Source organism: Neopsephotus bourkii, unplaced genomic scaffold, assembly GCF_033783945.1.
Source record: "Neopsephotus bourkii isolate Nb327-2 ecotype Australia unplaced genomic scaffold, CSIRO-AGI_Nbou_v1 NB_659, whole genome shotgun sequence".
Lineage (NCBI taxonomy): Eukaryota > Metazoa > Chordata > Aves > Psittaciformes > Psittacidae > Neopsephotus > Neopsephotus bourkii.
The window spans coordinates 561734-703292 of record NW_026901158.1 but is presented as its reverse complement, the minus strand read 5'-3'; the positions used below and the strand labels follow the sequence as shown (position 1 = coordinate 703292).

General features: G+C 57.2%; 1 protein-coding gene and 1 long non-coding RNA gene across 2 annotated transcripts in view; both read right to left on the bottom strand.

Annotated features, from left to right (window-relative positions):
- The window catches only part of LOC133211719 (uncharacterized), a 6318-nt gene extending 1937 nt beyond the window's left edge, over positions 1-4381 (bottom strand). Inside the window, exon 1 of the long non-coding RNA XR_009725265.1 lies at positions 4268-4381. This is a non-coding gene — a long non-coding RNA (uncharacterized LOC133211719). The remainder of the gene's footprint in view (positions 1-4267) is intronic.
- Positions 4382-27023: 22642 nt separating this feature from the next.
- Positions 27024-113635, bottom strand: RXRA (retinoid X receptor alpha). The gene is made up of 10 exons (XM_061352389.1): positions 113483-113635; positions 55487-55752; positions 51627-51777; positions 50492-50671; positions 41495-41664; positions 36876-37005; positions 33609-33741; positions 32603-32694; positions 30923-31028; positions 27024-28027 (listed from the first exon to the last, which is right to left on the bottom strand). The coding sequence occupies exons 1-10, from the start codon at positions 113508-113510 to the stop codon at positions 27880-27882; spliced, it is 1404 nt and encodes a 467-aa protein (XP_061208373.1). The 5' UTR covers positions 113511-113635; the 3' UTR covers positions 27024-27879.
- Positions 113636-141559: the final 27924 nt, after the last annotated feature.

Sequence of the window (141559 nt, the reverse complement as noted above, 5' to 3'; positions counted from 1 at the left end):
GGCCCCGTGAGCCCACGGGAGGTGGAGGGCTCTGGGGACAGGAGTGGCAGCAGCGCCCAGGCCCACCGGGCACCCCCCACCAGCATCCCCCGTGCCTGGGCTCGGCTCCGCTGCTCCCGGAGCCGGGGATAACGCAGCCGTTAGCTCCATCTAGTGATGCTGCTGCGGTGCTCGGAGCGGGCTGCCCGGGGGGGGGGGGGACCCAGAGCCCACAGGCCCCAAACCCCCCCGGAGCAGGGCTGGGAGCAGGAGGCCCGCGGTGTGAGCAGTGCGGGGCATTCCAGCCGCAGGGAAGGAAGAGGGGAGCGTCAGCGACTGGGAAATAGGGAATTCCACCCCAGTGAAACAGGGAATCCAGCCCTGGGTGGTGCAGACCCTCCGGACCCTGCTCACATCCAGCGCTTCCTCCGTCTCCTGCAGACAGTGCCCAAGCGATGGGGAGACCCCCCCTGCAGCCCTGATCCAGCGCTGGGGCAGCACAGGAGGGACGTGGAGCTGTTGGAGCGAGGCCAGAGTTGTCCATGGAGCTGCTGCGAGGGCTGGAGCAGCTCTGCTCTGGAGCCAGGCTGAGAGAGCTGGGCTGGGGCAGCCTGGACAAGAGAAGGCTCCTGAAGGGGAGACCTTAGAGCAGCTCCAGTGCCTAAAGGGGCTGCAGGAAACCTGGAGAGGGGCTTGGGCAGTTTTGCAGCTTTAAAGGCAGCCCAAATGCCGGGTGTTTGCTCCCCAGGCAGAACAGCGCGGGGACACCAGGGATGGAGGAGGCCACTGCAGGTCACCAGAAGCCCATCCAGTCCAGCGGGCTCTGCAAGAACATTTAACCCAGGTAAACGGAAGGATCTGGGGGGTTCATCAAAGCCCAGTTCTCATCTGTCTTTGAATGCAGAGCTGCTGTCGGTGCTGTTGATTTTGTGCCCCCCTTGTCTCAGTGGTGCCAGGCCCCCAGTGACACACCCAAGTACATACATTAAGGTATAATGACAGTGATGAGAAGTCTCTATATTCTAGAGCCCACGTGCCTGTCCCCACTCCAGCCTTCCAGGACAGACCCCCACGAGCATCTGCTTCCGATTAAACATCATTGGGTTCCAGCCCAAAATAACTTCAAAGATTTATTGACTTCCATGATTTCCAAAGAGCTCCCAAGGAGCAGCGGAGAGCCTGGCGCTGGCTCCGCTATCCCGGTGGGATGAGGCTGTGCTCCTGATCCCACAGATTACAGAATATGGAGCCACTCACTCCCCATATGAATATTAACCTGAAACTATTTCCACCATGACATGTTAGGAATTTAGGATGAGCGCAGTTGTTGAGCAGACCAGAGAGCAAACCAGTGGTCCCCATCACCCAACCTCCTACCCCAGCAGTGACCTCCCATTGCCTGTGAGAACTTCCCTGCCTTTAGATGCTTGTGTCCTAAAGCAGGCGGAGCCACAGCTCCTCCTTGCATTTGTTTCAGTTCTTCTTGTAAGTGGACAGTCTCCCTCCCCAAAGAGATGCTCAGCATCCAGTCAAGCTCTGCAAGTGTGTGGTGGCGGAGCGTGCCACGTGCACAGGCTCAGCATCACTGCTGAGGTGCTTCTTCAGCTTTATTTCATTTTCTTTTTTAATCCAGAAATTTCAGCAGCACCGAGTTTTCTGTCACAATCCTACTTCAGAGTTCCTGTAGAGATGTTTGCTGTTTGAGTTTTCCCTCTAGAAAGCTTCTGAGCACCAGAAAGAGACGATTTTAGCTTTCCAAGGGTAGGGTTTTTTCATTTCTGTCCATTTGGCAAGGACCCAAACTTATTTTCTTAGGAAAAGTGTGAGCTGAGAGAGGGCAAAGTTCCTCCTGTGATCCCAGCACACAGCATCGGGAGGGTGCTTACACAAACAGCAGCAGCAGGGCTGAGCCATCTTCACCAGACTGTGTGGGGCAGGGGCACGCCGCTGGGCTGGGAGCCAGGAGCAGCCAGCATCCAGCTCTTGGCTCTGCAAACATCCCCTGGAGTGAGCATCTGCATGGCCCTGCCAGCTGGGATGAGCCTTTCCTGCCCTTTACCCTCTGCCCAAGCAACTCCTTGCCTCCCAGGCATCCCTCTGTGGTCCTGGCTGCCCAGGGGAGGAATGAGCTCTTCAACGCCTTGCTTTGTGCAAGCTCCTTCCTGGGCAGGCTGTGGGAGTGGGATGCAAGAGATGGGCAGCTGTCACTGATGGCTCGTGGTGGGACTGATGGCTGAGGTGCTGTGACAAGGGGAGGAGGAGGGGGTATGGAAGGGAATCAGTGGCCTCTTGGGGTGTTTCTCATAGGATGTCCCTCCTTGCTTCCAGGATCTGTTGAAACCAGGGTGCTGTTCTCTTGCCTTGAAAGCAGAGGCTCCTTAAAGGGGCTCTTCATTCTCTCAACCAAATATAGATCTACTAAAAAGCATGGCTCTGCTCTCTGCCAAGAGCTCCATTTCTGTCAGGATTTCAGGGAATACTTAGCATCTGCATTCCCTGGGAATTTCTTTCCAAGAGTTTTATGCTGGTCCTTCCCCCCTTTGCTGGAGGTCTGCAGGGAAGTGGTGCATGGAGCTGCTGGGCACCAGGAGAGCTGCTCCTCCTGTTCTATGGAACATGGTGCTTCCTCCAGGCCCTGCCGCTCTTTGTAAGCTAAAGCAAGACCTAGAGAGCAGGACACATCGGTTGGTGTCAGCCTGGTCTACCTGGAGCCACTGCGATGGGTTTGCACCAGAGAGATGGAATCAGCACGTTCTGCACAAGTGAGAGCTCTGCTGGGTCTCTGCTGAGCCATGAGCAGGCGGAAGGATGCTCTGGGACTGCCCCAGCCCTGTGGCTGCCCCTGTGCCCACCAGCGTGGCAAGGCAATACTTCTGCCTTGGGTTCTAGCGGGGAATACAGAGGGAGATATAGGAGAGGATGGAAGGAGAGCCTCCAGCAGGGAATGGGAAGGAGAACAAGCCCCGAACAGCTCAGAGCAGAGTGAACGGAGCTGGCGTGTAGCAGGAGCGTTCCCAAGCCTTGCGATCAGCAGTGGGACAGAAGAGTAAATTGGACACATATTTTCCACCCTCAGCTATCCACATTGCCCCTAACCTGATCCCAGTCAGATACACAGGGGCGGCTGCCAAGGAACTTGGATGACTCATTTGAAAGGGAGCCCGCACAGGAACCACGCACTCGCATCCAGCTGCCTCCTCTCTGTTGTTGTTTAGGGAGGACATTTGTGCTTGCTTAACTCACCTAGGAAGGGGCCAGCAGGGCCCTGGATGCAGGGGAGTCTGGTGTTCAGCCCAGCCTGGGACCACGCTGTGTATTCCTTAGCAAGATGGAGATGGAGTGGAGCTGCTGGGAAGCGCAGTGAGGGCATCGTGCTCGCTGCAGTGCCTTTGGCCTGTGAGGGCTCGGCTCTTCCCCACCAAGCACTGCTCTGAAGGGACCCCAGCAGTGGATGTCCATGGGGCTCCACTCGTGTTCACAGGGACAAAGCCCTCACCTCTCCCAGAGGGGACTGCAAACATGAGATGCGGAGAGCATCAGATGCAACCTAGGAGAGTGCTGATGTCCAGTGGGCAGCTCGAAGGGACGTGGTCAAACCTTGCTTAGGGAAACCCCAGGTTAAACGAGGCCCGAAGCCCACCAGCACATCTTACAGCAGGCAGAGACCGCAGCAGCAGTGTGTGTCCCTGCTCTCACCGAGCCTCATCCCCATCTCTAATCACAGCAGAAGGAATGCACTCCAGGAACCTCCCGTGCTGAAGAGGGGACTCACAACCCTTCATCCTCCCTACCCTGTACCAACCAGGTGGGATAACTCGGCCGAGCACTTTGCTGTCAGGAGCCACAAGAGGGCATTAGCTTTGTATTTTTCCCTACCCAGAGAAATCCCAGCCGGTTTCTGGATAATGTTCCGTTTTCCCGTGCCCGGGTAGAACTGTTGGAATATTAGCTTGTGAATCCCGCAGCTATAAGAAAACAGGCTGGCTGCTGACAGTGAGTCCTCTTTTTGTTCTTGCCGTTTGATTTTGTATTGGAATATTCTGCCTCCATGCACTAGGAAGGCAGAGACTGTGCCCTCTGTGAGGGGAAAAAGAAGAACGTTCTGAAAACTACAAAACCCCATCAAACAAACCCCATCCAAGACACCGCCGGTGCCTGGAGAAACGGAACAGGGATTGGAAATGTGGCAAAGCACGGCAGTGATTACACCTCATGTGCCATTCCCTCGGTAAGAAGGGCAGGCTCAGCACTTCCATCTCAGTTTGGTTTTGAAGGACATATTTCCTACCCCATCACATCTGGTGTCACTCCAAGGCATCCCACTGTCCTCAGCCGAGTTCACTGCCTCGAGCACTGTTCCATTTGCTGGATGAGGGCCGCATGCTCTAAGTACCCTGTAAGCGTGCAGAGATGTTTTGCAACCATGAAGTGCCATTAGGCCAAGGCCCTTAATTAGGAAACCATGCAAAGCAGAGGACTGCCACCGGCTGGAGCAGGACACGGATCAGCAGCAGAGTGCCCCTCGGTCTCCAAAGCTGTGTAAGTTTTCCAGTAACAGCAGTGCTGAAACAGAAATAGGTGAAGGAATAAATGTAGACCAAAGCATGTGAAAACGAGCCTCCTAGACCGGTGTTCCAAAGGGGAAGTGCTATTAAAAACATTACAGCCACTTTATCCATTCAGAAGTGAAAGGTAATGGTTGGTCTGTGTCCCCCATCCAAAAGGGGACATGTCCCATTGACATCAATGTGTGACAGCAGGATGGCAGTTCACATCCTGGGACCTGCTGCACAAAGCATGGCCGAGGGGAGTGTGGAACCCTGAGGGGTCGAAGGCAGACCTGGACTGGCATTTGCCTTGTGCTGCTCTCCTTAAGCCATGTGAATTGTAAGCACAGCACTGATGCTGGTGGGACCTCTCTGCTGGGACTTCTGTACAGGGGGCACAGGGAAATGGGGTCTCTGGGCAGGGCATTCCCTGCTGTCACGCATGGCCAAGCTGCACTGTGAGCAGCTGTGGGTAACCGGGGCCATCCTGCCCAAACTCATCAAAACAGAGCAGGTCTCAATCCCCAGAGCCAGGGAGGCAGGAGGTTGGAACATGCAGCCCTTGGGCCACCAGCACCGCACCTACGTGCACGTGCCTGAGTGCATCTGCAGGTGTCTGGGGATGAACCATGCTGAGTCCTCTCCACAGGGAGTCACTGGGAGGGCTGGAACCTCTCTTTCCTGGGGGGTTTGGTGTACTTCCAAGCCATGGAGGCTGCCAGGTTCTCCTGCTCAAGGGGAAACAACACCACCGAGCATTAATCAGACACACTTCAGGTTCCTGCTGCCAGCACGTGGCTGCGGTGCATCTGCTTCCCCAGCTGCCATCTGCCACCATGGGAGACGGGTGGATGCCAGCCGTCGCCTGGCAGCACCAACACCTACCACAACCAGCCCACCCCTGGGGGGTGGGATGGAGCCATCACACACACCAAGAATGGGAAATAAACATCCATCCTGCTGGAAGCAATTCCCAATGGGAAGAAGGGCACATCTCCAGCCTGCCCAGCCTCCTCTCCTGGTCCAGGGCCCTGTGCCGCCCTCCATCCCTGGTGACAGAGCCAACACTGAGCTAAGATATTAAACACCCCGATGCAGCTGCATCATCCAAGGCAGTGGCACCCCCAGCATCTCCTGTATTCTTCAGAGCTGCCTTCTCCTCTTCAATATGATCTGTTTTGAAGGCCATATAATAAGGCCATTAATTCCTTAGCTTGTGCTGTGAACTCTTTAATGGAACATGACAAGAAAACAGTGTTTCTTTCCTGGGAGTAATTATTGTTTCACTCTAAGTCCCTACCTTCAGCAACAGCTGTGAGAATAGTCCCATTAAAGGCAGGTGGGGACTCTAAATCTTTAGACATGATGCCCATTTCTTAACCAGAAGGACACCATAAATGACCACAGCTGTGTCAGCATCCCTATTTCAGAATGAAACATTTTCCCCAGGTCAGAGTAGCTGCCCCTTGCCTCGGCCATGGTGGAGGGATGCATCCTGCACTGGAGACATATGCTTATAGTTCCAGGAGGAGTTTAAAGCTAGCCACATGTGGAAGCATCATCCAGGTGAGCTGCACTGAGCAGCCAAGGCCTGATTCAGAGCCTGCTGCAATCCCTGCACAAGGCCAGCAAGGAACACCCCCGAAAGGGAGTCAGGGAGAAAAGCTTTAATAGAGATGGATGAATGTGGGAGAATGGGAGGGAGGAAGGGATGGAGGAGCTGTGAGAGCAGCAGACACGGAGCCCTGATCTCGAGCTGCTCAGGCAAGTGCTTTGCCTCCGCTTTCCCTCCTCACAATCACAGACACTGCTGGAAAATCCTCATCAAACATAATCAGTTTACACGGGTTTGCTGTAGGGATTATGCTAAACCCTGGTTTATTATTGTCGGGTTGCTCCCATTGCTAGGCTACGCCGTGTTGCTGTTGGCTGCCTCGGAGCCCACATTGCAGCCGTAGGTGACTCATGAGAGCTGGACCGAGCGTCTCAGGCTGCCTTGATGAGCTCTGGAGAACATTCCCTTCTGCTGAGGCACGGCCCCGGCTGCTGGGGCTCCCAACAGCCTGCACCAGAACCAGCACCGGTACCAGCACCGGTACCAGAACCCAGCACCGGATCTGCAGGAGGAGCAAGCCCCAGGCAGCCCCAGTTGGAACCTGAGCACCCTCAGTGCTCATGGATCTGTGGATGAAGAGCACTGGAGGGACTCAAGGAGGGTGCTGGGAGGTGTTGGGGACACGGGGACAACGGGGCAGGACCCCAGCACTGGAGCAGCCCCGCTCCTCACCTTGGCTGCAGCTCTCATCACAGTAGCCCCATAAAACAGTTGCAGCAGGAGCAGATTTCCCTTTTCAGAGCAAATCCCAGGGGATCCCTCAGTGAATATTCCTCTCTGGACAGCCCAGCTCCCTGGGAACCAGCTGCACTTTGCCTGTGCAGCCCTCACTCGGGCTTGTGCCATTTCTCTGGATGGTTTGGATGCTGCTTCACCCCGTTCTTGGCTCTTGGAACCAGCAAGTGCCAGGAGCGATGAGGCTCCATGGGTGACAAAAGCGGCCCTGGGGAGACACATCCCAGTATCCTTGGGGAACTGGCTCTCCCGCAGCAGGGCCAGCCCTGGGAAGTGTGTGGGAGCTCAGGAGTTCAGCCTCGGCTGATGGGAATCATCCCAGTCTGCAAACTGGCCCGGAGAAAACGGGGTCCCGGCCACTGGCTGCTCCTTAAAGGAAAACCCCAGGAGCGGAAAAAGGGCTGGGAGCTGAGGAGCCCCCCTGCTCTGAGAAGCAGCATCCCACAGCTCCGTCTCTGCTCTAACAGGGGTTTGCTGCAGGAAGCAAAGAGCTGCGCACAGCTCACCGCAGCTCCGTGCACTCACTGGCAAACACGGACCCAAAGCTCAGACCCTGCTCTGCTCCCTGGTTTTCTGCAGCTCCTGGCAGCCCTCGGAGGCATCAAACAGCTGCAAACCTCACTGCAAGCACACAAGGCCCTGGGAAGTGTGAGTGTCTCTCTGGAGGGTGGCCTTACCTCTTGTCCCTGTCCTAAAGCAGTGCTGGCATGCCTCTAACCCGCCTCCCATGTGGATCCCTGCTGGATCCCTAGGCAGTAATAAATGTGGCATTCCAGCTTGCACAGATTTCATAGAAGGAGAAAGGCAAAACTGTTCCTCAAAAGTCACCCTTTAATAGCAGCTGTTTCTGGGACACAAATCCCATTTTGTCCTGGTTTGTGCAGTGCTCAGGATGCTCTGCACAGCAAACCCGGCTCATGAGGATGGATGGATGGATGGTGACTGACAGGGCTGGATTTCACGTGCAACACCCTCTGCTCTGGGAGCATGAATCCTGCTTCAACCCCCATGTGAGGCTCTTTCCAGCTTCTGTTAAGCAGCTCGGAAGTGACCGGGGTTGCACTGGTGAGCAGAGGCAGTGCCTGTGTGCAGGGCACAGGGATAACACAGCAAGACTGAGATAATCTGTTTCTCCTGTCCAGCCCAGCTTGCTGCAGACGCGGCGTTCAGGCCATGTCTCGCCCGCATCCCTCTCATCCCTCCTCTCAACCCTCCCTGCCAGCTTCTGCCAAACCTGGCTGATGCCCAGGGCCCCGAGGGGAAGACTTCTAAAGCAGCTTCATGCCAATGTGCAGCTGGATCCTGCACCCGCCCCATCCCGCAGAGCCACGGAGGCCAGCACAGCCCTACGAGCCATCAGCGATCCCACACCGCCCCGCTCTGGGGCTGGGCTGGCAGCCAGGGGCTCACACATGGCCTCAACCTGCCACCTAGTGTCTTCCTCCCGGCTCTGGCTGCCGGAGCCTGCAGCAGGGAGGGAACCAGGGACGGGTTCCACTGTGAGGCAGGAGATGCTGCAGCACCTCAGGGACCCCTGAGAGCAGCGGGCAGGAGGATGCTGCCTGGCTCCCATCACCAAAAGCAGATACCACAACCTGGGCTGCACCCTGTAAACCCACTGGTGTCAGTGCCCATAGGCAGTGGTACCCTCGGTTGCTACCACGGATGCCTGGTGTCTTTCCCACTCATGCTGGGATGCTGCCTGCATCCGCCTCTTCCCAGTCACTCTCTATCCAGGACTGGGTGATCCCTGTGTGCCCCACACAGTTGCAGTTGCTGGAGCCCTGCCTGGGATGTTTCACACCCATGTCTGGATGGGGCAGGCAGCCCAATGGCTCCCACAGCATCCTGCTTTCCTCAGCATCCTGCAGCACACTGGGATGGGGGTGACACTGGGCTGGAGAGGAGCCTGGCTTTGCCCTGTTGTTTGCAGGACACGGGCAGGCAGGGGTCAGCAGGGACATCAAGGGCGTTTCAAGGCTGGAGGGAGGTTTTGCTCTTCTGTTCTTCCTCCCTCTTTCCAAAACTACTATTTTCCCACAGCACGGATCCTTTTTATCAGTGACAGGAGCCTGACCCTCACTGCTGGTTCCCCCCTCCATTGCCATCTGCTGCCTGCATCCCCAAAACCAGCAGTGGGGCGAGAGCCCTGATGTGATGCTTGTGATGGGACATCTCAGAGGGACATCCCCTGCCACAGACAAGGCTGTCACCCATCCCAGGCAGCCTAGTGAGAGCCTCACAAGGGCTCCACTGGGCACATATGGAGACATCACCCTAATGCAAAGTGCTGCTGGGATGAGCTGGGCAATGCCAAAAGTAGGAGCTGATCCATGAAGCTTGGTGGGCCTGGGCATCAGAGATTAGAAAACCAGAGCTGCTGCTGCTCCTGGTTAAGGGGTGACCTGATGTTTCTACTGCAAACACAGCAGGAAAGCTCCTAGGAAAGGCTGCATGGAGGGAAATCCCGGCTCCTAAGTCACTCCAATGCCTTAGGAACTCCTCACTGTGAGCATCAGATCCTTGCCCTTTCCCTTCTACTTTGTTCCCAGGCTCTCAGGCACGAATTGCCTCTGGATACAGAATGGTCCAGATGGGATTTGCGCACAGCACCAGTGGGGCAAGTGCCACGTGTGGGGGAACTGAGGCATCCAGCTCAGCCTCGGGCTTGAAAGTGCTTACAGAACCCAGCGGGTTTGAGGATGGGAAGATTAAATCAGTGCAAACAAGAGGGCCCGCTCGGAGCAGCGCCGGCAGGGCTGGAACGGTGTCGTGCAAACGGGGAAGGGGCGGCCATGGCTCTGTCAGAGCTCAGATGGAGCTGCCAGAGAAGACAATCGGGTCCTTTCTCCCTCTGAGGGTCTGACCCTAAAGCAGATGCAGGGGAACACCCCTGGGTGCACCCCCGTGGCCTCACACCAGGCTCCTGCCTCTGAGGCCAGCAGAAAGGTGACTGGGGGCTTTGGGGTGATGCCCATCCCATGGGACAGGATGAGCAGTGCTGGGATGGCCGCACCCCTGCAGATGGGCTGCCTGGTTTTGGACACCTTCACCCCTGTCCCCAGAGACAGGGAAAGATGCTGAGCCTTAGCTTGGGTTAAGGACGTTCAGATCAAAGCAGCTTTAGGAGAAGTGGATTTCCCCCCCTCGCTCTCAGCTCCCGTTCGTTAACTGCCCTTTCAGAATGCAGTTTGCCGTCAGGTGATGAGTTACCCCCGGACCCTTTACAATAACAGAGTCCTCGTGCTGAAAGCCACAGTGGTTTATTTGTTTTGTAAACCAGGGCCTCTCCTGCTGCTGCAGACCAGAGCTGAAACCCAACGCTCTGCACGGAACAGAAGCTCTATTCATTCCCCTGCCCCTCCAGCTCAGCTCCTCGGGATCCCCCTGAGGCTCCTTGATGCGGATCCAGAGGTTGGAATGAGCGATGCAGGGAATGGGTGATGCAGGGAATGGGCTCGTGGGTCTTTCTTGGATGTGATGCTTTATCCCTGCTTTCCACCCTAAAATGGGGTTTTGTTCCTAGAATGCCCATGGGCTCCCTGCAACCCTCCATGGACTTGGATGCTGCACCCTGTGCTTGGTGCCAAGCAGTGAGGAGAGGCTCTTTGCAAAGAAGGAACTGGCCTGGATGAAATGGCCCCTCTTCCTCTGGCAAGCTCCACTGCAAGATCCATGTGGATGGAGATTTCATGTCAGATATTGGACAACCTCACACGTTTCCTCCCCACATGGAGGATGGAGACAGGCTCTTGTCCTTTCACTTAGTGCAGGGCTCAGTACAGGGCTGGGTGTTTCAGATCATCCTTAAACGGGATTAAAGGGGAATTACAAAGTCCCTCTGTTTCAGACTGGGCATTGATGGCACCGGCTGGAAGCGCTGCAGCACAACGTGACGGAGCTCCTGAGGGCTTCAGGTCGGAGGACCACAGAATCAGCCAGGTTGGAAAAGACCTTTAAGGGCATCAAGTTCCACCATTCCCAGCACTGCCAAGGCCACCACTGCCCCATGGCACTGAGGCCTCGTCTCCACGGGGTGTGAACCCTTGCAGGGCCGGTGCCTGCAGCCCTGCCCTGGGCAGCCTGTTCCAATGCCTGAGCACCCTCTGGGGCAGGAATTGTTCCTCAGCTCCATCTAAACCTGCCCTGGTGCAGCTTGAGGCCGGTTCCTCTCGTCCCATCCCTTGTTCCCTGGGAGCAGAGCCCAGCCCCTCCAGAGACCCTGCCTTTGGGGGATGCTCTGTGCAAAGCTGCCCTTTCAAACCCAACCTTCAGAAGTCACTGCCCAGGATGCTGTATCATCCTCCAGCGCATCCATCGCCGCGGTGGAGGCAGGAACCTCAGCAGAGCCATGGTGAAAGGAGCACTGGAACCACTCTGGCTTCTTCCATTCTCCATGCTGAGCCAAGAGCTGAGGGCAGGCAAACCTGCGGAGACTCCACCTCTCCATCAGCCTTTTCATGCTCAAGTGCAGTCACTGCCTCTGCTGGGGTTGCTGGAGCTCAGGAGAGGGGGACGTTACGGCCTCATGTGAACGGCACAGAGATGACTGAACAGAATTAAAGCCCTAACACCAAATGTGGGGCTTGGGCTTAAACTGCCAAAACCTCCCCGCAGAGGTACGAAATGCTGAGCAAACCTGGGGCAAAGGAGACAGCGCTTTTCATTTCCTAGACTGATTTATGCTCTACAAACAGTCTCACATGCTGCCGCTGACAATCTCACGCTGAGTTACTTAGGCTGCCTTCCTGACATAATGATACCTACAGATGGGATGGAGATTTGGTGAGCCTCAGGAAGAAGCAAGGGAATATTTCTAGTTGACAGCTTGTTTTCTTTGGTCAATGCATGGAAGGGTTTTAGTTCATTATTTCATGTCTAGGCTCAGTTCCCAGCCACCAAAGGGACAGCTGAAGCTGTGGGGTTAGATAGAAACTGGAATACTTCTCCTCATTCCTCCTTAGCAAGTTGAGCAAGATGTGCCTGGGGACAGCAGTGGATTAATTGCTGTAATCTGAGTCCTGAAGTCCTCCAATGAACACTTTAATTGGGTTAAAAAGAGGAACTTGCTGCTTTAAACACTTTCTGAGCCAAACGCCCTCAGCAGCAAGGCACCCATGGGTGCTCCTCTGGGGCTCCTGTCCAGGAGGAGGTGCTGCTGGGAGCGGATGGAGGAGGCAGCACGGAGGCAGCAGTGGGGATGCAGCTGATGGGGAGCAGCAGCTCCAGCTCCCAGCCTTCCCTGGCTCCTCAGTGTCCTCAGGGGGTTGAGCCGTGTGGAGCGGTGCCCTCACCATCACACTGCCTGCCTCATACCCATTCATGATTTAGGATTAGTCTTGGCTTCAGACAGTGGGGCTGGAGCTGTAACATGAGCACGGCGCAGCAGCCTGTGTAAAGAATAGCAGTGAAGGGGTAATATTTTCTTCATATGGCGAATAGGAAAGCAAAGGCGGGTGTTAAAGAAGGTTAGAGGGGGCTGGGTACCCCCTGTTAAACACCCAGCTGATGGAAACTGCTGCAGCTCAGGTCCCTACATATCTTTCCAGGGCTGTCTCTGTGACACAAAGGACATTTGAACAGGAGAAACCCTTGCAATTCCCATCTGCACCCCTGCCGCCCCTGAGGGATTTCAGGATTCCAGAGCCTTTCAGGATGCTGAGGACATCGTGTGCAGGGTGTTCGTGGTGTGCTAGCTAAAGGTCTAACCTGCATCTCCAGGCCATCAGGAAATGCTCTTTAATGTCACTGCTGAAAACCCTTGTAAAAGGCTCGATCCCATGGACAGTGTTAACGGCTTGAAAAGGTCAGGCTGATGAAATCAGATGTGCACAGGACAGCTGAGGTGTGCGCTGCCTGCGTGGGTTGCATGTAACTGGGGGTTCATGGATTGCATCTAACTGGGTGTTCATGGATCGCATCTGGGTGTTCATGGATCACATCTAACTGGGTGTTCATGGATCGCATCCAACTGGGTGTTCATGGATCGCATCTAACTGGGTGTTCATGGATCGCATCTAACTGGGTGTTCATGGATAACATCTAACTGGTGTTCATGGATCGCATCTAACTGGGTGTTCATGGATAACATCTAACTGGTGTTCATGGATCACATCTAACTGGGTGTTCATGGATAACATCTAACTGGGTGTTCATGGATCGCATCTGGGTGTTCATGGATCACATCTAACTGGGTGTTCATGGATCGCATCTAACTGGGTGTTCATGGATCACATCTAACTGGGTGTTCATGGATCGCATCTAACTGGGTGCTCATGGATCACATCTAACTGGGTGTTCGTGGATCACATCTAACTGGGTGTTCATGGATCACATCTAACTGGGTGTTCATGGATCGCATCTAACTGGGTGTTCATGGATCGCATTTAACTGGGTGTTTGTGGATCACGGCCACCCTGAGAGCACAAAGCAGGGTGCATCCCTGGGAGCAGCCTGGGCAATCCCCCCCATTGAGCTGCATCTCGAAAGACCAAGAGGAGCCCTGTGAGCCCAGCCCTGCATCCCTCAAAGCCACAGCTCCAGCAATCCAGATCCAGCTCATGCCAGTGAGAGCGAGGCTCCAACACGTCCTCGCATCAGCTCCTGGATCAGACACGCTGGGATCTGGAGCTGTTCATTGAGCAGAGGAAGAGAACCACACGAGGAACTCACATTGCTGCTTTACCCACAGTGAAGAAACCCCTCACACATTTGTCTAACGCCCCTGCTCAGCCTCCAGCTCCCCCTGCATCAGCACTGGTGGCTCTGGGCATCTCTCGGCACGGGCTCTCCCCTCCCCATCTGTACACCTGATTTCTTCCCATGGGAACTGGAGGGAGGGATTTTTTCCTTGTTCCCAAGCCTATTTTCCGGCAGTTTAACCCCGGCAGCTCAAAGCCCAGCTCTCCTGCAGCATCCTGCTTCTCCAAATGGAAACTTCATTAAATCTGACAGCAACATCTTGATCTTTCCAAGAGGCTCTGCATGGAGACTCCACACCCAAACCTCCCACAAGGAGCCGGTGGCAATGAGCAGGTTGGCTGCAAACAGGAGTCCCGGTGGTTGCTAAACTGGGATCGACAGCTCCTGCTTGTCCCCTTCACCGGGGGAATCCAGCCCCAGCGCTGCCCCAGCACTCTCAGGGCTTGTGGTAGGAGCAGACTCTGCCGCACAGGGCAGCGCATCCTTTGGGTAGACACAGGAGGCATCTCCCCCCTCCCAAGGGAGCGGCCAGGCCCAGCCAAGCCCAGGAAAGCCATAAAGAAACAGCCCATCTGGACGGTGCCTTCTGACTCCGATGTTAAATGAAACACCAGAGACTGCTCTCTCCCTCTTTTATTTTTTCAGCAGCCAGTAGGCCCTTCATATTTTCCCACTGACATCATCCAGCATGGTTTGAATCTGCAGTGACGGGTAAAGCCTCAAAGGCATAATTGCAGTTGTCTTAGGAAAGCGAAATCATATGGTGCTCCCGAGTCCCTCCCCCTGGCTTCGTTCCTGGTCTTTTTCCCCTGCTTTCTTTTTTCCCCTTTTAACGTCCCCCACTCGGCTTCCAGATGTTTCCTGAGGAAAGAAAGGAAGAAGCAAAGCGATGGGAGGAGGGAGCTGGGCTGGAGCAGGCCACGTGGCAGCCGGAGGAGGGGAGCCGTGGATGCTGCAGCCTCTGTGCAGAGCAGCCCGGCAGAGCCATCGCCAGCCCTTTCCTCTGCTCGGAGCCCTTCGCTCCGTTCCTATGGGTTGTCAATGCTCACTCCACCCACCCATAGGCCTTCAGCTTAAGGGGTTGCTTTGCACCTAGAGAGCCTCATGTGAGGCACTTGCATCAGGTTTTAGACCCCCAAGAGCTGCCAGCATCCAACCCCATTGGCCCTCACATATGATGGACGGTGACACTGTATGGCTGTGCTGGACCATCAAGTGGGACCCTGCTCGCTGACACCAGAGGAGCAGCTCCATCCTTGCCAACAGCCTCGCTGCAGGCAGAAGCGCTCACACCATGATTCAGGCAAGCACAGCTGAGGCATGGCTTGAATTAGGGCTGTAATTCACTGAGCTGGCTTGGAGGAGCCTAACACCAGAGGAGGTGCCTGAAAACCTCCCTGCCTTCTCCCCACTGAGCTCCTTCCCTTGGGGAGAGGGAAGAAGGAGTCACACCCTGCTGAACAACCCCTGATGTGCTGGGACAGAGAAGCTGCACTCCCAGGGGACTGGGACAAATCCCATCAGTGGGGCTGTGCCCCGTGGCTCTCCCTGCCTTGCAATGGAGGAGATGTGCACCCAGGGCAAGAATGAGACCTGGCTGGAGAAGCCGGAGTAAGGAAAGGGAATTTGGCCTCTGAGTTTCAAGATAGTCTGGACATCGGCTTCTTAGCCTAGGCCAGCCAGATGTTACTATTGCAGGCCCCTGTGCAGCTGTGCACCAAGCCCTGTCTGGCTGCACCACTGTCCAGGTTCAGCAGAGCCATCATCTTCCTCCCAGGGGAATTCAGTGTGATGGGCCCCTGAAATGGGCATCTTGGTCCATGTACCACACAGCACCAACCAGCACAACGGTGAAAAAAGGAAGGGAAAGGGCCAGAGGGAAGGCAAGAGAGAGACAGCCTGTCTGGTATTCAGATCTGGGAGCAGCAGTCACAGAGGCAGCATTAGCAAAGTGCTCAGCTTTGCACAGCCCTCCCTGTACTACAGCGTGATGGTTCTGGCAGCAGCTTCACCCGGGCTCCCACCCTTGTGTTCCCCTGCTTCGGCGCGCAGACACCCGTGGGTGCCTCCCCAGCACTGCTGACCCTCGGGGCAGAGACTGAGGGGAGCAGAGAAGGGGGAACGGCAGGGACCGGGGTGAGCAGAGGGGGCACAGGCAGAGATGTGGGGCGCGACCCAGGCGATGGGAGGCGGAGGGAGGCGGGGGGGGGCAGGACCAGCGGCCCCGCGTTGCCAGGGCGGCGCGCCCAGCCAATGGGAGGGCGCTGCTGCGGCCGGTGCGCGGTGCTACGTCGCCACCTGGTGGGCACAGTGCGGTGCTGCAGAGGCACCACCGGAAGCGGCCCGCGGGGGGACCCCGAACCCCGGTGGGGGGGGGCTCTGGGTTTCGCTCTGGGGCTCCCCCAGGAGCCCCGGGCCGCAGGGTGAGGCTCCAGCGCGGGGTCCAGCCTGGAATCCAGCAGCGAGCACAGCGCGGAGGGAGCTCTTTTGTCTCCGATTCTGACAAACGCAGAGGGTAAAAGCTGAGCTTCCCCCCATGGACCCAGCATCATCCACGGGCTCTCCACCACCCCAGCAAGGCAGCTGCTTCCGCCAGTCCTCCCCAGACCGGCTTTGCAGTAGGTGTGAGTTCTACCTTGCTCACACTAGGAAACAAAGCTGTTCAATGGCAGCTTCCCAAGGCATCCTAAGAAACCTCCTGTGCGCAGGATCAGTGCTCCGAAGCCCTTGTGCTCTTTTCTGCGCCGGTGGGAGGTGAAGGGCTCCTTTCTTTGCTCTGGTTTCCTCTTGGACCCTTTGTTCTTGGCTTCCAGCTGAGCCCAGGTTGCAGGCCAAGCTGGGATGGAGAGCTGCTGATACCACCAGCAACAGGGTGATGAGCTCCACAGCCCCTCTGTGCTGTGACTGAGGACATGTATCCACGGGCCAGCTCCTAAACCAGTATTCATTATAGCGATGCTCAGGCCAAGGCTGCAGAATGGGCCTTCAGCCTCTTGTTTAGCTCCTTAGAACCCGGATTTTGACTTTTAAAACACTTTTCTTAAACTCTATAAATAAATCACATTCTGTGCGCTTGAGTTAACATTAGCCTAAAAACCACCCTCCTTATAGCTCATGTCAGGCAAACAAGACAGGCTGGATAACGGGAGAGAGTGATTTATAAAGGCACCATATGGGAGCTTGTCTCAGAATGATAATTGATTAGTGAGCAGCAGAAATACTGCCGTGGTGCAGAGCATGGATGCCTCAGGTTTCGCTGCTCCTGCCTCTGGTGTTCATTCCAACCCGAACCCTGTAACATCACCCCCCACCCGCACCCCAGTGGCACCCAGTTCCCCCAGGAGGGGTGGTGCTGACCCTGGACGATGCTGGTACCTCAAGGACGTGATTCACCCCAGCAGAGCAGGGTGTCCTGAGCCTCGGCATGAAGCTGGGGGTCTCTTGGTGCTGTTGGTGCATAAAAAGTGCTCCTTACAGAGAGATCTGTGGCCTGAGCTGCCTCGGTGGCAAGAGGAGAGAAATAAAAGACCCTATTTAGAGCGTGTGATGGAAACTCTTATTTCTAGCAGCAGGCAGCATCCCCTGCACATAGAGAGGGGCTGTTGAGTTAATTAGAAATGTATATTTGATACCCACTCAAACAGGGCCCTGCTCAGCTTTAATAATTGATTTGTAATTTATTTGCCCATTAATTCTTCCCCTTTCAGAGCGAAGCCAAGAGCTGGCGCGCACTCGTCCATCACCCCCGCCAGCCCCTGCTCCCACTGAGCTGTCGGGGTGACAGACTGAGCCTTGTGCAGGCTCTAATTACTTACTGACTTCAGGAGCCCTTTATAGGCGCCCGCGCTCCCCTCGAGGAGGATTAACACAGGGCTGGTTTCCTGCGGGCTCGGGCGCGTGTCAGCGAAAGCCAGGCCCCAGGAATTATGGGTTTGCTTTCCATAAGGTTTGCATTCCCAAGGTAAGGGCTTCGGCTGTTGCAGGCACCGGCTCCCAGGGCTCCATTCATCACGGCGCAGGAGCGGCGCTGGCCGAGCCCCGGGGAGCAGGCTCAGGTTTGAACAGAGGCTGCAAGGCTTTCCCTCACTGTCACCACCTATTACAGCGGGGAAAGGGGGTTCCAGGGTGCCCATTCCGGCTGAGCAGACAGAACGTGTAACCCCGGGTGGCAGCGAGCCCTCCGCTCCCTTCTGCTGTCACAGCATGGGGGGTTACAGCTCCTTCCTGCTCGCTCATTCCTTTGCTTTGCCGTGTGTTTGCTGAATCTGAGTCACGCTCTTCCAGCCTCCTGCTGCAGGGAGGGGGATCAGCAATCCTCACTGTCCTCCTCAGGAAAACAGAGTTCCCAGGCGATGGGGAGATCCTGGGATCCTGGAAACCAGCAGCAGCCCCATGGAGCAGAGGGCAAACCCCAGCAGGCTGGGAAAGGGCCCAAACAACATCTTGGCAAGTGGGAAAGTGTTTTGGGCCACCACAGGGACATCTCACAGGGGTGAAAGCCACGGTTTCCACAAGGAAACACAGAGCTCCCTGTTGTGCTCAGAGCCGCTGCTCCTGCCCGGTGCTGCAGGGCAGGACCATCTCCCCTGCCACCTCTGCCATCCTCATCCTCCTTCCACTGGCCTGGAAACCTCTGGCTGTGAGAAAGGGCTCTAATGATAGAGGCAGTAATTGCGTTGGGATGGGGCAGGAATGGCAGCTTCCCACACGGACGTGGCAGAGGGAATGAATGGCAAAGCCTCCCAGGAAGGTCGGGAGGCCCAGAGACAATTTTGGCAGGAGCAAGGCCATGGAAGAAGCCAATCTTTCTGTGTGAAATCCCACATGGAGCTGCAGCTATAAATAAGGATGATGGATTGATTGCTGTAAATCATAACCCTGCTGACATCCCCGAGCTCTCGCAAGCAGCAGGGATGCTCGTGGGGCTGGTTGCTCTCCCTTGGCAGAGGCAGGAGATGGATTAGTCATTCCTTGTGTCTCCTGAAACCACCTCCTCCCTCCTCTCAAGGTGGTGGCTTGAGGAGAAGGAAGGAATTGAAGCTGCTGTGAAAAAGGCTGGAACATGTCTTCATCATTGAGTTGCCCAGACCCACAGGATCGAGTCCTTGTTCTCCTGGGGAAAGGAGTCAGCAAGGCTACTGCTTCTTTTGAGCAGAAATAAGAATTGAAATCATGCTGCTTGGGGGCTAAACCCCTCATTTCCACTGGGTTTACTGGATGACACAGGGCCGTGCTTGTCCTCTGGATGGATCAAAGGGGATGTGTCTGCTCCCTTTGCAGCCAGGTTCACCCTCAGCCACGGGCTGACCTGGTCCATCACACCCTATGGAGCGGCGGAGCAGGGTGAGCCGGTGTGAGCCTGACACAGAGCGATGGCACCTCCCTGAGCATCACCCTCCTCCAGGCACAGGAGCCCCTCGGGGCCCAGCAGGCAGCACCGGGTCCTTGCCTTGGGTCTGAACCCTCCCGCAGTGCCGCAGCTCCTGGGGCAGCACCGCTCAGGGCTGCTGCCCCCATCGCCCCTTCAGAACCTTTCCTACAACGTTCTTCTCTCCAAGCTCCATCCATTCGGGGCAGGAATCCTCCCCCCCCCCCCGTGCTGCTGGAGCTCACCACCAGCTGGGTATTTTTAGCTGTTAAAAATGTCACCCTCCCCTGCTCCGGGCGCATGTAAGTGCTGTAAGAAGCAGCCGTACGGACCCGCTGTCCATAGCAGCGGCCTCAGATGGGCTCCCTGCAGCCCCAGCAGTGTCAATTACAGCCTCCCCCCCACCTCAAACGATGCCTGGCTGCTTATTATTGGCTTTCATCTTTATTGCCTCTTAAGGTAAAACGGTTGCAGTGACAACAGCAAAGCTGCAGCCACAAATTGTGTCTCCTGACGGCCTCCTCCCACTTGTCAGCAGGCTGAGGTGCTCAGGGACCCCAGCACCTATGAGGATGCTCAGCGGGCTGGGAGCACCTGCCAGGCCATGCGGTGCCTTCAACCCCAGCCACCCTCCTGCTGCCACAGCCCGGTTTGTGCCCGGGGACCCGGTGCTGGGCGAGCTCAGAGCTGGGAACCGGTGGACCTGGGCTGCACTGGCTTTGTAAAACAGAGCCTGCAACTCTCAGTGAGCGCTTGCCATGTGCTTGAAGGGATCTCCTGTCAAGAGCCTCTTCCAAGGGGCAGGGAGCCCAGGGCAGAAGGGATGGGAACTCCCAGCAGGGCCAGTGGTGCCCTGACATGAATCAAGATAGATCAGCCCATGCAGACCGGATCCCCGCAGGCAGGGGTTCACCCACGGGGTCTCCGGGGACCCACCTCCACCCTCCAGACAGCAGGAAATGGTGCGCAGCACATTCTTTGCCATAAGGAGGGAAACATCTCTGGAGCAGGAACAGACAGGCCAGAGCAAGCTTTCCCCATGCAGCCGGGTCTGACGGGAGGATCCAGTTTCAGAGGATTAGGTAATGTCTTCGGATCGCCCAGGAACCCACGTCCTGATGTGTCTGCGCAGGAGAGCTGGGAGGGGAGGCAGCTGCTGATGGCCACGGACACACAGGAGCAGCTCCCAGCCTGGCCCCACGCAGCCTCCATGGACACAGCACATGGGCAGGGATGGGGCAGGGATGGGGCTGCACTTTTTACAAGGCTTTTGCGTTATAAATTAAAAAGCCCAACCAGAACCCCAGAGCTGGGTCCTGAGGAATCACAGTGACTCAAACCCAGCTTTTTACAAGGAAAGAAATGAAGTGACTTGGCTGCTTTACTCATCGGCTGCTCTACCTCTAGCAGGCTCCCAGCAAACACTCCTGTCTTCGTCTCATTTTCCTCAGCCTAATACCCACCATAAAAGAAAAGCAGCAGAAAGCCCGGCTGATGACTTTAGCGCGTTTCCATCTGACCCTCCCCTGGGTTTGGGGTTGAGTGTTGAGTGAATGAGCTTTAAAAGCATCTTTTCATTTAGTCTTCCACAGCAGAAAACCTCCGAGCCAAGAATCATACCTCACTTTGTCAGTAGAAAAACAAGATGTGGGCTTAGTGGGATTGAGTTGCGTTGGAGCACGGGATGGAAAATCTTGCCTATGAAGCCAAACAAGGTTTCACTGCCAGTGGTGCAAGGGGGAGAGCTGCAGGGGTTTTGTGGCTGGTGTTTCTCGCCTGTGCCTTGGGATCTCAGGCTCTTTGGAAGTGAAAAATCCTCATTTTAGGCAATGCTTTGCTTGAAGCATTTTGTTAACCCTTTGCCACACTGCAAGGAAAAAGCAGGCGCTGTGTTCTGAGAGGGGAAAATGAGCTCAAGCACTCAAGATGCAGTGGTTTAGGCAATGGGTAGCTTTGCAGCTCCCACTGCAAGAAACAACTGAATCAGGACAGAAATTGCAGAGTCAGGGCAAGGAGAGGGGAAGGAAATGGAGGTGACCAACAGTGGAGCATCCCTCATGGACAGGAAGCTGCTCAGAAGGGGTTGAGGTCCTGCCTGATGCCCCGCAGAATGAGAGGGATGCAGAACTTCGCTTCGGGAACCCCGCAGCCTGCGGGCTGCTGTCAAAGGAAGGAGAATCAAGATGCCTCTTGTTTTCCACAGGTTCCAGCCCTGGAGCTGCCCTGGAAGGGGGGATCGGGAGCGGGTAGGGGGTGCAGGACCGGGCAGGGCTCGCTCCGGTCGGGAGGTGGCAGCAGCACTTTGCTGCAGGCGGACCAGCCCCAGGGGCTCCATCCCGAAGTCCCACAGGAAAACGCCTGGAGCCCTGGGGCAAGGCAGGGCCATCAGCTGCTCCCCAGGTGCCCCCGCACTGCTCCGGTCCTGAAGCCACACTGAGCTGAGCTCTGAGGCAGAAGCTCTTCCCTGTGAGGGTGCTGAGGCGCTGGCACAGGGTGCCCGGAGAAGCTGTGGCTGCCCCATCCCTGGCAGTGCTCAAGGCCAGGTTGGACACAGGGGCTTGGAGCAAGCTGCTCCAGTGGAAGGGGTCCCTGCCCTGGCAGGGGTTGGAGCTGGAGGAGCTTTAAGGTCCCTTCCACCCAAACCGCTCTGTGATGCCATTAATTCTGTTTGTAGCAGGGACTGTCCCTGATCTCCCATCAGGTCCCATTGGTGGGAGCACTGGGGGCTCACTGTGGGTGTCTGCACGGCTTGGGACACCCATGGAAATGTCCCTTGGAGGACACACTGCAGAAGGTCGATGCTCCCTCTGCAGCCCCAGCACAGGGGGGAGCTGCCAGTGGGACCCCAGCCCGAGCTGGGGTGCAAAGGTTCCTTGAGAGAGGTCAGGAGGAGAAAACCGACCTGCTTTCCCCTGGCAATTACTGAGTGATAAATGAGCGGTGACGGGGCTCATCTGTCTGTATTTGCAGAGCCACCGCTCGCTGCAGGGCCGGGGCCCGTGGAGGACCCAGAGCACAGCCTGAGGAGCTCAGAACACCCTGCTGACACCTCACTCCATCTCTGTCAGCACTGGGGATGCACAGAGATTAAGTGGCCAGCCTGGTGCCTCCAAACAAGAGGCATTTCCAAGAGCAAGCACCCCTTGGATGCTCTGCACCCCCAACACAGCATCCTCCACCCTGCATCCCCTCAAGTACCCAGAGGACCAGGAATGGTGTTTTGCAGGGGAAGATGACGTCCTCTCCCAGTTCCACACATCCAAGAGCTCAGGGTTTAAGGGAATCGGGTATTGGGAACTCCTGATAAACCAGAGAGCTCTGCCCCCACTTTGTGTCTCCGTGTCTCCCCGCTGTTCCCAGGGCAAGGGCGAATCCTGTGCACACCCAGCCCTGAGACACAACAAAAGCCCTGAGCCGCTGCATGCGAGGGATGTTTAATTGCATTACAACCACCCTCTGTTATCAAGGCATCAGGAGGGGAGTCAAAACAGGCACTTTGATCCCTGCAGAGGCTGAGAAACAGCAACGAGCAAATCTGGCCAAGGTGCAAACCTCCTCCTGCCTCCTGGTAGCAGAGCCCTTCCTGAGCGGGTTTGGGGCTGGAGCAGCCATGGCCTTTGGGAGGGCAGCAGCGCGCACAGCAGCAGCCAGCCACAAGGAAACAAAGCCCCTCCGTGGCCACCTCGGCTTTGCTTTTCTTTCCATTCTTAACATCTTTAAACACAGAAACAAACCCGGTTTGCAAAGCAAAGGCTGGGTCTGGAGGCAGTGGGCAGCCCAGGGAACAGAGCTGAGCATCCCCTCGGATCCCGGCTTGCTCCGCCCTGGGAGATGGGGGAAAACCCTCCGGGAGGTAAATATTTGCTCTCTAAACACAAACTGCTGCCTGGAGGTTAACAAGGCACAAACCCACCCCCTGTACCGGGAGCCATCAGCTGGGAGCGTGGCCGGGTGGGTGCCTGCTCCCTGGGGGCAGTGGGGAGCGGGGCAGGGGATGGATGTGAGCAGCAGGATGGGGCTGAGCAGGAGCATCCTGCTCCTTCCCAAATGCAAAACCACTGCAGGCAAGTGAGAGACACGGATCGTCACTAACCGAATTGAGACTCTCTATTCTCCTTCTCTACTCGACCGGCTCTGCAGCCGTCGGGGAGGATTTATCTCCACTGTAAACCCACGAGCAAGTTCAATCTTGTTTGTACCTGGCAACAAATCCAGGTTAAGCTGAGGCCAGTGCTAACGGCTCCTGTTCACACACCCGCTGCTCCGGGGGCCCAGCACCTCCCTCGCCCTGCTCCACAGCACGGATGGGGCTCCCAGAGGGATGGGGCTGGACAACAGCATCCACTGGAGCTGGGCAGCACACACTGGTCCAGCTACTGCCCTTCACAGCCAGGCTGGGGTTACCTGGCCTCGGCCTTGCAAGGATGAATCCCTGGGAATGAGGGTGATGGGGGGGACCTGGAGGACTCACTGCAGACACACGGGTGAAGAACAAAAGAGGACTTGGACCGGGTTATATTTTAAAATGCTCATATATTTTCTCCTTTTTTTTTCTCCTTTTTTCTTTTTCTCTTTTTTTTCTCTTTTCCCACAATTCTGGTACAATTGTTCATCAAACACTGGCGTTTCCAGCAGCAATTCCTGGGTTTTTTCCTTTTTTTTTTTCTTTTTTTAAAGTGAATAATAATACACGGTAGTGATTTCACAGTAAAACAGACCTGCGGGAACGCCGGATATACGTGACAAAAGACACCCCCAGACCAGCCCCTTCCCTCCCCACCCCCCAAAAGGAGATCTTGGAAGTGGGGGGGGGGGAAATAAAAAGTTCATTCCAAAAAATTATTTCAAAAGAGATTTCATATAAAGCCTTTAAAACGCGTCAGAATCCCTCCCTCCTCTCCAGATCCCTGGCCTGGGGCTGCACACTTGAGAGCAAGAGAGAGAACGGAGAGGTTATAACAATCTCTGTAGAGGAAACCAAACCATCCAGAAAGAAAATAGCCAAGAATACGGAAGGGATAAAATTACATTTGTACAAAAATAGATTTTCACTTTATTGATGCTTTAGATATTTTTTCCTTTTCTTTCTTTCATTCTAAATGTTAATGTATTTTATTTGTTATCTATGCATCCCATAGCCAAGGCATCCGTCGCTAAGTACTGGGAATCGCTAAAGCCAGTCTTAAACCCACCTGCTGCTCAAAACACAAACACAAACAAGGAAACAAAACAAAAAGGCATCTTAAAATAGATGCAGTTCCTTTGCCACGAGGAATAAAGATCCAGATTTGGCATCAGCCAATGCGGAGAGGGCTGCGGATACGATGTACTCGCTTACATGAAGCAAAAAAACCCCAAACAAACAAAAAAGCAAGGGAAAAAATAGGGAAAATGGACTTAAAACAAGAAACCACGAGAAGTCTGTAATTGCTACAGTTATAATATATGTATATGTGAGTGAGGCTATTTATACAGTGTATATATCTACAGTACATACATGTATACACACGCACATACGTGTCAGCTGAAGCCAGCCCATGCTCGCCCAGCACTGATGGGGCCAGCACCAGCTCCTGAGCCGCGGTCCCGTGCCTTGGGCCCAGTGCGGGCGCTGTGCGGGGCCGGGGCTCCCTGCACCCATGGGTGCTGGGGGATGCTCAGCAGGCCTCAGCACCCGCAGGGGTGGCCCTGGACTCACTGGGTTGGGGCTCAGGCTCGGCTGAGACGCGCACACACACAAGAAGGCAGCGAGGAGCATCCAGGGTGCAGGCGGTGGCTGCGGGGCTGCTCTTTGAGCTATCTTTAGAAAATTAAAGATTGTCCCACCAACGAGGAGAAATTACCAAAAATCAGAATTCAGCAAGAGATCACCCCAACGAAACCAGGCTCCTGCGGAGATCTGGTTAAATCACAGTCCTACCTCCCGAGCGGATCATGTGCCTCTCTTAACCACGGAGCACCTCCTCAAACAAGCCTGGAGAATATCGATCATTAGTAAGATGAGGACAAAACAAAAAGCCCAAAGTGAAAGAATACAAATGAAAGACTCAAACTCATGCACAAGCACGCTGCTTTAAGGCTGCTGTGGCAGATGGGGCCGGACAGATGCACAAAAGCTTTTCCTGCTGGCAGGGCTGGCGGTGTTGGGGGGCTCTGGGAGCTGATCACAAGCATCCAGGACCCTCTGACAACCTGCGTGGCTGCTGGGGGCATCAAATGGGCTTTATGAAAGCAATAGGGGCACACTGAGCTACAGCAACATGAGCGCTCCTCAGCCCAGGCCTATGCACAGCCCTTCCCAATGCAGGACCTGAGGCTGTGCTCTGCTCCAGTGGGGAAACCGAGGCATGCAGACACCCTCCCCTTTGCACCACGGGACTGGCTGAGGCCACCCCTTGCCCATGGCATTTTGATGTCAGATGCTAAATGGGACGGATGGGACAGGATGGCACGGCATGAAATGAAACAGGATGGGATGGGATGGGATGGGATGGGATGGGATGGGATGGGATGGGATGGGATGGGATGGGATGGGATGGGAGCTCCCGCCCTGCAGCCTGGCAGCGCCCAGGGCCGCAGCCATCCAGACCTCAGCCTTGCAAAGCCACCAGTGCCCAGCACCAACCAGCTCCTCCCAAGCCCTCCATCAGAAAGCATCGGTTCCACCCCAGGGAACCATGGCTTGATTCCAGCCCTGCCTCAACCCCCCCGGCCAGCGAGCTCCAGGCTCCTTCCCACTGCTGAGCGCGGGGCTGGGGGCTGCAGCGGCTCTGGGCTCCCACCTCCCCATGGCTGCGCCAGCCTGGTGCTGGCACGGAGCCGCCTGCTCGTGCTCCCTGGCACCGCCGCCTCTTCCTGCCTCTCGCTTGGTTTTCTTGGCAAAGCCCTGCAGGGTGAAGCTGTTTAATAATATTTTCAGCGGCGCACAGGCTGCTGGAGGAGCGCGGCCAAGCACGAACCCAGCACTAATCCAGCCCAGTATGAACCCAGCCCAGCACTAATCCAGCCCAGTATGAACCCAGCCCAGCACCAACCCAGCCCAGTACAAACCCGGCCCAGCACCAACCTGGTTGTGCTGGGGTCGCTGCTTCGGGCCAGGCTGAGGGCAGGCGATGCCCCGACATCCTGAGTTTCTTTAGCAATGAGATGGGCTGCTCCGCTGCAGGGATGGAGCTGCCGGGGGTGGGTGGGGGGGTGACAACCACGTCCCCTCAAAACCAGAGGTGGGCGCTGCTCCATCCCCCTCCAGCACAAGGATGTTTAAGGGGCCGTTACAAACCCACAGGAGCAAGAAGAGAAATACATTTGGGACGTAACACTGCTGTTGTAAAGCACAGAAGGTACGAAAGTGAGGGGAAGCCCTTGGCCAACCACAGGCACCTCGTTCTTGGCTCTGAGCACCCCTCGCTGTGCCGGGACAGCCAGTCCTGCCAAGGGGGGAAACCTCGACATCCCTCATCGCTTGCTCTGCTGGGCTTTGCTCCCTGGCTGACCTCTCTCTAGGGAATCCCATCCCATGGGGTGTGGGCACATTCCTGGGACTGTGTCCCTAATTCCCATCTCCCTGCTGTCACACCAAGCCTTAAGGGAAGGACCATGCAGAAGCCAAGGTGCTGCTGGTGCTCTCAGCATCCCGGATGGGCTAAGGATGGGCATGGGCTGCTCCTGCATCCCCATCCATCCGGGACCTCTCAGCCCCACATATAGGGGAGAATCAGGGCAGGGGGAACCCAGCTCTTGCTTCACCACTAACGAACAGCCACAGTTACCAGCACTCCCACTGGCTGTTGTTTGCAGTGTTTTATAGAGCTGCTGAATCAACAGGAGCAGGCTCCTGGGTGAGCTGGAACCCCTGTGCAAGGGGAGGGCTTGTGGAAGCCAGGGCTCAGGGTGTTCCTCTGAGCCCACCCCAACAGCTGGAAATGCCCCTCAGACCTCACAAGACCAGGTCAGGACCCAAAGCCCAAGGAGGAGCCGTTGCTGACACCAGCTCCTGCTGCTCCAATACAACAGCCCATGAAGTCAAGCATGGTTCCATCAGGACAGGCTGGACCCAGGCTCAGGAGCAGGGCCGTGCTGGATGCACTGCTGAGGGCTGGGGTCCAGCAAGACCCTGGGAGCTGGGGAAGGGTGATGCCAAGTCCCTGGCAGCCTTAAAGCATGTGCTGCAGCCAGCTCATGTCCATGGGGGCAGCTCCACACCAGCAGAGGCATCTTTGGGAAGGGCAGCGATGCCCGGCTGCCCTGGGGATGGCAAAAGGGGGTTTTCAGGTGCTGGTGCCCATGGGACCCTCTGCAGGGTGGGTGCGAGGGAGTCACCGTGTTACTGGGGAAGCATCCAGCTCAATCCCAAACCCTCTGCTCCCACCTGGAAGGAGAAGGCTCTGTGCAGCCCTGGGTGGTTCACGTGGGGCAGGGCCAGGCCGGCTCTGCCCTGTGAAGGAGCCCCCGACACTGCTGCCACCAGGTACAGACCAAAAATCAAATTCTTTTTTGTTTTCTCTTTTTTTTCTTCTCTTTGTCACAAGCTCCATCCTCCGAACAGAGCCAGCATCACCCAGCGAGTCCAACCGCTCCCCTCGCTGCCCGGGGCTGGGTGTCCCCATGTCCCCATCCCGCCCAGGGGTGATGCTCACCCCGATCCGGAGCTGCCGGGGCAGGGTGTGAGCCGCAGCGGTGGGTGACAGGCTCTGTCCACTCCCACTTGTCCACACATAGCGCAGGGAACCAGCGAGCAGGTCTGGAGATGCAGCAGTGACAGCGAATGGAGCAGGGTGAAGGCGACGAGGAGGCGAGGACGGCGGCGGGGGGTCCCCGGCTCAGACGGTGCCTCCAGCACCGGGGGGAGGAGGCAAGGGTGGGCTGGGCAAGGGGAGAGAGGAAGGGGCCCATGGGACCCCGGCAAGGTGAGGGACTGACCCGGCAGCAGTTCTCTAAGTCATTTGGTGAGGTGCTTCCAGCATTTCCATCAAGAAGGTGTCGATCGGCGTGTCGCCTATTAGCTTGAAGAAGAAGAGGTGCTCCAGGCATTTGAGGCCGATGGACCGGAGGGCTGGGAGACGCAGCAGGAGCTTGGCAAACCTGGGGGCAAGAGAAATGTCCTGGTCACACATCCCATCCACACCCCTGCTCCTGCCCTGCCCCACGCAGCTTCCCTGGGGGCTCCTGCTCAGCAGGGCTGGGGCTCAGGTGCAGCTTTTTCCGTCAGCAAAGCATGGAGCTACACCCAGAGCTGTGCAGAGGCCCCAGCCTTGAAGAGCCGGTCCCCACGGTGGGTACTGACAACGTGCTGAGAGCGGAGCTGGAGAGTCCAGTAAGAAACAAAAGGCCATCCCTGTGCTGGGGAGCACCGCTGGCATCGTGCATCATCATGCACGGGTATGACCCCTCAGTGAGCACCCTGAGATGCTCATGGGGTCCCACATCGCCTGCCTGCACCCTGCCTGCACGCAGCCCTCATTCGGGCGCTCTCAACATGGGAAAAGGCTCTTTAATGGCCAGGAGCATGTGTTTGGTTTTAGTGCTGCACAACCAGGGTTTAAACATCAGCGAAGGCTGAGGCAGCGCAGGGAGAAGGGGCTCTCCAGCACACACACACGGAGTTATTCCATGCGTGCATGCTTCTCTCTCCCCAGTTTTTTTGCTGAGCTGGCGAGAACGGTGGGAGCGGCGCCAGGAAAAACAGCTCAGCCCTACCATCCCATTCAGGAAGTTTCGCTTTAAACCAAACCAGATGATGGCTCCAGCCCCGGGACGCGGTTAACTGTGAGATAACCGGCCCGCAGCACACCATGCCAGGGCTGCAGCCCCAGCGGAGGGAACAGCCCCATTCCCTGCGGCTGCCAGGCATCACCCCAAGCCTTTCCATGGTGCAGGGGGCACGGCTGGGCTGCTCCTTGGAATGACTCCATCTCCCTGCTGCAGAGAGGCCCCCTTGTGCTGCCTGCACGGTGCTCACCAGCTCCCCATGGCCAGGACCAGGCTGCAGCCCCACACCAAAGGGCACCTGAAGCGGCGGGAGCCAAGCACTGCCCGCAGAGAGGAGCAGGGCACCCACACCCGCCCCAGCAGGCGTTTGCTCAAGCACAGGAAGAACTTGTTTCCAGCCCCAGATGGGGATCACATCGTGCCGTGAGACCAGGAGGATGGAGAGAGCTCCCGAGAGCTTCCTTCAGCTCTTGTGCAACCCTGGACTCCCAGCCCAGAGTTAACCCTCCCGAGGCACCTGGGCTCATTGCACCATTGCCCCGCACCGCAGCAGAGATGGAGTTAAGGTCAGCAGTGCCCAGCCGCAGCTCCCTAAGCACGAAAAAGCCTTTAAGGCACCAGAGAAGGGTGAAGAGGATCACACAAGGAAGTCCCCAGACCAAGGTCTTTCAAAGGCAGTGAGAGATGAAACCCCAGAGCCCCTGGAGCGGGTACCAGCCCTGAAACACCGCCTTACACAGCCCCGAGGACCTGCCCTGGAGCCGCGGCTCAGCTCCGCTGTCCCGCACAGGGCCGGTGGATGAGGAGCGGCTGTCCCTGAGCCAGCCCCCCCAAGGCTGCAGCACCGAGCAGCAGCGGGCGAGGGCAGCACGGCTCAGCAGCGCCAGAGCTCATCCCAACAGGGAGCTAACGCAGGGGAGCTGCCGGCCACGATGCCCAAGGCAGCTCAGCTCTCCCGGGGCCAGGTAGGGCTGGCTGAGCCCCCCGAGCCCCACGGGGAGCAGAGCTCCTCCGCACCACCACAGCAGCCAAGCCCAGGTCTGGATTTGTTTAGGAACAGCAATTTAATAACGGTCTTGGAAGAGGAGTTGGCCTGAGGTGCGCACAAACCCTGGAGAGCAGAGGTAACGGCCCCAGCTCTGTGGTCATCCCTCACCTCCCCTCCTCACCACGTCAAACACATCCTAACTCCCTGCCACAAGCCAGCCATGCACATCCAGAAAGCCCCTCAACAGCCCTCTTCATCATCCACCAGCACACTGGTACCCAAACAGGGGAGAAAGCAAGACCGATATCCCTTCTGATGGCGTGATGTGCCCACTGCATCCACTGCTGTAAAAGCATCCTTTCCTCCACTGAACCACCCAGACCGGGACTGCAGGTGAGATGCAGATCCCAGTTGCGTGTGTTGCTTTTCCCAGTATTCCTGCCTCGGCAACGACACGTACAAGCAGCAGGTTCCAGCACTTTGCCTGGGTTCTCAAGTGACTGTCAGTAACTTAACTGGCAGTTGCCAGCTTCAGGCTGTAACTGGGAAAATGCGCCCACTCAGCTCCAGAGCAGTCCAGGAAAGCATTCCTAATTCCCCCTCCCATTCCCAGCTGGATTGGGGGAGGCGGGGAGGGGAGAAAAGAGCATCAATTGAGGCTTTCACTTCCCAGCAATGATGCTCATCTGCCACCGAAAATTAACTCCATGTGCATCCGATTTTCACTGTGGTTTGTGCTCCGGGGTTGCCAAAAGGGAAATGATGCCCCTTCCCCCTGCTGCGGGGGCTCCCAGGGCTCAGCACCAACCCCATCCCGGCGGCATGTGCTGGAATAGCATGGAGGGACCCAGCACCGACCCCATCCCGGCGGCATGTGCTGGAATAGCATGGACGGACCCAGCACCCACACAGAGATGCAGTGACCCTGACCGGAGGGACCCAGCACCCACACGGAGATGCAGTGACCCTGACTGGAGGGACCCAGCACCCACATGGAGGTGCAGTGACTCTGACTGGAGGGACCCAGCACCCACATAGAGGTGCAGTGACTCTGACTGGAGGGACCCAGCACCCACATGGAGGTGCAGTGACCCTGACTGGAGGGACCCAGCACCCACATGGAGGTGCAGTGACCTGGACTGGAGGGACCCAGCACCCACATGGAGGTGCAGTGACCCTGACCGGAGGGACCCAGCACCCACATGGAGGTGCAGTGACCCTGCAGATGGCTCTCAGACCCTGCCCTGGGCTGCAGCACCCTTCGCACCGCAGTAACTCACCTCCCGGGCTGGTCGGGGTACTTGTGTTTGCAGTAAGCCTCCAGCGACGCGTACACCTTCTCCCGTAACGCCTCCACCTCAGACGGGTTGGAGAGGCCTTTCGAGTCTGAAAGGCAATGGAAGGACATCAGCCAAAACCCTGCAGGCAGGCAGGGAACCCCCTGCGCTCCCTCCACCCCTCCCAGCACCACCAGAGCAGGGCACGGTGCGGATACAGGGTCCCAACCCCAGGTTTCTGTGGCTCTACCCAGAGCACCTCTCCGGGAGCATTCAAGCCCCGACAGGTTTGCCCTGTGACTACAGCTCTGTTTTACCCCACCTTACACCCTGACCCCAACCATCCTGGCTCATTCCAGTGATCACAGACCCTCATTTGAAGGGATTAAGCCCTGTCCTTGCGGGATTTCTCCCTCCAGAGCACTGTGGCAGGGCTGAATGCAGAGTCGCTGCTCGGCAGGTCCCCCAGGGGCTGGTTTTAGTAGGGTGAAAGGGACAATCAAGCCATTGATATCCCCGAGCACACGCGCCATGGGAACATCTCCAGATTCCCCTTCTTTTACCATATACGGCTAATCCCGAATTACAGCCAATAAATTACTGCTGATTACAGGGAGGGGGGATGATAAAAAAAAGCCAAGCAGAAAAAGCAACCCAGAATCAGCACCAAACCTGGGGCAGGGCCTGGCCCGGGGCCAGTGGGAAAGGACCCAGTAAGAGTGGTGCTGGGGCACAGAGCACGCTCCTGCCAGGGCAGGGAGGGAAGGGACGGGACGTGGAGATGTGTCCTTGGTTGCTGTCTGCTTCTGCTCTGGGCTGACCCTCTCTAACACACAGAGACCCCAGGAGAGCTGCAGGCATCTGCAGGCTGGCAGCTTTGCTCCCCACAACATCAGGGATGAGCCCTGGCACTGAACCTTCTCCTTGCCAAGGGTCAGGGGGAGGAGAGCAGCAGCGATGGCTCCTGGAGTGTGTAAACCGAAGCAAACTACAGACAGAAACTCAAGTTCTGGTGTGTTTTATGAGCACGTTTCATGGCTTTCACCCTCTCCAGGTCTTCAGAGGGCTTTTCCAGAAACACAGTTAATAAAAGCCCTTGGATGACAAGGCTGGGAAAGAGGACAATAATGTTCATGCTCTGACTTCGCTCTAATCCACACTTTTCTCCTAAAGGATATCTACATTCATTTCTGCTCCTATTCAGGGACAATTCCCTGAAGCACCAGAACTCTGTTTTTACAGAACCGCTGTAAATCTGAAAATGGGCAGAGTGTGATGTGGACCGAGCCAAAGCCCCTCAGGCTCAGCACAGAGCTTGGCTCCAACAACAGCATTCACCATCCCCTTGGATGATCACAGCCCGGTCCCGGCCAAGGCTGAGCCCTGCATAGGGAATATTCTGGATCATGAAATTGAGTGGCCCTCTGCGAGGGGAGAACATCCCCTGGGAAGGGAGGCCTGGAGAGCAGCACTGGGCATGGACCCAGACCCATCCCTGGCCTCCAAGGGACGTGCTTGTAAGGTGGCAAACACACGTGCAGCTCTTAATTCAACTTGCATCCTTCTTGCCCTGCCCTCGGGAGTTGGGTGCCCTTAGTTATTTGCAATGGAGCTTTACAGGTACGAAAGGGAGCCAAAAGGATGCAGCATCAGCCAGGACTGGAGAGAAAGTAACGCATGTACCGGGGTTGAAGAGGACAATGGCTCGCAGGCAGCCTAGCTCTGTCTTGTCCATCTGCATGTCTCGCATTTTTGACACGAGTTCTGTCAGTACTCTGCAAAGGACACAGAAACCACAGGCGTCAGTGTTGGAATGGAACAGAAACACCCAGGGGAGAGCCAGCAGTGAGGCCAGGGGACAGCGCTCACTGAGACCAGCCCAGGAGATACCCTCACTGTCCTCCTGGATCAAACCCAGCTCATCAGGGACATCAATAGCTCCTGTGAGACACATCAGGGACCATAAAAGCAGCTTCAACATTCACCGAGGCTCTGGCACCCGAGAGCTGCCTGAAAATAAGCAATCATAATAAAGACCCCAACAGGTATCTAAAAGCAATTTCCTCTGTGGGAATATTTATTGCTCCCTTTGCTCTTGCTGCAGGTGCCGGCTGTGAAATATTTTCCCTGGATTGCCCAGGTTTTCCTGCTGGATGCTGCGGTGAAGTCATGGTCCTGCACTGGTGACCTCACAGGAGACAAATGACGTCACCAGCTCTGAAACACAACTGCCTCAACAGCAAAGGCACGGAGGCGATTCCAGGCGGTCCCCGGCTTTAGAGCCCTTTTCCCACGGCGCGAGATTAAAGAGCCCTCGGGATACGCATGTGGAACCTGCGGGCACTTCTGGTGCTTCCTCACTGCGAAAATGAAGTCACATCTTGGTCCAATTAAAGATGAAAAGAACTAAAGGAGTGGCCTTCTCATAACAGTAGAAGGCATCTGGACCCCATGAAAGGGGCTTTGATTTGCACTGGGCAGCCTTCTCCCTGCCTATTTCACGCTGTTGGTTTCTGCAGGCAAGGCCCGCGACACGGTGTGCCCATGCACACTATGGGATGGACACAGACTCAGCCAACACATCCCCATCCCACCCCTCAAGCAGGCTGCAGTGCAGGGAACGGAGCAGCCTGGCGTGGGGATGGGATGTCCAGGAAGGTGCATGCCCGGCGCCCGTCCCTCTGCCCACCTATCGAAGATGGCCCCGACGCCGGCGCTGTGCGCGCTGTTCCGGTGCACGTGCAGCCCGGTGGCAAGCAGGATCCCGTCTTTCACAGCTATGGAGCGGTGGGAGAAGGAGGCGATGAGGAGCTCGTTCCACCCTGGGAGGAGGAAACAACCGAGGCCGCAGGTTAGAGCCGTGGGGTGCTCGGTGGGATGGGGACCCAGCAATGTCACCTCCCTGGCACTAGATTGAAACTGCTCAAGAGCCGCCTTTGCTGGCTGGAGATGGGAAGGGAGCGGGAGCCACCCCTTTCTTGGATGTCAGGGAAGGAAAAAACCATTAAGGCACAAATGCACTAAAAATACATGGCTAATAAGGGAAGCGGCTTCCTCTATAAACCTCGCAGGCACCGGAGCAAACAGCCCTGCCCTGCTCCTCTCACTGTGAGCCCTGCGCTCCCCTCCACCCTGCACGCCTCTGAGCAGTTCAAGCCCTGTTAATGCTTTGTGTCGCTACTGGGCTCACTGTCAGGCCACCAGGAGCACACAGGTTCAGGGTCCATTAAATCAGGACCATGAAAACTCTGATTGCAGGTTTGTTGCTTCTGCCATATAGATATGGGCAGGGATCACCTCTCTCCTGCTACTGTACAGGGATGTCCCACATCCACAACTGCTCCACTAACAGCTTGCCCTAGCTGCTTGGAAATCAGCTTTTGTCTCATTAGTTACTGGACACGGTACTTCAGGAGATGGGAAAACACATCCTTTGAGCCCGGACACCATGGGAGCAGTTGGAGCTTGTTACAAACGGAGAAGCGAAGGGAGACGTGACCTCCCTTCCCACCATCCAGCTCTCTGCCTAATTTAACACTTCCTCATTCCCACCCGAGCTCAATAATTCCTGAACCAAACCCTTAACAAAAGAAATGCTGCAAAGTTTGAAGGCTGGAAATTTTGGTGACTTTCACCCATCTTCAGTGGGACAAGAGGGGTCTTCTGCAACACTCAGCACGTGGCCTGCGGGCGCTCTGGGGTCCAGAAACATCAGGACATTGGATTGTGTTTTCTTTCCTATGTTGAAGAAGCAACACAACAACATCCTCCTCTCCTGCCGCAGCAACATCTTCTCTCACTGACTGGACTAAGCACAAGGTCCCCCCGTGCTGTATTTACCTCCCGCCGCAGAGATGGGCTGTGCCCTCAGGAATGTTGACAAGGAATAAAGTTCACTCTTTCCTAAGTGGCCGCAGGATGTTCCCACCCCGGTCACGGGAACATTTACTTGGCGATGCTGGGCGAGGCCTGGCGCCCGCAGAGGGATTGCAACACTGTGGAACCCAATGGGACAGAGGAGGGGATGTGGGGCTGCACCGAGCACCTCCCAGAGCCAGCCCCACACAAAGGGGCTGTGGGGCCGCCCACCAGACCCACAGCAACTCCAACCAGCAGGACCCAGGGCTGGTTCATGTCCCTGGGGCACAACATCCCTGGATCACAGCATCCCTCCGTGGCAGCAGCTCTCTCAGCTCTGCCCTGACTCCCAGCCATCAACCATCACCCTCCTGCCGCGGCTCCCCATAGCCCCAGTGGTGCCGAATCCAGTCTCCTGCTTGCCAAGGATACATGGAAGCAGTGAGGCTGCAGGGAGCTGCCGGCATCTGTGCTGGGCTTATTCCAGCTACAGAGCACTGGACTAATCAGCATCCTTCAGCTGAATTATTCCCATTGAGAGCTGGGATGTTTCAGCTGGAATGGGGAACCTATTTCTACCCAGTGCTTTCACCAGAACATCCCCAAAGAGCTGACAGCATAGAGGCAAGCAGGAAAAATCAGGGATAACCACAGGCAGCAAATGTGAGTTAGGAACCAAACAAATCTACCCAAAGGGGTTTGCATTTCAGGCCAAGCTCTGGAGAAGCAGAGCAGATTCCTTTGACTCTCATCAAACAAGGTGGCTGCAGCCTCTGGGGATGCACCTGGCAGCGCAGTGACCGTGGTGTGAATCCATCCCACTCCCAAGTTTCCCCACCAGCCCTATAAAATGAACTGCAGCTGCAGATGTAGTGCTCAGCATCCTCTGCCAGCCTGGCCTCAGTGCAGGGAAAACATCAGGTTATTCCTGTCTCAGCCACAGCAAGCTTGGAAACAAGAAAACCCAGCGAAAAGAGGCTTCAGGAGCTGGGTCCCTTCTCCTCCAAAAAGCTCAGAGAGGGAAGATTCCTGAATGATTCAGGATGGGAGGAAAGCTGCTGCTGGCCCATGCAGACTCGCTCTCTGCTTAGCTCTGCCTCCAGGGACGCTGGAGCTGAGCCTCACAATGCTCTCAGCTACATTTAATACTTCAATATTTCATGGGCAGCTGCTCTCTGCAGGCCACTCGCCCCATTCAATAATAGATGGAGTCCCTGGTTACCTGGGGGGTCATCTGAGGCCCCGGCAGCAATGCCTGGAGCAGGGAGCCCATCGGAGCCACTCCAGCTCAGGGCCTCCTGGCCATGGGGTCAGAGTCACCACAAGACCTGGGATGGGGTCTGCAGCCCCCTCTCCTCCTGCCCCATGGAATCCACTTCATCCATCCTCTTTTCTTCCTCTTCAAGGCAGCACCAAGCCAAAGCCATTTTAATGACTTATCTGCTGATTGGAGCTTTGCAAAGAGCTTCATGCCTAAAACACAGCCTCACTGAGCTCTGCTCTTGATTTCCTGCCCTCCCTGGTCTGTGTGTACAACCTGCCAGCAGCAGGAGCCTGCATTTACTCGGTGGGAGAAGACCCTTTCTGCAGTGAACTGCTTCTCACCTCCCAAAGCCCTGCTCCTGCAGACCCCTGCAGCACAAGGGGATTCAAAATAAACGCAGGGAACTGCATTTTCATCGTGGTGGGTGGGAGAGGAGACGCCTCCCTCGCCCCTTTCTGCTTTTAATTATGATCAAACATTCTGCTCTGGTGAGATCTCACCGAGACCCCGAGCACACTCCGTCTTCCAAGCCCAGCCTGGGAGGAAGGCAGCGTGTGGCTGCCCTGCTTTAACCACCCGAGCACATCCCGAGCTCCTCACCCACCCGAGATGAAGCCAGGCCATTCTTCAGCTGTGTAACATTCTGGATCCCATTCAGCAACACGTCCCTTGGGGCTTTGAGAATCCTATTTAGCAATTGAATTATCAGAGCCTATTACTCAGAATCACTAATGGCTTTCAAGTGGCTGGGACCTAAACCTAAGTGTGATCCCATCACTGGTGAGATGCAGCATTCCTGCATCCCGGAGCCCCAGGGGGACGCTTCCCACTCACCTGCTCTGAGCAAGATGACCTGGTCATCCAGGGGCAGCTCCGAGAAGTGGGGGATCCTCTTGGCCCACTCCACCAGGGTGAAGAGCTGTTTGTCTGCTGCCTGGCATATGTTTGTCACCGGGTCATTGGGCTGCCAAGGAAAGGAGACGGATAAGTTGGGAGAGGGCAGAGCAAGGAGAAGAGAGGCTGCAGGAGCAGCTGAAGGGGTTTGCTGCTTCCCTGCTGCAGGGAAGGACCCCGAGGTTGGCAGCACCCCAGAACTGAATGTTATCAGGAGGTGACCTGGCTTCTCCACCAGAACCAGGGGTGCAGAGACCCAACATCCATCACAATGACTGGTGGATCGAGTGAGCTCCAGCCTGGGGAAGGGCAGGCTCCCTGAGCCACCATCTCCTGCTCCATAAACCAGCACTGGGGGGGGGCATTGCAGAAAAACAGAGAAAAACCCTCTCCTTTGAAATATTATCCCGTAACAAAACCCATCTGCTCTCAAGGAGGACAATCAGCCTAAACACACCAAATCCCTGTTTAAAGGAACTGCTAACAGCTCAAGTGGGCTCGTGATTAGGAACTGGAAGAGCCTGTCTAAGCCTGGCCAAGACAGACCTCACCGGTATGAGTGTGTATATAGGGTTTACCTCTCCGGACAGGGATGTATGAGCCCCTCCACACGTCCCGCTGTAATCCCTGCTGATACCTAGCAGCTTTGATTGTACAAGGAGTTTTCTCCCATGTCCTTAAAAGAGCAGTTTCCCAAGCAGAGCAGCAGTGTTTACTTCACCCCTGGATCGCAGGGGAAGGGGGTGAATTGGGAGGCAGAGCAGACACCAACACCGGGGTAACCTCTCGCTCCTGCGAGCCGTGGTTCCATTGGGATGAGGCTGCTCCTCATCCGGAGCTGGCTGCGCCCCAGGAACGCCCCCCACGCTGCTGACTCCCATCCCAGCCCCTCCGCTGCTCCCTGGCAGCAAACACAACCCCGGGCCTCAGTGGCCAACGTCTCCCGTTCTCCAGGCTTAAAATACCCCGTTTCTGGCAGCTGAGGGGCAGCTGCCCATGGAGCCTCTTCACCTGTTCCGGGCAGAGATGGATGGGGACGGGCTCGGGGTCAGCAGCGCAGCCCTGGAGCATCGCTACTGGGATCATCCCTCCTGCTCTGCCTGGCCCCAGCAGCTCCCCAAGGGGCACAAGGCCAGTGGGTGTCACTTGAGGTCTTCCCTGGGAAGGGGATGCGAGCAGGGACTGGGCTTTTCCTTGGGAGAGGGGATGAGGTGGGGTTGCCACTGGACAGCAGGAAAACCTTCAACTGGGTGCAAGTAAGAGCTTTGTAGGCTTAAGTGTTTCACTGGAAACGGAATGCAAGCATCCAGAGGCATCAGCAGGGAGGGTGAAGAAAGGGACACCCGTGTCCAGGCTATAGGAATATGACTGACCTCAATTCACCTAAGCTTACTCAGCAGCCAGGTGGAGAACCCAGTGTCCTGGCTCCCATGGGAGGGAGACATGAATTATGGAGACCCCATGCTCCAGCAGAACCTGACCAAGGGGCAACAAGAGCCTGCACGCCCCATGAAAGGGCGATTTTAGGGAAGTGGGATGCTTTTGCCAAAGCTTTGCTCAGGGGCTGCCTCTTGCAGGCTGTCCCTGTCCCTAGGGCTCGCAGCAGGCAGGCTGCTCATCACTGCTCTGCGGGCAGCACACGCTGTACCCGGCCTCCGTGCTCCCTGCAAAGCCCCAGCCAGGGGCCCAGCCTTTAATTACACCTCGGCTGGCAGCTCCTGGAACCAGCTCGGGGCTTCCTGGAAGAGCTTCATCACCGCAGCTGAGAGGCAGCTGAAGGTGTCAGCACCGGAGGGCCCTGCCTGGTTCCAGCAGGGATCTGCCCCCGGCGCTGGAAACCCTCCCTGTGCACCGTAAGCAAACCCCTCCTGCAGTAAATAGCAAGGGCACGGTGCCGGAGTGTGACCGGATGAAAGGACAGGCGGGCACCTGATCCCGATGGAAAACTGGAGCTTGGGGACATCTTCCAGAAAAGGGCGACTTGAAACCAAACGTTCAAAGGCCAATTAAGAGCGAATGGGGATAAGAGCTCTCAGTTACAGGCTTTGCCTTTCGGTGGCAGGAGCCCATCAGAGGGGGTGCTTAATGCTGCAGGAGCCTTGCTCTGGAGCTGCTGGAACAGGGGGAACCCATCCTCACACCCCCTGCCCTGCCCAGGACGGGTACCTGCTGAGGGTGAGACCGGCTCTCCAGCGACGGGGATCACACAGGGCGGAGGAATCCTGCAGCCCTGCCCATCCACAGCCCACAGGACCCTCCCTGGGTGCCCACCCCTTCAGCAGGGTCTGCAGCCCAAGCATCATCAGCTCTCTGCAGCAGCTGAAGAGCTTTTATAGGGGTTCACAGGTGCAGCTGCTTGGAATGAGTGTTTCAGAGGCTGATGCTCACCAGAACAGCTGGTACCCTCCCACCACCTGAGGCAGGAGGAGAGCAATTTGCAGCACCAGATCTCTCTGTCTTAGCTCCTTTCTGCCTGGCTCAGTGTCCTGCCCTGTCTGTGCTACCCACAAGCATCACAACCCACTGCACTCCCCATTCCCAAACCTCCACCTGTTCAATGAATGTACCCCATACTCCCTGATGTCAATCAAGGTGTTGGGATAGAGGTCCCCTCCTTGGTCCCATGCTCAGCCTCAGAGCAGCAGCCTTCCTCAGCAGTGTGCCTGGGTACCCAGGCTGCTGGATCAGCTCCCGGGCTGCAGACCCCCTCGCCCCCACTCTGACCAGCCCTGAGCTCTGTGCTGAAGCCCCACACTGGGGTGGAAGGAGCTGGTGCCAGCACCAGCCTGGCCAAGCAGAGGGCCCAGTGCTGGGATCTCTGCTCTGGGAGCAGCCAGGGCCCCAGGAGGTGACAAAGTGACACAAGAGATGAGAGCTCTGCAGCACCTCAAGGGCACACCCCGGTGGGAGCATCCCTGCAAGCGATGGAGCTCTGCAGCTCCAGCAGCCTCAGTGCAGATGGACCCAGGTGCAGGGGCACAAATAGAAGGACCCAGCACTCCTGGCTCACAGGAAACAGTTTGAGGTTTACCTCATACATCTGCTGGACCTGCTAGCCTGTCACCTCATCCACAGAAGCTGCCTGACAATAACAGGGCATTTCAGCCAGCCTCCCGCTCCTATTTAGATGCAGCACACATCCTTGCTCACAGTAATGCGTGTTGAATTATGCAGGAACCAGCTTTCAATTTGCTACAAGAGGCTGAGGAGAGGCAGTGCCAGATGAAGCCATTTATTTCAGCTCGCTCTCTGGGGTTTGTGTTCAAGGCAGCACAACGCTGGCTGCAGCTCTCCTCAAGTCTTTTCTATCCTGATGGCATCAGAGCCCCTCGATAACCACAGTGGAGCTGCCCCCTCCAAAAGCCCCTTTGCAGCTCCATGGTGATGGGACCCCCGGCTGCAGGGCATCGCTCCCAAATGCAGGTGAGTACCATGGCCCTGGATCTGCTTCTGGACAGCTTCCCTGAGGCATCAGCTCCATCCATAGCAGGAAGCCTTACGCACTGAAAGCCCTCACCCAGCAAGCCAGCCACAGAGCATCCTTGTAGGTAAAAGCCAAAAAGAGCATCCCATTGAGGCAGTCAAGGCTTGGACTCCTACACGCTGGGATCTGCTGTCAATCCCTGCCAGAGAAGGTATTCCTGGCTCAATCCTCCAAGCCTCATATAGCGATAAAGTATTATTGTAGCAGCAAACAAATACTGCAGCCTGCTCGCTAGACTTGCTGGAAATAGCTGCATTTCATCATCCCAACCCCGGAGACACCCAGCACAGAGCAGGAGGAACTGCAGAGGGATATTTCAGTGCGTGACCCTGCTCGGGGTTAGCTCACAGAGCCCAGCTCTACCTGTGCTCCCCAAGGGCTGCAGCAGCCTGGGCAGTGAGTACTTTCTCTGTGACAGGGCTCCTTGCAAGGGCTTTGCATAGGCTTTATCCTAGAAACAGGCTGCAGATAGGCTGGCTCTCACATCTGGAGGCAGCTGCTTTGCAGGGAGGCTTTTCACAGGCAGGCTTTAAGCTGCAGATATGGGAATCTCTTAGGAAAGGGACCAGGAGAATTTCCCTCATTGCGGCTACTCACTCTTCTCCCATTTCTCTCCTGTTTGCACAAAGTCCTGTTAAAGCCCAGATGCTTCAAGCAGGCCCAGTTATAATGCAAGCTTCTAAAGGGGACCACTTGAAAGCAAACTTCTCAACCACCTCCTGCAGCTTTCCCCTTCTGGGCGCCCTGCAGCTCTGTAATTCTGCATCTGAGGAGTCACACCCGGGTTTCACAGCTCTCATCTCCCTGTACTTCAGCCACACAGGTCCGCTTGTTGGCTTGACTGGACTCTGAGCTCCCCGAGCACCAAGTGTCTCCCTGCCCTATAGCACATGGGGCTCTTGGCTAATACAGAATCTTCTCCAGAGAAGGAAAGTTCCATTGCTGGGGCCTGTGCAGGGGCAGGGGCTTTGCTTTCACCTAAGCTGCTGTACTCGTGCCATGTCACCCTGATGCCCCACAAGCCATCCCTTCCCTGCTGAGTGCCCCGGCTGGGGCCAAGGGAGCGGTGCCTCACCGAGCTCGGCGTCAAGCCCATGTTAGCTTCGATGTACGTCTCTGTCTTTGGCTCCACGGCGAGCTCAGCCTCCAAGATCTTCTCCACGGGCATGTCCTCATTGGCGCTGCTTGTCGACTCCACCTCGTTCTCATTGCGGTCCTTGCCCCGCTGCCGCTCCTCCTGGACGGCTGGAAGGGGACAGAGAAGGGACAGGGTCAGTGCAGGGCCCCCGGCCACAGTGCCAGGGCTGAGCTGGGCAGTGGCGCTCCATGGAGCTACAGGAGTTATTCCCCGTGAAACCCAAAGCATCCTCAGACCTGCGGGATCACACAGACACCCACCCGACCCTCCCACCAGTGTGGTCAGTGGGTCTCGGGCTTGGATAGTCCGATAGGGTGTGAGGGAGAGGGAGGATCCTGCTCAGACCTGGAAACTTCCCATTGTGTGGAGGGAGAGGTCCTGGAAGCAGAAAGGTTAAAGACAAATGATGAAAAGCAAAGCAAGTCACCGCAGGAGAGGGAAACGGATGGGTGAGGTGATAACATAAGGGAATCCTAAAGAAAAGAGAAATGGGTCGGTTTAAAGCTGAGTCCAGAGTTCAGCCACCCTCTGAGCTTGTCAGTGCTCAATTTCCATGGAGGGCATGTCATGCATCTAGTTCCCTGGTCCAGCAGTGATGTTAACAGCAGGGGTGTCACCGGCAGGACAGTGGTACCGTGGGACAGGAGCCGGAGCAGGGGTTGCAGCAGGAGCTCCTTGCCAACCACCATCCTGCCTCTGGGCAACTCGAACCAGACAGGAGTCACCTGTCCCAAACCCTGTGTGCTAGGAATAATCCCACCAGGAGCACATCACATGGTGGTGAGAAAATGTCTGAGCAGTGCAGAGATGAAAAACACTTATTAGATGCTAATAAAATTCTCATTAATGGTGTCCCTTTGAAGCCAGCACACGCTTCCCTAAAGCTGGGAAGCGGCTTCATGCAAACAGTTCCATCGGGAACTATCCCCTCCTCAATCATCATGTTCCATGCCCCAGATCACACATTCTTCCAGGCAGGAATGTCCCTGCTTGGTCTACCCCAGCCAGGTGAGCTGCTGCTCTCCAGAGCCCGGGTTCCTGTTGTGGCTTTTCTCCATCTGGCTGGATTCTGCCCTTCACTGTTTGAGGCCAACATAAAATCCTGCTTACATTTCTAACACACACCCCCTCCCGCCCCCCTGCTTTCTCAGTCATCAAAAGGCTAGAGATTCTTGCTTAATGCCAACCCTTCTTCAACAGCACAGATGCACCAAAGCTCCTCTGGGCACAGTAGAAGAGATAAAACACCCACTAAATAACAGGAAGCCTGAGAGGAATGCAGACTCTCAACAAACGGGCTTTTGTAAAATGACTTAAATGCCAAAGACCTGATCACAGCCACAACAGGGCTCAAGGATAAAAGTGCAGCACGTGAGATCAACCTCCTCCACCGCTGGGACCACTCCCCTGGGAAGCAGGGTTGGTCCAAAAGACACATCCTCATGCTCAGCCTCCAGTGACTGAGCTGGACACCGGGATGTGTGGATGCAATGCAGGACATCCTTGCTGGATGGGGCTTTCAGGGATGCCCATGAGGCAGCGGCTCATCTAGGTACCGAATCAGTCGTAGATGTGATTTTGTCTCCCTTCAGGCAGCTCAAGGAATGAAGAGGGAACAGCTTCACTTCATGTGAGCAGCAGGTTTGCTCCTGCAGCAGCTCTGTGCCCAGCCTTGGGGTGCAGTCACCGGCGCACACATGAACTCCCCTCCGATGGTCACCTTCCAGTCACCTCATTCCTCCAGGTGTGGCAATGCTGAAGTCCCTCTGCAGCATCCAGCGGTTGAGCTCATTCCCATCAGGGATTGGTCAAATAAACTATGGTGGAGATGACAAATACATGTTTCCTATGGCTTTGGTTTGGGAGCTGGTTTCTTTGCGCCTTAGTTATTTTATATATCTTAAAAAAAAGAGAACTACAAACATGGCAGCTGCACAGCAGCTTGTCTGGTAATATTGAAATGGGAATACCTGGCTCTTCTCGGCTCCCCAGGGGTCCTGTGCGCCGGGATGGATGGTGCTCCATCCCTGTAACACAGTAAAGGTTAGGAACAATGATCATTATCTCACTTGGTTCTTGTTGCTTCTGCTGGATCTTTCTCTTCCATTCATGGAAGTTGTAAACTCACAGGCTAAAGAGAAAACTCCAGCTGTGATTGGCTCCTCCAACCCCAATTCTCCCTTGTGCCACAGTCACTGTATATTCTCTGTACGTTATACAAGGTGCTCCTCCCTCCTGTCTCATGCGGATCCCTCGCAGGGTTAGCAAGGACAGGGCACACTGTGGCAGTGCACAGAGTGGGTTCTGCTGCTAGCTCCCATCTCTTGCTCCTCATCCACATCCCACTGTGACTGTGCCCTTCTGCTTGGCTGGGTGGGCAAGGAGACATCCAGAGGATGTTCAAGAGGATCCTGGGGAGAGGATTAACTGCAGCGCCTGTGATAACAAGGCACTTGACAGCGTGACCTACAAGGACCCTTCCAAACCTCACGGGGCTCTCTTGCTCTCACAGCAGTAGGATGGTGATAACGAGGTAAAGGGCTGGAGAACACATCCCCGGTGCCACACAACAGGAGGGATGGGCTGGCAAGAGCCCTGCAAGACCAGCGTGACCCTCCTGTCTCCCATCACACTCAGTTACTGCCTCAGCAGATGGGCTTGTAGGGACAATCCATGGGGCTTGTGGGGGCTGGATGCAGGAAGCCATGGAAGGGAGCCCCGTGTCCTTGTCCTCCCACCTCACTGCTCGGGCTGCAGGACTCAGACAAGACCCGCTCTTAGGACAAAGCTAGTCCAAGACTTTTCTGGTCAGGAAAGTGGCACAGCATTGGATGTGGGTCTGTTCACCTTCAGTGCAGGAGGTGAGCCAGGCCTATGGCTAGCTGCAACCCAAAAACACCCTCCTGAGAGGCAAAGCCACCCCAGGCTGTTGGTACCTCTTCCTCACTCTGTGCTTTCAGGGATGAGCTTCTCCATGCTCTCTTGGGCTCGTGGCTCTGCCGATGCTTTTGTCTTCAAGGAGATTCATGTGGTTGCAAGGGTTTCTGGTCTCGTTTTCTTAACGCAAGGCAAGCATCCAGACCTTGCAATCCACTTGAGGAGAAAAAAAGCTTTTGTAGTCCAAGAGCTCCACGAGGCAGCCCCACCTCCTCCAGCTATGCCTCAGCCGAGCCAAGGACAGAAGCCTGTTTTCCATGGCACCTGGTGAAGAGTGTCATTCTGCTTCATTTGGCCTGTACTTGCCTCAGGCTGGTTGCTGTCATTTTTCATCTCGAGCTTCCCAGCCCATCTGCACTTCCCCAGGCCATGGCACAGCAAGAGACAAAGCCCCATGTGTCACGACCACTTCTCTCTTTAAGAACCAAATCACCTTATCCCATGGGTTGCAGATGAGCCCCAGCTGCCCATGTCCAAGGGCTGATGTGCAAAAGGCCAGACCCATCCTCTGCTGGTGTGCACATCCACACTGGGCTCCTTGCCTTTGCTAAACAAGGTGACCAAACCAACCAGTGCCGGTGGTGGACTCAAGTAATGAATGTTCGAGCTGCTGGAGAAGACCAAGCTGCTCCTGAGGCTCTGGAGAGGGCTTGGAGATGCTGAGAAACCACCGCAGCATCCCCAACTCACGCCACTGCATCACGAGCACCATGATGAACACTGCTGAGTCCCTGTGCTGTGAGCTCCCATAAGCCCAGTCCTACAGCAAAAGTTCTTTCCTAGGCCTGGGCTCCTGCAGAGAAACCCGATTCTGTGACCTGCCCACTAATCAGGTGTTAAACCCTGTCAAGTGCTTGCTGTCTTTAACACGCGGTCACAGATGCTACGTGGGCACTGGCAGCGGGTTCCCCACACCGGCCACTGCATGGCCATGCTCAGCACCAGCTTTTGTGCCAGAGGAATGTAAAGAAGAGCAGAAAGAGGCCCAAAGGGGCAGGGTTTTCACCGAGACCCCCCGTGGGTAGCAGCATCCCAGGCTTGTTTGTTTGCTGGGAGAGACATGGAGGCACTGACGGCTCCTCATTACCACGTACTATTAATACAGATGTGTGCTTGTTTCCAAGATGAAAATCCATCCATCCATCCATCCAGGAACAATAGCGTGATGACTGCCTGGGGCTTGGTTCTTTTCATGGAGAAGGATAATTCACTCCCACCAAAATTGGACTGAATGGGGTTTTCTCTCGGGGACAGACCCAGCATCTGGAGCCCCTGGGCAGGGGGAGCCCAGCACCAATGCTTAGCCCAGTCCTTGGGGATGAACAGAAGATGAACTTTCTGGCCTTGGCTCTCCCATTCTTCTTAGCACACTCCGATCCTCTCCCGCCTTCATCCCTTTTGCTCCTTGCCATTTCCCAGCAGATGCAGAATCCCCAGAGCAAACAGGGATAACGATGCTTTCCAGACCACTCCAACTGGATGCATTTTGGGCACACACCCCAGCATCACTAGGGCTTTGGTGGCCTCCAAGACCGAAACCTGCTCAGTGTTCCCTGAGCCTGCAGGTGGGTGCTGGCTGGAGAGTTTTGGGGATTTCTGTTTCACTACAGGTAGGATTTGTTCGGCTCTGCTGCCCTTTATGAAGCTACACCTTTGCTGGGCATCACCAGCATCTTGAAGCGCTTATGCCCAAGGTACTGTTCATGTTGGAAATGCTACCCAGCCAAGGAAACCAATCCTCTTTCTGCTGCTTTCTGCTGCTACAAACAACCTCAAAAGCTGAGACACAAGAAACCAGTGGTGTTTTCTCCAACATTTTCAATTAAATGCTCACTCCATTCTCCAAGCCAGACCCTGCGAAGCTGAAGCAAACAGCAGCATTGCTAAAACAACGAGAGAAAACCACAAACCAAACCCTTCCCTCAACCCAAGAGTAGCCTTAAAAACAAAGAACAAGCCCAGCACCATCTAACCAGCTGGTTTAAAGGCAGCACTTTAAAAGGATATAAGAAACAAGCTCATTAAGCTGAAAGACATTTTCCATTCTGAAATTATTACTAAAAATAGCTGTGCTCCTGACCTCTGCCCCTTCACCAGGGCACAGCCACTTGCCTGCTTTTACATTCACTCCGACAGAGGGTTGGAGACCTGAATTCCTGCCCTTTCCCCCCAGGCTGTTCCTGTTGGTCCCCAGAGATGTGGTGGGGGCCAGGACGGCTCCAGCACTGGGGTGCAGGGGGATGCCCAGCTGGGGCAGGGGATCAGGAACAGCTCAGGAGCTGCTGTGCTGGTGCAGGAGCTGAGCTCAAGTCACTCCAGGTTAAAGCAGGGGGAACCTTTGGACCCTCTGGACTTGGTGATGTATTAGAGCAGCTCCGAGCTGCAGCCTGGAGTCACCCCCTGTGATGCTGCAAGTCAACCCCCTTCTAGGTTAAATCCCTCAGCTCGACAAGAGGGGGAAAACCAACCCACAAACACAGGGGAAGGGGAAGAATTATCGCAGGCTGTGAAGTTTAATGAGGTCTTGAGAGATCAGGCATGCAACCGGACAGATGTCCTGCATCCTCAGAGCACAGCTCTGGATCATGTCACAGCAGCTGACGGAGGCAAGCTGCAGCCGCGCTGTAGTCAGCCCCCATTACAGTATCTGTGCCTGGAGTTAGGAATGATCCTGGGTGCAAGTCACTGAGCCCGAGCCGCAGCACCAGGGCAGGATGGCCTGGTCTGCAGATGGGCTCCAAGCCGAGGAGCTGCTCATGTCCGGAGGCAGCACCGGGGCAGGGAGAGGCAGGAGATGGAGCAGGGCTGGTTCCCAACTCCGCTCCCTGCAAGCAGTCCAAGGGCGGCCGGCGGGAGCATGGGAAAGGCTCCTCACTGGTATTTCCTGCTCAGCACAATCCCGATCCCGATCCCAATCCTGTGGCGCTGCCAGCAGCCGTGGGGCCAGGACTCCATCACACGACAATGATGCACTGCAGCACAAGCCCGTGGGATGGGGAGTCCCCAGTGACCCCCTTCACCCCTGAAGCAACCCCAGCCAATGGCACTGCATGCAAATGCCTTCACCCCAGACCCTCAGTGCTCACTCCCACCTCTTCACAAGACCTCTGCCTCCCTAACTCCAAGGCAGAGTTCACATTTTCCCTTCAAATTACAATGCTGCTGATCCACAGACACCTTAGACCTCACTGAGGAACAGATCAAGCACAGTTATGCTTCCGGATGCACACGGCCACCCGTACAGTAATAATCCCTGCTTTAGTCAAGATCCCTGATGGTAATCTTAATTTTGTTGACTATCTGGTATTTAGTGGGAGACAGAGAACAAACCCCAAAGCCTCACACAGCTGGCAGTAATTCATAGGGGAAAACGTTCCCAGTTGCTTGTTTATTATCGCTGCAAACCCTCAGAGGCTCATTCACCGTGAACACAGCGCCAGGATCTATCTTAGATGTTGTGAATGGGGAGCAGCAAGAAGAGGTGTACACAGCAGAAGGATCCTTCTGCTCCCGTAGGTTTCACCGCCTCAAGCTGAGCCTCACAGCCCTGAAACAACCCCTCCTCCATCCATCCTTCCTTCCTTCCTTTAAATCAACCTCTCAGCTATGCAAGAAGCCCTTTCCTTTCACCCCTCTGGCACAGGTTTTGCGTATGAACCCTTCAGCCCTCATCCTCCCAGCATCACTCTGCAGGTCTGCTCACCACCATGCAGGGTGCCTTTAGCAGCTATTCTCTCATCAGAGCTACAGTCCTTGGAACAGAGGGTTTTACTGTACTTCCATGACATACAAATACCTTTGGGCTACAAGAGAGATAATTCCCCAGCAGGAATCTGCTGTGCTTTTATGCAGCAATAAATTAGGTCTCCGGAGAAAGATAATTTTGGGGGAAATGAGGCCTATTATCGTGGTTCTGTTACTTAAAAGATGCAACAAGTTTACACTAGAGGATAAGAAGCCAGCTATGTTGTGAGTATACAGGCAAAAGGAACTAGCAATACAGGATTTATCCCGAAACTGTTCAAACTGAGGTGATGGGGAGGCAGCGGGACTGGTGCGAAGACAAGGCTCCTGCCTGCCAAAGGATGGATGCAATGGGAAGGATGTTCTGGGTTTGGCAAATCAGGTGGCTGTCATGTGTGAAACTCAAGAGCTGCCCAAAACCAAAGCTCAGCGAGATCCAGCTTCTCACCATCAGGTCTGGGGGAACACTGAGGCATCTCCAAACCTGCCCCAAGTTTTTCAGTTTATAACAAGAGAAAGGTTTCTCTGAGGACTGGGAGAGTCATTCCAGCCTTCCCTGCATGGGGATCATACCCCAAACATCTGCTCACTGCCGATGCCCTGCCCTCCTGCCCTTCCTGAGCTGTCCCCAGCAGTGCCGGTGTCAGATCTGCCCGAGTTCGGAGGATCCCATCTGTCACACTAATAATTGCCTGATGCTTATGAATTCATTTGGTATTCATTGTGATAACGTTAATCAAGATGAATTAATCGAGTCCTCACACTGTATGCACTCCCTGGGCAATTCCACCACCATGGAGGAATTCTTTAATGGACCTGTAACGTTAGTGGTGCTGCCCATGCAATCACCAGCAGCAGCAGGCATGAAGCAGGTACCCGATCACCAGTGTCAGTGCAGGCTGCAGGGTTAAAGTGTTCCTGATGGTGTTCCCTTCTCACTACTGCTGGGGTCCTTTCCCAACTAGCTCTGGAGTCTCTTCCCTATGGATGCTGGCTGAGGCATTCTAGGGGTCTGAAAGGAAAACAAGTCTCTAGCTTCCAGTGCAAGGCTCCAGACGCAATCCCAGGGCAACGGGATGCTCCACAATGCTCCGCTCTCCAAACCACAGGAGACTTCTTGGCTTCTTTTTAGCCACCTGAGTCTCCCATGGCTGGAGATGAGCCTTTCCTCCTCCTGATGCACACAACCCATGGGATCCTGCATGCTCCATGCTCTGCCCCTCTGCTGAGCAGCCAGGGCAGTGCCACCTCCTGCACATGGAGCATCATTCCTGCGCTGCCTCTCTCATCTTCAGAGGCATTTCCTGAATGTTTCCATCTCAGACCGGAGGTCTGGAGCTCCAGGAAGCTCTGTTCCCAAGCACCAAAGGGTTAAGCTCTGCAGGGCCATGGAGGAGCCCTGGGTGCCCCAACTCCAAACCGATGCAATCCCCCCACACCTCGAGCCCAGACGCCTTTGACAGCTGAAGACTGCTCACGGTGGGTCCTTAGGTGACCCCAGCACGGCCGGGCTGCGCAGCACTCAGCTGCAGCTCCAGCGCTGCCCTGCTTAATTAATGCTCCAGACAGGACTAAGTGCTCTTCAAAGAGACCCGGCTGGAGCGATGCTGCAACCGGAGTGACTGGGCGGAGGGACGGGTTTATCGCCAGTCAGGGAGGCAAGTGTGGCTCTGGAGATGTAAGGGGAGAAGGCAGCAGAGAACTGAGCAGCACCACGGGGTCATTCTCACGTCACGTCTGGTAAAAGCCTGTTCTGCCAGCAGCTTAAAACAGATGCAGTCAGCATTTAAAAAGAGCATTTGAAAGAGGCACTGCCAGGGAGCTTGAGAGCCTACATTTAAATTCCAGTGAGGGGAGAGAGATCTTTTATGAGACTGAATTTCCTCCTTCTTCCCAATGAGAAAACAACAGCAGCATTGGTGCTGATGGGAACAGGGCTGAGGCAGTGCTCGGTGTGGGTGCCCAAGCAGCAGACCCCAAGGAGAAGGATGGTGCTCAGTAACCCATGAGTTAAACCTGGTCTTTATCTCACCAGTGTCCAAGTGGGGACCATCCTGGGGCTTGGTGCTGGTTTGGAGCCCAGAACAGACCTCGCCTGTGGCGCAAAGGCAAAACACAAACCCCGGCACAAGCAGCCCTCTGCAAGGCTCACACCAGCAATGGCGCACGTGATGCTGCCAACAGGAGCACCCTGGTGAAGGAAAGGTACCCGCAGCACCCCTGGGTGCCCGGGCCAGGCTCCCCCTGCCTCACCTTCTCGCTTCATGCCCATGGCAAGACACTTCTGGTAGCGGCAGTACTGGCAGCGGTTGCGCTGGCGCTTGTCGATCAGGCAGTCCTTGTTGTCGCGGCACGTGTAGGTCAGGTCCTTCCGCACCGTGCGCTTGAAGAAGCCTTTGCAGCCCTCGCAGCTGTAAACCCCGTAATGCTTTCCTGTGGGGGGAGAACCGGGTTAGGGGGGATCAAGACACGAGAGGATCCTTGTTCACCATGAGAACAAGCAACCACTGCGATAATCTCCACAGGGAGGTGGGGGACAAGATGCTGGGACACCCAGTCTAGGTGATGCTTTGCCTATAAAGGATGGAGCAGTATCCCTGAGGTCCCTTCCAACATGGTATTCGATGATTCTGTGGCTCACTGAGTGTCCCCCCCTTTGCTCTCCGTAGCCACAGAGACCATCAGCAATTCCCAGGGCCATGTCTGCGGGAAGCAGGGGTTTCTTGGAGCTGTGAATTAAAAAGCAGTGACTTCCATAAACCAGGATGCCCTCCACAGGCTACCACCTGCCTTATACCCAGGGAAAGCCCTTGTCATTTCTTAGCCATACATCGGGGTGAGCATGCAGTGAAACTGGGGGGCCTCCCCGATCCCCTGTGACCTACACGGACTCCCCACACCAGACACATGCCCCAGCCTGCTCTGCAGCACACAACCACCCTCCTCTTGAAGCCCCAGACCTGACAGGGGCCGGAGGTGTCCCTAAGGGCCTCACAAACAAGGCAACCAGAGCACTTCTGGAGCAGAAAGCTTTTGAAACAGCATGAGAATAAAGGGAATGAGCACATCTTTATCTCCCCGGAGTGCAGACACTCCATGTGAAGCACATCTCTCTATCTGGCGCTATGTGACAGTACCACTGTGGATCAAAGGATGGGTACAGAGAGGGACGCTCACTGATGCCTTGTCTTCAGACAAGAGCTGTGCTGCTTGGGGATGAGGATGTTGCACCCCTCAGCAGAGACCCCTCGGGGTCTGCTGGCCCCTATGGGGCACAGGCAGCTCCTCTCCCTATGGGCCGTGTGCAGGGAGCTGTGCAAGCCCTCGCCACGCTCCCCAGGGCAGCCGCACACCGCTGTGACCCCCCCCGCGCAGGCACCGGCCTCACCTGAAGATCTGTCCCCGCAGATGGCACATATGTGCTTGGTGAAGGAGGCCATCGTTCCTGAGGGATGTGCTGGCACTTTGAGGACTCCGTTGAGCCCCAGGGGGGGCTTAATGTCTTCTGTGCTGCTGACGGAGTTCATGGGCGAGTTGAGCTGTCAAGGCAGAATCACAGTGCTCAGCGGGGAGCTGGGGACACGGATGTGGGGCTGAGCAGCCCCACAGCTGGGCTGGCTGTACACTCAGACAGGGGCAGGGGACGAGCTTCCAGTGGGGACATGATTTGCAGTGATGGTTTGTGGGAGAGCTGCTGGCTGGGAGCAAGCACTCGCATGGATGATGAAGGCCAGGACACGCGCGCTTTAGCTCTGCGATTTATAGATATCCTTTTAGCATTATCCCTCCAAAGGAAGCCTTCACAGTAAATAAATAGATCCCAGATGCAACAGGGCCTGGCTTTCCAGAGCTGGCTTGGGTGGGATGCTCCGCTGCAGCCTCCAGCCTTGCAGCAGCCTCACCGCACACCTCCCCTTCCCTCCCCAGTGAGATCGGTCCCCAGTGGCTGGTGAGGAAAGCAGAGAACTGGCTGGAAGCTGGGTGCTGCCACGGCCCCATGGTGCTGGGACTGAGCAGAGAATGCCTGGGCTCATTCCCACACTGCCCTGTGCAGTTTCCCCCCTCTCCATGTACCAAGAGAAACTGAGCTGTGGGACAGACACAGGGACAGCGGGCTGGGGGAGCGGGCTCGGGCAGCTCTGGATGCAGCACAGGCGGGAGGCTGCGGCTGCCCTCCAGGCACACAGCCTCCATCCCTGCCAGCCGCTAAATCCAGGTTGGATACGCAGGATTTGTGCCTGGGTTTGTTGTGCTTCTCCACCCTCACAGACACACTCAGCAACTGCACTTGTCACACGTTAATGCAGGGAAATCCCAGGGCTCGTGATCCTCAATTAGAGCCGCGCAGCCGCTGCTCTGGCTGTGAAGGCTCCAGGCTGGTGGGGAGGGCTTAGCAGGAGGATGACTAACAACCATGGAACAGAGCAGGGAAAAGCCACCCGGAGAAACGCGACCCATCTGCCTCCCCCTCCTGCCCTGCCTGTGCCAGCCGAGGAACCAAAGGCAGTGGGACCCAGTGCCACCCAGGATACGCTCCTAGGGTTTAGCTGCTGTTTGGTTACCCTGTGATAGACCAGACAGGGGAGGGATGAGTGGGCCCCTTGCAGGAGCACTCGTTGGGGTCTGTGCGTCCCCAGGCACGAAGCCTTTCCCTGTGCTACCCTGCGAGCTGCTGGCTCTGCTGCACAACATCCCTCCAGCTCCGGGAATTCCTCCCAGATCACTTTTGGAGCCATTTCCTCATTGCCTGAATTTCTTTACTATAAGGCTGGTGGGACACTGGCACAGGTCGGGGGTGGCTGCCCCATCCCTGGCAGTGCTCAAGGCCAGGTTGGACACAGGGGCTTGGAGCAAGCTGCTCCAGTGGAAGGGGTCCCTGCCCGTGGCAGGGGTTGGGGATGGAGGAGCTTTAAGGTCCCTTCAGCGCAAACCAGGCTGTGCTCCTGTGATTCCATGCTGATGGTAACAAACACAGCGCTCACGGAGCCAACCACGGCACCCCCAGAGCACCGGGGGGGGCAAATGAGCAGAACCACAGCGGAGCAAAGAGAGGGGGGGTGTTCCCCTGCTGAGCCCCGCACCCGCCGGACCCGCGGCTGGAGCTGAGTCAGCCCGGGCTGGGCTCAGGAAATCACGGGTTCCCCTGGCAGCGCCGCCCGGGCTCCACGTGCCGGGGGTTCCCACCGCGCCCGGCGCCCGCACGGCCCCCACGGCCCGGCTCGGAGCGGAGCAGAGCGGAGCCATCGCGCGGCGGCGCCGGCCCCGCGGCTCCTCTCCCTCCGCTCTGCCCCTTCCGGCACCCGCGGCCCGGCTCCGACCCCCCCGGCCCCCGCTCCCCGAGCCCCCTCCCAACGGGCACCGAGCAGAGGCAGGCGGCGGCTCTGGAAGAGCCTAATCCTGGGTCTGATCTCCCCCGCTCACCCGAGCTGCTGCCGGCGGTGCCTGGGGCGGCTGCGAGCGCGTGGGAAGGCCCCTCCCCCAGCTCCTGCTGAAAATCCTGATTTTTCCCGTTTTTCCAGAATTTTTAGGCAAGAAGGATTAAAAATGTGTTAAATCCCAGTAAGCTGCTGGGTCCAGCCTCACAGTGCGGCTGAGGCCTTGCTCTCCACTGCAAACTGCCCCTGCTTTCACCACCTCCTGCCCCAGACACCTTATCCCAGCTGCGTCCCAGCTTCCCTGCATGCTGGGATCCCATGGCAGGACCCCTGCCTCACGCCCTGATACTGGGGCTGCATTTGGAAACCAGGGAAGTTGCACGGTGCAGTGGCAGGGCGCCGGGAGCGGTCTGAGCATCCTCCGGGCACTGGTACCCAGGGCTGCTGGCTCCTCACCCTGCTGGACCACATGGGACAGGGATAACACCCAGCATTCCACACCCCTGTCCACCCCAGTGCTGCAGGAGCAGGGGTGGGGGGACCACCACCCCTTGCACGCCCCATGCCCTTCTGCTCTGCTGGCTCTCCGGAGGTGATGAGGCATGGCCTGATGGCAAGTGGCATCTGCCATCTGATTCAAAGCACCTTCCATCAGTGCCATCCCCGCGTGGCCATGGGGGCCTCTCGCCTCATTACACCTCTGCAGTGGTGGGGGGGCTGCGTGCCCCCCTGAGCATCAGCCCCACTGCCTGCCTGCACCATCCTCATCCTCCCAGGTAGGTGCCTCTGCCTGCTGCATGGATGGGACAGGGACCTAATGTGCCCAGACAGGGAACAGATGGTGGGAACCATTAGGCTGGAGACCTCTTCGCTGTCACCTCCAGGGAAACCACTTAAGCCAAGCCCTAAACGAAGGCTCCTGCCCGGCGCCGATGGAGCCGCCGTGGTGCCAGCTCCCCCCCAGCACCACGCTCTCAATTCCCCTTTTCTGCCCTGCTTTTTCAGTTCCCCTGGCTCGCCGCTCCCTACAGCCACAATTGATGCAGGGGGTGCATCACCCCTTCCCCGTTTCCACCCCAGCTTACGGCTCATCCCCGCGTTGCTTCACATCCCCCTTCCCATTCCTTCCCCACCGTTTTGGTCCTCTCGCTGCTAATTTTGCTCTGGCCGCCCGTTCCCAGGCGCTGTTTCGGTTCCCCTTCCCCTGGCCAAGGGGCGCAGGCGGCACATCCACCCCATGCACCTCCTGCCTTGGGATGGGGACCAGCAGACCCGTTACCTCTGGGAATGAATCCAACAGTTAAAAATAAAGGTGCCGGCAGGTGCCTGCTGGGGCCAGGAATGACTAACCCGCATCCAGGGGCAGGTGGAGGCCGATTCCTTGATCTGCCCTTTCACTGAACACCACGGCACCAGCAGCAGGTGGCAGGGGCCAGCCCTACCCTGCTATTTTTAAACAGGCTTGGAGGGGTTTTACCTCATCTCCGGCCTGTGAACATCATCCCTTGCCCTCAAGAAGAGCCCCTCGGTGTGCACCATGGGGACTGTGGGCTTCCCAAGGGAGGAACAGGGCAGTGAGAAGCATTGGGGTGGCTCCGGGTCCATCCAGAGTTTCAGGGTTCCCAGAGGCAGTCACTGCTCCCCTGTCACCCCCAGCCTGGGGATAAACAGGGCAGGACTGGTGGGTACAAGCAATGGGAGGTGATGTATGGCCATACACCGGCTGTGTTGGTCCCTTGTAGCCCACTCAGGCCACTGCCGCATCCTGCTTGCAGCAGGGAGAGCAGAGCCCGTTCTGGATCAGGAGCCCCACAGAGGTGGCTTCTCCCCAGTTAAACAGGCAGCTGCAACATTCCCACCATTGTCCCCTTACCTGTGGGCTGCTGGTGCCGAATCCCAGGCTGGGGGTGGAGGGGACGGACATCGAGTGCGGGCCCATGGGGGAGCTGATGACGGAGAATGGAGGTCCCATGCCATTGATGGGTGAGCTCAGGGTGCTGATGGGTGAGTGGAGCTGGCCCGGGGAGCCCAGCGAGGAGCCAATGCCTGGCCCGATGGACGGGTGCAGGGATGGGGTGGCCATGGGCCCCCGGCTTGTGGGAGAGTTCAGGGATGTGGAATTGACTTGGTTGGAGAAATCTGTAAGAGAGGAAAGAGAGAAGCGGGGTTGAGTCTCCCACCCAGGCCAGGACAGTCCCCATCTGACTGCATCGCTGCAGCAAGCCCTGAGCAGAATCCCCCACTCCCTGCCCTGCCATGGGGCTGCTCTGAACCTGCCCTCGCAATTCCCAATGCATCTTTCAGAACCCCCTTCTGCTGGAGGACCCCCACAGGCACAAGGGCAGGCGCTGAGGGCACTTCCACCCCGACACCTATCAGGATGCCTGTCCTCATCCTGCTCATCACCCGCTGTACCCAGCTTTAAACCCTGCCGCGAAGGCAGCATCCCCGCTGCGGCTGGTGCCTGGGATCAACCCACCAATGCTCTGCATGCTGCAGGATAACTCGGATCTACCCCAGCAGCACGGTGGGGCTGCACACGCCGCAGCACCTGCATGCTGCAGTGGTGGGGAGGGAGGTCTGTCAGTGACAGCGTGTTTGTGCATTGCACGAGCCGTGTTTGTGCACCCCGGGCAGGAGCGTGCGGAGGGAATCCTGCGTGTGCCGCACGGAGCTTCCCTGCAGGCAGCGGCGGGGCTGTGCCTGCCCCTGTGGCCCCGCGTCCCACGGGAGCAGGGGGAGGCGGGCGGGAAGGGGGGGTTAAAAATAGGCTCCATCTCTCCTGAGAGGAGCCACGGAGCCGTTCCTGGCACATTTCCTCCCCATCCTGTCACGCCGCTTGCAAAACAATCCGCAGCGAGGAAGGGGCTGGCTGCGAGCGGAGCTGCCGGAAGGCGCCGGGGGCCCGCGGCATCGCCCTGCTCACCCCAACACCCCCAGCACTCCCCCAGCTCACACCAGCAAATGGGGGCCCAGGGAGCGGGAGGCACCGGCACAGCCGCTTGCCCACGGGCTGCTTATGGGGATCCTGGAGCCACTGCTTTTGGCTACAGGCCTCGAAGTTGACTGAAGCTTGGGAAGCGGTGCCTTCAGTCACCTGCACGGGGCTAGCTCTATCCACAGGACTTTGGAGCTCCAAATTAGCAAGCCCAGCCCCAGCCCCAACCCTAACCCTAACCCTAACCCTCACTGATCCCAGCAGGAAACCCCAGCATGAGAAAGCAAAGGTCCAGCACAGCAGTGATGCTCCTCTCCAAAGCCACGGGGCCAGCTTCTCCAAAGCCATCCCAGCACTGCAATGAGCATCCCAGCATCGCAATGAGCCAGCACCACGGGCCGTGGCACGTGCCTCCATGGCAGAGGTGAACATCCCCATCCCTGGGGATTGGCCTCGCCTCGGCTCCCGCAGGATGTTGATATAAAACAACCACCCGCCACCCGCAGCTGAATGATGTGCAGCGGCACAGCAGCAACCTGGGATATTCCTCGAGGCTTTGGGATCTGCTCCTGGGGTTTAGCACAGCAGGATCAGGCTCCCTGGCTCTCTGCTTTGGGTGCCTTTAAATGGCCAGGATGGGTGCTACAACGTGCTCCAGCCAGCTGGGATATGGCCTGTGGGAATGGCGTCCCTGCCAGCTCTTCTCCGAAGGACCCTCAGAAACTCTCACTAGTCAAGGGGATGGATGGGTGGATGGACACCTTCCAAGGATGCATTGGATCCCCTGGCCAGGGGAAACAGGCACTTGACCTGCCGGCAAAGGGAAGGCAGCAAAGCACAGTCCTTCCTTTCAAAGATCCTGAATAAGGCAGGAGAGGTCACACGCAGGTTACTGGCGACCGGCCCGTGCCTACTCAAGCACATCAGAAAGCAAAGCCACGTGCAGGGCCGGTACCTCTCCTGAAACACCCATCCCCAGGTACCAAAACACCCATCGCCTGGTACCAAAATACCCATCTCCTGGGTACCAAAACACCCATCGCCTGGTACCAAAACACCCATCTCCTGGTACCAAAACACCAATCTCCTGGGTACCAAAATGCCCATCTCCTGGGTACCAAAACACACATCTCCTGGGTACCAACACACCCAGCTCCTGGCTACCAAAACACCCATCCCCTGGGTACCAAAACACCCATCTCCTGGGTACCAAAATGCCCATCTCCTGGGTACAAAAACACCCATCTCCTGGGTACCAAAACGCCCATCTCCTGGGGCCCAAAACATTCATCCCTTGGGACCGTGGGAGCTCCCAGTCCCAGGCACTCTGCACTTCCCCTCACCCATCCTGTTTACACTTCCCACAGACACAGTCCCAGCACCCAGCGAGGAACTGGGTGTGAGGTAGGGCTGGTCTGCAGCACATAGCTCAGGCAGCAGCAAGAGCCAGGGAAGGAGGCGAGAGGAGCACTAACCCTGCGCTGCACAGGCCCGTCAGGGAGAAGCATGTGCAGGCACGGACACATCTGGGTGTGTTCTCACCCCAACCCTTGGCCAACCGCTCTGAAACCTGAACCAGACCTGAACTCCTTCAGAGCACCGTGACGCAAAGCCCGGTTCAAAGCAACCCCTTGGACACAGGGATGTTTGCACTCCTCATCCAAACGCTTCCTCCTCCGCAGCCCAAATTGCACAGCAGCTCCCATTGCTGTGCGAGGAGCAGCAAAGGGAAACGTTCATCTTCAAATAACTGCAAATAGGGAAAAGGATTTGGGTCTTTTTTTCCATGGGAAAATCAAGAATCCGCCTGAGGGAACTCTGCACAGACGCTGCCAGCGCCTGGAATGCTCCAGTGGGAAGATGCATTTGGTGAAAATAATGACTTGAGGTGGAGATGGGGATCAGAGCTGGACATGAGCCATAGAATCACAGAATCATAGAACAGTTTGGAAGGGACCTTAAAGCTCATCCAGCCCCAACCCCCTGCCACAGGCAGGGACACCTTCCACTGGAGCAGCTTGCTCCAAGCCCTGTCCAACCTGGCCAGCCAAGTCCACACTCCTCACTCATCACAAGCATCCCTGAGGACCTTGAATGCTACGAAGCTCTAGAAAACAATGAATTACAAAAGGAAAGAAGCCTCAATTGATGGAATATCCCCATAGAAACAAACAACCCCCAAACTGATGGGTACCGCTCGCACTGCTGCAGATGGGAGGTATTTTGCCGAGCATGGCTGCAGCTCAAGCAGTGCGAGACTGTCCGTGTCGGGGGGCTGTGACTGTCTCCTGACCAAAATAAACTCTGTGCCTGTTTCTAAAAACAAAACCCTTCTCCAAGCATTTCCCCTCGTGTCACACCCATAAATTGCAGCTATTTTCTCTGTGCCCTTTGTTTAAACACAACGACCTCTATATATCTTGTGCGATGCCCCACGGCATTGGGCGATGGCAACGAGAGCTCCTCAGCAGCTCAGGAACTCGCACTGGAGCGCTTTTTCCTTTCTCTAAACTGCGAACCCGTGAGCCACAGAATTTGGGGGCGATTTTTCCCAAAGAATATGGCATTTTGGCCTGGGCCTCATGATCCCTGTGCAGGGATGGAGCGTGCTCTGCAGCAGAGAGCCCGCCTCTGCTGAGTACACCGCACCGAGACTGGAGCCACCGGGTTTGGATCTGGTCTCAAGATAAGGAGCCTGGTCCTGTTTTTCTGGCATGGTGTTCACTGCTGCCCGGCCCCTGGCAGATCCCTGTCTCTGCAAGCTCCCCTTTGGATCCGTCATCCAGTGGGGAAACTGAGGTACAGAGAGCCATGCCCTGACAACACAACAGCCCCATCAACAGACACCAGAGCAAGCAGGGCTCAGGCTTATGTGACCTTCACCAAGGTCACACAGGAAACTGGAGCCAAAGCTGGGAATAGATCCCGGCTATTGCAAGACCCAGGCAGCATCTCAACTGCTGGCTCAACCTTACTCGCATTTTCCCCCTCTCCTGCCTCCTGACAGACAGAGTTCTTGTGCTATTATTAATTCTCAGTAAGGGAAGAAAATGTCTTCATAAAACTTTAGTCCCCATCCTCATCCGGCTGCCACTCAGCCAGTGCAGACAAGCACCAAATGGCCCTGAGCAGCTTCACTGCTCTTTTCCATCCCCTTGGCATTCCTGGGGCAGAAAGCTCCAGTTTGGACCAGCAAACATCCACGTCTGGATCACAGAATCACAGGATGGGAACCTTAAAGCTGACTCGGCAGCATTATCACGGGCTGTGATTTTAACATTTCTAGACCACAGAATGTCCCAGGGCAGAAACACTCACAACGCAGAGGTGCTTTCTTCCCAGGATAGCCCGTTTGTACCAGAATAAACTGTACCAGCATAAGCTCTCCCCGCCATAATCTTCATTTACGTGTAAGAGGCTTTGCCAGTAAAGCTCCAGTGACCTCGCTCTGCTGGAAACCCTTTCCTCACACAGCCAGGGGTCTGCTGGGCAGCTCCTGGGAGAGGGGAACTTCAACAGAACACAACTCCGGGCACACACAGACTGCAGGAGCCGCGCTCCGCAGCAGGCGAGGAGGGTCATGGACCCAGACACAACCCCGCAGCCCATCCGAGTGGGACCAGGGGGGCTGCAGGGACCCCATGGCTACAGGGGTGTAGGGACCGACACCAGCCGGGCTGTGGAAAGCTGCTCTCTCACCCCCGTTTCCGCTTCCCCCCCAGCACCTCTTCCTCCCTAATCAAAAAGCAGATCAATTCTGAGTATTAAACAGCAGGAAATGCTAAATTTGGGTGGCCGCTCCCTTCCTTCTGCAGCCTCGTGCTCGGGCTGTGCAGCGCTGCGGGGCTGGAACCGGCACCAGCAGCTGAGATCAGGCTTTTGGCAACGTCCTTCTCCTCCTGCGCTGCCAAGTGTCACTTTGGTGCTGACCACATCCAAAACTGACACCCAAATGCACGGGAATCTGCATGGAGAAGCTGCAAGCTCAGAGCTGAGAGCACGGAGAGCACCGAGAGCTGCTCCATTGGTGCCCCTGTGGGTGGTGTCAAAACCACTGTCCATTTGCTCCCATTCCTCACAAGTGGTGCAGAAATCTCTTCCAAGGATCCTGATGTGATGGAGGATTCCTCCCCTCCTCTCACTGTCCCTGTCCAGGCAGCACAGCAAAACCAGGCACCAGTGGTCAACAGCCTGCACGCAAAGTGGGATGCTGAGAGCCACAGGCAGGCACCAAACCGGGGCGGGACACGAGGGTCTGCCCGTGGGTTTCATGTGAAAATAGCCAGGGTAATACAGTGACCACAAGAGGTCAGGTCCTCACTTTTGTCCCTGATCAAAACCTAAAAGAACACTGAGTATGTTTACAGCGGATGGATTTAAATAGCCCCTGGCCTACAGTCTTGGGTAAGTTTGCTCTCAATTTGCACCAGCACAGTTGAGAACTGAAGCAAAGATGGAGCAAGATCTGACTCTGCCCCTGCCAATGCTGGCTGCTGCTGTGGACCTGACAGTGCCCAACACGGGGAGACAACCCCATGGTGCAGCTGGCTGCTGCCCCAGAAACCAGACAAGAAACAACATCACCCTGCACCTCCAGCACATCAAACTGCATTTACAGCACTATGCCCACCAAGGAGTGGTAACTGAGCCCATTAAACCACCAGGTGCTCCATCGCACCCCAGGATGCCATAGAAGATGTCAGAAGATGCGGCTCTATGTTATCCACACGCCCCTCTGAGCATTGCTGCCACACCTACAGGCAAGAGGGTGCAGCAGCACTGCACCACCAAGCGTGTTGGTCCTGAGTAACCACGATTTCACCCCGGAGTAACTTGGCTTGTGTCTCTCTTTACATCCCTGGAGTCTCTACAAACCCGAGGCCGCCCCGCTGAGCCCCCCGAGGCCGCACAGGGCACACCCCCAGCACTGTGCCTTTTGCAGGCACTCAGAAGCCACCACGTGCAGCCTCTCTTCGGGAACCTGAGGTCTGGGGGCTCCTCACTGTGCTCAGCAGCATCACAGCGCTCCAGCCCCGCACCGATGGTGGGAACTGGGGTTTGGTGGCTCCCAGTGCCGGGGGTTCCTCCTCCCTGTGGGTTTCGCTCTGACCAAGCCAAAACCTCAAAGCCACTCGGCTCCTTGCCCCAGCTCCCCCACAGTGGAACCCTTGGCACGGCCACCCCAAACCCAGGGAGGGGCACAGCGCATCCCAGGGCCTCCAGCCAGGGGTCCTGGTCCAGGGGCTTCCCTTGGCTGGAGGAGATGCAGCAGCATCCCTCTGGCGCTGCTGCCCGGCCCCTTGAAGGCCATCAACATGCTGCTGCCCCTCATCCCAAACCTCGCCTGGGTGCCCAGAGGTCTGGTGACCCCCACCAAGCCAGCATGGATGGGGGAGCAGCCCCACTGCGGCCACGAGCCCCACTCTGGAGCATGCAGGGGCTCATTTTGTCCTTTTTTGCCTTTCAAGCCCCCACGCAGCGGCCAGGAGCCCTGTGCAGGCACAGCTCTGCTGCAGCCCGGGGCAGAGCCGGAAGCCTGTGGGGACTGTTCCCATCTCCGAGGGGGAAGGACTCAGAAGAGGAATTTTCCAGAAGCCGCCATGTCACCGGAGGAAACGCTCCCGAACGCTTCCTCCATCCCTGCGGCTTCCTCCCTGCACGGACCCATCGCAACCACCTCCCCATCCATGAGGGTACCCGCACCCCGCTTCCCTCCGCCTCTCCCCAGCAGCCCCGAGCCCCCCTGGCAGGAGCTGTGCTGGAGAAGGGAAGAGCAGGAAGCGTGAGCAAGAGGCTGACATGGAAAGTGTGAGGAGCCCTGGAGAGCAGGGAAAGGCTGGGCTCCGGGCAGCGGAGGGGGAGGGCGCACCCAGCAAACAAGGATTCTGCTGATAAAGCAAATGTGACTCAATCACACGCTTGTGCAAAGATGTCACAACAGTCCTGAGAAATTACAGGCTCGGATTTCATCCCTCAAGGGCCGGCGCTGTCCCTGCTCTCACAATGTGCTCTGTTCGGCTGTCAGCGCCGCAGCCACTGCCCCTAATTTACTGGCTGGGAACCGCGGCAGGAGCAGGCAATAATGGGGCAGTGTGTGCCGGGCTCGGCGCGGCTCCTCGCAGCTCCGGACACTGCAGCCCCGGCAGCCGCTGTTGGGGATCACGGAACCCCAGCCTGCTTTGGGTTAAGGGACCTTAAAGCGCCTCCAGCTCCAACCCCTGCCCCAGGCAGGGACCCCTTCCACTGGAGCAGCTTGCTCCAAGCCCCTGTGTCCAACCTGGCCTTGAGCACTGCCAGGGATGGGGCAGCCACAGCTTCTCCGGGCACCCTGTGCCAGCGCCTCAGCACCCTCATCATAAACAATTTCCCCCTTTTATCTCAATCTCCCCTCTTTGAGCTAAAAACTTTTCCCCCTTCTCCTGTCTCCTTGTGGGTTGTCCCCACGCACCCCAAAATGAAGGTTTGTGGGGCTCAGACCTCACTATCACAGCACAAGGACTGAGCACTCATCCCTGCCACAAACCCTCCCCAGTCACAGCCTGGAGCAAACCAGGCCATGCCCAGAGAGAACTTGTACCCTGGTGCTGAAGAGCATCAGTGAAGCCAGAACTGCAGCAAAAGATGCCAACAGAGGGGAAGATGCTCCCTCTGTTCTGCAAAGGTGAAGGGCTGCACCCTGGCGTCCCTCTAGCCTTTCCCAATGAGCATCACCCACACGGGCACATGGTGAAGGTGGTACCCGGGTACCTCATGCCTGCCCATCCTGCCCCAGGAGCTCTGCTCCAAGCTCCTCACCCCCGGCCAGCGCTGACCTTCCTCGCTCCATCCTGCTCCCCGAAAAGAGCTCTCTGAGAGCCCAACTGCAGTGGCCCCGCAGGCTGCTGAAGCTCATTATGGCCTTTTAATTACATTCAATTGCTGTTTTATGGGCTTGTGGGCAAAAGGGAAGTGATCTGATTGCCCTTGAGGGGGTGCTACGCTCTGAGCTACAACAACCAAGCAGGATCCAGCGAGACACAAGGGAAACCCAAAAGCATCAGCTCACCCCAGCAGAAAGAGAAGTTTCCCCTCAGGTCGAGGTTCCCGCAGTGATGCGCTGCACTCGTGGCATGCAAGGAGCCCAGCAGTGAACCCGGATCACACACTGCTCCCAGCACACTGGGCTGGGGCATGGACAGGAGATGGGGCCCAGACCTGGAGCTGAGCAGGTTCCTCTCCTGGGCCAGCTGCTGCCAAGCCCTCAAATGCTCCTCTCCAAAGCATAAAAAGCAGCAGCCAAAAGAGCACAATGAAGCAGGGCCAAGAGCTGTGGCAAACAAGAGCCCTGAACCAGCACTGCTGCCCCATGGGGTCGGAGGAGAAGCCCTGGGATGATGAGGTTTTGCTAATTATGGGATGGACAAGAGGTGCAGGAGTGAGAGCTCCTCACACTGCCCAGCTGTGATTCTGCTCCCGTCTGTGGTCAGTGTTGACAGCAACCACCGGCCCACATCGCTCTAAAGGGTTGTGTGGCCGAAGGGATGGGCAGTACGGGATGAGGGGTTGATCCCCATTCCCGGAGCAGGGAAGAGGCTTGGGAAAGGCTCCCCCCTGCCCGGGCAGGCTGCACAAAGGCAGGTCTGCCTGCGAGCTGCCTTTGGGTTTAGGTTTCTGGTTTGAGTCCAAAGCTAATGAGGCTGCACCAAGTCCAATCAGATACAGCCTGGGCTAATTGAACTCGGCACGGACGGGTCAATGTCCAGCGGGTCTCTGTTGCAGGCATTCTGTCAGCCTGCAGATAACTGCCAGGGCCTGGGAAGGGGAAGGACCCTACAGAAATGCTTGTTTCATGTCCAGTCACAGCCTGTTCGTGCTGCAGCCCCACGTTAACCCCTTGGACACCACCAGCAGCATCCTCATGGCTGAGGAGCCCCAGTGACAGTGCTGGTGTGTGAGTGGAGGATGACACAGGGCGACTGCATCTCTCCCGGTGTCACCCCGAGAACAGGCGCTTGGTGAGCAATGCCACGTGCCTTACATCACCTGGGGAGCAGACCCACCAACCCACACAGCAGACCCCCAGCCACACAGGTACCAACCAACCACAGGGCAGCCAAGCAAGCCCAAGTGAGTGGGTTGGAGCTGTGGAGAAGCCCCAGTTGAACCCAGCGGAGGAGCCTGAGCCCAAGGCCACACATTCACTCCCAGCTGTATCCACCGAGTATCCCTGAGTCTCCACCAAGTATCTGCTGTCCCTTCCCAGAGGAGACTACAAGTCTGCACCCGAGGGCAAAGAGCTGGGCAGAGGAACAGGGAGGAGAAGGGCTTTAAAGAAGGCTCCACTGAGCAGTTCTCAGCATCACTGCAGGGCGCTGCCAGCTCCAGGCATCTACAGCAGATTACAGCAGGACAACGGCAATGTCCAGCTTCCAAAGCTTTCTCTTTTCCCTCTAACCCTTCTTTGGGTTCAGCATCCTCCACCTCGGCAGGAAGATGGCAGCCTCGATCCCTGCGGTGGCAGCGGGAACACCGGGAACACCGAGAGCAATCCCCCTCCGCCCCCAGCCGCTGGGAAAGGCTGCTCCTGCTCAGCTGACAAATAGATGAGACGTTTCATTAATAAACCTCAGCTTCTCCCAACGCTCTGATTACGATCTCTCTGTTTGGATCCCTGCTCATATTACACGTTCGTCTCAATTATATATTCCCTTCTCTTTAAATCCCCACTTATCTCCTTCACCACGTAAATCACAGAGCGGCTCTGGGTTTTTTTCCATGCCTGACTTCCCTGCTCCAGCAGCACTTAGGAAATAAACAGCAATTTAAACTGCTGGGGTGTGCTCCGAGCTCACCTCCCAGCAAACCACCCGGGGGGGGGGCTGACACTGGTCCCCACCAGCGCCCGCCTCCAGCCCCAGTGGGTTTGCACAACAGTTCTTGCTCAGCCTGGGCCAGATCCTTACTGGGCTCCACTGGGACATCCCCTCCCAAGGCCCTGCTCCAGCCCGAGCCCAGCATCACTGCACTGGGTTGCGAAACGCGGCCAGAGCAGTAGCACCCTCCCCATCACCCCATGTCCTCCTGCATGGAACCCTGGCTCCAGTGGGGAAGGCTTCAGTACTCTTTGACTGTTGTGCTGCACGCAGCTCCCTCCCCTCCTGGTGCCAGCAGCAATGGGCAGAAGTGGCAGCGCTGGATTCCCTCCCGTTCCACCACTGCTTGAGAGCAAGAGCGAGGAAGAGGGGCTCGAGGGTGTGATGGGCCAGCAGTGGGACAGGGCTGGGGTGGTGGCCCTGGGTGAGCCCAGCAGGGCAAAGCGCAGCAGAGGCATCACTGCACAGACAGCAGGAGCTGCCAACAGGCACCCACCCTGCACCCAGGGCACCCTGAGGGAAATCACATCCCTGGGAGCACCTTGCTCCTGTTAGTACAGGGACAACAGGCAGCAGAGAAGGAGCCCACATGGGGAGCATCACACCAGTGAGGGCTTCATGCTATGGAGACCTTTGTGCTATGGAAAACTTCACATGATGTGCTATGGAGAGCTCCAACAAGGGAAAGCTTGGCACCACAGAGGGCTTTGAATCACGGGGAGCCTGGCAGCACAGAGAGCTTGGTGTCACAGACTGTGCCGCATCATGGAGAGCGCTGCAGGAGCTCCTTGCACCCAGGGACCAGCAGCCACATCCCTGAGGCTCCCCCAGCCCAGCCCTGACCCCCCATTCCCATCCCTGGCCACCGGCTGTGCCTTTAAGAGGTGCGGAGGGAGCGCGGTGGCCAAAGGAGCAGGGATTCGGCGCGTCACATGCTCCGCAGCTGCAGCCCGGCAGTGATTTATTCGCTCTCAAGTTCATCAGAGGGAAAAGCACTTTCCAGGCGCAGCGGATCCCCCTTCCCTTCCCTTCCCCTCACCGGCGCGAGCTGCCCGCACCCCGAGCCCGGCCCCATCCATCACCCGCTGTCAGCCCCTGCCCTCGCACCCAGCCCAGGCACTCCCCTTCTCTCCCGAGCAAAAGCAAACTTCCCCTGGCTCCCTGGGCTCCGCGACCCACCGGCGAGAAAGCCATTCATTAACACGGGGCAGCGCCGGCTCCGCAGCCCCCCTGCATCCCGCGGCCCTGCAGCCAAAGTAAACGGCGGGCAGCAGCGCCGTGTCCCCCCATCGCCCCCCCGCACAGTGTCCTCCGGGAGGTTCAAAAGTTCAGCGTTTTCCCATTTCCCAGCGTTACTCCAGGAAACTGCTGGAGAAAGGGGAACAAGCGGCCGCGTGTGGCTGCCGCAGCCCGCCTCAGCTGGGGCAGCACCGTGCTCCGGACCAGCCCCATCACCACCCGTGTCCTACCTGCGTTTGCCTTGGCAGCTTGCGTGTGCACCTCTGAGTTATCCCTAAAGCAACGCCAAGAGCAAAGCCCGGGCTCGCCACTGCCCCAAGCCAAGCAGCCCCAGGGGTGGCGAGCACCAGGAGATGCTGCCCCAAGGACCCCGTGCTCAGAGCACCGGCAGCACGCAGGGAATCACAATGGCCGGTTTGATGATGATGCTGCCAAGTGGGCTCAAAGCATCATGCAGAGCATCCCTGGGTGCCAGCCATGCCAGGCTGGAATCATACCTGCGTTCCAAGTTCTAGGTCCCCAAGGAATCACAGCCTGATGGGTGCAGGGCTCCCTGCAAACGCTGCCACCAGCTCTGACGTGCTTTGAGCTTTCTTCCTCTCAAAAGCATTCTAATTTTGCCTTTGCACAAGCCTCAGAAGTTGCTAAAAAGCAACCGAGCCGCACCTGGGTTTTCATCAAAACCAGGTTCAACACCAGCCTTCGCTGCCCATTCATGGGAAAAGTTTGTGAAATGGCTGAAACTCTTGGCAAACCTGAATTTGGGGTTATAATGAAACATGAAACTCGACGGCTTTCATGTGGTTTGGGGTTTTTGTTGCAAAACACTTGGTGCAGCAGCTTTGGGCAAGAGCACGACAACCGAGTACACAGCAGCGTGTCCATAGAGCGAGGAATGCACCTGCACCACTCACCTGATTAACTCTTACTTGAAGCCCTGCCATTGGTGTGGGGCTGGATCTGTGCCACTGCCTGCTCAGGGACATGGAGCACAGCTCTTGGCCCTAGCAGGGACCCGAGGCAGGACCCTGCACCATTGCTCCAGAGCAGCTCTGGCAGCCGTGGTCATGGGAAGAGCCCGGCTCTGTCGGCACCAGCCCCATGGATGTGCCATAACACGCCGAGATGTGCCATGGGCATAGTGCTGGCAGCATCCCATGGGAGCCAAGGTCCATCTCACCCAAACAGGGCACCACACGCCTCTTCATTGCAAAGGGCAACCTCGGCTGAAGGACAGTGGAGAGGGGCTGGGAAACCTTCCTGCCCAAGCCTTGCTTCATCCCTTCCAAGCAGTGGGATGGTTGGGGTTGGTTTGCTGCGGGGTTTTGGAGCTTGCTGAGTTCCTGGGGTGTTTGGAGCTTCTGCTCTGCACTCAGCATCCTGCAGCACTGTAAAGAGCTGGCCTGAAGCATGGCAAGACCTCATTGGCAGCATGGCACAATTGAGAGGGGGAGGAGGAATGAGCTTGCCCGCGCTAACCCCACTGTTTCCAGTTGGAAAGTGGTGAAGGAGAAAACCCTTTGGAAACCAGCAGCGTAAGCATCGCAGATGATGGATTTCCCAGGTATCCATCACCCTTAGCCTCCACTGACCCCTCGCACTCGCCCTGCAGAAGCTCACCCTCCTCAGGCTCTGGAAGGACACAGCCTCGACAGAGAGTGGCAGACACACAAGGGAGGTTCCTGAACACGAGATCAGTATCTGTGTTTTCACACCTGCCCTTGAGGCTCTGCACAGCATCCGTGGCTGGGATGGAGCAGGGACAGGGCCAGGCTGCTGAGGGAGCTCCGGGCACCGGGCACTGCCTCCAAGAGAAACCATATCCCAAAGGAGCAAGCGGGACACCCATCCTGGCGCCCGGAGCTCAGCCGGGACCCAGGACATTGGGAAGGCTGATTAAGGAAGTTTGTATTAATGACAGACACGGGAGAGCCACCAGTGCTGAAGCACGAAACACAGCACTGCGCTTCTGGAGCCACTGTCCCCTCCTGCCAGCACCCAGCTCCCAGCACCAAGGACTCAGCACCATCACACCCACCTCTTCCCAGTCACATCCCCGGCCCATTTCCCTTCTTCTCTCATCCATTTTAAAGCTGTTCCCTCTGAAGCACTGCTGAAACCTCTGAGACATCCCCAGCAGGTTTATGGAGACCCTGGGACCAAGAGGCAGTGCTGGGATGCTGGGTCACCTCCAGCATGGCCAGGCCAGGAACGGCTTAAACTCATCAGATCTAAACAGTTAATAATAATAATAATAATGTCTTTTTGCAGCACGGTCCTTTCAATATGGGCACAAGACTGGATTTGTAAGGAACGACAGTAAAGATTTCTGAGCCACCTGATTAGAAGGCTGTTTCCTTGCCAGACTTGCCCAAGTCCCTTTGGAAAAGGAAGCATGGCCTCCAGGGCTCCCTCAGTGCTGTGGAAATGCTTCCCAGGCTCCTGAGGATCAATCAGACTCCAACTTCCCCAGGGCACCCTCTGCAATCCCAGCCTCCAATACCCCAGTGCCCTGCGCTGAGGCAGCACCCAGCAGCAGCCAGCATCGCGCAAGCTCTGCTCCAGAGGGCACCCCAAATCCCAGGGGAATGCCAACGGGCAGAGCTATCCCCGCCTGCCACGGCACCGCTGGTGCCAGGGGGGAGCCAGCCGTGGTGGACAGAAGAGAGGGATGGTGCCACCCCCTCGTGTCCATGGGGCAGCTCATCGGGGCGCCCAGCACCCGTGTCCGTTCGTGCTGGCATTCCCAGGAAGCACTGCCTTCATTATTGATCTCTGCCCGTTTGTCATCTTTATAACCTGGCCAGCACTCTGCTGAAGGCCGTGACTAATCCCACTTCCCCGCCTGGACGGGCGAGAGCCTTTAACCCTTTCAGTTCGGGCTCTGCCGACTCCATCCCACAGGACCCTGGTGCTGGGCAGGGGACAGGACGGAGCCCAGAGCAGGCAGGGGCCCAGTGCGGGTCCATGGGGGCTGCGCTGGGTTTGCAGCACCCTCTGGTTCCCTTCTCAGCCCAAAGTGTCTGGAGCAGGAGGGCAGATGGGCCGCTGGTGGAGATGGAGCTGAGTGACGCTTACTGCTGGCACTATCAAAAACGGACTTTCCACCCATCGCTCTCTGCCAAAACAAACCATCTCCTGCTGCTCTGGGTGAGCTGCTGTCAGGGTGCAGGTCTAAGGGCAGGTTTATCTGCCGGTGCTGGTGAGCATCCAGCCTTCAACACGCACCCATGGGGTCGGCAAACCAAGGCAGCCCCGTGCCCATGCTCACAGGGACCTCCCCGGCTCTGTCCCTCCTGGCCAGCAGACCCTGTGCCAGCACGCTCTGCCCTCTTCAGGAACAGCAAAGCCCCAAAGCAACCAGTGCCAAGTGACAGCACGCGATAGCTGCATGCCCCAGCAAGCCCCTGGTCCTCACCCCGCTGCAGGCAGCAGCAGCCACCAGCCGTGCCCGTGACTGCCGCCCAAGCAGCCCCAGCATGCTCAATGCAGAGGTTATCCCCATGAGGGGCACCTCCTGCCCATCTACCATGGGCCCCTCCAAGCACTGAGCTGCTCGTGCAGCCTCCAGTGCCTTCATCAAAGCAAAGACCAGCAGCAGGACTTAGTCCTGGCCTTGGCGTGCTCAGCTCCCCAGCATTCAGCAGAGGCAGCAACAAGACCTCCTGGCTCTCACCTACACACAAAGTAAACTCCAAGTAGTGTAGGAAGGTCGGGATAAAACCTGTCCATCGCAATGGGGAGAATGTGCCACGGTGTGGGGGGACACTGCCCCTCTCCAGCTGAGCAACCAGCACCCACCAACACACCAGGGGAACACCCCCAGTGCTGGGGTTGGTGGGACCAGGTCTCCCTCCCTCCTTCCAGGTGCTTCCCAGAAACGAGTCAGGATCAAACTCCCAGAGGAAAAGATGCATTGAGTTAAATGCAGCAGATGCTGTTTACCGAGGGGTGGGATACAGGGAGTACCAAACACGGCATCTGCAATTATGGAAAGCCAGATAAAGAAAATCAAATCTCATGCTTGAGGGCATGGGTTGATGAGTACGAGGGTCAGGAAGGAATTTCTCTCCCCTTACACAGCAGTGCACAATTGGGTCAGTGCATTACCGGGTGGCACCAGTCCTGCACTGCTTTTGCCTTTCCTTTCTGAAGCCCTCCTGTTGTCACAAGAGCTGCATCAGAGGGAGCAATGGCTTAACCTGGTGTGGCAGAGCCGGTGCTTCCCCTGTCACCCCTTTGCTAGAGATCAGCATCCCCAGTCCCAGTGGGAAGGATCACGTAAGGACCTCAATTGCTCAAACTGGTCCTTTCACCTTGCAGCTCCTGCTCCTGCCCCCTCCCAGCCATAATGACTTCTACTACAATCATCTCATTATAACAACACTCCTCTCCATAAGGGCCTTTTCTTCCCCCATGTTTGTGAAGTGCTGTGTACACCTCTGCCTCTATTTAAACACGCAGCAGTAGGAATAAACCCTGCAATGTTGGCTTAGAAAACAACTGTGCTGGAAAGGAGGATGCAGGGAGGGAAGTGCAGACAGCACCGGCGATTTTCCTGTCAGAGGCTGGGAAGCGCCTGTGGTGAGAGCGGTCACTCTCACTTTACACCATGTCCAGCATCCTTTCTCTTCCTTCAGCAGCTTCTCTATGCTGAAACTTGCTTAGCTAGAAGGATCTAACCACAGGGAAGAGGCTTGAGTTTCACATTAAAACAAAGCAAGCAAACAAATGCAAAGATGCTCTGTAACGTGTCTATCTTCACCCAGCCCTTGCTAAACCAGGCTTTGCCAAACCGCACTCCATAATCCAGACAAACAGTTATTGGCCTTTTCCTGCTGCCAAGGAGGAAGCGATTCCCCATCACCAAGAGTGGCATTTTCAAACATGCTCTGTATCGCTCTCATTCTACACCCGCTGCAACCAACCCCACAGGACCCCACTTTGCAAACCCTATCAATAGGGCTGATTGGGTTTTTATAGCAACACTTACAGTTTGTGCTGTCTGAAACATGAATGCTGACCACTGTCTGACGACACAAATGCACCCAGCTCGCTGTGACCATCTACCCAGCACTGAGTATGGGGAGCTATAGGTCAGCCAATGCAGCTGGGGCACAGCATCCTGCCCTCCTGCGCCCAGCACCACATCAGGAACCTGAGCCTCAGGCCAGCATCCCCCGCCTGACCCTGCTACCTCCCAAACCCATCACCGTCCGTCAGCCCTCAGAGCCGTGCACACCTCGCAGCAGTGAGTCACGTCGGCACAGCCTGCGGGATCCGGCCCCAGGAAAGGGGGAATCAAAGGTATGAAAATGCTTTGAATGGGAACTGGCGTGCCCAGGCACGGCCCCTGCGATCCAGAAGCTGAGCCAAGAGAAGAAAGCAGGCACAGAAGGCTGGGATGGGACAAGGGGAGTTTCAGCATCGCAAACGTGCTGCAGACAAGTGGGAGAACAATCTTGAGGGGAACGTCTGCAGGAGCCTGTGGTGGCTTGCTTGGAATGGGGAAAACAAAAAGAAGACAAACAGAAACAAAAGGAAGAGAAGCAGCGGCAGGAGCAGCTCTGGAGCCTGGCGCTGTGGTCAGCATGGGGAGGGGGAACACGAGTGATGCTGGGGAACAGTTGGACCTGATGATCTTAAAGGTCTTTCCCATCCTAGATGATTCCTTGATGGGGAGAAGAGAGGGCTGTGTCGGGGCATCTGCACTGCGCTTCAAGCTGCTTCCCATCCTCAGCATCACTCTGTGCCCTCAGGTCCGATATTTCAGCTGCCACCATCCCTTGGTTTCCCCTGCAGGTGATGGAGATGTGAAGTATCTCCTGCCCACAGCCACCTCCCCGTCCCTTGAGGGCTGCAGGCACCCGGTGCTCCCGGGACACCCTCCTGCACCCCCGGTGCCACCGTGTCCCAGAGCTGGAGCAAGGAACCAGCCCCTTCCCCTCCCGGGCCAGCTCGGAGCAGGCTGGGAACAACACGAGCCGTGCTGGGAACAAAGCAGTGCTTGTGTCGTGGTCACTGGGAGGGAGCCCCTTCTTCAAGCAGAAAGGCCTGGGGGGGTGTTTCTTCCTTTTTGTTTTATTAGCGGGTTTGCTTTTTCCCTTGTTAACCAAAAGTGTCGAGACTGTTCCCAGAAAAGGGCTCCAACAGACGAGTTAATTTCAAAGTAACAATGGAAATTCTCAGAAGATCCCATGTCAACAGTTCGTTAAAGAAACAAGTTTTATACTGAAACAAATTCTTGTTTCTGCTTCTTTGCAGTGACATGAAACTCTCCGCAAAGGCTGAAACCAACCCAAACTGTTCCAAATGGGCCTTTCTGTGTGGGAGCACGATGCTCCTGACTCAGAGATGCTTCCAAAGCCCCAGGAGAAACGCACCCCCTGGCCAGCCCTCATCCTCATTATCCTTTGCTTTCCCCTTTTTACACTGAGAAAAGCCAGATCAAAGCAGGGACGGTGCAGACACCAGAAGGTGACGCTGGGTTACAGAGCTACAGAAGACTGAAGAAAGCCCCCAAAAGAGAAGGAAGAAAAAAGGCTGCGGCTGAGTCAGGGCTGCACCACTGCAAAGAGGTGCCCAGGGTCACCCTGGGAGGATTTGCCTCCGTAGCTCCAACCAGAATCACAGCAATGGTGCTTCCCTCCACTCCTCACCACCTCTCCTCCTGCATCCTCAGCTCCATCTAGGGTGCTCTTGGATCTGCCATTCGCCACAAGCCTTGACTCAATCTGCTTCGCATTACCATAACAATGCTGGGCCCGAGTGGCCATGTGAAGCGTCTCAAATTTATTGTGATTTTAAGCCACCCCTAAGACTGCACAGACATTGCTGGAATGTTTCCTCCTCCTCTACGACCGATGAGGGCTCCGCAAGCCAGAGCAAGGGACGCGGGGACGGGCGGGAGGAGGAGATGACTGGAGCCAGCTGCCTCTGCGCGGCCGGGCTGGGGCATGGGAAGGGAGCAAGGGGCTTCCCGAGGTGATGCTGAGACAGAGACAGGGGCAACGTCCTCTGGGATGTGCGGCGATGGACGGGGCCGAGCGGCTGCCGACCCCGCACTCCATCTCCTGCTTCAGGGAGGGGAACAGCTCAGGGCAGAAGAGCTTTGGCTGGGGCAGGACCACTGTGAACAGCCCAAAACCTGCCAATGTCAGCCCTGTGTCCTTGCACCTGGGACAGCCCGGGATGCACCGGGACAGCAGCGCCAGCACCGTGCTGCATCCCTGCTGCCCTCACACCGAGCCTCTGCCTGCAGCACAACACTCACACAAACTGCACCTGCGAGACTGCTACAGGAATGAATTGATCACAGAATTACAGCCGTTGGAACTCGCACAGAAGATAATTACCTTCTATTAGTTCCTGTACATAATCCATTACACACTGATTAGGCCTAAGTAAGGATCTTACAGTCCCAGTATGATTAATGGCAGATCACAGATATTAAACTCCAACAGGAACAGATAACTTACTGTGTTCTTTCTTGCCTTAGGATCACGTCACCCTGTGAGTTACGGGCAGAAGTTTCCAAATGCCTGTATCAAGCACATCTGAAATTCCTGCCTGACCTGACCACGGTCCCTCCCCATAGTGGGTACCAGTTTCCAAGCCCCAGCTCCATCCTCAGCAGCCCACTAACAGCCATGTGCCAGGTGATGCCTGACCAGTCCCAAACCTGTGTTGAGCTCAGAACAACCGAGTGTCATCATCCCTTCCAACCCAGAGCAGCCAAACCTCTGCCGAGCATCTCACCCCCAGCTCAGATGCTCTCATGTCCATGGATGCCCACACCACACACTCACTTTCCACTGTTCTCTGCCCAACACACAACATCCCTGGATATTTTGTGCCTGCAATCACTTGACTGCTCGATGCCATTCCTGGATGCTGGTGCTGCTCATGCTCCTGCTGGGCTCGGTGAGACTGTCCCTGCATTGGAGCCAGCACGTCCCCTGCGAGAGGGATGCTCAGGGGACCTGCCTGCAGCACCCAGGTTCTGCTCCCATCAGCACTCTCACGCCCTGGTTGCAGGAGCAGAAAAACCTGCCCCCAGGCGACAGGAGGCTTTATTTAAGAGGAATAAATAAAAAATAAGGCTGTGATTATCTCAGGCCATGCTCCAGCTGCCACCCAGAGACACGGTGAGGAGGGGGGCACTTTTCAAGTGAATAAGCAGAAGGAGCGGATGAGACATGCCGAGGCACACGGCCGGATTCCTCCTTCCTGGTCAGATAACCCTGGTACTGGCTGGGTGGAGGGCACTGGGAAGGAGAGGAGGAAGGCAGGAAAACAGCAAATGTAGGCAAGGGAGGCTGTGCCCAGCACCAGGCTGCTCATCTGATGCTCCTGCCGGCCAGCGCTGGGGATGGAGGAGGTTTCCTGCCCATTAAAATAAACCCCTTCTGCAGGTTACAGACGGTGCCGCTGCCCGGTGGGAGGTTGGGCATTTCAGTTCATTAAGCAGCAAATAACCTCTGTCACCTCTCATTTTCAAGTTTATTTACATGTAGGGGTGGGTGTTTTACTCCTTCCTCCTCCTTCCCTCACAGCCAGCAGCAGTTTGTATGTGCATGCAGGGAGCAGCGCTTCAGCCCATGGGCTCACTCCTCCGATGGCTCTTGGTCACCAGAGCCCCCCGTGATGGGCAGCCCAGAGCATGGAGATGCCCAGTGGAATGCAAAGCAGAGCAGGGCTCCTGGTGTGGAGCAGACCTTTCCCCTGGCAGTACAATAACACTCTCCATGTGTGCCTAGAAATGCCAGCCCTGCCTGGGAGCCTTCGGCTCCACAGGGAGATGCAGGGCAGGCTCAACAGAGGTGGAACACAAGGAACTGCACAGGGTGAGCCAGCTCCAGTGAAAACCTGGTGGCATCTCCAGCACCACATGAGGCTGGGAAGGAACAACCAGGGCATCCGGGAGGGTCAACACCCGATTTGGTCCCCAGCAGCCTGCAAAGATGCTGTGATCTCTTGCAAGAGGATGTGAACTCCCTCCTCAGCTCAGCTGTAGCCTGGTCCATGGGTACCCTCCTGAACCACTTCCAGAGCAGTGCTGAGCAGCTCCTGCATCCCTCCTCGCATCCCTCCCCGCCTCCGTCCCCGCCTCCTCCGGCAGCCCCGGCCGTGACTCAGCCCCGGCACCACTGCGGTTCCCTGGTGGGCAGAAGAAATCCCTCCTCGTGTTATCTGGTTCCTAAAGCACTTGAGCAGACGGCGAATGTGCAAGCCATTATATCATTCACTCGCTATCGAAAGCTCACACAGTGGCACTTAATTACAGCCCCGGAAGCGCAGGCTTCCTTAATAAATCAAAGAAATAAAGTCAGGGATGATGCACTGAACAGAGGGGGTGGGGTGGGGGGAATAAAGAGCTTACAGTTTCCCACTGTGTGTCCCCTTTAGATAACAGATGCTCTCTTCTTAACCTCTCACTTCATCAGATCAGCTCCAGCTGTGTTTGGATCAAGTGCACAGCCTGGCCCCTGTCCAGCCTGCCCGCTTCCTGCGCTGGTGCCAGCTCCATCCCTCCGGCCCCAGGGCTGGCTGCGCCAGGGTGGCAGGAGGAGGGAGCCCCACTGAGCCAGGCCTGTTTCATTAAGCACGTTTTACTCTATTCCTGCTTCCAGTGACACAAACTCCTTCACAGGAGCATCCCTGGCACTCCCAGAGAGCTGAACACCCATCAGCATCCTGTGAGCTGCCCTGCCACAGGAGCGGTGCTCGGGTGATGTCTTCCCTTGCAAGCCCTGTGAGCAGCCCAGGCCTGGTGACAGCCAGGAGATGACACTGAGCAAACAGCACCCAGAGGCCACAGCTCTGCATCCTCTTGGCCATAAATCACAGCAGGAGCCCACAGGCCGCCCTCTGCTCCCGCCTGGGCGCACACCACCCAGCTCCCTGTTTATTTGCAAGTGTCACCTCCTCCTCCTCCCCGCCGCGGGACCACGGTGATGGATGGGGCTGCAGCAGCATTAAACAGAGATCCCTCACCACGGAGCCTCATCAGCCTGTGCCAGGGCCATGCACAAGCAGCCCCGGTGCTGGGCTCCCCTCACCAAAGCTGTACCCACCATCCCTGTACCCCCACTGAATGCTGATGGTACCAGAGGCCTCTTACCCGCCTCGCAGCCCAAGGACCTCAGCAGAGATAAAGCCTTTGAGAAATCCCACTGCTCCTAATCCCCCAATAGCACAGAAATAATGAAGCATTATCTCATCACGCCTTAACCCAGTAATTACCCAAGGGATGGCTTAATAAAGAAGGGACACCCGCCTGCCAAGCACAGCCTAAGCCTCCTGCCCAGTTACACAACCAGGCTGGGCACCGTGGCGGCTCCATCCTTCAGACCAGGCAGGGGAAGGGGAGCAGGAGCTGCCCTGTCCCAAAGTGGGGGCCTGGAGGAGCCAGGATGCCCATGAGAGCCGTGCCCCCAAAACCTCACAGAGCTCATAGGGGATGCTGCCCTGCTGCCTCCTCCCTGCACCCCACATCCTTCCTGCCAGCCCCCCGCACACCCCATGATGCCTGGGAAGGGACCCGGCAGCAGGGCAGGCACAGAGATGGCAGGCAGGCAGGCAGTCTGACTGGGATGCCTCAGCATCTCCTGGCCACGCAGCCCAAATCACGAGCAGCTCCAGCAAATCTTAGCGCGGCTCCGAGCGGGACCACGCGCCCTGCTCAGGTAACGGAGCTGCAGCGTGGAAGCTGAGCCGGGCGGAGGGGAGCGCTTGGGTTACAGCGGGAGCAGCGGCTCCCGGGCACTGATATCTGCAGATCTCTTACAAATAAATATCATTGCTCATTATGTGGGCATTAAAGTTACATGCTGGGCGAGATGGGCCCCAGCTTCCCCTCGCTCATCTGCAGCGGATGCCAGCACTTCCATTATTCATCTCCCAGGTTGCGGGCTCCCTCCTGCTCCATCACTGCCACCCTGGCCCCGTGGGAGAGGGGACGCTGGCGCAGCTCCCCAGCCCTGCTGTGCTTGTCACACATGGCTCCCTGGCTGAGCCACGCTGCTCCTGGGGACACAGCTCCCCCAGTGCCAGGGCTGGGGGTTTCCCAAGGCCTGGTCTTGCTGAACCATTCCCATGTGCAGCCACAGCCAAGATGAACAAGCGGCCCTGGGGACAGCGACAGCTCCTCCCTCCACAGCAGCACGGGTGCAAGGACGCACCGAGGAGGCTGCAGGAAGCCTTCAGCTCAAACAGGCCAGCCCCTTTAACCAAGCCACCCGCTCAGCACTGGGCTCCCAGCACAAAACCTCCCCACACAACACCAGAAGCTCTTGGTGCTTGTGCCCACCCCAAGAGCATCGCGCTGGCCGCAGCATCCCGGTGTGCTGCAGACCAGTATGTGCCTGTCATGGAACGAGCAGGTTTGACTCTCACATCCTGCTGTATCCCAGGCTCCTGCTCCAAGGTGGGGCTGAGCCGCAGCAGGATGTGGCCTCACAGGGCCCATGTGCATCAGCATCTCCAGCAGCCTCTATCTCCATGTCCAGTGATACTGAGGCACCACCACAGAGCTGCCCAGCTCATCCTCCCACTCTGCAGCTGGAGGGGTGCAATTGCCCACCAGAAGCAGCAGCAGAAGCTTCAGGACAGGGACGGATGTGCACCCACCAGCCCTCCCCAGTATGAACATGGTGCTTCCCGCAGCCCAGCAGTGACCCACACTGTGCTTTGCCTCTAGCAGGCTCTAACCACGGTGATGGGTATCGCAGTCAGATGTCGGCTTGCCAAGAGCTGAGCACTGGCCAAGGGCAAGGAGCAAGGATAGAGCCAGACTCCAGGAGATGGGCTCGTCCCACTGCCTACAGCACAAACTCTGAGGGATACTGCCGTTATAAACAGAAAGTTCCAGCACAGACAGTTTCCCCTCCCCAGGTCACACACAGATGGACCAGGGGAGAAGCTGAAGCAGCTTTTCCCATTGCCATTCCCCAGGAGGACAAAGGGCCAGCTCCGGGTGGGGTGGTTGGGTTACTGCCGGGGGCATCCACCCAGACCCCGCTCCAAGCATCATGAATCACCCATGGGAGCCTCGAGGCACGGTGAGGTGACAGCGCCCATCACCTCCCTGGGCCGCTCCCCTCCCCTCACTTCTCCTTTCTAACACAAGTCAGTTTTAGCCTCTCATCACCCCCAGCAGGCCCTGCCCACGTCCCCCCACTCCTGACCCCTCCATTTCTCACCAGTGATGGGGTGAGCCTGGCCCGGTGCCGCGGTCCCCACAGGATGAGGTGCCAAGGGGGATGTTTTCCTGGTCCCTTGACGTCAGGCAGGGCCGTGTCGGAAGTGAATGTGGATTTCGACACCCTCTGGTTCATCAGCGCCTGTTTCAACATCCCCCAGCAAACCCTCGTGAGGAGCACACCCCGTCCCTCCCTCGCAGCCCTCCCTCTGCTCCCTTGGCTTTACCCACAGTATTTGTCAGCTCCAAATGAACACGTATTAACCCAACTGCAGGCGTCTGGGCCTTCCCACCTCCTGCTTTCATCCGCGCCGAGGCCACAGCTCTGCTGAGCCCCAGATGCCAGCAGGCGACAGCTCCAGGAGCGTTCCTGCTGCCTCCTGTGAGCCCAACCTCCCCACCAGCCCCAGCAGAACACCCTGGTTAGGAGACATCCCAGTGCAAGCGGATGCAGGGGGATGGATGACAAAGAGGTGATGGGAAGGAGCCTTCCTCAGGCTTTTCCTCTGAGTAAAGTCATAGAAGGGACGAAGTCCAAAGCCAAGGGCCAGTCCCACCGCACAGACCCCCCCCATCCCTGATACTGCTCATATGGAATAAAGACTGTCTGGGTAACATCTGCCCTGAGGGAGGCAGGGAGCTGAGACGCAGTGCTCCACCACGACAGGGAGATGCTCACACCAAAGCCAGTGTGCAGAACGGACACAGGGGTCCCCGTCCCGCCTGGGGACAGCCCAAGGCCACCTCACCTCCCCTGAAGCACAAAGCAAAGGGATTTAGGCAGCAAATCCCAGCCCAGGGACCGCTCAGATGCTGCCGCAGACCCAGGGAGCGTTCCAGAGCCTGGCCTCTGCCCCCCCATCCCCTGTCACCGCTGTCACAGCCCCTGACTCCCTCCCACCCCTTTCGAATTAGCAGCCATCGACCTCCTCCCCTGCAGAGCTGACATTAATCCGGCAAGGTTTGTTTAACAACAGCTCCCATTGATCTGCAGCCGGATCCCCCGGCTCAACACGGGCTTTTGCCAGGGTCTGGAGTGCAGGATCCGGCCCCAGAGCACCCGTCAGGCTGAAAGGGCTGATAGGATCAGATGCTGTCAGTGCTGCACTGGGACCCATTAGCTTTAATTAGCTGATGATGCTGGAGAGGCCACATAAAACAATGAAGGGGATTGATCCCTCGTGGAACACTATTGACAGTGGAGCTGCATCTGGGATCAGTTTGGTGCCGGATGCATCTGTAGGGTCTATAAAACCAAGGCCTGTTTGCTTTTTCTGTGCTTTTTTTTCTCTCTTCCATTTCCCAACCCCATCATGGTAGCCTGCCAGCTTAAAAACAAGAGCAAAACAATAAGAAATGAGCCAAAAGCTGGCTGCAGGGAGCCCTCTCTGATTCCCACTGATGATAACTGAGGGCACATGTAACCACTTCCACCATCCCTCCCTGCTAACGTCTCTAATATATATAGCACACACCAAGCACTGAGGCACAAACCTGCTTCCAGGACACTGCCATTACCCCCATTTAAAACCAAGCTTTCTCCATGCCCTCTGCTCTGAAGGGCAGATCCATCCCTGGAGACACCCGCTCTCTGCACAGTGTCACCATCACACCCAGCCAGGCATCAGGGTGCTCAAGGAACACGCTGCACCAGTGAGGGAACCCCAGACACCGGGATGCTGCAGGCAGCTCTCTCATTTCCATCTAGCCTGCTGCAATCATCCGTCTGAGCATCCCTGTGTGCTTCCCCCTGCTGAAGGGATTTCCCCTGTGGGACTGAGATGCTGATAGCCAAACGCCTTTGTACAGCCCAGGCACCTCCTTGTGTATGAATAAACCCCAGTAAGACAAACCCACAGCCACCAGGAGCAAGCACAGCCCTGGCTTGGTGTGGGGAGCATCTCCCCTTCCAGCAGCACTGGGGAATCACCCAGGTTCCCCCCCAGGGCTCCAGCATTTAGCAGACACAGCACCACATCCTGATCACATTGCAGCCCAGGGATGAAGGTTTGGCCAGCCCAGAGACAGGCCAGGAGCCAAACACTCCCCTGAGCTGTGGGGAGTCCCCGCTAAGGGTGCAAAGAGGAAGATGCATATCGTATCTCTCTTCACTGCCTCCCAGCAGGCAGAAGAGCCGAGGACCACACAGAGCATCCCCGACCCAGCAGAGCATCCCTGACCAAAGCAAAGCATCCCCGACCCAGCAGAGCATCCCTGACCACAGCAGTGCATCCCTGACCCAGCAGAGCATCCCTGACAAAAGCAAAGCATCCCTGACCACAGCAGAGCATCCCTGACAAAAGCAAAGCATCCCTGACCACAGCAGTGCATCCCCTGACCCAGCAGAGCATCCCTGACCAAAGCAGGGCATCCCTGACCCAGCAGAGCATCCCTGACCAAAGCAAAGCATCCCTGACCCAGCAGAGCATCCCTGACCACAGCAGTGCATCCCTGACCCAGCAGAACATCCCCGACCAAAGCAGGGCATCCCTGACCCAGCAGAGCATCCTGAGCACAGCAGCTCCTGCCTGCAGAGATGAACCCTTGGGGGTCCCTGGGGCCATTTCTCCCCATCAACCCCACGGCAGCTACAAAAGCTCCCCCCAGCCCCAAAGCCCGGTGAGGGCAGCAGCAGGGCAGCAGCCGGAGCGGGGGGAGCACATGCCAGCTCTGACGCTGACACCCTGGCGTAACACTTTCCAGATGTGGCCGCAGGAAGACAGAAGCGGAGCTGTTCCCTGCTGAGGAAGCTGGGAACGGTCGGAGATAATGTGGAATTCCTGAACCGGAGCCAGCGCCGGCCGGCCGGGGCCGAGGAGCGGGGACAGCCCGGCAGAGGCAGCGCCGGGGCCCATGCACAGCTCCTCTCTTTTGTGTGTGTGTGTTTTATTTCGGGAACGCTGCGGGTAAAAGCCCTTAATTTATCCTCTGTGTGGGCCGGCTGTGCCCAACAAACGGAACATTTTCTCCGTAGCCCTGTGTGTGTGTGTGATAAACAGCGGCGAGCGGCAAACAGAGCCTTTTTCTTCCCCCGATGAATCCCCTCCCGCCAGCCCCGGCTCCCTTGGCTTGCACATTGTTATTTTTGCCTCCTTGTGCAAGGGGAGGCCTCGGCCCCCTCCCCGGGTCCCCTGCACAGCCCCAGGCGGGCGATGGGCACGGTGGGCGCTGCCGCTGGTGCCTGCATCGCCTCCTCCTCTTCCTCACCGAGCAGCGCTGATGCTGACGCAGTCCCTGTCTGCAAACCCACTGCGAGGAGGCCGAAACAGCGGGGAGCGGTCCCTGCCCCACACTGGGCACAGGCGGGCACCCTCCCTAGGGTGCTATAGAGCACGCTCCCCATGCAGGGTGCCACAGGAGACACCTCTGGCATGCCCGTCTCTCGGCTCCCAAGCTGCTCAACGAGTAGGTACCACCATAACACAGTGTTGGGAAGGGTGCTGCTTCAACACAGGAGGCAACTGCAAGGGGGCATTGCTGCAGGAACCCCCTGAAGAGGAGGGGTGCGGAGCAGAGCATGATGTGGTGATGCAGCCTCAGCAAACCCCATGTGCTGGTGCTGCTGCCGGGGCTTGGGCACGGTGGCCCCATGGCCACACTGAGCTGCTCCCTCAGGTCACTTCCCCACTCTTGCACCCAAACTCGGGCCAGTTCCTGGGTGGAACAAACTTCCCAGAGCCGCAGCCCAGCACAAACCCCCCTCCTCCCACCCCAGCTCTGGGTCCTCTCCCTTTCCTGGCCGAGGCAGGTACCACAGAACGCAGCGCTTCCCACCGGGGTGTTTCAACACTCAGGAGGAGCCGTCTGAGAACGCTTCCAGTGCTGCCGACGGGCTCTGGAGCAGGCCCAAGAGGAGAACAAGCACGGGAATGAGGAGGGTTTCCTGGAGCATCCCTGAGGGGTTCGGCTCGGCTGGTGTGGGGCAGGAACGGGGCTGGTGCAGAGACCACAGCAGCAAAGCACCGGTGAGTCCAACCTATGTGTGCCTCCATGATGGCAGCCCTTGGAAATGGGGGTATCCCAGAAAGCTGAGAGCCATTCCATTTGTAGTCCAGCTGATGGGAGTTCAGGCATCCGTCAATCCAGCCTCTTGGTATCGCAGTTTCCATTAAAAGGAAGTTTTGCTTCAAGGCAGGGAAGGCACAAACATGCCACACACCTTGGGTGCCAGGGGAGACCTTGGCGTTGCTGTTTTGCCACCTGTTTCCTTATGGCATTGCCAATATTCCCTGGGGCACCTGCGGGAATGGGATGGCTCAAAGGACCAGGAAGAGGTTGGGCGCGCTTCAGTTCATGGGATGCTTTGGGGCCCTTCCAGAGAAGCAGCTGCCGATGCTCTGGTCCAGAACCCCTCCAGTGATGCTTGGTGATGGCTGAGGGGTCTCCCGCATGCACGGGGAGGTTGGGAATTCCTGCAGTGCCCACCCTGTGCCCATTGCTGCACAAAGCCAAGATGGAACAGGCTAAAGAAGGGGGGGGAGGCACCACGGGCAGAGGTGACCATGCCCCATTCTCCCAGCAGATCACAGCACTGCCAGCGAGCCGGAATCCTGGAATTACCCAGCTGAGTGCACCCCCAGCTCTGCCCATGTCTGCTTGCACTGGCTGAGCCCCCACATCCCGAGGGAGCAGCAGCCACCGCTCGCATCCCAGGATGTCAGAGGCAGCGGCGCTGATGCTGATGGGCATGAAGGTCAGTGGAGCGGGAAGGTTGTCTCCAGCAGCAGTGCTGCCTGCCCCGTGGGCAGCAGTGACCCGCGTGCCCTGTGCCGGGCATCCCCTTCCCAAGGCCTGTCCTGGGGCTGTCTGAGCACAACCCTTGTACATGCATCACCGGGGGAACACAAGAGGAAAGCAACGCCACGTCTGTATCAACCCTGAGCAGCACTACCTGCACCTCCAGGCCCCACTGCACCCCTTCCCTGCTGTCATTTCCACTGTGAAAGACAAAGAGGCTGCTTGCCCCCTGCTCTCTCCAGGGAAAGTTTGGGGCTCTGGCAATGGGAACTGGGATGCTGTTTGTCACAGCAGGGTGCGATCCACAATGATGCGGTGCCTGGTGATGCACCCAGCACAGGCACTGACCCTTCCAGCCCAACACAGCCATCCCATTCCTGTTCCACTGCTGGGGGAAACTGAGGCACGGAGGGACCCTACCAGTGCTGAACACTGATTGCTGGAGACCGACCCCAGCAGCAGGCAGGGCACTGCAGAGCCCCGCAGAAGAGCCGTGCCCCTGGGTCCTGCCTGCAGAGCGGGCCCAGGGCTCACACACAGGCACAGCCCTGCCCGGCTGCGTGCATGCAAACAGGCACCCCTAATCCCCCTGGCATCTGCTCTGCGCGCTCATCCTCGTGTGAGCGATCCAGCATCTACCACACCACACACGAGGAGGAACCCCAAGGCACTGCCTGTCCCCGCATGGTGACGGCTGGGGACACACACCACCCCCAACGGGGTCGGGGCCTGCCCTCCCACCTCCCCGTCCTTAAACGGCGCTCACCCGGTCCCCTCTGACCCGGGAGCCGCACACAGCCCCTGAGGACAGGCACAGCCCCGCCGTGCCCGTCCCTCCCGTCACCTCCTCCGGCCACTGCTGTCACTTGTGATTTGTGGTGTTAATATTCCAGGGGAGGGGAGCGAAGGGGTGGCCACGGCCGGGGCGAGCAGCTCGTGGAAGTCAACAAGCAGGGTTATAGCTGACGGCAAAGCAATAACACTGATGGATCTGAGGAGCTGGGGGGCAGAGGCTGGAGGAGGAGGAAAGGAGACAAGAAAGCAGATGAGGAAGGGTGACAAACAGCATAAATACATCCTGCCTTTACACGAGGCTGCTATTAGCTTCTTACAGCTGCTTTGTTCATTACTATAGAACCCCAGACTGGTTTGTGTTGGAAGGGCCTTAAAGCTGCTCCAGCTCCAACCCCTGCCACGGGCAGGGACCCCTTCCACTGGAGCAGCTTGCTCCAAGCCCCTGTGTCCAACCTGGCCTTGAACACTGCCAGGGATGGGGCAGCCACAGCTTCTCTGGGCACCCTGTGCCAGCGCCTCAGCACCCTCACAGGGAAGAGCTTCTGCCTAAGAGCTCAGCTCAGTCTCCCCTCAGGCAGGTTCAAGCCATTCCCCTTGGCCTGTCCCTACAGGCCCTTGTCCCAAGCCCCTCTCCAGGTTCCTGCAGCCCCTTTAGGCACTGGAAGCCCCTCACCAGCACGGATGGACTCGACAGCCAGAGCCCTTTATAAGCCCCACAACACTTGAGAGGCTTAGCGACAGGAATATCTCCATCATCCGCACCCGGAGCCCTGGAGCAGCTTAAAGGATGGCGATGACGGGCGGGGGGAGCCGAGACCCCTCTGCAGCATTCCCTGCCACGCTCTGCTCCCCAGGGTGGCAGATACCCACAGCACTGCTCCCCTCCCTGGCGCTTTTCACACCTCCCATCAGCAGGGAGCCATGTGCGCCTGGCAGCCGGCCACGGCGCCGCGACACTCCTGGGAAAAGGGCAGTTTCATTATCCCGGCTTCTGCTTCGTGACAACGCAGGGACGCTGCTCAGACACAGAAAGCACCACGCAGGCAAATGGGAATCCTGCCCGGCGCTCCCCAGAGCTGGGTCCTCGCTTCCTGGCTTTCCCTTGCTGGCAAAGAGGGGCTGGGAAAAGCGAGCACATGGAAATGACGGGGTTAATGCAAAGCCCCAGACCTCCAGGTTTTCCATAGTCCAAAGAAGTAGGGAAAATGTTCTTGTTGTCCAATGGTTCTTGTGAGCTCAAAGCATCCCGTGTCCACCCAGCGCTGCCTTCCCATTTATACAAGTGAAATGGTGCTTGGAAGTGGACGAGCAAAGGAAGGAGAGTACAAACCCTGCAGTCCCCTTGTGGGACATCCAAGTACCCACTGAGCCCAGCCAGGCTCACAAGCAGGGCCTGACCTCCCAAAGCAGCACTTACCAGAAAACTTACTATTAAATACATTAAACTATATAAAATACATTGGAATCCACCCCTTAACTCAGCTCTACCCACGGCCAAGTGGTGAATGTGGGATGTGGTGTCTGTCCTGCTGCAGTCAGGACCACGCAGTGAGGCAGCAGATACTGCTGGGAGCAGCTCCTGTGCCATGGGATGAGCAGGAAGGTGCCGGAATGCCATGGGGAGGGCAGGACAGGGCTGGGAATGCTGCTCCTGCCCAGCTCAAGCCCTGCAGTGCCTGCACTCAGTGCATGGGCAGCACGAGTGCCGCTGCGCTGGTTGTGACAGCGGCTCCTTTAGCACGGGGGAGCCAAGCTGCTTCCCGAGGTGCAGACACACCGATTACTACATTAATGAAACCCACTGGCCAGGGGAGAGCGGGTCTGGGGGGATGCAGGTAGCTGTGGGTGAAGCATCCCAAGGGCCAGGAGGCTGCAAGTGTCCCTGGCAGGGCTGCACCTTCCTCACAGCCCTTGGCACAGGATGGGATAACCTGGTGCTCACTTGGTGCCCAGTGGGTGCTCAGGTCAGACCCAGCTCCTCAGCGCACAGGTCACCCTCATTGCACAGGTCACCCCATTGCACAGGTTACCCCCCACTGCACAGGTCACCCCCATTGCAGAGGTCACCCCCATTGCACAGGTCACCCTCATTGCACAGGTTACCCCCCCATAGCACGGGTCACCCCCATTGGACAGGTTACTCCCCATTGCACAGGTCACCCCCGTTGCACAGGTCACCCCCATTGCACAGGTTACCCTCATTGCACAGGTCACCCCCCATTGCACAGGTCACCCCCATTGCACAGGTTACCCTCATTGCACAGGTCACCCCCCACTGCACAGGTCACCCCCATTGCACAGGTTACTCCCATTGCACAGGTTACCCCCCATTGCACAGGTTACTCCCCATTGCACAGGTCACCCCCGTTGCACAGGTCACCCCCATTGCACAGGTTACCCTCATTGCACAGGTCACCCCCCATTGCACAGGTCACCCCCCAATTGCACAGACCCCCATTGCACAGGTCACCCCCATTGCACAGGTTACCCCCCATTGCACAGGTTACTCCCCATTGCACAGGTTACCCTCATTGCACAGGTCACCCCCATTGCACAGGTTACCCCCCCATAGCACGGGTCACCCCCATTGCACAGGTTACCCTCATTGCACAGGTCACCCCCATTGCACAGGTCACGTTAACCGGCTCTGACGGCTGCTCCCACCACAAGCAGCGCCACAGGCACAGGGACACCGGCCCCAGCCACCCCGGTGCTCGTGGCAGCAGAGCCGTCAGTCGGTGACCACTGCCTGACCCCTGATGGTGGCCACAGGCGCTGGTGATGCAGCTCCAGCTGCCCCCTGCATCCCCCGACAGCCCCAGCATCACCACAGACACCCCTGACCGGCTGAAGCAGAGCCCCTGAGGAAACGCTTTACACTGAGGGTGCTAAACGCTGGCTCAGGCTGTCCAGAGAGGTGGCGATGCCCCAGCCCTGGTGACACTGGAGGCTGGATGTGGTCCTGAGCATCCTGTGACAGTTGGAGATGTCCCCGCTCATTGCAGGAGGTTGGAACAAGACCACCACTGAGGGTCCCTTCCAGCCCAAACCATTCTGTGGCTCTGGGGCTGCCCTGCCCCATCGTTCCTCCTCCTCTCCCTCGGCACTCTGCACATGGGCTTTAATCATCCCACAGCCCAGAGTGCGCACAGGGCTGGCTCCCAACATCCCCCCACACTCCTGCATCCCGCAGGCCTCATGCCAGGAGGTGAAAGGGTGAGTGTGGGTGACGTAGGGTCCTGCTTAGGGTGATTTGGGCCCTGCCAAGCCAACCCCTGGTCTCCAGGCACACACAGCACCAGGAGAAGCCGGCTCCCCCGTGGCTGTGCCTGCCAGGGGAACCAGAGCATCGGGGACCCTGCAGTCCAGCACAGAGCACAAGAGTGACCCCACAGCAGAGCCCAATCAGTGCTGCTGCCCACCGCGGCTGGGATGGAGTCCCCAGCACCTCCGCATCCACATGAGCTCATGGAACACATCTCCATCCGTCTGCAGAAACAACCACGCACACCCTGCGAGGTGTCTGAATTGGAGATGAGCAACAAGAGTCCAGACTTGGAGGGTGTCTGCATTAGGTGTCATCTGGGATGTTTTTCATCATCAGGTCCATTGTCAACCCACAAAACTGTGCCTCTGACACCCTGGGGATGCTTATTCCTGACACTGTCTCAGGAGCAGCAAAAATGCAGATGATTCAGCTCCAAAATTATCGGCAGTGGGATGTAAGCCTCCAAGCAGATCTCCGGCTATTCCTGGGCAGAAGCTCAAAGCCGCCTTTGCTTCTCTCCTCCTCAAATCATCACAGAATACATTCCCTTTTTTATCTTTATCCCTTTTCTCTTGCTATGGATGCATTCCTCCTGCTCCAGCCCTGCAGAGCGGGAATGGAGCGGGGATCCTGGGATGGCCGCCCCGCTCCTGGGAGCCCGGTGCAGGCAGTGCCCAGGCACACGTACACCAGGACGGGCAAACACGATCCCATTGCTTCTCCCAGGAGGAACTGCACCGACTCCCACCGGGGCCCGGCCGACGGCGCTGCCGCCGCTGCTATTTTCTCTCTGTTTTCCTAGACACTGACACTTCCGCCCTTCACCCACAAGATGGTTTCCAGGCTTCAATTCTCCTCCCTATGGCAACAAACACGGAGCCAGGAAACCTCAACCCACTCGCCCGGCTCCGGCAGGTGAGGGAGGAGGTGGGGGAGCCCTGGCCCCCCTCGGCAGTCACCAGCTCCACACACAACTATTGGCAAGCCAAACCTGTGGCACTCATCAGGGTAACTCAGCCCTATGGGGGTCAGTCCAAGGCTGCGCGGTCCCAGGAGCATCATCGGGCCCTGGGGAGCAGGGGGACACTGGGACAAGGACACAGAAATCCCCACTGCATCTGCATCCCAGCGCAGCCGGGTCTCGATCCACCTCAGCCCGGGATGGAGCATGGGGCAGATGCTGCTCTCCAGCCTGCAGCCCCCTGCTCCAGCAGCATCCCTTGTTCCAGCTGCACAAGGAGGGAACTGTGACCAACTCAGGCTCCTGCAAGACTCTGGTGCCTGTCTCAGCACTCCCACGCAGGTCACGCAAAGCCACCCATCAGCCTTTGAAGGACCTTCTCCCTCTAGGATGGAGCCCCTCAATACCCATCCCACAGCACCCGGGATCCCGTTCCAGCCGCTCATCCCTGTGCCAAGGCCACGCAAGGAAGAGCATCCTTCCTCCCGCCCAGCCGCTGCTCCTTTAACAGCACCACAGAGAAAACACAGCGCTGCAAGTCCAACCGTGCGTCATGCAGCGCTCATCCTGATTGTTAAAAATTCATTAATGAGAGCAGATTGGCATTATATCGCTGCCTTAATTAAAGAGGGCCACGGAACAGCATTTTAAATAGCACTGTCATTTCCTAATTGACACAGCTACATTATAAAGAAAAATACTTAAACAGAACTTGAAACCGTGCCGGTTTCTTCTTATGGCAGAGCTCATTTGGGCTTAAATGTTTAATCTGCTCGTGAAATATTTACGGGCAGGCAAAGGGATGATGTTTCTCTGGGTGTACGGTTCCCTCCTCCGGCCCAGGCCCCCACGAGGCTGCTGTGGGAGCCGGGAGCTGCTCCTCCATCCTCCTCCATGCAGGACCCCACGGCTCCAACCCTTCCTGAGCCCCAGGAGAATGGGAGACCCCAAGCGCCACTCAAGTCACTGCTCTATCTGCATCCTTCTGGTGAAATCCCACTGGATTTGAGAGGAAAATGTACTTTTTTTGGTGCATTTCTTGGGCCAAGCGTTTCTTCCCTACCAAGGGCAGAGGCAAGACCAGGGCTGAGTATATCCATGACTGCAATGGGTGCCAGTGCTGCCTGGGTCCCTGTGGGCTTCATGGGGAGGCAGAGAGGTGGCACAGGGATGCAGCACTGGCCGGAAGCATCCCATGTCAGGGCATGTTCAGACACCAAATCTCCCTCTCTCACACTCAAACACTCAGCACCTCTCTCCCTCTATTTAAGGTGTTTTACACACAGACCTCCTGCAGCCCACGGTTAATTCCCTGCAGTGAAGAGCACAGATTCCACCTGGTTTGCATTTAGGAAAAAATCTGGTCACCGCTTCAAGTGCCGGGGCAGCAAATCAGGGAGGAAAGCGGCTCCATGCGCCTGGCTGCAAATCCCTCTCGGCTCATCCCCGCACGCAGCCGCCGGGGAAACCGGCCCCTGCTCGTGCCAGCAGGAGATTTTCCACCAGCACCAGTGGAAATGAGCGGCCCGAGTCCACGCCTGCGCTCCACCGCCCAGAGGGAACTCACAGACAAGTCCTCCCAACGCCAAGAGCACTGAAACCGGTAGCACTGTGCTTTGGCCGTGGCGCTCGGCACAGGCGCGCGGGCAGGGTGAGCCAGAGGACAGGTTGCTCAGAGGCTTCAGCTCTGGACCTGCCTCTCACTCGCTTTGCAGATGGGTTTTCAGGCCCCAGAGGCAGCCCATCACCCTGCCTCCGGTTCCCCTCTTGCCCAACGCTGCTGCCCGCCTGCGTTGTGCAGGGGCTTTTAACACATCCCTGGGTGCCCACAGTGCCCCTCACACTGACTACTCACAACAGCAAGTTCCAACAGCAAAGTGCCATCAGGCCATGGGATGGTTTGGCATCCCTGGGTTTGAGTTTTAAAGGGGAAAAGAGGGGAAACACCAACTCCTCCGCTTCTCCTTCCCCCTTGCTCTCCAAAGGAGGGATGCTCACCCCCATACCCCATGGACACCCATGGGAAAGCGAAGGGCAGGAGTTGGCACCATGCAGGATGTGCCCACAGATGCACACCCACTGCAAGAGGATCCAGTCCAATCCCTTCCCCACCCACATGTCCTCCTGCCACCCTCTGCTCCTTGTCCCCAGCTCCTGTCACGGAGGGTGACACTGTCCAGCTGGCTCGCAGAGGATCTGGACAGGCTGTTTAATCAGGGAGAGCGAATCGGCTGTAATTTCTTCTGATAAAGTATTACAGATGCTGCATTTGGAGCCATCTGGCAGAGGCTGCGCTTCCTGCCTCTGCCTCTGCCTCTGCCTCTGCCTCTCGAGAGGAGGAGAGAAAGGGATCAAAAATGCAAGGCAGGACGGTGGAAGGGCCGGGACAGGGAGCAGGGCAGGAATTCCCATCTCCCGGCCCTCCCAGTGCTTCAGCCCCAGCACAGGCACTGATCCATATCCCCAGACTCCTGATCCCAATCCCAAGCACAGAAAGCTTTTGCACCTGAGCTAATGAGACCAGGGAGAGCCCGAAGCCAGCAGCATCCAGCCAGCCTCCCAACAAGTAACGCAATGTACCCCACGAGGAGCAAGGCGGCGGCATGAGGGGAGGCTCTGCAAGCAAGAGGCAGCTCGCTGGGATGCACCAGAGCTGAGCAGACCCATGGCAGGGTTCAGCGCATTAAAAATAACTGAAGGGAAGGGCTCGCACTTCATTACTTCTGACAGAACTGGGTCTGGGTCACGCCACTTATCTGCTGGGGAGCAACCACAGCACCGCGCGCAGCAGCCACCCCTCGCGCCGCTGAGGTGTGAAGCCAAAGCTGAAGGGCCAGGGATGAAAGGGGCTGCAGGGGGCTTCATTTCCCCCTTCTCTCTGACCTGCTACTGCAAAACACACAGACCCCTTCCACCCAGCATCCTTCAGATCCCTGCTTCTGCCCTCGGGATCGCATCTCTCCATCCGTACTCACGGGAGCTGGGGATGCAGGTACCCCAAGGGCTAGGCAGCACCGCCCAATGCAGCAGTGATGCTTCTGTCAGCAGCACCAGGCTGCAAAAGCAGGGCAGATGCCAGGGCAGAGGATGCCACCAGTGCCACATGGGACAACCAGAACTGGTTGAAGTCTTTTTGCAAACCACAGAGAGTTAAAGGCTGGCTGAGGCCCTGCAGCATGAGGTTTATGCATATGTAGCTGATGTAATACAATTATACATTAATATATAACTAACAGTCACCGTAATACAACATTACAGTAGGTAGATTATCCCATCTCCTGTAATTTATTATTGTTACTTGTAATCCATTAGTGTCCAGAGCTGAACCCGGGTCAGAGGGCAGCATCCTGGCACGCTTACGCTCACCCAGCAGGATGCGGGATGGAAAACCCTCCTGCTCCAAGACAAATCCTGTCCTGACCTCCTGCAGCTACGGCAGAGACCTGCCGCCCACCAGCACTGGGGTCCCAATGGCAGACACCCACCAACAATGGGTAAAGCCACCCAACCCTGCCCCAAAACACCGTGGCCAGAGGGGCCAAAGGGCTCTGTGGGTGTCTGCCAGGGGTCCCCGGACCCTGCTCACCATCCCCATGGAGCCACCCAGGTTCCCTTTGAGCAGCAGGAACAAAGCCCAACTGGTTTGGCGCAGCCACCCATTAATGTGGATCAACACCACCCTCCACAGTGAGTCATCCCCAAAGCCAATTTGCATTTTTATTAAATCACACAGGAAAATCAGGCGTGTTATTGCTTCCCTCTGCCCCAGCCCCGGCTCTGCACCCCCCCACTCACCGTGTGGGAAAACAGCCCGGCACCTCCGGTTCAACCGTGTCCTCCCAGCACTCCCCACCCCAAAGCATCCCTCTTGCGGAGCCTGGAAATAAATCAGGGCGGCCTTTGCAGGAGGAGAAACCAGATACCTTGAGGGAAGCGTGACTGCAACGGTGCCGCTACCAGGGACAGGAGAGACCACAGAGGCAAACAGCACCCCTCGACACACCAGTGTGTGCCGCAGGCTGATCCCGACCCCACAGGGACCCCCCTGCTCCAATCTGCTGCTCCTCTGCACACAGACAGAACCTCCCACCCTGCAACCGCCACAGCACAAAGCTGGATGTGCCCTGGGAAGTTCACCGGGAGGGAAAGGCGGATCTGCATGCGCCGCAGCAGCCGGGCGATCAATGCACATTGATATCCATCCTTAAACCCATCCCACTCTGCCGTGTCTGCTGCGCGCCAGATTATATCATCCCTGCTGCTACAACACAGGCATCTAAATTCAACATCAATTTATTTCTGGTCTCCACATGATACAAGCAGAGCTGCGAGAGCAGGAAATGCATCTTCGGAGAAAGACAGAACCGTGCGTGTGCAGATGCGAGGCCAAAGGGTTTCCCTGGGAGCAGCCGCATGAACCCAGGTTCGTGGCGCACGCCTCCAGGCTAACATGGCCATTCAGTGGGGTAAAACAGGAGGAAGGTCCTCCCATCACTGCCAGGATTAATATTTGCTTGAAGGGAAAGCTCAAGAGCTCCCACTGGGATCGTGTCTCTGTTCTGCTGGGAACTGGGATGGAGACTCCATGCTCTATAGAGCACTTCATCTGTCTGGGTCAGAAAATCATTTCTCAAGGATGAATGCTCCTATGATGGGGGCAGTTCCCGAGGATGAATGCTGACTGTTTGCAAAGTCTGATCAATTTGGACCGTGTTTCCTGTGGACAGAGCAAGGGGGAGGAGTGGAATTTCCATTTTGCAACTGAATTCCAAAAGTACTGTATTTTTCTCCTAAATCAGGACAAAAGCACGGTTTGAATCCTCTGTGCTTCCTGCCAACAGGGAAGGAAGACTCCAAGTTCCAACCACACTCTTTGCACTTCAATTAGCTGTGTTCTAGACAAGGACCGAAACCCGAGCAACTTGTGACTGCACAGGAAGACACAGACAAGAGTCTTATTTCTGCCGCATTAGTGGCATGGAGATGCTCAGGGCACAGGGATGCTCAGGGCACAGGGATGCTCAAGGCACCAGGGATGCTCAGGGCACCAGGGATGCTCAGGGCACAGGGATGCTCAAGGCAGAGGGATGCTCATGGCACAGGGATGCTCAGGGCACAGGGATGCTCAAGGCAGAGGGATGCTCAGGGCACCAGGGATGCTCAGGGCACCAGGGATGCTCAAGGCAGAGGGATGCTCAGGGCACCAGGGATGCTCAGGGCAAGCAGAGCCTTTTGGAAACACATGGCTGTTGAGCCCCAGCTTTCCCAGGGCCCAGCAGAGCCCCTTCCACCTCTCCAAGCTCTCCCTCGGTCACCCCCATGGATGCCCCTACCCCACGAGCAGGGACAGGGGAGGGGATCCCTTCCAAGGGAGCACAGGCCCCGGTCCCCATGGTCCCACACGGAACCCTGGCTCCTCCTCGGGAGCAGCCACGATGCAATGTGGGATTTCCCAGCCTGCCTGAAAAGGGCCTTTGGTGACGGCTCCGGTGCCCGCGGCGCTGCTCGGGTCCTGTTTTTCCACTCCAGGCCCCCCCTCGCTCCCTGGCTCCGGCGCCTGACCCAGATTCACAATGAATGAATCCATGCAGCGCGCTTCAGACTTTAATTATTTTTCACTTTTTCTCATCATACATTATGCATCAATAAAAGAACACAAACCACGCCGCAGCACAATTCATTTCAGCCTGAATGGTTCATTCCTGCCTATCACTAATAGAAGTGTCTGGAAATCGCAGCTCTTATTTTAGACATTGCCTTAATGGTAGTGATGGAAACAAACAGGTTTTAAGAGGCTGCGGGAGCTTGGCTAAGCCAGCAGACAACAACTAAGGTATTTCTTCATAAAAGGTTCTTTTTCAGGCTATTTACAGCAAGAACCTGTCCCACACTTGCCCCTTCATCCCCAGCTCTCGCCCACAAGCCCTGCACATGGTTCAGGTAGGATGGAGATGGATCCAGCCAGGTCATGGGCAGGGACAGTCCCACAGCCCCACCAGGATCAGCCCCCCATGACTCCAAGTCACTTTGCAAACATCCACGGATGAACACACAGCAGGAAGGTGCCATCAGGCAGCCTGGAGGCCTGAGCAGCAAAGGGACTTCTCCCTCCCCACTCTTGGCTCAGCCCTGATGCTTTCAAAGGGGCGGCACTGAGCAGACCCAGGGCAGCACTGGGCACCTTGGTGCATCCTGAGCATCCCCGCATCCCCCTATGCTGCAGAAGGACCACGGCTGCAGGGATGCTTCCCCCTGCCAGAGATGGACCAGAGCAGATTAACGCCCCGGCACCGACACAGCTGCGCTCTGGCACAAGCACAGTGCTCAGTGGAGAGGTCCCAGGGATGAAGTGCTCAACCACAGCCCCCAGTGATGTCCTTGCTGTCCCTTCCCCACACCTCAGCCCTGCTGCCAGCGAGGGCCGGATTTCCCTGCGCCTCCTCCCCGCTCCCGGCTGCAGAGGGAGCAGGAGCTGGGAGCCAGGCTCGCGCTGGTTCACTGGATCAGCACCAAAGCGAGGGGGTGGCACCCACAGATCCCACTGGGAGCACACGGCATCTCCTGCTCACATCACACCCATCCCCATCCAGCCTCCACTCCCAGCTGCCAGCTCCAGGAGTAGGCGCCTTGGGGCTGCTGCATCCATCCTGCAAAGGGCTCAGCACCCTCTGCAGAGCCCTGCTCCTCACCAAGCCCACCCGGACCCAAAAGGCAGCCATGGAGCAAACGGGACCAGAGGGAGCTCCCATGGGATAACGCAGAGGGAGCATGGCTGATGCACCCCACCAGCTCTTCCCGGCAGAGCTGGGGCACTGGATGAGCAGGAACAAACTCCCCCTTCACCGGGACTGCAGGGACCTCAGTGGACACCCCCCAGCTCACAACCAGCAGGATCCCATCTCTTTTCCCAAGGGATATGATTTAACCCCTCCAACCCCCAGGTCAGGAAGGTTCCTGAGCCACACCTGGGTACACTCAGGGGGACAAGGCAGGCCCAGGGGCTCTGCCAGGAGCACATCCCTGCCTGCAGACCAATTCCAGACCGATTCTGACCTTTCCAGCTGAAATCCCAGCCCTGCCCTGATTTCAGGATGGTCGGGATCTGACCATCTACCTGCCAAGCTCTTGCTGCAGCCCTGCCTACACCGGTCCCTTTCCAACACCCAGACCCAGGCGGGCACACAGAGCCCTAATCTGACCATATTCCTCTGAACTAACAGCACCTTTGACCTAAATTCCCACCGCGGGCTGGAATTCACCCTCTGCAGGCAAAGGATTACGGGAGAAAACAGCCGTGAGTGCTTGGAGCGAGGCGGGCAGAGGGGAGGAGAGCCCCCAGCACCTCCCGGGAGGCTCCGTTTATGCACGGTGGAGCTAATTCCATAGCATCACATGGCACTAGAGCAGCCCGCCTCCCCCTCATCCCAGGCACAAACCCCGCGAGCAGAGCTATGGGAATCGCATGGAAAAACATCTCCAAGCATAAACATCCAGCTCCTGCGTGAGCTGCTGGGCGCTGGAGAGGGGGGATCACAAAGAGCTTGTAACCGAAAGAAAACAGCCTCCTGTGTGTGTGTTTTCTCCTCCAAAAACACCCGGAGACTGAAGCTCTCCCCAACGCACGCCTCGCGCTGATGCTGCTGCTGGCAGGTCTGAGCAGCAGCTCACAGCTCACTGGGCTTGTACTGAGGGACCAGCCAGAAGCATTCCCATGATGGGAGCAGGTTCCCATCCCCTAGCCTGGGCCTGGTGGGGTGACCAAGCCAGCCACATGCTGCTGCTGTGCCATCCCTCAGCACCTTTGCAAGAGGAGAACAGAGATTACAAAGTGCTGACACATGGGATGGCTCCGAGAAGCCCTGCACAAGGTGTCAGCCTCTGCTGAGCATCACTGGGGGTGCGGATTGGGACCCATGGCATGACACAGCACGGTATGGGATGGCACAGTGGTGAGGGATGAGACTGTTGGGTCATGCTGGGCTGAGTCACCTGAATCCACCAGTTCTCATCAATCCTCCTGGCAAGAGGAGCAAATACTCCTCAGGGAAAGCTGTTTTTGGAGGCTGCTGAATTGTTCTTGGCACTGCTCAGACAGCTTCAATTCACTAGAAAATCCCAGGCATTTTAATACAGCCAGGATATTTGCTCACAGGATGACAGAGCCCCACCACGGAATGGGATCCAGGCTCCATGGAGCCGGCCCATGACGAGGACACCTTGCTGGCTTTATCATATTGAGGGGGAGGATGCAGGGACATAGCCTGGGTCATTCCCGCATAAGGTCTGTGGACACAGAGTACCCGGGTGGGTCACTGCACCACAAACCCCCCTTCACCACCACAGCACTGGTGGGTACCATCAGACCCTGGGTCAATCCCTGCCTCATCCCCACATCCAGAGCAGCTCCGGTGACCTCTCTCACCAGTGCTGGTTTGCTGCAGCCAATTCCCTTTGGCCTGGGGGAAAATGCCTCTTTATTGTCATGTTTTTCTTTCCTTTCTTCTATTTTAAGATCAGAGGCTCCAGATGAGCCCCGCACAATGGGCCCCTGAGGCTCAACCCTCCCCAAAAGCTGACAGAATCAACTGCCCTTTCCAACATGTCTACAGACTTCCCAGGCCACCCAAATGAGTAAACAAGCAAACAAACAGTGAGCACACAAGAGCCAAACCATTCTGCCCTGGTGATTCATTAACAGCTGTACCTGCGCATCCCTGCTCACACCCAGCCGACGGGACAGCCCCAGTGCTGCTGCAAACCCCAACCCACAGAGGCTGCTGCTGCTTCTGGGGACCACAGCAAAGAGCCAACAGGCACGAGATTGCCCATGTGGGTGATGGTTACTGAGAGCATCGTGGCTATGGCTGTATCCCCTAAAACACAGGCAGGGATGGAGCAGGCAGAGAGATGTGGGCTCCAAAGTCCTTGGGTGCAGTTTGCTTCCCCAGAAAAACAGACAGGAGCCTACGGTGGGATGTGACCCTGCTGTGCCCAGTACCTTGAGTGATGCTCACAGCATCAGCAGGAGCAGCCCTCAAGAGGATGCGCGGCTCCTCAACACCTCAGCCTGTAAAGGTGGGGTAATTGCATGGACACCAACACCAGTAGTTAATAGAGTGCCCTGGAGTTAATTAATTGCCATTAACCCATTAGTTTTGACCTCCTAAGCCCAGCTTTAAGCCCTGCCCAGCCAGGCATGCAGAGCCCTGCAATCGACAGGGTATTTGTGCACAGCTGCTCAAGGCCAGTGAACACTTAGCACCCATCCCTCAGCACCTGAGACCGCACTAACTCTGCCCGGCGGATGCAGCACCCAACCACTGCAGCTTCATCCCCTCTCCATCCTCAGGACAACATCTGCTCACAGCCCTGGGTGGGAGCCGGGAGCCAGAGCTGCTCCCCACAGACACCACAACCCCTGCCCGGCCTGCCACACGCTGCAGCACTTCCATCCAGGTCTCCAACCCTGTGCAGGGGGGATGCTGCTGGGCCACGGTGCAGCCCCTCAGGGATGGAAGCAGCAGGGAACAAGCACCAAGGGACGCTGGAAAATCCCGTGCCAGCCCCCCGAAGGGAACCCCAGCGTTTCAGCTCATCCCCACCGCGCCGGCAGCAGCCCCATGACCAGCCGCACCCCTTCGCTTCCCGAGCAGCCCAGGACTGCCCCGCAGGGCCGCGCTTCCCAGCCAGCATCCAGACACCAACCCACACGTGCCACGCACTGAAACCCACACGGGCACCGGCAGTGCCCAGCACCGGAGCAGCCAACAACAACAACCTCGTGTGTGAGCCACAAAGGGGAGAGCCCAGCGAGGAAACAATCCCGGGCTCCAGCTTCCCATTCGCTGTCAATGGCCCCAGACGGGGCCGTGTTTGTTTGGACGCGGAGATCCCCGCCCGCAGGGTCCCGCTGCTCGGAAGCGATTCCGCACCCTGCGGAGCTGGCAGCCCTGCACAAACACGGCCCCGTTCCGGCTCTGCCAGGCACGGGCAGGAGCAGCCGAGGTGCGGCAGTGCCCCAGCAGCCAGCCCAGGGCACTCAGGGACCAGAGCTGGGCTGGGGCAGCCTGGACAAGAGAAGGCTCCAGAAGGGGAGACCTTAGAGCAGCTCCAGTGCCTAAAGGGGCTGCAGGAAAGCAGGAGAGGGGCTTGGGACAAGGGCCTGTAGGGACAGGGCAAGGGGAATGGCTTGAACCTGCCCGAGGGGAGACTGAGCTGAGCTCTTAGGTAGAAGCTCTTCCCTGTGAGGGTGCTGAGGCGCTGGCACAGGGTGCCCAGAGAAGCTGTGGCTGCCCCATCCCTGGCAGTGCTCAAGGCCAGAACATTGCACACTTCAGTGGCTGTTCCTAAGGCAATCACATATGTGGATCCATCAGTCCTGCACATCAGGGGCTGCAGCCTTTACAAGACATTCATCCTCTTCTTTTCCCTTCAATATCCTCACTGCAAACTTCCTCACTGATGTCCCCATCCCTGCTGCTGCTGTCCTGACACACCGGTGCTATTGCTCCATGCTGCTGCTACGTGTGCCGGGTGATGGGGCGAGCAGGAGGCACCTTCTGAAACCAGGGTTTCTGCATCACAACGAGCCTTCCTTCTCTCGCTTCCTCCTCCTGGTCTGGTCGGGGATGGAGGATCCAGCCCTCACCTCCCGCCCCAGCCAGGGGAAGCCACGCAGCCGAGACAGGCTGCAGACAGCACCAAGTTAAAAATACATGTTTTTCAGACAAAAGTTCAGTCCCCAAATGGGAAGAGAATCCAGGAAAAATGCGGCAGGCCCGGCTGGTGGCCGCCTTCCAGCGCCAGCACCTCCCTTCGGAGGAATCCGGCGAGGAGCCTCGGCTAATCCGCCCCGGACACACCAGCATTTCTTCCTCGTGCTGTCGGGTTCGGCTTTTCCCCTTCTGTTTTTCCGTCTGCTCAGCACATTCACTGCGATGCTCTCACATCCACAGGGGCCGTGAGGGGTGACCGGGGGGTCCCCGCTGGGTGCTGCAGGCTCCTGGCACCAGCCCATCAGCTGCAGGTAGGAGCAGCTGGAGAAGGGACCAGGAGCCTGGAGCCAGCGCGCGTGTGCTCAGTGCTCCCCACAGCAAACACCCCCGGTTCCCCCGTGCCTCAGTTTCCCCCCACAGCCGCTCCTGGGTCATCGGCAGGCGCCGCTTTCCCTCCCGGTGAGATGCCCACTGAGGAATTCGCACCTCATTCCTCAACACCCGCTCTAATTACAGGTATCGAGGCAGGTTCCCTCTTTCACAAGAGCCCTGAGCTGGTTTCTGCTCCCCTTTCGCTGCAAGGGGTTCCCGAGTCACCCGTTCCCTCTGTGCATAAGCAGAGGGTGCTGGGTTCTCAAAGCCCTCCTCGGGGCCGGGGCACAAACCCCAGCACTGGCTGTGACATCCCAGAATGGGCCTCAGCTCTCAGCCCCAGTTTCCCACAGGTACCAAGAAGAGCGGCCAGGCAGGAGGTGACACTGAGACATGACAACGTGTTAACCCGAGTGCCCCAAAGGCTCCCCGCACACCGGGGCGCCCTGTGCTGGCACACTTCAACAGCGAAACACCGGTGGTGTCCCCAGAATCCTCCCCCAGAGCACCCCAAGCACATCCCAGGCTGCTGGGTCCTGGGATGCAGACTGTGCAGTCCATGGTACACCCTGATGCCATCTCCGTTCTCCTCCCCAGCCACCAACACAGCCGCAGGGCTGCAGCAGAAGCTCCACCACCCCGCTGCTCCCTGAGGGTTTTCCTTTGCAGGGTCATGGGTTTGGGTGGTTTTGTTGTTGCCTCTTAAACATAAACTCACTCATTTCAGCACAACGAGGCCGTCATTGGCTGTGGGTCACCATCACCCAGTTAGAGGAGACACGAACGATTGCTCACAAGCCCCACAACCTACAAAAGGATCCCAGGCCCCACGGCGGGTCCATTGCCCGGGTGTGTGGGACCCGGTGTGCAGAGCCTCCCACACCAAACCCCATCCCTCCAGCGCAGCCGAGCCGCTCTCCCGGCCGGACAGGTCATTCCCCCATGATGCTGCCGTCTGCCTTTCCCCTGGTGTTTTTCTGCTGTACCCCCCCAGAGCAGCCCCACTCCTCATGAGATGGGCTGGGAATGCTGGGGGGGCTCGGGGGAGGGCCCCCTCTCTTGCAGCACCCACTGCACTGCTCCGCGTGCTTCAGCTTTTAACCGAGTCACGAGACAGGGCGGATGCTGCCCAAAATAAATCATCAACCACAACAGCAATGAACTGAACCGGGCGCCTCGGCGCGGGGCTCGCACGCACGGGACCAGAGCCGGATCCCTGCCCCATCGCCCCACAGCAGCTCCTGTGCCAAGCACGGACGCTGCCGGTTGTCACCGAGGAAACGGTGACACAGTGGTGCCAGGAAAGGGAGGTCCGATGTGGGCACAGCTGCACGCCCCTGTATTACTGGGACAAAGCCACCAAGAGTTGCAGCATCCCTGGATACCCACCCTGGGGATAAGTGGCCCTCCTGGCTCTGCTGCAGCTCCCTTCCCAGCCTCCTCCAGCCCTAGGCCACGGGTAACAGGGAAAAGAGGATCAGTGTCTCTCTCCCACATGGGTACCAGCACAGCTCCTCTGCTAAGACTGAGCAATGTGGGGATGGGAAGAGAGCCAGCAGCATCTCCTCAGCCCCACACCGCTGCCCGCATCCTGCACCGCAGCACAGCCAGCCCCACAGCGACCCACAGGCTGGGTCCCAGGAGCTCCTCCAACCCCACCTGCCTGGGTCCTGTGCAGTAAAAAGCATCTCTGCTCCTGCACAGAGGATCTGGCCGGGCAGAGGCACTGATCACTGTTATCCATGCCGGGTCCCTGAGGTCCCACACGGCTGGCGGCTGAGGGATGTTCTCCCTTTCTTCTCCAGGAGGATTAGACACACTTCTTTCCTCTCACTGCTTTTCAAAAGAGAGGCTTTTTGTGACTGCTGGTCCCTGGGGGAAATCCTTCTCTCTCTCTCTCTTTCGTGCTTTTACAGCTTGGACAGGGAGAAAGGAAGTTTTCCTTCATCTCAATCTCCCTGTGATGCTACAGGCACTGTGTGTGCAATGCAGCTCCCCAGGTCCCTGCCTGCACCCGGCATCACCCCAGCATCACCCCCAGCATCACCCCCAGCATCACCCCGCTGCCGGCTCCCACCACCTCCTGGCACCGAGGCGGCATCGGCAGCAACGCACCCGGCGCCGAGCCCCGGAGAACGCCCAGGCAAATCCCAGCCAGAGCAACTTCCAGAGCCACGTCACCCTTGTGCAATGCCGGCTCATCGACCTGCAGCGCACAGCAGCGACGGGTGCTTGCTGCGCCCTCGCCTACCTGCTCCCATCCTCTGGAGGCTGCAATTACATTTTCCACGGCTCCTCACATGCATTTTTCTATCCCTTTTCCTGATGTCTATGGAACAGGCTGAGCCAAAGAGGAAACCAAAGCCGGAGCTGGCAGAGCTTGAGACACGCACAGAGATCTTAATGGGCCGCTTGCATGCAGTGAGCACAGAACACACCCAGGTGTGCACAGGACCACGGCTCCATCGGCTCCGCACTGAACAAGAGAGATCCCTGGGGTGCTGCTGCCAAAAGCTCCAAGTACCCACAAGTGAAATCGTGGCGTTTCCTCACCCTCTGTCACCAAAATCAGGGCTGAGGTTTGTCACCGCGGCAGCCCTGGTGTTTTTCCATCACCAACCATGCTCCAACGTCCCCTCTTTCTCTTTCGGCGTCCCTTTAAAACTATAGAGGAAATCATCCAGCAGAAGTTTGCTCAAGCGGGCTGTCAGCTTGAGGAAGTGAAATTAAACCAGAGAAGAAAAAGCCCTGAATCCTAATAAATCACACATCCACACAGAGAGAACTGGAGCACTCTGGGCATGCCTCCAAAGGCAAGTAAATGGATGATAAACAAAACAAACCTAGCTCTGCCCGGTAATAAAGGCTTCCACAGTGGGAATTTCTCACCCAGGAATCACTCCCACTGAGGGCACAGCTTGTGGCACACGTGGAGTGTTCCCACTCCCTGCAAAGCCCCTGGGAATGTCAATGACACTGTCCCATGCCCTGCTGCTCCCAATGGGCACAAACCCTGCACTGCCCCTGCTTGCAGGAATATCCCCCCTTGAAGCCCTGCTGCTCTGGGGGAGCACAGCCTGTCCCTGAGCCCATCCTGCTCTCACCAGCATCACTGGCAGCAGGGACCTGCTCAGCCCCCACAGACCCACCCGGAGCAAACACCCCTCACACCCCACAGGGAAACCAAAACTCAAACCAAAAGCAAGGGAAAGGGCAAGAGGAATAAGGATGAAGATGGTGAAATACACACACACACACACACACACACACACACACACACACACCCCTCCATGCAGGTGCCTGAAGAACAGCAAAACCAGCCACAGGACAGCAACACCAGCAGCAGCCAATCCCTCTTTCAACCTCCAGGTGCAGCTTCCCATTGATATGGATGCTGCAGGGCACTGCCCACCCCTCCTGCAGGGAGGGTTCATCTTTTCAGGCCACACAGCAGGAGGGAGAGCCCAGGAGGAAGCAGAGCAGGGACCACGCTGGGATGTGTCCATGAGGATGGGCCCAGTGACCCTGGTGCAGCCTCGACGTGCCCAGAGGCGATGGTAGCAAAGCCAGAGGAGGGGTGGGCAGTGCAGTGATGACCCCAGCACCACAGTGCGGTGCCCATCACCGCTGCAGGACCTGCCCCCAAGCCCCGCTGCTCCGTTTCCCAGGCACAAAACAGTTAAAGGCTCAGAGCCGGCTCTCTCCAGCGCTCCTGTTAAAAGTCCATCGGGCATTTTCCCATCGTGGACTTTACCCCCAGTGCAGCGAGGCTGCGATAACGCCACGGAGGTGCCAGCCCATGCGGGACCTGCAGTGGGACCAGCATCAGGGTTCTGGGTGCCACCAGGACCAGAACACGCAGGTCCCACATGGGACACAATGCACTGGGGTCCAGTGGCACGAGGTCACGGGCAGCAATGGCAGCGCGGGGTCAGGGCTGTGTGACAGTAACAGTGGTTTGCCGCCCTGAGGAGCCCGTTTCACCCATCTCCAGCCCATAACAGGCACCCACACACACAGATCCCCCCCTCAGACACTGTGCACAGGGGCAGATGCAGATTCCTCTCCCTGCCGGTCCTGAGGAAGATGCAGGGGCAGAGGATGCTGCTCTCCCTGTGGGAACAGGCACTGGTGCTGCTCTCCAAGGCTGTCTGCAAAGCCTCCTTCCCCACGACAAACACGCACCAGTTTTTAACGCTGGGTGATGTAACCAACCGGTATTTATAATGCTGAAAACATCCCAAAGCTCCCTCTCTTCCAGCTCCCAAGCACACTGTGTACTCTTAATAAAATAATTGCAATGATGAATGGCTCCTTATAACATTCTTGTACTGCAGCTAGTGACAGGGCCAAGAGCTGGATGGAACGTCCTTCTCCCTAAGGTACCTTCAGGACTTCACCTTTTCACAGCAAGACATACAGGGAACATCTGGAAAAGGTGCCGGCGCTGCACCAAGCCGCTGCACCCCTCAGCGACAGGAACAACGGGCTCCTGGGGCTCGCCTCCCTGTGCATCCCTGAGAAGAGCCCTCGGGCTCTCCCGACACCGGCTGCTGCTGAGATGCCCCCGGGGGGCTGCACCTTAGGGCAGCGTCCAGGGCAAACCCCACAAAGAAGAGAGCTGGGAGGACGCCTGGATCAGCCCCACATCCCCTGCGCTGCCTTCGGGAGAGGTGGAGCCTCCCGTTGGCGCAGGTGAGGGCTCCAGACGGGCCCCGCGCTGTTATCTGCCATCGAGAGCTCGCTGCAAGAAATCCCTGCCCTGCAACATTTCCTGCGCGCACCTCGGGGCTGTGAAACCTCGCTGGAGGAGCCAGACGCGGTTCCCGTGCCCGCCCAGCCCCGGCTCGGCTCCCATGGGATAGCACCGGCCGCTATGGGATCCCAGCGCAGGCGGAGACACAACAAAGATGGGAACGGCGAGTGCCCGGGCGGAACAACGCCCGCGGTGACGGGTGGCCTCCGACGGCACAGCCCCAACCTGCCCCACAGGTGAGGCACCAAAGGGAAGCGCATCGCCATGGGGGCCCACGGGCTGTGACAGCCCGAGGGGATGGTGACACCCCGAGATAGGGCTGCCCTGAGCTCCAAGCACAGCCCCAGCCACATTCAGCTTGAAGCAGGCAAAACCCCCGATGAACTAAATCTGTGACCCCGTTCCCACAACGACCTGCTGGCAGGGAGTAATCTGGGGTGCTGCCCTGGTACCTCTATCAGGAGCAAGCCCCTGCAGATCATCACCCCCCACCACCACCACCGGAGCAGGTCAGCAGAGCCCACCTCCCCCCCCAGCACATGTGGGATTCCTGCCCCCAGCTCTGAACCCCTCTTTAGATAAAGCCCCTGATATTTGCAAACAATGGGTATCTGCTGGCCTGGGGCCAGGCTATCTCCGGCTGGGATCAGCCTAAGCCTTCCTAAGTGCTTAACTGGGGCCTGCAGGTAATTGTCCTGAATCTTAACTCTTCCTGGAGCAACCTCTGATGTCCAGTCCCCGACGAGGAGCACAGGGCACCTGTGGTAAACCAGCCCATAAGGATGCAGTGGAGAGGACGGGGTTTAGGGCAGCAGCAAAGCTTCCAACATGGGTCATCACATCCTGCCCTTCCCAAGCTCCGCTCCTGCTCCCCACCACCGGCTCCAGCAGCTCCCAGGCATCCTGCAGCCACCTCCAGAGGCTGGGGCAGAGCACAGACCCTTCACACCCCACCAGCACGGCTCGCCCTCATCCTGCCTGCCCAGAGACCACCATGTGCTGAGGGGTGCAGAAAGTTGTGGTGCTCGCAGGTTCCCCGACAGGAAGGGAGCCCGTGTGGCCTGGGTGGGTACAGGAAACCCCCTTCCATCGCGCACATCATTCTGCTTCCTCTGGATTTCTTTAACCTTTCACTCCCAGCCTGATTTATGCCTTCACACTGATTCCAGTATGCGTGCACCTCCCTGCTCTGCTGCTGCGGCGCAGCCATGGCATCGTCTGAAGCCTCCTCCTCCTCCTCCTCCAGCAGCACAGAGCCTGGGGAAGCCCCAGGAGGGCATCAGGAAGGAATCACGGTTTGGATCAGTTCTGCAGGCCCCCAGTTTGGGGCATTTTAACCCGCACAGCCGCATAAATGCAGAGGGTGGGAGCGGGTGTCCCTGGTTTCACAGCCCTCAGCAGGGAGGAGGGATGCAGGACATGGCCGGTGCACTGACCTGGGTTTGCCTTCCCTGCTCACAGCCCCCAGGGTCCCATCCTTACAACTGCCATTACCCTGGGGGGAGCAACGGAGAAAACCCCAAAGGGAGAGCAGGCCAGGAGAGCATCTCCTGCCCAGTCTGATGGGACACAGCAGCCAGCCCCCGCAGCTGAAGGGAACTGAAGTCACAAAGGTTATTACTTTGGGGTTTGAGCACAAAACCCCAGCTCTGCAATCAAAGAAGGGACAAGGGACACGGGGCCAGGGCAGCCATGCTCGGCACGGCAGCCCTGACTGCATGGGAATGGGGACGCAGGGCTCGCACCGCACTGACACACATCTCCATTCCAGGAGAGTTTCCTGGGAAAATGAATGCAAAGCCTGTTATAAAAGTTTATCTGCGTGTGTGAGAAAGCAGAAGCGCCCTGACTGCAGCACAGAGATGTCATTATTTCCATGCATCTGCCTTACCCAATTTTATTTAGTTGCTTTCTGCACCATTTCATGCTCATCCTGCTGCTGAGCCAGACAATTGCTTTATAACTCTAGGGTGCAATTTCACTGTCTGTGAGCCACATGCACGCAACGGGGTCTGTGCTGGGGTGGAGCGGGAGCTGCACCCCCTCCCCAGCCCGACGCTTGGGAGCCTGGGCTGATGGGGGCTCTTAATAAATAAATGAATGAAAAGAGAGGAAATTAAATCAAATCCTAAGCCACCGTTTGTGATGTGTTATAACCCAAGGAGCGCACGGGGGGAGCAGACCCAGGGAGCAGCAGTTAAGAACAGGGAGGATGAACCCGAGGGCGATTTGCTCTCTCACGCGAAGGGAAGGCGCAGAGCTGCAGCCGGGTGGGTGGGAGCACCGGGAATGCCACTGGATTCCCATGATCAGTTGGAAGCCACACGTGGAGGAGCAGGGGTCAGGAGGGGACCGGCCTTGCAGGTGCAGGGCTGTGAGGTGGGGGTTTCTCATGGGCTGCAGCAGCACCTCCAGGGTGCAGGGTCTCCAGAAGCCCCCCACTCAGCACTGATGCACAGCAGCACGGGGCCAAGGGTCTCCCCACAGCGCACAAGGGAACGCCTCCAGCACAACCAGACACTGATACACCATTAACTGGTCACAGGGCCACAGCCCCCCCAGACAGCTTCCACACCCGGTAATGCCGCCCATGGCACAAAACAGGACAGCAAGAAGAGAAGGTGGAAGGAGAAGGGGGCTCTGATTATACCTGTGTCACTGCCTACCACCGAGCCTCCTCCATCACATCCCCTATAGGAGTATATTCCAGCTGGAAGCACAGCCCCTCTCCTCCTTCTCCTCTGCTCTGCCTTCATCACTGCCATCGCCTCGTATCGACTCTGCGGTGGGCACACAGGAGCTGGTGCTCACAGCAGAACCATCCTGCAGCCCACAGAGCTCATGGGAAAAACCTTCCAGCACTTACTTGGGAGCCAAAACTGGGGAATCAATAATCAAGCATCTCTGCCTTCATGCCCAGCGTGGCGCAGTCAAAACAAGCCAGGGCATCCCTCCCCAATCCGCTCCTGGAGCCCCATCCCAAAGGATTTGCTCTGGGTGCCAAGGGGCTGCAGAACTCAGGGGGCCCCAGCGCTCCCTCGGCTTCCACACAATTCTGTCCTTGTATTTAAAGTCTGCAAAGCTGACACAAACCAAGCCTCCCCAACAGAGGAGGCCAAGAGAAGAACAGGCGGGGGGGATCCCATGCCCATTTTGCCGCTCACAAACACCAGTCGGGCGCCTTTCCTCTCTCCGCTCTGCAGCCCATGCCACCCAGAAAAGGGCCTATGGCTCAGATGAGACCCAAACCCACCAAGGCCAAGAGAGGAATCATCTTCCACTGGAGAGAAAGGGGAAGTGAGCCCTTCTCCCGATGCTTAATGGAACAAGTATTCAGGGTGGGTTTTCCTTCCCCTCTGGGGAGGGAGCTCCTGGCTTACACACAGCCACATCTATGAGCTTCTCTTTGCTCCCAGGCCAAAAAGCAGCTATGGGGGGTTCTGGGTACCAGGAACCGGGACCCTCTGACACCCACAGGAGCCCTATGGAGCCCAGATCCCAGCCGGCTCTGCCCCCAGCCCAGCTCTCACACTGCCCGTGCCCCAGGCCCCAGTCCCTGCTCACGCAGACGCTCCCAGTGCCTCAGTTTCCCACCCTGAGCCCGTCTCACCCGGGCAGGCTCTGCCTTCCCAAGGCTCGCTCATGCCCTGGCGCTGCGCAGGCAGGAGCCAAGATCTGGGGCCGAGATCAGAGCCAGAGCCCCGAGGGCAGCCCTGGAACCTTTGCTGTGGATGCCGGGGACAGAAAGGAAACCCCACACAAGGGCGCTGCGAGGAGGGCCCTGTTTGAGCTGGGTTAGCTTTTAACTGCACGTCCAACAGGAGGGGAGCCCCTGCTTGCCCTCTGTGCGCGGGAATCGCTCCCTGTGGGCCTCGGAGAGCACCTCCATTTTGAAGCGCTCCGGCTCCCAACACAAACTCAGGTGGTTTCCCTGACTTTGCTTTGCTTTCCCGAAGCAAACCGTCCTCAGAAAAGGCAAGTTCTCGCCGCCAGTTTCCATCTCAACCGGGGAGCGTTTTCCCAGGCTAAACTGCTGCTGCCTGAAGCTCTCGGAGCAGCCCGAGCTGCCGCGCGTGGGGATCCTTCCGTGGGGCTTTTACATCCTTCTTTGCAATGTTATTTCATCTGCTCTGCGCTGCCTTGATGTCGGAGCAGCCTTTGGAGAGGCACCACCACCCCTCCCTCCCCCCTCCTCCCCCCAGGCACACGCTTCCCTTTGAGGAGGAGGAGAGGGGAGAAAGAAAATAAAAGACAAGCAAAGAGGAAAATGTCAGAAAGCTGCTTTTTGTGTGCGTGTCAAACGTTCAAAGTTATTCCAGAGTCTCGTCTTTCACTGTAATAAAATACAGCAACTCCTGACAAAATCAATTAAAATAAAACCACCCAGGCTGCCTCCCCTATTGCTTTGCAGCTTTGCTGACTTTGAGAGCCCACCTGGGCCTTTTTGGAAGCAATTATGGAACTGCTGGGCTGGCTCCTGCACCGGTGGCGAGCTCGCTGTGCTGAGCATCCCCTCGCTGTGCCCAGCATCCCCTCGCTGTGCTGAGCATCCCCTCGCTGTGCCCAGCATCCCCTCGCTGTGCCCAGCATCCCCTCGCTGTGCCCAGCATCCCCTCGCTGTGCCCAGCATCCCCTCGCTGTGCCCAGCATCCCCTCGCTGCGCCGAGCATCCCCTCGCTGCGCCGAGCATCCCCTCGCACCGCGTGTCCAAGGGAGGTGACGAGGGCTCTGACATGGGCGGACGCGTCACGGCTCGGAGCCAGAGAACAGGATTAATTAGAGCCCAATTAGGTTCCCCAGCTCGCAGGGAAGGTCCCTGCACTACCCGGCCCTTGGCCAGCACTGACTGGAGGTGTCCCTGGCTCTGGTTACCAGCAGCAGCCCAGCCAGGGGACAGGGACCCCTCGGCATCCCTGCTCCATCGCCCCGGTGAAGCCCCTCACCAGGGGCCACCACCCCTCGCTATCACTGCCTCCCGCAGCAGGGCCAGGGATATTTATAGCGGGACTGATTTGGTGATTCCAGGCAGCCCAGAGCCCCATGGGAGCCCCAGGCTCACACACGGGCCCCCCCCCAAAGGCACTGGGATGCTGGTGGGAAGGAGCAGCCTTTGCAAGAGGCAGGACCAGAGAACACCCTAAGCCCCCACCCGCAGCATCCACAGCCCCGCTGCCTGCTTGCTCTCCTACCCATCCTGCAACAACACAACAGAGCCAGCTACTGAGCCGGGTGGCTCCAGCAGTGTGAACCCATCCCTGCTCCCAGAGCCAATGCTCCAACAGAAAGGTTTTTAACCCATTTCTCAATAAATATTTCTTGTCGAGCCGCGGTGGGACGGAGCCAGGGTGCATTTTCCAGTGAAATGTTTTGATTCCCCCCTTGACTTTTTTCTCTCCGAAGCGCAGCCAAACGCCAATAATAATATTTGCAAGGAATAACTAAAATTCTGTGGCTTTCTCCCCCACGCTCTCTTAAACAAACAAAATGCCCCAAACATGAGAAACACAAACGCTCTCTGCGAGGCAATGGGATGACACGGACCCAGCGCAGGGACCCACACGGGATTCATTCAACTGTCACAGCCCAGAAACTGGAAAAGGCAGAAGTTCCTTCCCGGCTTGTTTTGCCTATGTCAATGGGGAGAGGTCGAGCCCTACACTCTGCTCCAGCAAGAGACCAGGATGTGACTACACTTTATCTCCTGCTCCTACAAGGCCCTGCTCCAGAGCAGCTCCAGCAGCTGCGGGATGTGGGGCAGAGGATTCCTCCTTCCTCCCAGGGATGCCAAACAAGCCCTGACACTTTCAGGCTTTCTCCTCCCAATGGATTTCATGCCAGCTGTGAATGTCTGAAGCTAAAAGAAGCTGCATCAAGGATCACATTGAATCCTCAGCCACGCACGGGCTCCCACCACCCTGCCTTGGGTTCTTGCATCCCGGACGCAGTGGCAAGGCCGGGGGACACGGGATGGAGATGTCTCATGGATGCTCCCACTCCCACGCCCCGGGTCATTCCCCCGCTGGACACGGGGCTGTTTTGCCATTTCCCGGCCCGGCCTCGTGCACGGCCGGTTCTCACCCCATATCCTGAGCAGCTGCAGCATCCCTGGCACGGCCGCGCAGTGGGAACCGGGCGAGCTGACCTCTCATTAAGTGCTTCTTCCCCCCATGAAGCTGAGCCTCAGGGAGGGTTTCCCTGCACTCACCATCCCAGCAGCTCCCCAGGAGCCACCCCCTCCTCACCAGAGAGTGCAAAGGAGAAAATGAAGCAATGAAAGGACTGCAGAGCCTCGGGAACCAGCAGCTCCCCAAAGAACCAAGTTCCTTGGTTTGTGCATCATGCGCAGCCTGGCCCTGTGCAAAGCCTGACCATGCACCCACCAGGCTGGAGATGTGGATCCCCACAGCCTCACAACCACTACAGAAATGGCTTTTCCTTGGTTTTCCTCCTCCTGGAGACTCGGCACAGCCCAGCCTCCCCCCAAGACATCCCCATTGTTCAAAACCTAGTAAAGGGAGATCCATAGCCCAGACAGCTCCCAAGGCAGCATCTGCAGGACCCTGAGGCGCTGAAGCCTGACCCCAGCCATGGTGGTACCCACTCCATGCAGGAGCACAGCACACAGGCAGGTCCTGGAGGGGGGGAACGCGCTGTCCTCACAGGATCCTCTGCCTGGCACCCGCCAGAGCTCCCGGGACGAGCAGGAAAATGAGATACTACTATTAAAAGTGCCAGCACTGGCCACGCTTCCCCATGAGCTCAGCAGGGTTATCCGAGTCTAACCACGGGCAGCGCTTGGCACAGCCTCCTCCAGGTTACCCTTTTTATGCCAAACACAGCTGAGATTTTGACGGGGCCACAGAGGAACGGCGCCTGCCTTTGGTCCCCAGTTGCTCCCATTCTCCAGCTCAGGCCTACACTGGTGTGCAGAGAAACGAACTCTGAGCTTGGCTCTTTTCTCCCCCTGAACTTGCAGACGCAGCTCCCAGCCGTGGCATGGCACGGGGCTGGTGAAACACCCTGGCACCATGTGAAGTCAGGACCCGGCAGGATTTGGACCATCCAACCTCCACAAAGCACCGAGGCCCCCCCCGGCTCCACTCTGGTTTATGGGGAGGTCTCTGCTCACCCTCGCTTCTCCATCCTGCTCAAACCCCCTCAGGTTCAACCTGCTTAGGGCAGGACCCGCATCTCCCCCTCCAAACCCTGCAGAACCCACTGCCCTCACACCAAAGCTGATTCTACCACTAATCAGTGACCAAAGACCAGTGGATAAAGTTCAGGAGCTGCTCCTGCAGCAGCCCCACACGCAGCAGACACAAGCCCAGACCACGCACCCCAAAGGGGCTGGATTTTCTCCTAAGCCAGCAACACAAAGTTACAGCCCTGACCCAGCACCCCCACCGTGGAGTGCCTGCCTTGGTTCTCCTCTGGGTGCTCAGACCCCCGTTACACACATCCATGGATAAATGAGCACATAAATGAGTTGTTTTCCATTCGCACCAGCGTGAAAACCCTTCCCGAGCCAGCAGCAAGGTGCCACGTGCTGCCCCTCTCCCCTGTCAGGACCAGCCTCACTAATATAATCCCACAGCCCATTATTTACCATCTACAGCGTAACAGGAGAGCTCTGGAAGAGACCGCAGGGGCCTGATCCTGCCCCTATCCACAGGGATCTGGACAAGAGCATCAAAGGAAACCGAAATACTCAAAGCAGCCACCCCCAAGACTGAACCACTTGTGTGCAGCAAGAGGCACCTTCTGCCTCGGTGTGCTTGTGCTGACTGCAATACCTGCACCAGGGGCACCCGAACGGGGTCGGTGGGACTGGGAATGCCAGACCCGCTCTCAAGGGACAATGCAGCAGAGCCACAGCTCTGGGGAAGGGAACCCGGGCACATCGCCCACCACGGCCAAAGCAGCATCTGAGGGGGGGAAGAAGGTGCCAGAGCCCTGCCACAGCCCTGCCAGCCCAGGCTCTCCCTGCCATAGCCCCCAGAGCCCGGCAGTCCCCCAGGACAGGGCTGGCTGGGCATCTGGTGCTGTTTGTATTTGTTCTGCTCTTGGAAAGGAACAACTAAAACTGCAATTGTTAAACAAACACGCGAAAAATAACAAACACTGAAAATAGGAAGAAATAAAGAAACAAAACAGCACCGCGGGGGAGCAGAGATGAGCACAGATTTAAAGCCCAGAGAAGGGCTGCTCTCGCTGGGCAATGGACGTTCCTGGGGGCCGTGGGCTCGCTCGGCCGGAGGCTGGTGGCCCAAGCACGGAGTGTGTTGGAGCCGGCAGGGCTCGACCCGCTCCCCCCCTCGCCTGGACTTGGCGCTGGGTTACTTGGCCAAAACTTTTCTTCCCCCCACCCCAAGGCTGGGCTCCGCAATCTCGCTGCTCCCGAAAGCCAGACGCGAGGAGGCATTCGCCCCTACAAGCCAGGACTTGACTCAGCCACAGAAACAGTGGCAAACTCCAGCTGGAAACAGGCTTTAAAATGTAACTAAGAAGCAGAGGGGGAGGAAGGAGGGGAGGAAAACACCGGGGCACAGGGTCCCGAGCGCGGGGGCCGGCAGCGAGGGGCGATGCCGCCGGAGGGGTCCCCACGGGCGCGGACAGGGAGGGAAGGGGGGGGGGAAGAAGCCGATGGAACAAATCAAGGGGGGGCCGAAGGCTGCGCGGTGCCGCCCCCCCCTTACAGCAAACCGAGCCCCGAGCTGGGGCGGGGGGGGCGCCCCCGGCCCAGCCCCGCTGCCCCGTTTGAAAATACCGCTTGCGCTGCGCGCCCGGCCCGGAAAAACCAAACCAAAACAAGACCAACAACCGGGATAAGGCGGAGAGGGGGGCCCGGGCCTGCCCGGCGCTGACACCGGCTCTCCCCGGGGGTCCGGGAACCCCCCCCGCTCCCCGGCAGGGGCGCAGCGCACCCCGCGGCACGGGGGGAAGAGGCCAGCAGGAGCTCGGTTCACGTTATTTAACCGCGTTCCCCCCCCGCCCCGCCGCAGGAATGGAGAATCTTTTTCGGAACAAAACTCACCGAGCGGCAGGAAGTGTTTGGTGTCCATGGCTGGGGCTTAACTCATGCCAAGGGGCTCGGCGGAGAGCGGCGGCGAAAAACACACACGCAGGGCGCGGAGGGGAGGAGAGCGGAATCAGAGCGAGCGGGGAGGGAGGGGAAGGGGGGGAGAAAAGCCCGAGGGGGAGGAGGAGGAGGAGGAAGGGGAGGAGGAGGAGGCGGGGAAGGCGGCGGCGGCCCCGCACCGGCGGCCCCGCAGAGGCCGCGGAGTTGTTGCAAACTCCCCACAAGGTCCCTCGGCCGCGGGGCTCCGCCGGGCGCGATCGGCTCCGGCTGCGGCTCCGGCTCCGCGCCGGGGCCCGCGCAGGGGGGAGCGAGCGCCGCGACCGCCGCCAGCGCCCGCCCCGCGCCCCGCAGCGCCGCCCCGCGCCCGCCCGCAGCCACCCGGACCTGGACCCGGCCCCGGCCCCGACCAGCGGGGTCTGTTGAAGCGAGGGGAAAGGGGAGGAAATAGGGACACGTAATAGAAAATAGAGACACATAACGATAGAAAATAGAGACACGGAAAGATAAAGACGGGGATGCGGGGGTAGCAGTGCGGGTGCGGGTTCTCCAGGGCGATGCGGAGCCACCGCCGCTGCCCCCAGCCCTGTGCCCCATCCCAGGGGTGCGTTGCGCAGTGGGCAGCGTTCACAGGGCTGTTTTTCCCCTTCCCCACAAACGAGGCACCACAAATAAGTCTCTGTGCATGTGTGGCCACAAACTCTGCGGGTACCACCCCAGCGGCATCACCAGGCCCCAGCTCCCCCCCCCCCATCTCCACATGCCTCAGGGTTTAATAAATGATACTCAGCCCCTAAGAATGTGTGTTAGTGACTTGATGGACCAAAGCGACTCCGCTATGCCTGAAGCATATTAAACATCATATCGACCCTCGCTCCTGATGGCTGTAACACACACAACAAACAGGCTGGGTTCACGGCTGCTGCTGATCACATGCGCTGGGAGCCCCACAGCCATGCAGGAAGCCTGAAGTGACCCTAGGACAACTGCTGGGGTTCTAGGGCCCGAGGTAACACCTTATGCAGAGCCCACCTCCCCTGCACTGAATGGGGTTGGGTTATGGGGGAGCCAGGGGCACCCAGCACCATCCTGGCACACAGCCGTCAGCCGTGGGTGCGCTGCTGCCGCCGGCCATCACCTCGTGTGTGGTGGATCCGGCCATGGAAGCGCTTCCGAGGCTCTTATCTGCCGTGATTTACTCTTTAATTGGCAAAGCGTCCTGTCATAAATATTAGCAACCCAGCACCTCCTCCTATAAAAATGAAGCCTCTTATCTTCCTTTGCCATATCCCTGTCTATCACCTGTGTGCCCTTATCAGTCTATCTCCTATCTGTCACTATAGTATCTAAAGGAGAGGCTCTGGAAAGGCCCTAATACCTGATTCCTTACAACTCCTGCCTGCTCCTCTGTGCTGGCTGCCAGGACAGCCCCTGCCCTGGCTCTGGGGCAGACCCACACGCCGCGGTGAGGCGAGGGGTGCGCAGCCAGCAGCCCCTCAGGGTCCTGCCTCTGCCCTGGCACAGCGAGATGCTCGCAATTCATCAGCTTTAATTGCAACAACAACGAGAGCAGCACCGAGAGGGCCCATCTTGCGTCAGGCTGCGAGCCGGCACGCGGAGCTGCAGAAGTTAAAGCAAAGTAAAACGTCTTGGATCCTTTTTATCCTCTGCTCTTGTAATTTCAGCATGTCCAAACAGATTTTGGTGTGTGTTTATAACTGGTAACTTCATTTGCTCCCGGGCTGGGACCTTAAATGCCAAGTTTCATCTCCAAGTCGGTTTTTATGGCTGAGATACATTAACTGCTGGGAGAAGAGGGGGGAAAAAGGAAATATATAAGGATACAAGAGAAAGTTGGGGGGTGTTAGAAAAAGCAGGCCTGAAGTCTCCAAGAGTGGATCAGCAGGGTAAAGTCATGGATCCCATGGGTCTGTGTATAAAACCCAACAACAAAAAGGTAAAATTGGGTTCCTGATAAACTAAAGCTCATCCTGGTGTCTGATGAGGGCAAACTCTCCACCGTGCCCACACCACACCAGTGCCAAAACAGCCCAAGGTGAGTGAGGGCCTCAATGACTCCGAGCAGGTCCATGGAGATCGCACAACCCATTGGTGTACACAGCTCACACCACTGAGCACGGGGCAGCGTCTGCCCCAAACCTCAGCATCCCAAAACACACTCAGATGATGGCTGCAGCAGATACCAGCGCTGTGAGCCCCATGGCTGAAAATCCACCTTTGTGAGACTCTAACACATGAAATTACCATAACTAGGACATTTCACGCTCCTCTCCCATCAAGCTGTTTAGAGCAAATTAAATTTCTCCCTAACCAGCCTCTAACAGTTCGTGTTAGATGTGGATCTAAATGTTAATTGCAGTGACAATAACAGGTCTGATCCTGCAGTCCTTATTTGGGTAAAACCTCCCACAGAAGCCAAAGGAATTTTGCCCCAGAGAAGGCAGCTGGATGCAGTCCCACATTTCCAGTCTCCTGAAGATGCCAGAAGGTAGCAAGGATATTTCTGTGATGTTACAAACCTTCTCTTTCCCTTCCCCCCCGCCTCCTCTCACTTCTTTAATGCACTATTAATTTAATAAGCTCCACCAGGCTGCCTAATGCTGTGCTCAACCCCAGCTTTGCGCTTCCCAGCTAAGGGCTTAAATCATCACGGGGGGCAATGGGGGGACGTTAAGATAATTTTTGCAGGTCGTTGGCTCGTACATCTGCTCGGTGCAGGGATGCTTGAAGGTCCTGTGCTGCCTGGGAGAGCTGTGGGGTGAGCCTGAGCGGCTCTTGTTCCCTCTGCCCTTGGGCGATGCAAATACCCCTCCGCCTGGGATGCTGGGGAAGCAGCCTTATGCAATGGGGCAATTTGGGATCCTCCCGCCCCATCAGTCCCATCACCCCATTCCAGCTGAATTTAACAGAGACACTATTGGAAGTCCATTAAGCAAAGGCTTCTCCCCACATCCCCATCACGTGCGCTCAAGACACCAAGACAGAGGGATGTAGGTGTGCGTGGGCATCAGCGGGAGGTTGGTGCTGAGCTGCTGTGGGGGCTGACACTGTATCCAGAACAGGGCCCTTGGACCCAGTTAAGGGGATTTGGGAATCACAGCCTTTATTGTTTTTAAGTGATTCCAGCTTACCTTGCCCATAACCCAGGATCATCTGATGGGACAACAGCAGAACCTGCTGCGCTTCCCCTCCTGCTCTCCTGCAGTGAGAAAAAACCAGCAGTTCCCCCCCTTTATTACACTGCACTTTATTACAGGTTAAAGAGAGAACAAACACAGAGCCTGAGCGGGAGGGAGCAGGAGAAGCTCCCGAGCCATTTCTGGGCTCCATCTCCCCCAGCACAGAGAGGGGTGCCCAGAGCACCCTGGTGCAGGGACAAGGGTGGCTCCAGCCTCAAGGTGTTTGTGTGTGTCAGCTCCAGCACGCGCTCCCCACAGAGCCACTGCAGGTTCCAGGACCTTGGACACTCCGGATGGGGCAGGCCAGGATCTGGATTATCCATCACTCCCAGCATTCAGGCTGCTGAAATGTCTGGAGCTTTCTGCCTGGGGTACCGGGTCTGTTGCTCTTCAGGACAGGACCTGCCTCTTGTTCTCAGGGGCACGAGCTGCTCACATGTTGCTTTTCTTCCCATCATCATCCAGGCTCCCTGGCTGCAGCACACAGCAGGACGATGGGGGACAGCTCAGGGGCTGTGGCATCCCTCAGGGACCGCGGAGGCAGTCCCCAGGCACATGGTCCCCTTGCCAGGCCCTGTCAGACACACCAGACCAGCCCTGTAAACCCACACAGAGGCAGGGGTAGGTCCCTGCTCCTCGGGGAGGCTCCACACACAGAAACCAGCAAAGGCCGAGAGGTTTCTGAGTACTGGAGATTCAAACTGCTCTGCTTTGTTCCCGGCAGCGTTTAACAGGCTGCTGATGTTTGTTTATGAAGTGAATGCACATGATTTATTTGATCTGCTGGAGCTGGAGAGCCACATTCCCACGCCAAGGACAGGCAGAGACTCCACGTTCTCCCCTCTTCTGGAGCCTGCTCAGATAAAGTAATGCATTGCACAGGCACGAGTCCTGTGCTGCCCTTCCCGCTGCTCCAGAACCGGACATTAAATGCTTATCAGAGACCTCCTGACTTCCAAGCCATAAAGTTGCATTTGTTCTTGTCTGTCTCCACATACGGAGCGAGTCTTAACAGAGTGTTTGAGCAGCTAAAACAGGTTTGGAGAAGAGGTCTCAGGGCGCCCGGGCTCTTGTCTGGATCCCCCTTGAATGATCCAGTGGGAGGTTCCTCCCCTCTTGTGCTCTGCTGGTGGATTGGGTTTAGCATCTCTCACCTGGGTTGCAGGGACAGCAGTTTAACTGCTTTGCAAAACTACTCTGTACATGGAAGGCCCGGCTCTGCCTTTTGCAACACCTGCAGATGTCTTTATTTCATCTCATCACCAGGCCAGGGCTCGGCTGCCAAGGAAGCCAGCAAAGCAAGCAGTGAAAGATGAAATGCACTGCATGAACCAGGAGATTTACAGCTCTTTGGGAAAGCACATGGAGCATCCCCCGTCCAGCCAGCCAGCCATGAGCCAGGCCCTCACCTGCAGTGAGCCAGCAGCACATGGACCAAACTGGAGCCTGGGCACTGCTGCAGCTCATCCTGCCCTGCTGCTGCGCAGCCTCACGGCACAGAGCATCCGATGTGCACCAGGGCTGGGATGTGACTCAGTCACTTAGAGCCTCCTCGTCCCTGCATACAGAACACTTTGCAAATGAAGTGTGAAGATAATATGCTTTATCATAGGCATTTATTACCTATGATTGTTGTATAAATCTCCCTCCATTCACATACATATACATAAGGTGTGTATAAATATGCAGTATCAGGCAGTACCCAGAGCCTTTTTGATGATGTCAATGTAGCCCCCATAAAGATAGTGGAAAATGATTCATAATATTTATATGACAGACATGATATGAACTGTAATAGCCTGTTGGGATCGAGAATATCCATAGGTCTCTGTCAGCCACAAATGTGATTTAAATATTATATATGTGGCAACTGTAGCATTAGTAATATGATAGCTGTTATTGATAGTGGTCATAAAATGCAGTAGTTTTGCACTGAAGAATGTGAAAAATAATCTAGTGGTTTTCCTAATGGTCTTCCCAGCGATGCACTGAAAGGAAGTGTGCTCCCAATGCCTCCTCCTCTCCTCCCCCCACCCCAAATTACCACCAGGCTCTATCAGATTACTGCCGGGGCCATATTTTACTCTGCTGGTGGCAGGCTGTGGCACCTCATCCTCCTGGGTCTGCCGGCAAGCCCCGGGGATGCTCCCTGGGGATGCTCCCTGGGGATGCTCCCTGGGGATGCTCGCACAGGGAGGGCTGTGCTAGCATGGAGGGTGAGGGCTCAGAAGGGGGGTGTTTGTCCATCAGGCTGGGCCACGCCAAAGGGTCCTCAGCCAGCATAGTTCAGCATGGCCCTGTAAAACGATACAGCCACACTGATTCATGCTCACAAGGCTTCCCAAGGGTGGCTCTGGGAGCTGGGGCACCTGAATCCTCTTCCCTCCATTGGTTTTGTGTGCCCAAAGCCGGGGACCACTGGAGGGGCTGCAGCATCACTTGCTTCCCTGCACCAGCTCACAGCAGGGGGAGAATGCATGGAGATGCATGAATCTTCCACCCCCCATGTGCACCAGCAAGGGCCTGCCTGGCCTAGAGCACAGGAGAGCTGTGGGTGACACCACTGACCCTGAGCTATTTGCTCTTTTGACCATCACACACCTCCACAACAGGCTGGGGGCTTCATGCTGCAAGAAAAGGCTCCTTAGGGCACAGCACAGGGCCTGAGGGGCCCCATCCACAAAACCAGACCCACACCTGAGCAGAAACAACGTCCTTTCATCACAGAGCCAAGGGAGGATGAGACTTGCCTGTGTGGAGGGTGCAGCCCAGCAGGACCCCTCGGCCGCAGCAGGGTCTGGAAGGGGGTCAGGAGCACAGATGCCTGGTGTCAATCCAGCAGCACTGCCCTGCAGCCAGGGGAGCTGCTTTTAATAGCAGCCACTAACAGGGATCAGGTGTTGCATGGAGATTCAGGAGCTGGGAATGCTGCAGAGGTTTGTGGGGAGGGGACCGGGGCAGCCTCAGAGGCAGGTATCGAGATGCTGCTTACGTCCTTCCCCATCACAGAGAATAAATCAAGGAGATGATCTATGCTCCAAACAAAGCAGAGCCAGGGCAAGGCACTGACCCGCTCCCCCTTAGAAAGTAAAGGAATCAGAGCTCCCTCAGTGGCTCTTTGCAGAGGCACCCACTGATGCTCACAGCTATGGTGCTGCTCAGGGCCCTCCCCATGGAATGGGGCTCAGGCTGTGCTGCCCTCAGGTATCCATCCCCCAGGGTCGCACTTCCCCATTTTAAAGCAAGCAGGACACACACATCCCAGTTTAATCCAGAGCACCCATGGGCAGAACTGGACCCGGGAGGACAGCAGCAGCTTGTGCACGGACGGGTGACAGGAGCAGGGAGGGGGTGCAGGCTGATGGTCCCCCAAAAGCAGAGGGGCTGCAACCCACCAGAGCCGCGTGCCCTGCGCTCCCTCCTGCCTGCTGTCCCGTGTGTCTGTGGCTGTGACAGTGCAGCAATGAAAGGAAGCCCAATTGCATCGAATCCAGGTCCAGCTGTAACTTAATGGCAGTTTTCTGCATTGCACCGCAAGGGACCCAGTGTTCCCCTCCTGCACCCCAGCAGGGGCCAGGTCCTGCTCCAGGGAAAACCATGGGCCTATTCCTGCTGTCTTTTACACCAGCATAAATCAGGAATGTGCTCAGTTGAAGTAAGTGGAAGTGCACCGGTGTAAAACCAGTGTGAGCTCAGAGTTACAGTGCTGTAAACGCAGCGTGAGACAGAATCAGGCTCAGTGCGTTGCGGAGATGCCCCGAGGAAAGCCTTGGGAAATCAGTGATATTGAAATTGGGAAGAGGAAGAGATGGCACGTGCTTTCCTGATCGGTGTGATCTGTGCTGTACTGGTGAGCACTCTGTGTTATTCCCCTTCTGGGGAAGCAGCTGTGGGATGCTCTGTATGAGGATGCCATATAAAAATAAATTGAATCAAATTATGGAAACAACTGAAGTCATTTCTTCTCTGTCCTCACATTAATCCGTTTAGGCTGATTCTTTGGGTGCTCCAAACAGGATTTGCATTACTATCCTGTCAGCACCCACATCCCTTCCTCGCCTCCCAAATGAGCCTCAGCACCTCCTGGTTCCATGTCTTTTTGCTGTTCTTCCACCCCCTGTATGGACCTCGAGGAGGTTTTGGGGACAGGTTGGATTGAGCTGTGATTTGCTCCTGCTTGCAACAAACAGCAATGTTGTAATGAGGTTTTGAGGGAGGTGTATTAAGGGAAGGGAAGGCAAATACCAGGCTGTAAATGAAACAATGATGCGTAAGGCCCGCAATGCAAGGAGAAGCACACCAGTGGCAATGGGAGCTGTTACTGGAGCCTGTGCAGTGACACGTGGTGGCAAGCGGGCTCCGAGGCAGTCAAAGCAATTCCGGTGTCACACTGTCCCCATCCAGCACGGATTTGTGCTGCCCTAAAACCACACGAGGTGCTTCCGAGAGGAGGAATCCCACAGAGTCCCCGGGCCCGGGTGCAAGTAGGCCAGGGTGGATGCACATCAGTCCCCTACGGCCTTGCGGTCCCCCTGCCCCGTGGTAAGGATGCAGAGCGAGCAGTAAATGGCACACACCGTGGGACAAGGGCTCCATCCCTGGCCGAGGGGGAATGGCTGCAGAATGGGGTGCAGAGACCCCTGGGGCCCCCTGCTCCCCGTGCCCCACACACTGATGTGCTCCTCACCCCGGTGAGGGACATTCTGGGCACTGCTCTGGTCCATCCCTGCTTCCATTCCACTGAGTCTGGCAAAGTACACACATGTATTCCCTACATTATCCCAGGAAAATCACTGTCACTGCCACAAGATGTAAGTAATTCACCCGTTGACACCACGTGGGGAGGATGCTGCTGGTTATTTCCCTCTTCTGTGCTGCTAAACCCCACATTTTGTGATGAAAAGGTGAGAATCCCCCAAGCCACCTCACACTGGTGCACACCTCCTGCAGCAGGAGGTCCTGTCCTGCCTGGCTCAGCACAGGGGGGTGAACTTGGATGCTGCCCATTGCCCTGAGCCCTGCACTGGGCAATTCCTTTTCCTCCGCACTCAGGAGGGTTTCTCTGCTGAAGCTTCAATCTCAGCTCAATGGAATTTCCCTGCAGAGAAGAAACTCCAGCAGGAAATTCCCACTTGGCTCTGCAGAAGGTGCGGACATGGGGGGGTGCAGCTGCCCGGCCCATGCGATGCCCAGGGATGCTGCCAGGGCTCGCTCTCATCCTGCCTGGTCCTGTAACCCTCCCCAGGTGCTGTGCTCCGCTCTGGGAGAGCAGTGCCAAGCCCCTCGTGCTTTCTGCTCAGCTCCGGGGGTCAGGATGCGGCCGGGGCTCCGATGGGCTGCTGACACTGCACGTTCGGACAGAGGGACACGGTGGGATCCAGTGTAAGCCCTGAGAGCATCCAACACAAACATTTCGCAAGAGATGGCAGAAGGGGATGAAGGGAAGCGCAGGGGGGGTCAGGTCCTGCTGCCATGCGCACCGTGGGGAGCCGGACGTCACTTTCCAGCCTGAGTGACCTTGACTGATTCCCCCACATTTACTCAGCTTTCGCAGCAGCAGCAGCACCGAGAGCAGGATCCGACCCTGAGGTCTGGCTTGGGCTGGAAATTCCTGAGTCTTTTCCTGAAATCCCCTGGTTTCCTCCCCCACCCCATGTGCTGACCCCGGGAACCCACTGGGGTTTGTTCCCCCTGGCACAACAAGGTGGATCCAAGCCCAGGCTGTGCCTCGGAGCGCTTGGCCTGGCGATGGGATGGTGAACGCAGCAGTCACAGCTTGAAACACAGGCCCTGGTCCACTGTGCTCTGGGAAACGTGCTACAGAGATGAGCAGAGCAAAACCCCTTGGTAACACCATGCACAGGGTCCTGCTGCCAGGTGGAACAGAGCTGATGGAGGCAGGAGCCGTTGGCCTGTCCTTGCCTCTGCAGCTGAACTCCTGCAGCAGTGATGGAGAACACAGCAAGGCAATAACTGCTTTTATTTCCCTTGACCGCTCTTTCTCAAGGATCAATAGTTCCAGGGGGTTTTGCCAGACGAACCCTGCTTAAGTGTATGTTGGCTTGAAGAGGATCACTCAGGGTTGAGGACTGGCTCGTGCTCAGCGTCTCAGCAGGCAATGAATCTGAAGCTGGTTTAGATGTGGTTCTAGGCTGCGCACAGCTCCCACGTGGTTCTCATGTGAAAACTTAGTTTTGGCATTCACAGTCTGTGATTGTTCCCTACTGCAGCCTAAACACCCCCACTGCCCCCTGCGCCATGCACAGGGCGCAGCCCCAGGGGTGCCAGCCCCAGGGGTGTCACAGCTGATGATGGGCACGCTGCTGGGGGATGCGGCCCTGCAGGGCAGGCCAGCTCGGTGCTGGTGCGTTGGGGAACATCACTACAAATAATGCCAGGCTTTGTGGGCTGTGCTATGGGAGAGCTGTTGCTTCATTACAGAGCTCTCCCCTGCTAAATCTTGGCTGATATTAAAGCTGGCTCGATAGGGTCCTGCTCCCTGGTTGAAACATCAATATTACTAATAAATAGAAATAACAAGTGAGGGAAAGGGCCAGACCAGCACGACCTGCTTTATGAATTAATGTAGTGAAAACTGGCCATTTTCCTACAGCCTTTATACACTAAGGGCCCACAGATGAACTTCATAGGCATTTATTGGACATCGGTGCGTTGGAATGAAGCTGGAGCAATGCTGTCACCTCATTACTGACTTGCTGTGGTGTGCCAGGGAAAAGGCCCGTTACAGACACCCCTTTGGCCTCCACAAACACTCACTATTCCTCTCCCAGGGTGGATGAAATCATCTCTTCCAGCCAGGATCTTCTCACTGCAGATCCCCTCCCGGCCCCAGAGCCGAGGTGTTCCTGCAGGAGCCGGAGCTCCCCGTTCACAGGGATTTTAGCTGGGATTTGTGCTCCCGTGCGGGGTGTTTGGGCAGGAACGTGCTTGGCCGGGAGCTGGGGGATGCCTGTCAGCAGGAGATGGGCAACCTGACCCCTCACCCCGAGCGGGAGCATATTCCCCCTGCACACAAGTGTGCTCGTGGCTATATATATCGATGTGTCTATATATACACACAGGCAGCAGTGGGTGATGTGCATTTCCCTGTTCGCCTGTAATCCTGCCCTGTGATTCCTGCTTCCCGGGTGATGACTATCGGGAGGTGTGAAGCAGACGTGCCTGTGCTTTGCGGTGCGAGCCGAGCCGATCCTCACAGTAATGTTACATCCAGGCGCTGCAGGACGGATCCGGCTCTGGGAATGCCGACCCTCCAGAGCAGCTTTACACCAGCCTGGCAGGGGGGTCCAGCCCCGCTCCCAGACACAGACACCGCGTCCTGTCCATCATTTATAAGCTATTCAAAACGTATCACCGAGGACAAACTGACTGCAGGAGAGTTTAGATCCTTGTTAAGTGTTGAAGTGGAAATAACAGCGCTAACGGGGGGTGGGCAATGGGGATGGAGCAGCATCCTCCTCCATCGCCCCCCAGTACCCCTCAAATGGCTTCTTGATCCCGTTTTCCATTTGTGTCCCTCCTCCGCTGCCCTTCTGCAGCCTCAGGAGCCCCGGGTCAGGGGGAGGTCGGGGCTGGCCGTGCCCCCCCCGCTGCCCTCAGCCCCCTCCCAGGGGGTCCCTTGGCTTTGCGGCGAGGGCCGGGCCGGGCCCCCCCCAGCGCTGGGCTGATGGAGCCGGACAAGCAGCTCCCACCCAGCGGTGACAAATCCGCCCCGCTGACAGGAACGATGGAGCCGCTTCCCGGGATGAGGCGGGGGCAAGAGCAGGGCTGGGGGATGCGGGAGCGGTGGCACTGGGTGTTTGGAGGGAATCAGGTGGCGGAGCTGGGACCGCCTGAGCCGGGGCTGGTGCTTGGGGTCTGGGCTGGGGCAAATTCAATGCATCCAATGGCGGCCTCCTCCCAGAGCCCAGCTTAATGGGATGCCAGAGACGACAGGGCTGCCTCGGCCGGCTCCTTCCCCGGGCCTGGGGAACCATCCATCTTGCTCCAACCCTATTTTAAAGAAATAGCAAAGGAAAGCCCAGGCGGGGGCGGGAGAGGGGGGATGATCAATCTGTGCCGGGCTTTTGTTCGCCGCCAGCCCCGGAAAGCACAAAATAAATGAAATAACAGCCAGCCCCATTTTTCCCTGCTTGGTGTTGCCATGGGATGGACCCCCCTGTTCCCAGGAGTGCAGTGCCTTTGGGGAGGGGAAACCCCCCATGCCCTCATTAACGTTATGAGTTGCATCTGTTCCCTGGGCCTGGGTCACCTCCAGCCTTCCAGTTCTCCAGTGCCTGCCTCCCCCCACCCCCACACATTCCCATTGCTAATTCATTTGGTTATCCGTGCCCACAGAAAGCAAAGGGGAGATCCCAGCTTGGGATTGAGACAATGACCTCTGTGCTGAGAGCATCCCGGGTCCCAGAGCATCCCGGCTCCCGGCTGGAGCAGGGTCCGGGAGCAGGAGACCTGCCCATCCCTCTGGAAAACACAAATAACTATCCAGGGTTTCCTTACCCCGTCTCCATCCATCCTGCTCTCCTTTCCAGGATGCGCTGGGTACGGCTGCCCCTGCCCTGCTGAAATGATCCCGGTTCCCTGGAGATCCATCTCAGAGAGCAGGGGGAGCAGCAGCCCTGAGTGCCCAGGCCCACATCTGCAGCAGGGATATGTCCAAAGGGAGTTTTAGTGGGTGCAGGGAGCACCGTGGGGGTGAGGAGGGGACAAAGGAGGAGAAGCAGTGACTGCATCTGCATAACCCAGAGGTTTGGTGCCTGCTGTGCTAACGGTGCACGAGAGCCGAGCACTGAAATGTGCCTGTCCTGGTGCAGGAGGCTCCAGGCTGTGGCATTTGAAGGGGGTGATTGGCAGGGCCGTGCTGTGCTGAGCCATGCTGTGCCCTGCCACCCTGGCTGAGGACATGCCCATGAGTCCCAGGCCAGCGGCAGGGCTCAGCACAGCTCGGTTCACACAGGCTCACAACCAGACAGGAGCATCTGCACGATGCTCCCAGTGCTGGTCAAAGCTGGCATCGTGAGAGGGGATGGTGGCAGCAGTGCCTGCAAGCCGAGGAGGGAAGTGAGAGCAGCAGTCTGCTCTGCACACCCTGGGCATCGCCGGCAGCAGCACTTGCAGGAACTGATTTGCTGGATCATGTGTAAAAAGCTTCAGTCTTTATTGTAAATGCTATAAATAGTTTGTGGTTCTTCTTTGAGTTTAAGAACAAAAGGCTGTTTCATTATCATTAAACTTGTGTTTGAGTTGCTCTGTGGCCGGGTGTCTGGCTTTTTATTGCAAGCCAGGGCTTTCAAAAGCTCCTTAAATGTTAATGTCACCTTTAAAACAACAGTGGCAAGGCCTTTGATCAGCAGAGCCGGTCACTTCTTGCAGCTGAAGTAAGAACCAGCGACCGACTGGTGTCGGGGTTTTAATATTTCCCTTCCCCCTGCAAAGCCCCAGCACCGGGCCTGAAGCCGGGCTTTGATCAGACCTGGTTTTTGAGCCACTCGAGGAGCTGCTGCTTCAGTGCTGGGTTTCATGGCTTGATGTGATGGAGGAGAGCAGGGCATCGCTTCGGGGACAGGAGAGGGGCCCTGAGCTGCCATGGGCCTTGGGGCGCCCCAGGAGGTGTGGTTCGGGGCCACCGGATGCATCCCTGTGATTTAGAGGCTGGGGGGGGATAAGATCATCTCAAACCTTTCCCTTCCCAGGGCACCAGCATTGCCCTTCACCAAAAACCCACAGCAAGACCCATCGCTCCCTGCCCCTATCCCCCACTGCCCCGTCCCCATCCCCTCCACTCCTGCTGGACCCTCCATGCCCACAGACACTGTGTTCGCTGCTCGGAGGTTGCTGGGTCGGGGTCACACACATCCATCCCTCTGTGAGCAGGCGGGAGCACAGCGCCGGAGGAAAGCACATTTCAGGTTCAATTAATGCCATCCCCGGCAGAGGCGGCCGCGCCGGTGCGGGGCCGGGTACAAGGATGTGTTTGCAGAGATAAGTGTGAGTGTAACCTGATGACACAAGTTGCCTGCTTCCAAATGTCAGGCAAAGTTCACGCAACCCATGTGAAACGAGTTAAAATTTAACAGAACTCTGCAAAGTGTTGTGTTGTAATTGAATCCATGATGCGGGCGGGAAGCGGGCTCGGGCACATCCCGGGTTCGCCTAAACCAGAGCCTGCTCCTTGAAAACAAAGGTTGGTTTAGAGGAGGCGGCTGCTGCCGAGCACACGTGTGCCCCCTCCGTCCCCTCCTGCAAGGAGAAAGCTCTGAGTCACTCTGCATGGGGTTTGATGTGTCAAAGCTGGTTTAAACATCACAGCTGAAGCAGCAGCCAGGAGAGCTGCGCTCAGGCTCACACACATGCATGCAAAGCGCTGCAGAGCCGCGCCGGGCTCCACAGCAGAACAAGAGCCCTTTGAGCCCTACCCGCGCATTAGGAAGGGAAAAGGCTTTTTGGCTTCTTGACGCTGTGATGTGGCTTTGTGTTGTTCTTCCCTTTGCTGGCTGCTAATTCCCCCTTTGTCCTGGCATGGTAGGGTGCAAACCCCTTCAAGCTTTAGAAATGGAAAGTTGTTTTGTTGGTTTTATGCTCCATTTCTATAGCTCCAGCGGTGAGTTCGGCCCCGAAGGCCTCCCTAGGCGGTCTTTGGGACGCAATGGCCAGATGTGAGCAGCACAGCCCGTCCAGCCTTGTGCTGGGACAACCTCTACACCCCTGAGACTCCAAAGCAGCGATCCTAGTGACCTTTTCTTCTCCCTTTCCACATGTCCCCGGCCAAATTCTGCTCAGGTCCTGCATCCCAGACCTGAGCACCAGCCACCAGAACAGCCATAGCATGGTAAGAGGTCGGAGAAATGAGCTCTGTGCTGGGCCTCACTCGCGGGTTTTTGTCTTCATCTTTTCCATTTAGGGAGTTTACTACACCAAGTGATGGATGGATTGCATTAAAAAATAGCAGTGGATGCCCATCTCACTTTGGCCTCACTGAAGACAGCCCCCGGCCCGGGCTGGCTCCATGCACATCCCCACGGATGGACTTGGGGCTCGGCTCTGGTTTATCCCCTGCTCCTCACCAGCAGATTAAACCTCAGTGGTTGGTTGTGACTCTGATGGCCGGTGCTGCTAGCTGTGCCCAGGCTGCTGCTCTGCACCGGACACAGTGGGCTCGGAGGAGGGCTGCAAGGGGTGACTGAGACCCTTGTGTGCTGTAACTCTGCAAGGGCTTTTCATAAGGGAGCTAAAAACAAATCTAGCACTTAATGCTCTGAAGAGTAAACACTTAAATGCCCTATCATCTGCCCAAGTGCTTTGTTTATTATTCACAGAAGCCAAAGTGAAGCAGTTTTCCATGGAGATGTAGTACCTCCTTCAGATTAGCCCGCTTAATTAGATCCTGGTTGCAGAGTGCTCTGCTGTGGAAGAGGTGCTGATGTGGAAGAGTGGAACAGTTCCTTCCCAAGGCCCAGCCTTGGCTGTGGCTGCCCCCAGCACCCCGTGCACAGGGCAGGATGTGGGGAGGCAACCGGTGAGGCTGCAAATCTCAGCTCTGGTTCAAGGCTGCAGATCAGGGGGACACAGGGACAAACCCAGCATGGGCGCTGGGAGCAGAGGAGACACCATTCACTCACTCCCAGCCACACCAGGCTTTGTCCCAGCCGCTCACCCCAGCTCCAAACCCCAGCAGGCACAAACCTGACCTCCAGGACGGGGCAGCAGCTTCACATGAACCAATTGCCCTTAACAGAAAGTGGGATGGGAGATGCTGGTTTAGGCACTGAGTACCGGTAAGTGCAGCTCTTGAACAGTGGGCCATTGAACGACAGTCCCTGAAACATAAAAACTCCAGTCTGCCATTTATAAGCTATTAAAGCTGTTCCATCCCGTAATGGACATCCTCAGGTGAAGAAGACAAACAACAGAAAGTGCTGAAGCACAATGGCAAGGCCAGACACAACAACAGCCACGGCGCGGGAAGGATCTGACACACAGAGACAAACAGGAGCAGAATTTATGTCACTGGAGATTACAAGGGCATCATATATCAATGCTGCTCCGAACACCAGCACGAGGGCTGGCCCAGCCCTGCAGCAGCAACAGCACAGAGAAGGGCAGAGCTGTGGCCCCTGGGCAGTGCTGGTGCGGGGGGAGTTTGGTAGCAGAGAGGGGGAGATGCCCAAAACCCCGCAGCAGCAGCCTCATGCCTGGGGCCTGATGCAGCAGCCAAAGGCATCGCTCCCTGGTAATGCCACAGGGCCAGAAAGTGCTCCTGTGCCCAGCCAGCACACCCAGACCATGGCAGAAAAGCCACTTACACCTCGGGACCCAAACAGCATCGCTCTAGGCATCCCAGTGTTTGAGCTGCTGGGGCTGGTCTTTGCCCCTCCTCAGCCTTTACCCATCACACGCTGCCACCCCAGCACCCCCAAAGCAGCTTGTACAGCCCAGGGCTCTGGCTGCAGGTTTTGGGAAGGGGAAACCAAAGGCCAAGCACAGCCCGAAGCCCAAACTGCAACAGCGAGGAGGGGAATCCTGTCCTACCTGATGCAAAGGATCACGAGTAACCAAGAATGGGTCCACTGCGAGGAAGCCCTGATGCAAATGGCTTTAATAACATCACGGGCCCCAGCAGGACCAGTCTGCAGGGGAAGGTTTTACCCACAGCTCATGGAATCTGGTGGTGCCTACATCAACTTTGTCATGTTTATCCCAAACCTGTGAATAGCCATGAAAGCTCAGGAACAGGAGAAGGGTGCTGCCTTTGGTTGGATTTTGTGTAAAGTGACTCCTTTGGACTTTGTCTAACACGAAGATGAGTTGTGAGCTGCTCGTCCTCCATCACAGAGCCTCCTTCTCTGGTTTTCCATGACCATTGGCAAACATGCAGTACCTGCCATGCAGCTCCCCACTCAGCACCCTGCAACTGCTCTGGCAAGAATCAGAAATCATGACAAGAGCCTGGAATTCTAGAATCATGGAATTCTAGAGTGGTTAGGGTTGGAGGGGACCTTATATGGCCATTGCCATTTCATATGTGGGCAAAGGGAGAAATCATAAGCAACTTTTGCCCAGTAACCCTATGGGAGCTGAACTTAGGAATCTCTACCTAGTTCCCAGCCATTTCTGGTGTCAGAATGCTGCTGCCATCCTGCCCCGGCTGCTGGCGTGTGAAGCAGAGATGGAGGGTGCCTCTTGCTGTGCTGTGTCTGTCTGCCAGCAGGATAGGTCCAAGCAGCAGCCCAAGGTAGGAAAGGGTTCAAGCATCAAGCTAAAGCAGGGGAGTGCTGCAGAAGAGGGGTCCGGCAGGACGTGGCTGCTCGGCTCTAAGTCAGCAAGTCCCAGCTCTCATTATTCCACTCCAAGTCGGCACACCAGCAGTCACACTTCGGAGTAAAAACTGCCCTACTTTCCAACGCCTCACTGCGATACGTGCTTCAGATCCCTGCTGCTGTGCACACACGTTTCCGGTCCGATGGGCCTCCCTGGCCTGGATGATCCCCTCCATCCTTGGCTTACACGAGCCGTGCTTGGTGTTGATTCGCCTGGCCCCCGAGCAGTACATCGCCCTGCTCTCAGTAACGTGGGGCACGATGACTTCATTGCTGGATGAACTCATCACGGGAGCATTCCAGCCGTCTGTTAAGCGCTCCCCTTCACGGAGCATGTCTGTCACAGGCTCCGCGGGGATCGGACACCCTCACCCTCCTCAGCACAAATGAAAAATGCCTTTTCTTCTCCAGCCACACAAAGCAGCGGCTCTGCCTTCCAGCCCGGAGGCCGAGCCCCTTCCCTGCCTTCCCCTCGCACGCAGCGATATTGCATTCATTCATCTCGGGGGCCGCAGCGTGCTTGCGGGCTGACAATACATTATGGTGATGTAGGTCTTCATTTCGCGCTGTCAGGGACTACAACAACTGTATCTGTTACCCAGGAGGCCAAACCAGGCAGCTTTGCCCCAGCTCCTCCCCTGCTCCCAGGGGTCCCAGCCCCATCTCCTGCCCCTTCCTGCTGGGCGCAGGGCCGGAGGGCAGCACCCAGGGTGCTGGGCAGGGGTACAGGGCAGCTGGGAGATGGATGGCCCCGAGCGCTGCGAACACAATGAGGTAATTCCACCCAGCAGAGGCTCATCAATCCCCCGGCTCCGCCGCGGCGTCCTCACAGCTCGGCCATGGCTATGGCTTGCCCGGGCGATGGCCCAGGTGTGCGGCTGTCATGGAGATTAAAGAGCCTTAATTAAGACCCAATAAGTGAAGTGATTTGTTATCTGGTGCCATATATTACTGCAGCCCATCGATCCCAGAAACACAGACGTGTCCGAGAGCTCTGCTGCCGCTGGATCCCTCCCTGCTGAATACCCACTGCTGCATTCCCACTGGCACTCCAGCCCCAGTCCCTGCTGCCAAGTGCAGGCATGGCCAGGGACCGGCTTTAATATCCTCACTGCTGGGTATATGCACAAAACATCAGGATTTGCTTTTCCCAAAGGAAGAGCCCACTGCACCCTGGTGATGCTCAGCTCTCCCTAAAGCCTGGAGCCAGCCCATCCCCGTCTGCAGCAGAGTTTCCATAGACCAGCATGAGCTCAGCTGGTGAATGGGAAGCCCCAAGGCCATGCCATGTCCCCATCCCGAGCAGGGCTGACATCCAATGGCCCTGCACACACAAGCCCGTGACCTTCCCGCTCCAGACCAGCACCACGCTCTGTAGCTGCCAAAAAAGCTCCCTCCGGAGCTAAAGTCAAACCATTTCTGTTTCAAAGCGTGAAGGGGAGAGGGAGGGGAACCCGATTCATTTAACATTCGAAATGTTAAACCACTCAAGAAGTTCTTTGATCTTTTGAGGTTTTGCTGCAAAGGGAACACCCTTTCCCCATTGGTTTACTGAGTCACGCTTATTACTTCAATGCAGAAATATCCTTTATGTCAAGTGTATAAATATCCAGCTCTAAGCCTCAGAAGCCTTTTCCTTTTTCCTTTCTTCTTTTTTTCTGTCTGCCTTTTTTTCCCTTTTCTTTTGAGGAGCACGTTTCACACTCTGCCTCGCAGTGGTTTCCCAGCAGGAAAGCTGGGTGCTGTTCGTGGGGCCTCTGCAGGGGAACCCTTGCCAAGGGCCACCCCACTGCACCCTTCCCAAATCCCTTGCAGCCCACCAACCTGGGAAAGCAGACAGAAGGCAGGAGGGAAGAGGATGCTGGAAGAGCCAGCCTGGCTCCGCAGCCGTGTCCCACCGGGAGGACCCCAGGATGCTCCTATTGCCAGGATGTGCATCTCCCCTGGGATGTGCATCTCCCCTGGGATGCGCAGCCTGCCGTCAAAGCAAGGGCAGAAGGGCAGCTGTATGAATGGGATCTCTGGCTTCCCAGGTCCTGTGCCCACACTGCCAGCAGCCTGTGGCTGTGGCTGGGTTCAGGGTGGCCCCGGCAGCACCGTGTTGGCACCCAATGGCACCCCTGCGCTGGGGTCCGGAGCCAGGCTGCGGCTGCTCCCGCTGCCTGCCGGTGACTTGGCCTGGAGCTACGTCTGCGGGTGCGCCTGTTCGAGCAGCGCCGGGGCTGGCAAGCCCCAGCTTGAGGAACCACGTCGGGAGCCTGGCGCTGCCGCACACGGGGGGAGCCGGATCCCCACAGCCCCGGCTCAGCCATGGGGAGCGGGGTCCAGCACCCACTGCCTTGTTTTGGCCCCCAAGCAGGACATCAGAGCCCAGCAGGGGCAGGTCAGGGCACACCAGTGCCATGGGTAGCAGCAGCTAAGGCAAAGCAGGTTACAAACCACACCACAGCCCTGACACCCCTTCATCTTCAAGGAAAAACCCCATCTTCAGCAAACTGTGAAACTCGCTGGGACCTGAGCACCCTCAGCCAGGCAAAGCAGAGGCATTCCAAGAGCCTCCCCAGAACAGGACAGCTTTATCCCTCTGGGCAGCCTTGCCCAAGAAGGCCCAAAGCTTTTAGGACCCTCATCCCCTTCCCAACTCCTGCTGTGACCCAAAGCTCACCCTCCTCAGCCTGGGAGCTCTCAGCATCCTCAGCCACCACCTGTGAGGACCCTGAGCAGACCCTGACCAGCTCTCGGTCCTGCCTCCCCAGATCAGGAATTGCTTCAGGAATGATGACCTGGTGAGCCAGAGCAGCAACAGAAGACCTAGTCTGGCAGAGGGATAAGGGCTCGTGCTGTGTCAGAGCTTGCTCAGGGCCATGTGCCCCCTCCTCTGCAGTGTATAACAGTGCAGCAGACACACACCAGTCCCTGGTGCTACTTGGGCTCTTGGTTGCTACTGCTGGCAATGTAATTTCCAGCAGCCCTGCCCTGGTACCTGAAACTGATGTGGCCAGTCTATTCCGCTATCAGTACCCACTGCTATGGGTGGGCCCTGGTCCATCCCTGACCCTGTTACTCACCCCTCCCACCGTGCTGAGCTCTGGCCTCCCTCAGCTCCATGGAGCGGACAGGCTCCTGCTTCCCTTTTTCCCCCCTTAGAGCAGGTCTCAGCCCCAGTGACAGCCAGCAGCCGGCTCTCAGCAGAGCAAAGAAACCTGACATTGACCTAACCCGCCTGCCCCTGCTCTCTCCAGGGATTATTAAGTCATTAGAGTCTGTTAGCAAATTTTCCCAACTAACTCCTGCTTCTTCCCGGGGCACCTTGATGGTTAATGATCCCAAACCACCGCCCGCCCCAGCCCGGCAACCCGCTCCGGTGTGCAAGAGCACTGCAGGGCAGGGGCACGAGTGACCCTGGAGGAAATCCCCCCTATAGGGATGCTCATCTGCAATGGCAGAGATGGAGCGGGGCGAGGGGAGGGTCTGCAGAGGCAGGGGGGAGCTGATGCCCCGTCCCCCTCGGTCACACACACCCGCGTTTCTCCTCCGCTGAGCTGGCAGCCCAGGGCGGCATTCCCAGCATTCCCAGCAGCCGGAGCATTGCCCAACGGAGGCAGAATAAAACATACCCATAAAAAACCAGTCGGGCCGGCCAGTTGAGCTGAGAGGAGATGGGTTTCACCCACCCCAGCTGACTTACCCTGCCGTTCTCAGGCTGAACAGCTCCTTCAACAACAGCCCCACCACTGGGCTGAGGAGCGAGGGCAACCCAGGCCCTTTCCCGGCCCCAGCCCCCTGCACACGAGCAGCATTGGTCCAGAACCCACCAGCAGCTTCTGCCAGGGTCCCCTCACAGTTTGTTTGCTGTAGAAACAAGGAACAGCTCTGACTCAAGGCATGGCAAGGGGAAAACTCCACACAGACTTCTCCTGCTTTAACCCATGACTTTTATAAGTAATCTTGTGCATTTAAAAGGATTTGGGATCCATTTGGTAATAAGAAAACCTTCATCATTTCTAGGGACATCAGTAAAACCAGCAATAAACTGCTGCTACCAAAGAGCACCTCCAGGTAGCTCTGTACATAACACACTTTCAGACGCACAGTACAACACTTTGGTCCCCCCAAAGCCCTTTCGTGGCCAGGGGAGGCTGTGGTTTCTCCCCTGAGCCATCTGGACCTCCCTTTCCTTATAAATACCTCCCCTGATGTGATGCCCTGCAGGCCTGGACCCCGTGGCCATGAGGGTGGATGGGAACACCTTCAGCCCGGGATGGGCTGCAAGATAGGGAAGGTGAGCCCGACACAGCTCTGATCTTCCCACCCCAGCCTGCAGCTACCTGGATCCACAGCAGGGAGCTGGGTTTGCTGCTGGGACACAGCCTGCCCTGGATGGGTCCATCCCACAGCTCCCAGGATACACGATGGAGCTCGGGGCAGGGACCAGTGGTCCCCAGTGTGACCGACCGCACTGCCCCCAGCCGGGACCCGGGAACCAGTGAGTCCCAAATGCAGCTACTCACCAAAGTTGCTCGTGGAAGGAGATTTGTCACAGGAGCCAGTTTACTTCAGAAATAAATCTCCCCTTAAGGCAGGTAAATCTCAGGCAGAATCTGTAAGATACCCTAATGTGGCATTAAGCTGAAGTTAAGGTTATATTCCTCCAGGGATGCCAGATGGGATTTGCTTTCCTTGAAGACAGGACACGTATTTCAACTTTAATGGGTTGATGGAGCCCCTTTTATCTTGTAAATATGAATGAGGAAGGGGGAGCTCTTAAATAAATGGAGGGGTTTTACCTGAACCTTTTTCCCTTCATTGGCTTGCTCTGTGTTAAAGACCTTTGTTTTCTCAGTGGAAAACTCCCTCAATCATTCAGAAAGGGAACTAAATGCCTTTTGAGAACATAACCTTTATTTTCCAGATAAATGGTTCACTCAGAGCAATTTGCATGTGGGAAGCTAGTACATAGCACAGGAAAAAAACTATGTTTAAAACCAATAGCAATGTAGGTCATGATACAAACATCTACTGCTGAGATGACTTCTCTGGGCTTGGGAAGTTAGGGAGCTCAAGGCAATTTAAAAGGATGGCAAAGTTTTGTGCAGCAGCTCTTCTTGGGGCTGAGTGGGTCGGTGATGAGTGAACAAACCCACACCAGCCCAGATAACAGGGGCTGGGCTCTGTGAAGGTACAGTCAACCAGGTGATAAACACTGCAAGTTCCAGCACCCAAAGCTGTGCTGCAGCCTGCCCCCCAGAGCCCAGCCCCTCTCTCTTTCTTGCTCCCATCTCATTCCAGTGCTGATAACATCAGAAGCATCCCAGTCCCTGCCACAGAGACCCCGATGGCACTGGGCCACCTCTGCCCAGGGAAGGGACCCTGCACAAGGGGAGTTCCCACAGTGAAAAGGGGCTCCTACATCCACCTGAGCTGGGAGGCACAAACCGCTGGGTCCCAGTGACTCGCTCTCCTCCTGCAATGGGTTCCCCCAAACCTCTCCAAACCAGCGCACCCCAAAACCGCCCAGAGCAGCTCCTCCCTCCCCCCCCCAACCATCTGCCTGCCCAGAACGGACCCACTTGTCCAAGTCACCTCCCGGAGAGCACAAACAGCCCCGACACGTGCGGGCCTGCAGAGCAGGGGCCGGGAACCCTGTGAAGGGAGAAAGGGCCCCGCAGGGCATCACCCCCCGCAGCCCGCGCGTGGAGGGGGCAGAGCCGCAGCCTGGGAGCACCGGGAGCTGCTGCAGGTGAGGCCGGTGCCAGCCCCGCCGCTCGATGCCGGGAACGCGCTCTCATGCGCGCACCCGCGAGGCGCCGCCGGAGCCCCGTGAGCGTTTAACGCCTGGCACGGGGGCAGCTCCCAGTGAGCACCCAGCGGCGCAGGGTGGGGGGAAGGCGGCACGGGCAGGGCAGGAGCCGCTGCCATCACACGGGAGCTGGGAGCCCCGCGCTGCTCCGGGTTTCATCTCCCTGCTCACAGGGGATCCTGCTCTGCCTTTCCTCAGCTGCCTTTGCGGTTTGCTCCGTGTGAGCCGCTCGCTGCCCGCACACGCACTGCGCTGGAGCAGAGGTACCTTGCAAACACGCTTCCAGATGCGGTGTGCTGCTCACAGGACATCTCCATCCCCAGAGCTGCCTTCCTGCATTGAGACCGTGGCAGAAGGGGCCAGACGTGTACCTGCTAGTGCAAAAGTCACCTTTGGCAAAGAGGTTTCCCTCCACCATGCCCAGTTCTGTGCGGGGATGAGGGTGACCAGACCCTGCTTGGCCTCAGGGGCTCATCCCAGCCACACACACAACGTGGAGGGAGCAGGTTTCAGCCCATCCTGTGCTACTCACAACTTACCCAGGACCAAGGACAACAGGACAATGCAACAGCGCTGCCTCCCCTTCGCCTGCCAGGTTACACTGGTGTTTTCTATAGGTTCCAATGCAGATAAATCTTTTGTCTGAATCAAAATCAGTGATTATGAGTCAGCGTTAGCACAGAGCCAGTGAGTCAGGCCCAAATCAGTTTTGCCTTGTACCCTCAAGGTCTAAGATGCATCCTTGCCCGAGCCTCCCGTGTGTGGTCCTAGCTCTGGGTTTTCACAAGCTTCATTAGCAATCCACCCGTGGGCTCTGCAGCAACCCACAGCCAAAGCTGCCACCTCCTCTTCAATTCCCCAGGGTGGGAAAGCACCCTCAGCACACAGGAAACACACAGATGGACCCGCTACCTCTGCACTGGGAATGCAGCAGTTGGGGATGCTGAGGAGGGGTTTTCTCCATCACCCACAGCACTCAGCTCACCACAGGCAGGTTGGATGAGCACAAAGTTGTCCCCTCAGACAGCTGGGGAGCTCCAGGCCAATGCCATCACCTTCCCAGTGGCTTACTGGGAAGCAGAGGTGGCTGCTCTGCAGTGCCAAGGGCTGGGCATTTTCTCCCTTCAGCTGGGCCTGGAAGCGCCCAACACAAGGGCCTGGCTTCAGACCCCACTGCTGGCATCTCCCGGGCAGAGCTCCTCCACGGAGCCCTGGGCCTGCATTCACTTGCCCTTCAGCTCCAGTGGGATGCGGGTTATTAGAGGGGATGTTTTACTGGCGGGTGGGGCTGGTTGTAGCTGGAGGTTTGTCTACCCACTGCCTTTGATCCCCATCTGGATCCTTACCCCATCGCCTCTCCTCACACCCCCGTGGAATTTAACTCCATCTTTCGCTCCCATGCGGCATTTCATCCTCCCATGCATTGGGCTTGTGTAGGGAAAACACTTAAGCGCTTTGAGGTGATGTGGGCTCTAGGTTAATTCATTCACCACCAGCAGCCCCAGTGAGCCCATCCCAGCACAGACCCACTGCTGAGTCAAGTTTTAAAGGCACATGGACAGAGCAGTGAGTGAGCAGCAGAGGCAGGAGGGCTCCTTGTGCTTCTTCATCCTGCAAGGGCCACACTGCCCCAGTGAGACACTCACCACAGTTCTGCTGCTGCTGGCTGCCTCTGGCCATGGAAGACATCAGAATATAACCCCTTCGGGGCTTTATCCTAGTGAGGATGGAGCTGGCTCGTGGCTTCAAGACCTATTAGCAGGGAGAGCAGGATCAAAGGCACCCACACACCCAGACTGATCACCTAAACTTCATTGGAGTAACAACACCCTGACAAGTGCCACGAGCCAGGGCTGCACATGCACAGGACAATGGCTCTGTGCTCATCATTTGAGCCACATCAGAGATCAAATTCCCACTGGCGTGACCTAGGCAGGAGCTGCCAGGCTCCAGCCCTGCACTGGGATTAGCTCAGCGAGCGGGTGTTTGCTTTCTGTGCCTCACAGCACGCAAATCCCAACACAACAGACCCTGTTTACTGCTCATCCTGTAACCCGCTTACGCGGGTGGCGAGCGGCTGAAGGCTCAGACAGGCTGCAGGGTTACAGCCAGATGTGGCTTCGAGTGGCTGCACTGGGCACTCTGAAACCTGAGGTTTGGTAATGCAGGTGCCCGCTGAACCATAGCGGCTGCTGTAATTACCTCCATCACCGCAGCATCCCGGCTGCCACGCGGAGCGGACACCGTGCCATGGGGAGGCGAGGAAAGGGGTTGAGGTAATTCCCCACGCTGACAGGTCTGCGGCTCTGCTGCGTGGCTGGGGAGATAACAAACACCAGGGGTCAGCCCCGATAGGAGATGAAAAGGCTCCAGAGGGGAGGAATAATTGTGTGTGAAGGGCAAGCTCTTCCTCCCAATGACAAGCTCTTCAGTAGAGCCCTCCGGTGCTGAGGATGCTCCAGAGGGACCAAGCTGTGTCTCTGCAGGGTGAGCACCAGGCAGGAGGCTCCTTCCCCACAGCCAATATCAACCGTTCCCAGTTCAGACCAGTGCAAGGAGCAGAGAGGAAGGGTGCACTCCTCCCTTTGTATCTCCATAGGTTGATCCCAATGCTCACCCCACCAGTGACTGGGGATGAGACCCAGCACACTTGGGAAGCGATGCTAGGCTGTGCTCAGGAGCGAGCAGCTGGAGCTGCACACAGCCAAGAGCCCACAGCAAAGGTGAAAAAGCCACCACAGACAAGCGAAGACCCTACCGGAGGCCACTGGGCTGATGGTGGCCAGGAAAGTGAAGCACAGCATCCAGGAAAGGGGCACGAGCCAGGGGACCGCAGTGCCTCAGAGCAGAGCGTGACCCTCCCCAGCAGGAGCAGGGGCATCTCCTCCTCCCAGCCTGACGCTGGCAGCCAGCACCTCCGCAAGGAAACACTCACTGGGAGCTTTTCACACCTGGTTTTGTCTCTTGGTTTCACACCCGGAATCGCTGTGACCTCGGAGGAGAGCAGCAGCATTATTTCCCAAATATCAGCAAATGGTGTGAGAGCAAGAGCTAAGGTAAGGGGGAGGCTGCTCACACCATTACCATCCTTCTTAGTACCACTTAGCTGAACCGTTAAAAACATCCAGGGCTCCCAAAGACAATTAAGCTCAAGGGAAGCCATAAATCTCAATAAACATCAAGCCAAGTTTTCTTCACTGCTTGAAACAACAGATATAATTTCATTGGTTACTGAGCTCATGCTCCCAAAGGGATTGCAGATAAAAAGCCACTTATTCAAAACACCAACCCAGCCTTCCCCGTCTCTCAGGCTACCCAGGGGTCAGGTTTCCCTGCACGGGAACCTGTGCCCATGGTCTGCAGAGGTAGGTTCTGACCGGAGCAGACCTCGGCAGAGGGATGGGGTCTGCAGCACCGTGGCCTGCACCAGCGCCAGGCACCTGCCTGCAGGGTGGGAGGGACGGAGGCAGCCCCGTCCCCAGCTGCTGTGATGGACAATGGGGTCTTGGAGCAAGCTGCTCCAGTGGAAGGGGTTGGAGCTGGAGGAGCTTTAAGGTCCCTTCAACCCAAGCCAGTCTGGGGTTCTATCTCAAAGCTGGGTGTCCCCAGTGTTCCCAAGGAGCCTAAATAGGCAGCACAGTACTGCGGCTCTCCTTGCTGTCCCAGGAGCAACCTGGCAGCTCAGCCTGTGCTGTCTACCCAGCCCACAACCAGCCTACCCCATCCACATGCTTCTGCTGTGAAGATCAGAGCATTCCCAAGTGCCAGCTCCATGCCAAGGAAGCTCACACCCGCCCAAGCCTACGTGCCAGCCTTGCAGGGATTCTTCCTGGCAGGCTTTGCCTTTGCAGTGCTGGGGCTCCAGTTCTGACAGCTCTCTGCAAGGTCGTTCCGTTCGCCAAGTGCTGCTTCCCTAAGCTTTGATTTAAGTTCTTGCATGCTTCTTGTATTGATTTCTCTCAGATGTATTTTATGGGGAATAAGCACTCAAACCAGAAGGCCGAGACCTCCTGCATTGTGCACAGCATAGTAATGGATGAGTTCCTTCTCACTCCCTCCCTCGCTCTCCCTCCCCTTCTCCCCACTTCTCTCACCTTTTATTTAATCCACTTGCAAATGCACCGGGGTGAAGGATGGCAAATGCACAAACACGTGAGATTCCTGCGCTCCGGCACTTCGCTTGGCGAGAGGAGCTGAGCCGAGCTGAGCCGAGCAGGGGGTGCCTGCGGGAGGGCTCCGAGCACAAGGACTTCTCCAGGCTATTGCAGGAGCTTCAGCTCCACAAGCACGGAGCTGGGGGCAGCAGCCACCCACGCCCTGCGCCCCAAGAGCCCCCCTGCTCCCCCAGGCCATGCTCTGGGCTCTCCTCCCTGCTCAGCATCTGAGTCCCTGCGGATTCACCCACCTTCTGTCTCTGGGGCCTCCCTGACCACTGGGCAGTGCTTTGGGAGCCTCAGGAAGCACGAAGCAGCACATGCAGTTTTCACTGGTGATAAACACACCCTGTCATTAGTGAGACCCTAAAGGCTGAAGACAGAAGAACCAACTCAAACATCTCTCCCCTGCCCGTACCCATCTTTACCATCCTGAAAAGCCTCAGTAAGGTGGAGGGATTTTGTCCTCACCCTTGCTCTCTGTCTGTGGCCAAACACATCCAAACATCCCGGGAAGGCTCCTCTGCGGCTGCAAACCTGCCCTCAGAACTGGAGCCACGCAGGGTCCCAAGGGACTGATGAGGTTCCCAGCCCAGTGCTTCAATCACATCCCAGACGAGTGCTCCGGGGTTGCCACATCTGGAGCTGACCATGGCCCTGCACCGCTGACATCCCAGTTAAACCCCAGGCTCAGAGAGAGCTCGGAGACCCATCAGAAGGAGCAGCTCAGGTCAGACTCCAGGGATGTTTTCCCTGTATTGGTAAACACAGGACCTATGATCCCCATATCCAGCATCGGGTTTCCTGAAATCCTGAATCCAGACAGCTGAAATAATGACACTGCCATGGAAATGAGGAATCCAAACCCCCCTGCAATGCCTCTTCATGTGACAATGCAAGCCTGGCTAAGGAGCTGAATTCGGGAGTCAGCCTCCTCTGTACACAGGAGGGACACGAACATCATTGCTGTTCTCAGTGAACTGCAAAGCCTGTTTCAAAGCAAAACCTGTGCTTCCATCCCAGCACGTGCTGCAGGAGAGAGCTTTTGGAAGACCAAATACTTTGAACCTCTGGATAAGACCATTAGAATTGCTTAATTTCCTTTATGTCCTTATGTTTCAGTTCAGCTCAGTTGCTTCTGTCCCAGACAAGACATTTGGCTCTTCTAAGTAAATCTTATAGCCCATTTGGATTAAAGACTTTTTGATGCAGCCTCTGAATATAATCCCTCTGATTTGCATCTCAAAGAACTTGAGTCAAAACCAAGTAGGAACCATACAGGGTGCTTGGGGTTGCTGGGGTATGTGAATGCTCACGAGGTCCCATATGGATGATGGTGCTATTGTTCTGAATCTCTCATGAACTCCCGTGTCCCGATGGCTGTGGACCAGGAGCACTGTGGAGCACCTGGAGCAGACAGGGCTCAAACATCATGGACCAGGGCTGCTGATGAAGCTCGAAGCTCGCACCCAAGGGACCGAGAACACTGCAGGGAATGCGTGAGACACGTGGGACGCCTGGGGCAGCCGATGCCACCGCAGCGA

Coding starts and splice junctions, on each gene's coding strand:
- RXRA (XM_061352389.1), bottom strand. CDS start 113,510: ATGGACACCAAACACTTCCTGCCGCTCG. Junction 41,665..50,491: donor CATGGGCATGAAGCGAGAAG/GTGAGGCAGGGG, acceptor GTCCCCTTCCAG/CCGTCCAGGAGGAGCGGCAG. Junction 31,029..32,602: donor CATTGTCCTCTTCAACCCCG/GTACATGCGTTA, acceptor ATTGCCTTTCAG/ACTCGAAAGGCCTCTCCAAC.